The sequence below is a fragment of the Coffea arabica genome, chromosome 2c, assembly GCF_036785885.1.
Source record: "Coffea arabica cultivar ET-39 chromosome 2c, Coffea Arabica ET-39 HiFi, whole genome shotgun sequence".
Classification (NCBI taxonomy): domain Eukaryota; kingdom Viridiplantae; phylum Streptophyta; class Magnoliopsida; order Gentianales; family Rubiaceae; genus Coffea; species Coffea arabica.
The window spans coordinates 17,894,097-18,007,313 of NC_092312.1; the positions used below are offsets into that span (position 1 = coordinate 17,894,097).

Below are 113,217 nucleotides of genomic sequence, written 5' to 3' on the forward strand. Positions count from 1 at the left end.
TTTGTCTTTTTCGATTGTAGTTTTTTTTTTCTGATGATTGGTTTATTCAAGAATTCCATATAGTTTGTTTTTTGATACTTCTAATTCCAAAAATTGGCTAATTGTATTATTTTTCTTAGTAAATTTCAGAGATTCTATTTCTGGTCAAAGTACAATTTGAGATAATTTTGTCACTTTCTAAAATAATCAGAAAAGTAATTTTATCATTTTCTCCTCCTCAGTCAAGATATTATATGTTTATTTAAGTCAAATAACCTTATTTCTCATGAACTTTCCCCTATTATTCTTGACTCTAGAGATCTGTTGGCTACATTCCAGCAATTATGGTTCAAATAGTTATTTTTTCATGTAATATGATTTGAAATTCACCTTGTGTTTATTTTAATTGAAAATTTTTTTATTATAAAATTTATTAATTTAGAATTTTGTACTTCATTGAAACTAAAAAATAAAATTAATCGTGCTACATAGTACTAAAATGTCATTTGCACTCTATTTGCTTTCCATGCTATGATCTTGTTCTTGTATTATACTGTTTATATAATTTCAAATACAAAAAATTTATTTTTTTATGCTATGTAAAAAAGTTTGTAGTGAAACTTGATGAGTTTAAATGCTTTACCTACAACACTATTTTGATTGCATTGTATTAATTCATTTACTCATAATTGTATGTTATACAATGATAAATAATGTTTCTTGATTTGATTGAAGCAACTATTATCCATAGCTCAAACGAGTCAATTAAGTAGAGATGTTATATTGGGTACTTATACAAGTAAACATTGGAAAATATTATTAAGCAGTTTCTACCTATAGTTTGTAATTCGAATTCATATGAGGAATTTCTTCTGATTTTACTTACCATTTTCTACAATTTCAAATTTAGAAAATATTATTTTCACCAATTTTTTATAATCAAGATATGTTCAATTTAGATCTTTAACAATTACGCAGATTTGAACTTATTTATAAGATTATAAAGAAATGCTCCTAGCAAAAAACACCAAATTTGAATAATTTTTACAAAACTTTGAAAAAAACCACTTAAGTTTCTTATCTATCTATCATTTTTAAGCATTATTATCTCTGTAAGAAACATGTGATTAAGTCGTATTATACCCACCAAATTATATAAATAGTTAGTAAAAAGTAAAATTATTTTAAATTAGATTGGATGCAAAGTGATTGATAGATAAACTTGACTTGATAATTCAGATTGAACTTAAGTCGAGGGAGAAATCAGAAGCATTGCTTGAGAGATATTTCACGAACATATATAGATTCGAGAGATGAAGGGTCCAATTGATATTTTAAAATGTTTTATCATCTTGGATAAGTATTAGAAAAGACCTTTGAATACTTTTCAATTGCACTTCAAACATTTTTACATTTTCAAACTACTCTTATCTTTGCAGTTGAAATTCAAACATAACTTTTGATCACAACGGATTCTTATATAGTATAACGATAAGGATGTCTTATTGCACATTATTTTTATTGACTCACTATGTAACTTATAATTTTTCTATTAAAATCACATGACAAAATCATCATACTTCAGTTCCTATACTACAAAATATTAAACAATAATTATTAATCATCTTGAATCACAAGCACCAAATTCCCGAGCGTCGCACGGGCTGTCCCTCCTTAGTTAATATATGAAAAGCCAGTTTTGTTATTCTTTCAAGCTAAAATGTGAAATAATGTAAAATGAGAATTGATTCTTTCTTGATCATCAATTCAAGTTTAATAATTAATATAAAATTATACTCTATTCAATGTAAGGGTATTTTAGAAAAATACCAATCTAAATTTATTATTCCAATAAAATTAACTACTTTTTCTTAAACTATGTGAAAAAAAACTAAAACTATCAAAATGGGACAGATGAATTACTTACTACTCACTTCGTTCTCCATCTCACTCTAATAGTTTTAGTTTTTTTTTTACACAGTTTTTAAATTAATTAATTTTATTAAAAAAGTAAATCTAATCTATTACTTTCTTAAAATGCTCTTTACAGTAATATTAAGAGTTTCACTAATCACTACTATACCTTCACATTAACTATAACAACAATAACGATGGTACATTACACCGTTCAAAATATGCATCAAAATAATTATAGGTCAAAAAGTTGACTGTATTAAATAAGGTAAGCTATATTTATGAATAATGAAGTATATTAAATAATGATATTTTAGAAAAATAAAAAATTAAATATATTCTTTATTTGGAATGTGGATTATAATATGAAGGAGATGAAGAATGAAAATAAAACTATCAAAGTGAGACGGAGAGAGTAGTATACACAAACAATGCCACACTTGAAAAAGTAAATATAAGCCAATAGTCCAAGAGACTGTTGGTCACCAAGACATTTTTTAGTTTTGATAGAGGTGGGAGATTAAGAGTTCAAATAGTGTGTCTCCTACCAGCTACTATTTGTGACTTTCCATTCTTTCTTCGCTTAGATTAGAATAGAATAGGTTATAGAAATAGTTATCGTTGCCAAAAAAAAAAGGTAAATCTAACCGAAAGGCAATGTTTTCAAACCCGGACCGTCAATCGAACCGGTGAAGTGAAAGGGTCGAGGTTCAACCGGTCGGACCGGTTCAACCGGGGTTTAATAAATAAATAAATATATATATATACACACACACACCTATGCACAGAATAAGATATAAATGCTGAACCACAATAAATATAAGAGCAATATTAAACAATTAACACACACACAATTAACATAGTTATCAAACTTACATGTCCAATTGTCTAAATATTAGAATTAACAAAAAACAATACTTTTAAATAATTGGGAACTGAAACTGTCACCAAAAGAGATTTAAAGACATCAAATATACTTTTAAATAATTGTGGGAACTGAAACTGTCACCAAAAGCTTCTTGAGGGTGTTAAGTATTTTCATGATAACTGGGTTTTGCACAGAGATTCAAAGACATCAAATATACTTTTAAATAATTATGGTGAGTTGAAGATCTGTGACTTTGGATTAGCACGTCAATATGAAAGCCCTTTGAAACCATATACTCACTTGGTGGTTACTTTGTGCTACAGGTTACTTATGATTCACTCGTGGCCAACCCACCAAGTAGTTGGTTCATAGGACCATCTATTTAGGAAATGAAATTCCGCCATATCCCTTTTAATGTTGAAAGCCAAAATCCACAAAAGAACAAGAAAATGCTCTCAGATTGTTACAATTGCCTCAAAGAATACTAAACCTCGTTCTATGTTTAGTGCCATTAAATAAAGGAAAGCTAGTTACAATAACTTAGCGCTTGATCTGATTAAGCATATATGAAAGTAGCTATAAGCTTATAACCAAGAAGACAATACAAAATTGGCCAGTGGCCTTCCCCATGACTGCCTGCCTTAGACAAATTTCAGAACAAATACACCAGGCAGAAATGGTCTTGACCACCCAGCATCCGGAATTACAAAATGATTGCTTGAATTAAATGATTAAAGCTTCCACTTGCAAGAACGATTGTTTTCAATCCCTCTTTATTCGTGTTTACTTTGAATTTATCAAGAATACATCCAATTCACAGTTTTTTCAATACTGTAAGGACCCGTAAGGACCCGTAAGCGAAATGTAAAAGTCTCTAAATGACCATTCCCAAAGTCAAACTCAGACTAATTCTAAGCCTTGAAAGTCAAAGGACCTTTGTGAAAGGCGAAGCACAGGAACCAGTTTTGCCTAGGGAAGAATCTTGAGACCTGAAATAAACTGTTCAGAGTCTTATACTTTCTTAGGTATTGAATCATTACTCAAGGGGTTAGAGTCCCAAACTCAGGAAAAAGAGCACCGTCATGTTCAAATTAAGTATACCATTCTCCTAGGATCCACAGCTCTAGACATCTTGATCTGGGTAGATGTATCTATTACCAAGGAAACATGCATGTACAGGTATGGGAAAGACAGAGCTGGGTAAATTCGTGGGTCTTCTTACAATAATGAAGCAAAAAATATTTAAGTGTACTACATGGAATCTTTGACAATCGAGGCAGGGTACCCTAAGCCCAGATGAGAACGAAAACTGGAACTGTGACTCCAACTATCACAAGTACCTTGTTGCTTTTCTTCTTCTTGCCACCCCCGGAAGACCTAGCTGCCGGACTGGTATCGCCCAAATTCCTGGAGGAAGAAATTGGGTATTGATCGATGAGCAAGTGTGGAAATAGCACTGGATCAAGATTGGAGTTTGGAGAAGGGAATAGGGACGGCAGGCAATTTTGGCAATTGCAGGGGAAGTGGGAAGAGTCGGAAGACCGAAGCGGCGCAGCGAAGAGGAAGAGTGGAAGACTGATTCATGAAGATTGAAGAATGAAGGGTGAACCGGAGATTAGGTTTAGATAATTTCGGTCAAAATTCAGTCAAATTTGCCAAAAATTAAAAAATCGCGGTTCACGGTTCGTTCCGGTTTTAAACGGGTTGTACGGTTTTTACGGATTTGACCGGTTTTTGGACCAAGTCAACACAGGCTATGAACCGGACCGGATATAAGGCCGGATCGCGGTCGAACCGGCCGGTCCGGTCCGGGTTTGAAAACATTGCCGAAAGGTTAGCATTTATACCTAGCTGGCTAAGAAGTGAGAAATTGATTTGTGGATCCACTTCCGATCCGTTTTATTTGGGGTGTCATGCATTTGTCCTTAATGGCTATGTATCCAATATAATTTTTTTTTTTTTTGTCATCATAGTGGGTATCTGGACCCGTGGATTGGTTATCATACTACCCAACTAGTCCTCACTGTGAGCTGGGAGAGGCTCGTCCTAGCGTCACCAGCCATGTTAACACCGGGAGTCGAAACCGTGACGATGGTACTCATCCAACTAGACTACTACCACCAACTCCAACCCCAGAGGGCTATGTATCCAATATAATAGCTTGTCAAGTTCTTCAACATTCCAAGTTGTACGTAGGTGGTACAACTTGACAATAGATTTGACAAGCAGTTAAAAGGTTCTTCGACTGCTTGGTACAGCGTTGTTGTTCAAGTTTCCGGATATCAAATACTACTAATTGTAATTCTTTAAATTTCCCAACTTTAACTGGTGTTATTGAATGTTTTGGATTGGTAGCAATTATTACTTGAGTTGTCACCACTGATATGGCACAATTTGAGCCATCGTGTCTATCAAAATTCGGATTCACATAAATGTGAGCCTTTTCCTTTTATTTGCATGATGTCCTTCACTCTATTCACGGGAACTGGTTTTGTATTTAGTATTTACTTGAATGGTAAATTAACTCAAATGGACAAAACAAAAAAAAAAAAATCCGGCGGACCAAATAGCGCTGACCTAAAACTATTGAGGGCAAAATAAAATTTGTGAAAATATTAATGCTCTTCTTAATAAGAATAAAAACATGGAGTTTGAGAGGCACTAACTACTAAATGTCATTATCCCAGGCTCAGAGGCCCAAAACAGAATCTCACCCATTTTTTAATCATATCCAAAGTGTTACAGCAAAAACTGAATAACCCATCATTTATCTTAAAAAAAAAAAATTTTACGCCATCAGTTTGAGAAAAACATCTCTTTTAACAACATATAATCATGCTGCGAGGGTATAACTGGGGTGACAAAGGGGCAAGGTCGCATAAGAGTAATGTCGAGGCCGACCTGTGGCCTTTAATCAGTCGAAACTCTGATGCACAATATAAAAGGTTCAGCCCATACCAAATTATTGTCGGCGACCTTGATATCTCAGATTCGGCCTGGACCTGAAAATGAATTTTGGGTCCTGGACCGTAAGGGAAACTTACAGAACCAGCCAATGCATACTCACGAATGACGCTTCGATTAGGCAGCAATTTAATTGTGTCCGCTTCAGATGACATGATTCAATCTTAGACCCAGCCCAAAATAAAATGTTTAATTCAATAAGAAAGTTCTAAAGTTATAAACGAATCAAATTAAATCGAATTTTTCAACTGTCAGGCTCGATTTGCATTTTTTAAGCTCAAGTTCGATTCAATTTAACATTCAATAGATTCGAGTTTGATTCAATAGTTGAAAATTTTATTCATTTTTTTAAATTCTAATACCAAATTATCACTAATACATATATTATATTTACATAAGAAACTGATAACTGCATAAATATACATAAAATATTAATAAACATTTCAAATAAAAATATTAAAAATTACTCGAGTCTTATCAAGTCGTAACAAGCCAAATATGTACAAGTTTGAACTCGAGTCGATACTTTGATCGAATCATAATTCCTGTTAGAATTCAAGTTATAACTCATTGAAAATCGAAATCAAATCGAATCCTTACCAGATCGAGCAACAACTATTCTTTAAGGGTTTTGTTTGTTTGCATCCCTAATTTCGACTGAACGCCTTATTTTATTTTTTTTAATACTCCCACATCTGAAGAAAAAAAATAGTGGATAGAACAATTAATATATTTCTACCGGAATGATCATATGTAATGTAATTGCCAATATTCATCGACTGTTAGTATGGTGATCATATTACATTGGCGTACGTCAAATAGGTTCAAAAAAACCACCTTAGAGCGTTTTAAATGGAAATTTAAAACCTTAAACCAACTGGGGCTATATCTTCCTTAACCTTGCTTAGTTTGTTTCCCTAATGTTTTGCATCTTACTCGTCTCTCCCTGTCTATTTTTCCGGTACGGGGTGACCTGAAGGCAGAACTCAGAATGTCGTTAATGTGTAAACACACTATGGCCACCACAATACGTAATAGACCTGCTTTAATCTGGTAAGGGCGTGTGAAATTCATTCACCACTCACTACTCTCCAATTATCGTTGTGCCGTACCAAAATCAAAACGTGTTTCTATTTTGCACTGCAGGCAATTTTAGCCCAAAATCTTCTCGGCAAGTCAGGGAATTTTTTTTTTTTTTTTTACCGACACAGGGATGTTCGGATCAATTTCGACAAGTCGGGAATTGAGCACCCCATAATCCTTTCTGGCGTAAGTAACGGCCCACAATTCCACAATACGTTTTAAAGCTCGGACCGGGCTGATTGGTTCGATTAATTGAACCGAAAACTGAATAGGTGTCCGGTCTGAATGGAAGTAAAAAATTGGGTGGCAGAGACCCGGTCAAGAGCCGGGTCCAATCGGGGGTTAAACTGAAAAACCAAATGTGCCAAAAAGTTCGGTTCGATTTTCCCAAATTTCTAAATTTTTTCCAGGCCAACAAAAAAAAAATAAAAAAAAAAATAAAAATTCAGCCTCTCTCTCCCCCAGTCTTCAAATGAATCTACGATGGCGGAACAAATCTGCAATGGAAAAGTTGCTGCATCCACACCCCTTAAAGAAAACTAAGGGAAAGAAGAAACAGATCTAAAAGCCTAAAACCAAATCAAGGGGAGAAAGCTGAAAATAAAAAGAACGAAGAGATAGAAGGGGAAGTAAAAGAACAAGAACTTTTCAGGTTTTTGTTTGATCACATAAAGACAAGAAAGTCAACCACGAAACTAGATAGGGAGAAATTTTTGACACAAAAAGAAACGAAGGAAAAGACGAAAGTTGAAATTGGAAGATGAAACTCATGAAACAGAGTCCGACGGCTGAGAAATAAAGGCCATTAGAGAATGAATTAGAGTTAGACCTCCTAAGGTTTTCAGTATTTTATTTTTCTCTCTAAATATTTTGGATAACTATACAAGTTCCCAAGATATTTCTTGATTTTCATTTGCAACATTAATCGTAAATGCACTCTCAAAAGATGCTTTTCAACTTTTTAAATATTTGATTTTAACCCCTTGATGTTTTAAATAATCGTAAATACACTCTCAAACTTCTATGTTATATTTTTACAAATGAGTCTCAATTTATTCAGCCTCTTGGAAAAAAAAAATACAATATGCATTGGAATCTTAAAAACATTAACCAACAAATTAAAAATTTTGACTTTATGTTTTATTTGAAATTCTTATTAACTAGTTGATATTAATTATCATTTCTTGAGTTTACAATTAAGTTATCTTTTTATGAACTTGATGGGCAAGGAATATGATCGTGAAAATGAATTATTACTACATTTATAGTCAATTTTCTATTGTTATTTACTTAAATAAAAAAAATATATATATATCATAATGGCATCATTAGATTTTTATAACGATTCGATCTCGATCGAATCCATTGATCCTGATCCTGAGAGCGTGTACGAGTCACTGTTCGTGTTTGGTCCGAGTTTCAAAACATAGCAATTCCTTGCTCCTGCATGAGGATATCCTTTTGCCTAGTTTTTGCAAAGTAGAACGATTACACGTACTGACTTGCATCTCGATACATGTCATCTTAATTATTAACACACACACACACGCGGAGAATGGTAAGACCATATCATCGCCTCCAAATGAGTTGAATATCGTAAAGTAGAGAATGAGATTGGCAGATCGTCGGCACTCGTAGTGAGTTGCATTTCCTTTTATTATTTTGTTATGCGATTTGACAAATTGAAAAAGAAAATAAAGGAAAGGTCTACCTAAAAAGCACAAGAGTCCAAGACTAAAAAACAACTCGGGAATAATGTGGGCCAAAAAAATAAAATAAAATAAAATCAACCCCTCAATTCATACACAAAAAAGCTCCATATAAGCCTCTCAAAGAATTGAAGTGAATGCGTAAATCGAGTACAACAGGTAAAAAGTCCATCCAATTAGCTAATCAAAATGATGGCAAGCAATATAAGCAGTAATACTTCGTAAGAAATGTAGATGACAAAGACAAGATTTGATCTAAATTAGGAAATATAGGACAGCCCATCCAAAGGCCAAGCTCGATATAATCTTGGCCGACGACTGTGTGCTCTCTGCTCCACTCTGCATTCAGCAAGCAAAAACCAACACCCAATTAGATATTTTTAACACTAGTGGGAATCCACAATGATTATGATTATGCTGCACAGCTCAAAACTGCTACTAGTAATATCTAATAACCAAGAAAACCACCATAACATCTGTTTCGAGCTCCTCCTCGACAACACTTTAATTGAGCTGTATGGATGAACCAACACATTAGTGTGCCTTATGCCTCCGTCTCTGTCCTGCCTTAACTTGCATTTTGTGACTAGATTCTTCTCTGTTTTTTTTTTCCTTTTCTTTAAAAAAAAAATTAATGTTTGCTTATCCATCGATCTCTTAGTATTAGAAACGGTCTTGACAAGGAACGGTCCTTAAGAGAATCAGAACAGCGTAACGGGAACCAAGGGGCCACTCGAGGCACCATGAATTATCCATTTCTGAAATAGATCTGCTACCTTTCCTCCCTCACCAATAATGTTACTCCCAAAAAGACTAAAAACCGATTGAAAGAAAAATTTTTGAACAACTTTTAATACAAAAAAAAATTCACTCCTAAGATCTACAGTTCCCACGCGACACATTAAATTCAATCACGCTTATAAAATTTTTTTTTTTTCACTGCATCGAGGTGGAAAAAAAAAGTGTTAAAAGTGATCAAATCTAACATATTACTACTATTTGTCTTGGAGAATGAACTACTTAAACGGCTCCGAAGTGATCAAATTCAGGGAGGGGCAGTGCAAATGAGTATTATAGCCGTATATAGTTTCGGTTACTTGTACAAAGGCTTCGCTGCATGGCAGTGTGTAGATATATATAGCCGTGGAATGAGTAAATGAACTAAGTACGGGGCGGATCAAAAGTGCATTTTTCCCACATATAATATAATAATAGTCGATTGTTAAATTAAACTACAGAAAACACAGTGACGCAATCAGTGTTGTAGCTGGAATACCTGATCAGTGGCTGATGGAGCAGGGGCGGTAGTGCCCAGGCTGGGAGCAGGAGCTGGAGCTGCGGTCGGAGGAGACGGAGGACTCCGCAACAAAGGCGACGGCGCTGGGGATGTCGGCGTAGCGGGAGCTGGTGAGGGAACAGAAGCTGGCGGGGCAGCCAGTGGTGCGGGTGTAGATGCCGGTGGCGGGGGAGTGGCTGGCGGAGGTGGTGGTTGAGATGGAGGAGGGGAGGCCGGAGCTGGAGGAGGAGGGGTAACCGGGGGAGGAGAGCTGACTTGAGGAGGAGGTGAAGCCGGTGGTGGGGAGCTCACCGGAGGAGGGGAGGAAGCAGGCGGCGGTGAAGCCTGGACCGGGGGTGGAGAAGTGACAACTGGCGGAGGCGACGACACTACGGGAGGAGGAGATGAAGGTACAGGGGGCGGGGATGATGTTGGAGTTGGAGGTGGATTGGTGGTAGGGGGAGGTGAAGCTGTGGGAGTAGGAGGAGCAGGGGGAGCTGTGGTGGGTGCGTTGGGAGTAGGAGGAGAGGGAGTAGTGGTGGGTGGGCTAGGCGGAGCTTGGCCACCGACGCCGGCGACGATAACGCAGATGAAACCTAAGAGGAGAACACCTCGTGGCTCCATGAAAACACGATGAGGGAACGGCAGAATGGGAAATAAATTGTAGTGATGTTATCTTGCGCACTTATGTTCTCAACAGAAGACCACCGCACTCCAACTGTGTGAGTATGTGAGATGGAGGGACAGTGATGCGAAGACAGGGGAAAGCCAAAGGCCAGGGACTGCTTTATATAGGCGGGTTTCGTTTTACTTACATCACCATGCCCAGGTATTTTTTTTTTGGTTGCAATGGCGGTACATGGAGGCATGGCATATATAGCAGGTAATCTGAAGAAAGTTGGCAGGTCTGTATCGTCTCTTAAACCTTGCAAGTATTTGGCAGTTGTGTACTGGTTGTTTGATGGTGATGGACTAATAGTATAGTATTGTGTGATTTTGTTTATGTGAGTACCAAACTGACGTTAGATCTCCGGTGACTGTGTGTCTAGCGTCTGATTACGGAATGCCAGATAGGTTGCATGTACATGTAGGATCCCACGGGATCCCTGTGTCTATAGTTAATGAAAAGATTAGTTGTTTCTTAAAACTTACCCATGCATTATAACTCTCTTAATTTTTAAATTGTATTGCTCGAGATTTTTTCTCATCTCAAATTTAATGTAAGGGAGGGTTTCAACCCCTAATCTACAATTAAGATTATAACTTATGCGCCTATAACGATCAAGTTACGTAAAGCAAGTCAGCTGAATTTGTTTTACTCTCAAGGATCTCCAAGTTCTACAACTCCCAGTTTGGTACACAAGAATGGTTTGGGAAGGAAAGACCTTTCCAAACTGCCCATTCCATTCCGAGTTTGATTTAGATCACTTAGGTGCTATTTGGTAAAAGGGAACCGGAATCAAGAATTGAAATAATTCTAATTCTTGTTGTTTGGGTTACATGTATTAGATTCATAATTTTGGAGTGAATCATTAAAATTTGAAAATTCTCAATTCCCAACAAATTTTTTGGGTTGGGAGGGGGGAGGGTGGGGTTGGTGGATTCTCAAATTTGACTCCAAAACTTCAAAAAAGAAAAGAAAACATATAGTTTTCACACTCTTTCTCTTTCCTCCAATACTCTATGGTGGCCACTTCTCTCCATCTAGTTCTCTCTTCTCTCTTTTTTTTTTTTTTTCTTTTTATGTAATCCTTTCTCTCATCTCTTGTTAGTCGCTCTCCCATGTTCCATTGATTGCAAGGTTGATTGGTGAAGCATGAATACTTAAGAGCTGGGAAAAAGGAAGTAAGAGAAGGGAAAGAAGAAAAAAATAAAGATAAGAAAATGAAAAATAAGTTGATTTCAAAACCTTTTAAATATATACCAAACACTAATCGTTGTAATGATACTTTTGATCAAACCTCTTACTAAATTTTTGGACGTGATTCCAGTTACAATTATGATTCCTAGGTTTGAACCAAGCTTCCCCTTAATGAAAATTTTTTTTCCCTTGAAATGCTAATTCTAACCTTTTTTTTGGAAGTATATTCCTCTTTCCAAATTTATCCTATAATGTCCAAAATAATAGGACGGTAATTTTACCCTTATAAATTTTTTACTGCATCACCATATTTTAGGATATTTGTGAGCTCAATTAATAATTGAATGTAATTTTTTCTTAATAAATAGTTTTTCTTGTTTTTAGAATATGTTTTCTTTTTTAACTAGCAAACAAATATTTTAAGATAATTTATTCTCTGACTTCAAACAATTGAGCAAAAATTTTTTGAATGTCATATCAAAAAATGAAAAATAAAATTTAATTTTAAAATATATATTTTTAGCTTTATGCAATTTATATTTTATATTTCCAATGGATGCAAAATTTTAACTTAAAAGTCTATATGCTAGAATGAATCAAGTAGTACAATTGAAAATTTTAAATATCAACCATTGGTTATTTTGAAAACAAAAGATGTCCACGTAAATAAACAAATACTACAAAGTAGAACAGATAAAACATATTGTGTCCTATTAACTATTTCAGAGCAATTAGGGCAAGTTTATATTAATTGTATTTCATACTGACATCTAAATATTGATTATATCAAATATTAAAAAAATTAATGAATATTCCATTCTAACTTGAATACCAGATACTAGAATGATAAATTTTTTCCTACCATTTTAGATTAAAAAAAAAAGTATTTTGAGTGGAAAGACTTTCTCATTCTAAACATTTATGCATACGTTCTTAAAATTTAAACACATAAACCGTTAAGTTGCCCTATGACTAACAAAAAAAAAAAATGTAGTACTGTCTTGCTCAGTTAACAATCTCTGCCACTGGCTTTTTGGGTTAAATTGACAATAGGGGGTTATGTGGTAAAATATCAAATTATATAGGGATAAAAGGTAATTTATCCTTAATTAAACTTGGATAATAGGATCTGGTTTTGTTTTGAGAGAGGATTCACAAGTGCCATTGGCCTTTTTAGCACTAAATTCTGAATGATAATTGAGAAAACTTTATGCCCGGCTTGTGACACCGAGTATTGAGAGTGTAATGCACGTCTAGCGATTATGGAAAAACACATGGATTAAAGAATGAAGAAAAGAGCTCCCCTAATCCCCATCAGTGACGGAGCCAGGATTTTTTCCTTGGGGGGGCCGAAATTTTTTCGGACAAAATTACCTTAATATGTTATGTTCAAAATAATTTTTATTTATTTAAATATATGACATCTTAAAATATCAAATATTAATTTTAATTATAAAGGTATGTCTATTTCATAAATATGCAGCATAGTCACAACAAAAATTAGGATAAGAAATAACCTTTGATTAAATATCTTATAAAATCACAAACCTTCCAAATTATACATTATGAGAAAATGCTCCAATATGTCACTTGTGCAAAAACAAAAATATAACTATTTCAATTAATAAAAGATAAAAGTTATGTTAGCATACCTTGAATTTCAACCTCTTTTTTAAAAATAAACTGAGTTTTACGTTCTTTCATAGAACTAAATTCATCTATAATTGAATCAGTACTAAATTTTTGAACAGCCTCATTTTTTTATGTACATTGTTAGATAATCATTCAAAAAATTATCTTTTATCTTGTTTTGGATCTTTGTTTTGATTATATTCATAATTGAAAATATCTGTTCTATAGTTGCAGTTGACATAAGAAGAGTGAGAACAAATATAATCAATCTGTTGACAACATGATAGATCACTCAATTTCCTGTCTTTACAAAGCCTTCAAGTAATTATTTGTACATTTGTATATGAGTCAACAAGAGTATAGATCACTAATTTTAAATTTTTTTCAATTAGGCTAAGTTGTATATTTGTATATGGACCAATAAAGTAATTATTTTTGTTTTAGCTCATTGATAATTATGAATTGAGTCTTTTATTATAATATATCAAATTGGATCAATTTACCATGGATTATCAAATTATATGTTTAATTTTTTGAATGTTAAATAATTAGCACAATAAAAAAATAAATAACTTTTTTTGAAGAAAAAATTAAATCAAAGTTGGCTAATTCATATACACATACAAATATATATATATATAAACTAAAATTGTAAAAAATTAGAAAGACCAACTTTGTCTTATATATATATTTACATATTATAAATTAAAATTTTCAAAACTTAGGGGCCATGCCCCTTGGCTCCATCATTGATCCCCATTCCCCCGCCAGCCAGCCACCACATCAAAAGCACAAGGAAATGTCCCCGTTCCTAAGAGTGGCCAAAAAGACAGTTTGTTCGTACTATATTTCGTTAAGGCGAAGGAAGGACAGAAAAATGGGAAATTGCAAGAAGGAATTTTCAGTAATGAGTTGTGACATAATTGCTGTGCAGCAGCAGCACAGCACACTCAGTTGGTGGGATTCATCATATATGTGAAAAAAAGGTCATCTAACAGACTCGGAATCACTTTCCAATCTCTGCATACGCGTCAAGGTTGTGTTGGGTTGGGTTTGGTGTTGATTTGGATGGAAGGAAAGGCTGTGCCTCCAGGGACAGCTTGGAAATCTGTTCACTCCACCTTCTTCAACTGCCGCCCGCCATAACCATTGCCCCCACCTTTCCAGCCTACGCAACAATTCATTTGGTCTACATTTATTCTTTAGTCTTGACATCCTCAAAAACATCCGCATTGATATCTCTCTCAGTTTTCAGAATACTCCCTCCGTCCCGTTTTATTAGTCTTGATTTTTTTTTCACACAGATTAAAAAAGTGTAATTAATTTGGTTGGAAACATAAATTTAGATTAATAATTTTCTAAAATACCCTTATGCTAATCACGAAGAGTGCCAATTAATATCAGTAACTAATGTGTTAGTATTGGAAAAGCTCAATGTATTCAATGTAATGGGTTAGTATTTAATAACAATGTATTAATAACAAGATATTTAATAAGGGTATTTTAGATAATTTGAAAGATTACTACATTTCTTAACGGGAAAGTGAACTACAATTTGGGACAGACGAAAAAAGAAAATAAGACTATCAAAGTGGGACGGAGAGAGTATATATAGAACGAATTCTGGGACAAATCAATCAACTCGGGATGTGCATGTCTTATTTTTCAAAGGCATCCATTTCTTTTGAAAGCAAAAAAAAAAAGGAATATGCATTACTCGTGAATAATAATAATGACACAGTTGCCGTGAAGGAGATAATTAATTAACTGGTGACATCATTCATGCATGAGACATTTTCAAAAGTGCTAATCATGTCGCATGATTCCATAGATGGGTCCTTAATATCATTTCATATTAGTACAATGATTATATATATATATACCCGTTTAACCACAGGGAATAATGAATATCACTTGACTTTCTTTCATGGAGGGATTTCATTATAATCATCCTCCCGTTTGCATGTTGTAGTAGTCATGTAAATGAAAATTACCCGATAAACTTGAACAAAGTTTCTTCAAACTGAAGACAAAGTAAGTGTACCCGACCATTTACTGTATATTGTACTTTTCCGCCTGGATTAGGGTTCAAGCCAAAAGCACTTAATTTAGCTGTTTTACAATAACATCATGTAGCTCTGACGTGCCTACTAACCCATGCAAATAAAATTTAGATGGGCATTTTGTGCCAGTAGACCCTCCCTGTGTATTTAGCAGCAGACGTAATTTCAGTTTAGACTCCTCAACCACGGTGAACCGATCGAGTAATTAGTCCCTAGGACAGAAAAAAAAAAAAAAAGGGCAATGAATCACGTACCGGCGAAATAAAACAAAGGTTGCGTCGACATATGGCAGTAGCAAGTCATTTTCCAGCTTGATGATTGGCAATTAATGGAGATTGGTGCTAACCATAAAGGAGAAAATAGCACGATGAATGGAACGGGGCAACTGACTGAATCGGTATGGGTCCGGAAAGAGATCAAAGGGAAACAAACAACCATAAAGTCTCTTTCTCCCCAAAATCTCAAACAGCGTAGAGTGCAAGATACTATTGGGAATTTGGGATGGATACTTCTCGTTTTAAGGATCATTTTTTGTGGGATTAATCTGCTAATCTCAATGATGACGTTACGTGCCATCCTGGACTTGTTGTAACATTCCTTTCTCCTGCTGTCTTCTGCCCGTTTTCCGTCCTCATTTTCTGATGAGGTGACTTCCTTCTTCTTTTTTTTTTTTTTTATATATATTTTGGAATTGTTGGAATCAATATATAGCAACAGGTATGCCCGTTTCATTTTTTTAAAGAGAAAATTCCAATCCTTACAACTGAAAGGGAGAAAGAAAAGAGCTTAAGAATAGAATCAGATAAATGTCCCTATCAGATGGATATGCTTTTCAACATGTACATCGACATATATAATATGTGGCTAGAATTTTCACCATGTAGCTAATTAAGTTTGCCTTGGTTTAGTAGGTAAGATCGAGGCTCTAAGAATTTACAAGTTTGGCATTCAAATTCCTCATTCCCCCTCTCCATTTCTTATATCACACCCTTTCGCTGCTAAAACAAATTTCCTCCCTTTAATTCTTTTGCTCTTATGTAACATTGTCAACGCAAAGTGGGTTTTTATCGTTAATTAAATGACAGGAATTATACTTGGATCCTGTGAAAGTATGAGCAATTTACACCTCCCATGTTAATCCTCAGATGTGTTTGAACATTAAATAATCCTTAGTAAGATTGTTTTGATAATGGCAGATGTGTATTAGCTTTTGCATTCACACAAATTAGAGGTCATGAATTTATTCACGCAAAATCATGATTGAACCATTTGAACTGCATTTTTTGTTTATTATGAAACAAGTAACATGTGAAATGATAATACATAATCGGCACAATATTACACCCTAAGAGAAATGCAAAATTGCACAATTAAATTTTCAAGGAGGGAACATTGGCAATCTATTCGTTTCACCTTCACTTGGAAGAATTACAACGAATATAATGTCATGGATAAAACTTTTATGAACTGATATTGCATACACTAGCAATTTTAGATGCATGCTACATATGCAGAGTTTGGTGTGCAATTATGATCTGTCATTGTATACACTGACAGTACCGGAAAGATTACTTCTAAAGTTATGATAACAAAAAACTAGCAAATTAGAGATAAAAAATCTATATGAATAAGTATTCAATAACTCGTATTTCTTCCTAGACAACCCTGAGGAGGAGGAATGCCAATGAGTCGAGTTTAATCGAATAACTCACAACTTTGTTCGGTCAAAAATCAAGGTCGAATTTGTATTGATCGAGTTTGAGCAGCTCGAGTTGCTCGATGACTTCAAAAGCGAGTCTAATATGTGAAACTCAAAAACTCGTCGAGTTCAATCAAGTTTCACATATATATTCATGTTTTTTATAATTTTTTATTTATTAATATAAAATGTCTATTTTATCCCTTATTTAAATATATACATAATATAAATTTATGTTTCTTAAACTCAATTTGATTCAATTAAACTAGAATCAAGCTTAATTGGACTCGATTTGCACATGTTTGAACTTGAGTAGGGAAAAACAAAATCGAACTCAAGCTATCTTAATTGATCTTGAGTTTGATCTTAAGATGAGTTCGACTCGAACAAAATTGGGCCCGTAAGGAGTGCTCTTTAATGAAAGAAAACCAGAATCGTGGGCTCTGTCGTACCAGTCCAACCCATTCCCCGCGAACAATGAGATGGTTTTGCATGTTGTGCTCCAAAAGTTGGTTACATGTACGAGGATTGGACTCTTCTGACCACAGAGCCTAGACCATTGTCGGCAAAAGTAAGGATGACAAAGAAATCCATTGGTAGAGAAGTTTTTGCTAGAAGCCCAATTACTGTTTGCTTGAAGCCTTGACTTTTGCGCTTGAACATGGTCTGCTCGGAGTTAAACTGGGGAGGGAAGCCATTACCCGGGGGACGACAGATAAAGGGTAGTTTCGTAAATATTCAGGGACAGTAACCTCCAGTCCCCCATACACGGGTCGAATCCTAAAGGCGGGCTCAGTAGTCAGTACCTGTTCACGCGCACAAAGAGCCCTTGGGTTTCCCTCCCACTCTTATCTTCTCCTTGTCTTCCCCCACTCACTCTACCTCACTCTCTGCAATTTCTATTCAAAAGAGAGGGGCCAAAAAAAAAAAGGGAAAATATTCGCTAGAGAAAATAGTAGTACTACCAGTATCCTTTTATCAATAAACCAATAATTTGTATACATCAGCAGCTAAGAATGGCAACAATCTCTTTGGGGATTTCGGCGAGCTTTCTGACTAAAGAAACGCCGTCGTCGTTTTCAGTCAGTCTTGCCCCTCCCGTCGCTGTGCGTGCTAACCTGCGCCCTTTGCGTACTGTGACTCTCGCTACCGTCTCCAAACCGGCTGCCGAGACCAAGAAGCGCGAGCCCAGAGGCATTATGAAGCCGCGCCGTGTCTCCCCCGAAATGCAGGCCTTCCTCGGAGGGGTTTCTGAGATCCCTCGTACTCAAGCCCTCAAGGAGATTTGGGCTTACATCAAACGCCACAATCTTCAGGTATCCCCATTTTTCTTTGAACCCTTCTCTGCTTCTACACTTTTTCCTTGGTATTTGTAAGCGAAGCTCATATTGTTATGTTATGCCCCCATAATCAGATATTTTTTAATTTCTGGCTCTTGGGTTTGCTTACCTGTTGAATGGTGTCTGATCTTCTTTGGGTTTCCCCTACTTTTTGGATATTTGGATATTTGTTCACTTTGGCAAGGTAAAAGCTGTTAATCCTCTTGTGATGTGAATGTCGGCTCTTTTCAGATGTTTGATACCTTGCATCTTTGAAGTAGTTATATTTGCTGCTTTGTAATGCGGGAACTGCTTAACTTAATAGTTACTAATGTACGAAAAATGCTATAGGATTAGGATGTTTGTTAACTATGCATTTTTTGACTGTGGCCCGTTCCCTGGGAAGCCAATTCTTGCGGTGTATGGGCGTTTATCTGTTCGAGTATTACATATGGCTGGTACTGGAGATGTACTGCGATGCCCTTCTGCTTTATGCGTCGTGTATGCTTGTTTTTGTCCTTTGGATAGTTAATAGTGTTGGGAGCAACTAACATATTTGGAGGCCACAAAAGGGGTTATTTTTTTTTGTTTTGTTTTGTGATTATTTGTTTTTATTGCAAATTTGCAGATGACATTGGTTTCACTCAATGAACTGCAAAGAAGTTCTTGAATTGAAACTACTTGTCTATATGATTGGATTGCATGTTCTTAAATGAGACATGAATTTAAGTAATTTAGAGTCTTTTTGATCTCTGCAATTGCCAAAATGTTGCAGACTCTGTTTTCATTGACTTTTAAATTGACTGAATTAAGTGATTAACATGGAACCTGTGATTTACCAATTTACCAAGGCACTGAGCTCTGAAGCCTGATTTGCACATAAACATACTTCAACATGTTGCGAACTATATTGCTGATGAGTCCAGATTTATCTTGTTCAATGTGAAGCTAGTCCTTGAGCTTGGTTTATTCTGTCTGGCTGGTTGTACACATGCTAAATTGCTGTTAATAATGTTGAAAATGTTTTTATTTATGGACATGCCTGTGTTGTCTGCTTTATGAACTTTTTTCTAAGTTTTCCTTGGATTGTGGTGGTTTTATTTAATTGGCTTTGTTCTTGAATGCAGTTCATCAAAGGTGCAGTAAATAAAGATATTGAATATGTGTGTAATGACTTCCAGATACATGCTGTGTTTACTGGTTGACAGCCTTTTTTTTTCTTTTTGTTGGGGGGTGGGGATGAGAGGGGGGGGGTAAGTTATAGGGTTTATGTCTTGTTGAACCCTGATATACAAAGTAGAATTTTGTTCTTATAGTTGGTTTTAAGGGCCCATCATTGTTGTGTTTATACATTGATTGGCTTGTTGTGCCTCTGAAGCGCAGCTTTTGTGCTGATGAATTGGTATGTCCATTTTAAAACAAAACAGGATCCGGAGAACAAGAAGGTGATTATTTGTGATGAGCAGCTGAAGAAGATTTTTGGAGGAAAAGATCGTGTTGGGTTTCTTGAGATTGCAGGGTTGATTAGTCCTCACTTTTTAAAGTGAAATTGTCACCTTCAAATTACTCCAACCACATTTTGCAAGGAAAGCACAGCTTTGTAAATGGAAATTTTGGGACTTGGTTGATGGAATTACTTCTAGGAGATGTTAGTAGTGATATTTCTCTTCTAGTTCTAGCTAGTATTTCCTTCCAGATATTTCAGTACTGCCCCCCATGTAACCAGGATGGATATCCTCCTAGTTTGGATGGATAATTTTGTTTTTGTTTTTGGTTGGGGCAGTCAGAATTTGCATGTGGGCTTACAACTGCCAAATCTGGAATATCAAGTATGTATATGTTACCCCGTATTTAGGCTCAACAGCTCGCCAAATTACCATATGGCTTCGTTTGGATTAGCTTTTTTTTTTGGGATATTTTTGAAAAATTTTACTGTAGCAGAATTTTTAGAGTATATTTTGAAATATTTTTAGAATATATTTTAAAATATTTAAGAATAGTAGAGTTTTTAGAATATATTTTAAGATATTTTTTAAACATTAAAAAACTCAATGATCCAAAAATACGGGTTGGTGTGTAGCTATATGGCGCCGCTAAGGCAACTTCATTTCTCTTCTGCTTTTACGCCCGCTCCTGTTTCATCTCTCCGTGTCCCTGAATTTTCTTACTGGTAGCTTCATTTGATGAGGCTATTATTATTTGGGTTAGGCCTAGTTTATGTTGAGTTTAACCTGGACCAAACCCAATCCCAATTGATTTTTAATTATTCTATTCTAACTTCAATATTATTATTATTGTGTTAATTTTAAGTGTCATTAATTATTTTTCCTCACTCACACACTAATAATAATAATAATAATAATATGGTAATGTCCAACCAAAAAAATGCCCCTGCGCGTGTCGCTATATATATATATATATATATATATATGTTTTTAAATCCATAATCAAATAATACTTTTTTTTCTTTTTAAAATAAAACAAGCGCTGCGCATCATTCATATTTCATGGTAAAGAAAATGAAAGTGGAAAACCACAAACGTCACCAAATTTGGCCCAGCGGATGGAGATATTTTCATCTGTTGGAATCGAAATGAACGAACATCAATCAGGGCATGGGTCTAATGTCTCAAAGACGCATTAAAGCTTCTTGTTAAAGCTCATTCTTCTTATTACAGTCGTTGGCACTGGGACAGGTGATGCCGCCGGCTGGGTCGAACATTTTTTACCCGCTGGTCTCTGCTCCCTCTTGCTCGAGTTCCTTCCCTGAGTTGGATTGGAGCAGAAATTGTGTCAATGGCAGAGAAGCTAGCACTTCCCCTCCTACTTCCAAATCCGCCACCCCCAAAGCCTTTCTTTCAAGAACCCCAGCCTCAGCCCACCCCTCTTCCCCACCCCAATACTAGCTCCTTGAACCCTCTCCTCCAAAGCCTCCTCATTTCAGAAACCCACCGAAACCCCACCACTTCTTCCAATCCCAGCCAAACTCATGAAAACCACCCCCAGTCCCCATCCTCCTCCTTTATCCCCCGAACCCGACGGCGTCTTGGCAAGCACCGTGACCTTAATAGAGGGAAGCCCTGGTCTCACCACCGCCTCTCCTGTCAAGGTGAGCGGACTCTCCAGACCCTTCTTGATCCAGAATTCCATGTCGAAAATATTAGCCAAGTGTTGCTCAACTTATTTAATTCTCACGATTTTGGTAAGAACCAACAAGGTCCTCAATTCTGCACTGAAACTTTGAGCTTAGACATCTTGGGTTTAGTCAAGGGCTTAGGGTATTATAAGAAATGTGACTTGGCAATGCATGTCTTTGAATGGGTTGTGAATCGTAGCGATTCACATCTTCTGTTGAGTAATTCTGTTGTAGCTGTGATTATCAGTATGCTTGGGAAAGAGGGCAGGGTTTCGGCTGCAGCTTCTTTGCTTCATAATTTGCATAGAGATGGTTTCCTCATTGATGTCTATGCATATACTTCTTTGATTTCGGCATTTGCTAATAGTGGGAGGTATAGGGAGGCTGTGATGGTGTTCAAGAAAATGGAGGATGAGGGTTGCAGGCCTACTTTGATCACTTACAACGTGATCTTGAAAGTTTATGGAAAAATGGGCATGCCTTGGCATAAGATCATGGAGGTGTTTGAGGGTATGAAGGTTTCTGCGGTTGCCCCAGATTCTTATACGTATAATACCCTTATAGCTTGTTGTAGAAGGGGGTCTTTGTATGAGGAGGCTAAAGAGATTTTTGAGGAGATGAAATTGGTTGGCTGTGTGCCGGATAAAGTCACCTATAATGCATTACTGGACGTCTATGGCAAGTCGAGGAGGCCTCATGAAGCTTTGGAGGTTTTGGCAGAGATGGAGGTCAATGGCTTCTCTCCCTGTACTGTGACATATAACTCTTTAATATCTGCTTATTCTAGGGATGGATTGTTGGAAGAAGCAACGGAGCTAAAATCGCAAATGATGGAAAAAGGGATCAAGCCTGATGTGTTTACTTATACCACTCTATTATCAGGATTTGAGAAGGCTGGTAAGGATGAGTCTGCCATGAAGGTCTTTGATGAGATGAGAGCTGCAGGTTGTAATCCAAATATCTGTACGTTTAATGCCCTTATTAAAATGTATGGCAACCGCGGAAAATTTACAGAAATGATGAAGATTTTTGATGATATCAAGACGTGCAAATGTAGTCCCGATATCGTTACATGGAATACACTTCTTGCAGTGTTTGGACAGAACGGCATGGACTCTGAGGTATCCGGGGTTTTCAAGGAAATGAAAAGAGCAGGCTTTTTAGCTGAGAGAGATACTTTTAACACTCTAATCAGTGCTTACAGCCGCTGTGGGTCTTTTGACCAGGCCATGACTGTCTACAAGAGAATGCTGACAGCAGGGGTGACCCCTGACCTCTCTACCTACAATGCTGTTTTAGCAGCTCTGGCTCGGGGAGGGCTCTGGGAACAGTCTAACAAAGTGTTTGATGAAATGAAGGATTGTCGATGTAAGCCCAATGAACAGACCTATAGTTCCTTGCTTCATGCCTATGCTAATGGCAAGGAGATTGACAAGATGCATGCTCTTGCAGAGGACATCTACTCTGGTGTTATTGAACCTCATGCTGTGCTTTACAAGACGCTCGTTCTGGTTTATAGCAAAAGTGACCTACTTGCAGAAACAGAACGGGCCTTCCAGGAGTTGAGAAGAAAAGGTTGCTCTGTCGACATAACGACTCTGAATGCCATGGTTTCCATATATGGGCGGCGTCAAATGATCAGAGAGGCAAATGAAATTATTAATTTCATGAGGGAAAGTGGTTTTACACCTACCTTGACAACTTATAATAGTTTGATGAATATGTATAGCCGGTCAGCAGATTATGAGAAATCTGAAGAAATGCTGAGGGAGCTTTTAGCTAAAGGAGTTAAGCCTGATTTGATCTCATACAACACAGTGATAAATGCATATTGCAGAAATGGTCGAATGAGGGATGCATCTCGGGTCTTCGCAGAAATGAGGGAATCTGGGCTTGTTCCGGATGTTGTCACATATAATACATTCATAGCTAATTATGCAGCTGTCTCGATGTTTGTTGAGGCAATTGATGTGGTTCACTACATGATCAAGCACGGTTGCAAACCAAATGAGAGCACATATAATTCAATTGTAGATTCGTACTGTAAGCTTGGCCGGAGGGATGAGGCAGTGGTGTTTGTTGGTAACCTTCGCGAGCTTAATCCCCATATTTCTAGGGAGGAAGAATGTAGATTGCTGGAAAGATTGAAGAGGTGATTATGGAGCATCTCCTGCTGCTTGTGGAATCGCCTTGCACACGTTCCTTCTCGTCTTGCTGTTTGGCTGTTTATAGCCTGCTCCAATGGAATAATGAGCGGGATGGCATGTTTATGTATAGAATCTTACCCGATCAAGTCATGTTGGACTAATACTTGAGCTTCAGTGCTCATTAGGATGTATAGCTGGCATTAATTAAGCCTTTGTAAACCCATAGGAGATAGAATACTCCGATGCAGGGTATGTACAATTTCGTTTCAGTAATCAAAGAGGAGATTTGTGAATCAATCCAAGACTTTTGTCATTTTTCTGCAATATTTCCTGGGGATACCATACGTCGAACACTTGAATTCTCTGGGAGAACATGGTCTCAGAAGAAGTGGGACACCAAATAGTAAATCAAGATTAGGTACAGCAAAACTACCGAAATCTGGACTTGGAACATGCCGTTAATGATTGACCGAGTGAACGTTAAAAAACCTAATGATGAACTCTATTCAGAATAAAAAAGGTCTAATTCCTACCCTCCATTCCTTCCTTCCATCGCCTTTACAGACTCTATACATACATAAATACTTCTTCTTCTTCTTCTTCTTTAAAAAAAAAAAAAAAAAAAAAATCAGATCACAGGTCCAACTTTGGACTTTTCTTTCTTTCATTTTCTTTCTTTATTCTTCATTGAGGGAGCCCGTTAGACATTTTGTTACTTGTAAAGCAGTCTAATCTAGACTTTTTGTTGTTATTGTTGTTTTAATTAAATAAAATAATATTAGCTCGTAGCCTTTGTTAAATTCAATTGTTGGCGTTGGCAAAGCAAAAGTTAATAGCAGCACCTAACTATCTCTATCATTATCTCGGGAAGCCGGCAGCCATGTAAGTGGATGCATTATCTTATTAAACCATACAACAATGCAAAACAAATTTGTACCCCCCGCCCCCGTAAAAAAAAGATGAAGAAAAGAATAAGGGATAATATTAGAAACCTCCCTGAGATTATTCTCCTAAAGTTTTAAAAATATCACTTATCTCCCTTACTTTTGTTATTTGTGTAACAAAGTTTTTAAAAACTCTAAACTACCGTTTCACTTACTAAATAAAAACATTCGTAATCCACTTTGTTCACTTTCAAAAAACCATCACCTCAAAAACAATTTCTTATAGTATTAATAATTACCATATCATAATGCTATAACCCATAAAAATATAAATTTGAAAAAAAAATACACTTGTATCAATTTAACTTTATATACTCAAAATCGATTTCTTATGAATTTATATATATTTTTAACAGCTTCTCAACTCTTACTCAAATCATTAAACTGTACCAACTATTATAAAAATCAACTTAAAATAAGCAAATAAATTAGACCCCACTTTATAACAATCACAAAAAATAAAAGATAAATAAAATTCAATTTATTATAATTTACAAATAAAATATTGCATAGTCATCCAAAAATGCGTAAGAGAGAATGAGAAAGAAAAGGAAAAATAAGAAAGTGACTTTTGTTTCTTTTTTTTTTTATTTTTGAGCTCCATTTATTTAATATGTTGTGAATTATGTGTCAAGTAAGGATTAATATAGTCTCTTTACAATAATTAGGGATGATAAGTGATATTTTTACAATTTCATGAGTGTCAAGTAATATTAAAAGAAACCTCGAGAGGTTTCTGATACTAAGATTAAGGGTTAATTACATTTACCTCCCTTGAGGTTTGATCATATTATCAATCAATCCCTATAATTTATCCAAATAACGGTTTCACCCTTTGAATGATCAAACATTTAACAAAAACCCCCTTAATGCCGAAAATGCCCTTTTTGAGGCCATATTGCATTAAAAAAAGAACATATTTTTATTTATTAACTTTCAAGTAATCCAAAAAAATCATCAAAAAGTTTTTGCTTATTATTTTATAAAAATCATATCTTTGCTTCCATAAATAGTTTTGAATCAATAATTATTTTAAATCTTAAAAATGAATATTAAAAATTAGATAAATTGAAAGAAAAATAAAAAAGAAGCAATTATTTTAAATCCTCAAGTATGGTTCGAATTTGTGGTTCAAGGCATGTTGCAGAGAGCACAAGGCATGTTTTCCTCAATTTGAACCATACTTCAGCAATTAAAATAATTTCTTCTTTTTTTATTTTTCTTTCAATTTATCTAATTTTTAATATTCATTTTTAAGATTTAAAATAATTATTGATTCAAAACTATTTATGGAAGCAAATATATGGTTTTTATAAAATAATAAGCAAAAACTTTTTTCTATTTTTTTTGGATTGCTTCACGGTTAATAAAATAAAAATATGTTCTTTTTTTAATGTAACATGGCCTCAATAAGGGCATTTTCGGCATTAAGGGGGTTTTTGTTAAATATTGGATCATTCAAAGAGTGAGACCGTTATTTGGACAAATTATAGGAATTGATTGGTAATATGGTCAAACTTCAAGGGAGGTAAATGTAATTAACCCTAAGATTAACAACATTCATTCCAGCCCACAAAACAAAACAAAACAAAAGACTACAATCGTCATCATCATTCATTACACATTTACGCCTAAAGAAATGGGGCATTCGATTGATTTATCAGCGCCTGACTCCTGACTTCACCGCTTTTGTCACTCAGCAGTCAGCATCGTCCGCTTCTACACGTCTTCGCCCTTGCCACCAGAAACAAAAGACTTCCTTCCATCGCCTATACAGACTCTATACAGACATAAATACTCCCCACACAACAAAACTCCATTTCATTTCATTTGCATTTCGCCAATCCAAAAATGAGCTGGTGGTGGGCTGGAGCTATTGGCGCTGCTAAGGCAACTTCCTTCTTCATTTCTCCTTCTAATTAGTCTCTGTCTCCGCATTTTCCTATTGCTACCTCCATCCATTAGATAAGGCTAATTAATATCCCCCCGCGATCTTTATTCTTTGTTCTTTATTTTTTGTAATTCGGTTATTGATTGATGTATCTTTTCCAAATTCGAACAGAAAAAATTCGAGGAAGATGATGCACCGCCCCAGTATCAGAGCGTGGCCCTAATAGTTGGGGTCACCGGCATCGTGGGCAATAGCCTCGCCGAGATCCTCCCCCTCGCCGACACCCCTGGAGGCCCCTGGAAGGTCTACGGCTTGGCTCGCCGCCCCAGACCCTCCTGGAACGCTGATCATCCCATTCACTACATCCAATGCGACATCTCTGACCCCCAGGACACCCAATCCAAGCTCTCCCACCTCGACGATATCACTCACCTCTTCTACGTCACCTGGGCCAACCGATCCACCGAACTCGACAACTGCCAGGTCAATGGCAACATGTTCAGGAATTTACTCAGCGCTGTTATCCCCAGTTCCCCAAATTTGCGGCATATTTGCTTGCAGACTGGGAGGAAACATTATCTTGGTCCGTTTGAGTTGTTTGGAAAAGTAGGCCATGATCCTCCTTTCCACGAGGACTTGCCCCGCCTCGACGTCCAGAATTTTTACTACACTCTCGAGGATATATTGTTTGAGGAGGTGCAGAAGAAGGAGGGATTAACATGGTCCGTTCACCGACCTGGAAATATTTTCGGATTCTCACCTTATAGTTTGATGAACATTGTTGGAACCCTTTGTGTTTATGCAGCTATATGCAAGCACGAAGGCGCGCCGCTCAAGTTCCCAGGGTGCAGAGAAGCCTGGGACGGGTACTCTGATTGCTCGGATGCAGATTTGATTGCTGAGCATCATATATGGGCTGCGGTTGATCCCTACGCAAAGAATGAGGCGTTTAACGTGAGCAATGGGGATGTGTTTAAGTGGAAGCACTTCTGGAAGGTGTTGGCTGAGCAGTTTGGAGCGGAATGTGGGGAATATGAGGGGGGACCGTTGAGCTTGAAGGAGATGATGAAGGATAAAGGACCTGTCTGGGACGAGATTGTTAGGGAAAAAGGGTTGGTGCCCACTAAATTGGAGGAGGTTGGGGTTTGGTGGTTTGCCGATGTTGTTCTGCAATATCCATGTTTGTTGGATACCATGAACAAGAGCAAGGAGCATGGGTTTTTGGGATTCAGGAACTCCAAAAATGCCTTCATTTCATGGATTGACAAGGTGAAGGCTTACAAGATCGTTCCATAGTTTGGACTTTTGTTTTTGAGTTTTGTGATGTTTGATGTGTTCTTAGATATGTTTCTTCTCCAGTAGCTTGCTGTTTAGGAAGGTGAATAATGATGAAAGATTTTATATCTGGCCACGAGGTTTTAGTTTGCAATGTGATCAGTTTCCGCAATTCGTATCTTCTTTCTTTGTTATCCTGCTTTTACTCTAATTGCATGCCCTGATGAATCTGCTCCCACAATATGGCCTTGACTTTTTGAGACAATTATAGAGAGACATATCAATATGCTAGAAGCAGAACAGAGGCTAAAATATCTCTGTCTGGTATAAAGTTAAACAAAGAGTAGGAGAAGACAGCAGAACTAGAATGGCACTTTAAACCCCCAAATCTTAAACTGATGATGATATGCAATGTACGAAGGGACAGAAGGCCATGGATGTAACTTTCACTCCCATTACCCTGTGTGTTCTCAAGCAGGGTAACATCCTGAACGAATGATCCTAAAGGCAGAAGATTCCTCTTGCACTGAAGGGTAACACCCCATATCTACGCAAATGCCATACTCTGCAGTGCAGTGACAATCAATTTGATCGTCTCTTGCAACGGCCAAATATTCTAGAGTGCATCAACAGCAATGGTAGAGGTTGATAATTTGGAAAGCCACCATCACTATTGACCCAACCCAGGAATTAGCTTTGTTAAGCGTGTGGACAAACACTTGTACATATATACAACAAAGCACAGATGGAAAGGGAGAATTTCTGAAACAAGATCACCGCATGCTAAAGATTAAAATTTGATTCAATCTCTTCCTTCCGGGGTTGAAATCACAAAAGGTTGTGCTTCAAAAGAGAGGTTCAGAGTTTAGAGAGGAGTAGAGCCAGCTCCTCATCGGGAATTTTAACGTCAATGCATGCTCCGAGTGAAGCAGCTAGTCTTGCAGCTAACTGATGCTTGCACTGAGAAACAGCAAAAAAGGGACAGACCTGATGCTCTTTTAACTTGTAGTATCAAATTAAGCATAAATATTTATTAACGAATGAATACTAGTAAACTTGTGTAGTCAATAAATAGAAGAAAAAAAAAGGGGACCAAAATGGTTCATATTCTAGTAGTAGAAAAGAAACAGAAACTCACACAAAGCTGTTCTCCCCTGTTAACAACGTCATAGAAGAACGAATAACAAGCACAATAGTGTTCCGGGAAGCACAAGTATTCTTCTTTCCTCCGCGATTCTCCCAGAACCTGATCAAGAAACGAAATTAAGGGTCATGAAAAATGAAAAAAAAAAGGTACATTTATTCTTTTGATTAAATGAATAAACACCTGAAAAATAGAGCGGCCGCTGGGTTCACCAGAGATTCTCTTGACTCCTCTCTGATCGACTATCCTCGTCGCTTTCTCCAGATTCTTGCCGAACAAAAAATGCAGTCTACAGACAGAAAGACTCACATCCATCAACCAATATTAACAGACAAATTTGAGAAAAAGAAACACTCGTTGACTCACTCACGTTGAGAGCTGGTCATCCGTGACTGCCCAGATTCACAATCACATGCATAAACATCTATTGTTAAGCAATATGCAGTCCAGAAATCAATTTATAAAAGAAAAAAAGATGAAGGAGCATTAGAAGACACAAATGAAGAATTGGAATGAGAAGGAAGCAGTGAACCTGAACCCCTGGACTCAATTTCCTTCCACGCTGCTTCTGCAACCAAACTGCTTGTGTTCATTCTCGGAACCAAAACCCTCCCCACTATCTCTATCTCAGACAAACGTCCCGCCAAGGGCCAGAACGCAATGTCAGTCTAGTCCTCCTATAGTTAGGGCGCAGTGGCCCAGCACTCCATTTCTCTTTCTTTTTCCATTTTCTATTCTTCCCTCTCTCTCTCTCTCTCCCTATAAACTTCTTTCTTTATTTGGGTTAATTTTCATTTTTTTTTTTTTTAAAAAAAACATATCTTCCCCCTTTTGAGTGGTGGTGCTACTGCTACTAGCTCTAGTGGCAAAATGATTTCGGAATTAAAGTACTCCCAACTTCTTACTTTAGATTCTCCCAACTTCTTGTGGCAAAGAGATTATTCTATTGGTTTCGCAAGAAAGATTTCTTAAACATGATTCGTTCGCACGTTCTGCATCTCCGGTGCTCACCATCGTTTTGTAATACAATTTTTTTTGTTGGTTACGATGCCATCATTGCGACAGGGTAGATCTTGTTCAATTAATATTTTAACAACAAAAAAGGTTAGTATTATGTATGTACCAAGAACCCCCAAACAAGAAAACAATCGACGTAGTAACATATAATTATTTTCTGTAATGCAATCCATTATTTGTGTCCAAAACCAACTCACGGCACGGAAGAAAGAACAAAAAAATGATTGTATCCAATCCGGATCTGAAGTTAAGAAAATGCTAAGCCGCTACACCACCCTTCAGTCTCATATCTACAACGGCGAACTGCGTCTTCCTGTATACATACAAATTACATTTTTTCAGTTCAGACTTCAGATGTAGCAGTCTCTCATAATTAGTATACCGCCCTTATCTGATTGTCCTTGCTCAAGAAACTCCTGCCGTATGCGTCATCCATTTCTTCATCCGAGTTAGAGGAGAAGATGTCCACCGGAGCGCTTATGCAGCCAACAGTGCCTTGCCTTTTAGTAGGAGACAATTTGCTTTTCTGGTGATCAAGATAAATTACGACCACCGTGATATCATCATGGAAATGCCGCCGAATTCCCTTTTCTATCTGTGCCATGTCCTTGTACCTCATCTCTCTCTTCTTTGCAGCCTCCCGCAGGGCAGCTCCAACTAACCTTTTAGCTATTCCCTGCAAGTATTTCACCAATACAAGGAAACAAAACTCAGTTTTACCTACACCAAAAAAAAACATTCCGAAACATATCAATGTTCCATCCAAACTACTCCATTTATCTGTCCTGAAATTATTCTAGATCATGCAATCAAATCATCGATATATCTCGGTGATCTAAGCGTAGCGGGAAGGAAAGACAAACTAAAGCTAGAATGGATTAGTCATGTACTGAAATAACCTCACAAACAATCAGTGCATCAACACTACAGACAAATTAACTTACTGCTCTTGGATTCTTGAATACAATCTCCACAGCAGCCTCATCAGTTAGGTGCTCCCAAAGGCCATCAGAGGCAAATATCAAGAACAGATCTTGCGGCTGGATCTTTTTACAGATTATTGAAGGTTCTGCTGTTAATACCGGTCTCCTTAGCGGAACAGGATTTCCAAATTGCTGGAAAATTGGATCTCTGTTGAACTCAGGTTTCTTCAGATAGATGTCACCAATAGATCTTGACACCTGAGATGCACAGAGGACATGTGTTTTTGTATCAGCAATTACATTCAAGTAAATGAAAATTTGAAACAAGAACAAAATGACTTTAAAAAAAAAAAAAAGCAGACATTGACCCCAGTCATTGGCATTGGATCTAGCATACCTCTTCTATGCTACATCAAGAAAAATAAAATATATCTTACTAGCTTCATGAACATCATGGGAATTTATGGCCCTCATCTTCTGATATGGCCAAGATATAAAGGAAGACCACTATATATTCACTGGAATCACAACCCTTGTGATACTTCATGGAACATCTCATGCGTGGAAGACATGCATGCTTCAGCTGCATGAGACGGTGGCAAGGGGCAGAGCATGTGATTCCTGGAAGAATGGGGAAGACAATGACCCTTAGAACAGGCTAGACCATGGTTTCTGATGCTTTCCTTTTTACAGGCAAAAGGCAAGAGGAAAAGATAAGAAATACCATAAAAATTATAACGAGACTTTTACTGCTTCCCTGATCCCTAATGTAGGCAAGAGACGCCCTTTTCTCCCAAGAAAGAATATGAAGAGGAATGTGGTAGATAAACAACCAAGATGAATAATATACGATAACTCAAATGATATCAAGATCCACCAAGCAACGATGTGTGTGTGTGTGTGTGTCTATAGATAGGCACTATTTCCAGCTTCAATGCTTTTGGAAGGAAGCTTTATCCCTTTGGAGATTATTCTGCATCAGCAATCCAAATATCAAAGACTGAATAAAGCTCTATTCCAAGAAAGCAGAATCATTTGCCACATTTCACCATTTTTTGACAAGACCGTAAACAATTACGCTTAGAAAAAAGAAATTAGACACTAAAACACCAAAAGTAGTAGATCGTAGAGAAGAAAGCCATTGCCATCCTGTCCATAACAAAATTTCTTTCATCGCACATTCTATAAAATTTAAAAGAGATGGTTTGGTACAGAACAGAAACCAATTTCAAAGTTTCGAGGTCAAAGATAAATCATTTCTCTTATAAGACATGAAAAGGACTAAGCTAATTTCCCTTATTGGCCACAAAAAAGCCCCTAGGACACATAAAAATAACCTCTCAAATCTAATAAAACTTCCCACCTAATTACGAAAGTTTGATAAGATAAAGTATACAAAAGCAGGAAGAACGAGAAGCAAAGTTGAATTCACTTATTAAGCAAGTCAAAGGAATGCAATTTACCTGAATTATGCCCTTAATTCTCCAGACTCCACGACAATAGATCACTATGGGAGAATCACCAGGATGTTGTGCTTCAACCTCCCTCCTCACCTTCTCGCACGAAACATTATGATCTGTTGTTAACCGCTCAGCTACCACTGAACCACTTTCACCATCAGAACCTCTTCGGCCCAAAACAGCTCTGGAGTCCCCTAAATTTGCTACATACAGCTGGTCATTAGAAATAGCGCCAACAAGACAGCATGAGCCAACCGAAGCAATCTGTGGCGTAACCGCCAAGGATCGCTTCACTAATTGGGTAAAATCCTCTTCTGTAGCACTAAATGCCTTCTTTATCACATCCGCTGATAAACCCCCTTGCTCACCGGCAAATTCTACAAAAAGAGTTTCCCACAAATCACGTAATTGAATAATATAACACTGCGGGAGGGAGCGAGTCTACAAGGAACATATTCCACAAACCATCAAAAGATTATTTTAATTTCAAGGCAAGCCGCCACCATCAATCAGGGTTCATTCACAGAATTTGACAAGGTCGCTTGTTCCTCGGTATTCGAATGATCGATAGACTCTCCCCGTCACCATTCACGCCACCCTTCCAGCTTCTTCCTTGCCAGTTCCCACCCCACCCCACCCCTTCTAAAATTCTATTTTCGCTTTTATGCTTTGGCAGGGAGAAAAAAAAACCCAATAATGAAAAATCTTACAAAGTTACCAAACAGACACAGACATAGACACGGAGAAAGCATGCATTAGCAACTCCAAAAAAGAAAGGGGAAAGAAGATGAAGAAATGAAAAAAAATTGAGAAGAACAAAATGCAACATACTGTGTAAATAAGGGAAGAGGTGGCGGTTAACGAAGCGAGAAGCTTCAGGGCCACCGTGACCGTCGTAGACGCCGACGTAAGTGGCGGAGGGGGAAGTGTAAACTTGACTCTGGTCCTCGAGACTAGAATTAGCCTGGACAACGGCGATGGAGAAGTCACCGGAGGCGTGGGGCTTTAAGTCCATGTGCCACAGCAGCCCATCTCCTCCTCCGCCGCCGCCACTCATCCTCCCTAAACACCTCTCCAACGGCCTATAGCACGATCGCAACATCATCTATCAAATTCTAGTCCTTACGTTTGAGGTGGGGTTTTTGGCAAGAAAGATGAATACTAGTACTAGTCGTCCTCCTATCCCATATCAGGAGGAGGAGGAAGTGAACAAAACCGGGAGCAGACCGCGTAGGAAAGGAAGAATAGTGAAAGACACGCTGAAGCGGACGCGTTTTTCTACTTTATTGCCGATACGAATGCCTTTTTCTCCACTCCACACTTCATTCAAACTATAGTCCATTCCATTCTTTGATTTCGGTCTTCTTTGGGCTTTTCCAAGTTCCTTAATAAAGACTACAACTGGCCCGGCTCTCAACCATCTTAAAGGTGCTTTAGAATTTTCAATTCCGTTGACTACGATACCCTTTTATTGGTCCAGACCTGAAATTCTGTTTTTTTTTTTTGTTTTTGGCACCCAGACCTAAAATTCAGTATGCGCTATTAAAGAAAAATTTTTTTAAAAAATAATTAGAAAAACTCTGAGTGCTTGGAGTTGTTGGAGACTTTGGGTACATATATGATGCAAGCAAAATATACTACTATTATTTGATAAAATTGAATTATCCAAACACACCCATTTATTGCGACCAAATTAAAACAAATCCAAATTAAAAAAAAAAACCTAAAATCTATCTTATTTCTTTAAATAAAACTATAAATTAAAGGAAAACAAATGACCCGGGAGTTTGGAATTTTGGATATCTTCGCAGAGAAGTTAGATGGGAGGCAAAAAAGTACAAAGAAGCGGGGAGAAGCAGAAAGAGACTAATTTGTCTAAATATTATAACTCTTCAATATAGACGGGGTCAATTGGGGTTTACTCAGTGTCGTCTTCGGGAGGATCCATAGACCCATAGATCGAAGCTACACAAGTTTTCACCCATCATCATTAAGCATAATGTATTTATTCATTAGTATTTACTATTAACCCTCCAACCTGTGAGAAAAAAAAAAAAAAAAAGAATTACTACTAACTCTCCAATTGTATTCGGTAGCACGGCATTACTCTATTACCAGCGTTCTTCGCCTTTGTCTAACCGTCAAGCATACCAGATAGAACTTAGAAGCAATGCCACCACGGTGGTTTTTTTTTTTTTTTGTCGACACAGGGGTGTCCGGGTCAATCCTTACGGGGTCCAACTAATTTCCTGCGGTCCGGATCCGACGCTTCAACCCGACCCGAACACGTTAAGTGTACGGAGTAATTCAGCGGAGCGGAGACTCGAACTTGTGACCTCAAAAATTCACTGGTGAAAGGCGCTACCGCTGGATCATTCATGCGGGACCACTAAGGTGATTCTTAGACATGATTGATTTTAAGCAATTAGTTACTGGAAATTGCATAGATTTTAGAATTGGGCTCCAACTTCCAACCAACCAAAAGTTCGCTGCTGGGGTCACAACAACCCAAAAAGTCAATTCAAATTTTCCACGTCCGCTGATTTTGCTCAGTCATGGTAGTAGTATTTCAAAACAGCGCCCATTACCGAGAGTGATTACTACACTCTTTCCTTTTTATTTTTTAAAAAAATTTTTTTTTTGGTCACGAGTCCTTAATAGGGCTGCAAACGAATCGAGCCGCTCGCGAGCCGCTGGAGTCAAGCTCGAGTCCAGCTCGATATTAATCGAGCTCGAGTCGAGCTCGAGACAGCTCGAGTCAAACTCGAGCTCGAACTCGAGCTCAGAATATTAAGCTCGTTAGCTCGCGAGCCGGCTCGCGAGCTTGAGTATATATATATATATTTTTTTTTTTATTTTTATTTAATAATAAAATTACGTATATTATATATATATTTTTTTTTTATTTTTTATTTTCATAGTGAAATTACGTATATATCCTTAATATTTTATTATTTCTTCAGAAAAAAATATTATTTTATTTATTTTTTAAAAAAATAAAATATTTTTTTTTATTTTTTTCGAGCTCGGCTCGACTTGATTCGAGTCGAGCTCGAGCTTGGTAAAATTTAGTCGAGACTCGGTTCGATTAGCTCAAAGCTCGACTCGACTCGACTCGTTTGCAGCCTAGTCCTTAAGGAAGGAAAGCAAATTTCTATTTCTAAAATAAATAAATTATAGTGGTGAGTGGTGACAGATTGAGATTATGCTGCCAAAGCAGTCGCCCAGCGCATTGTACTTTTGACAATGGGTACTCCGTGCCGTGTCATTTATGCTTCAACATTAACCAAGACATAGACGGTATGTCACTTCATGGAGGTTGACTGTACTCCAACTCCCAACAAAATATAGGAATTTAGGAAGGAAAAAAAAAGTTGATTCCCTTTCCTGATGTCTAATTAATAAATTGTCTGAATAGAACCTTGATTGCAGGGCAGTGCCTGAGCTGTTTTGCTTGGTAATATTTCGATTGGACCAGCTTTGATTGAAAGTTTAATGGTAGTAGTAGTTAGGTGAGCGGGCGGTTGAGAAATAGCTGAGTCTTTTCTCGGATGCCTCGACTTGCGTGATCTGTGCTCTAACTTTTCATATCTGGACAATTTGCAATCGCCAGTTCATCCGTCCTGTTCTTGGCCAGTCGCAGTCGGTTGGCCTGCGTCTGATTATGAGCAGAAGCCGCAAGAATTCTGAAAATATAGCATATGATCACCGGCACCGCCCGCTGAAACGAATTTCAACATTTTTGGTGCAAGGAGGTCCGTATCATCAACCTAACAATCATGATGAGTCAACGAAATCGCAGATAAAAATTTTTATAAGTGCATCGAACCCCGCAAAGCCATTTTCCATATCAACAAAACGTGCTTAAACAAATGCAAAACGCCTAATTACCCTTTATTCCAACCGATAGAATCATACGAGTGTGACCATCCCACAATTCCATCAAGGAAAATTAGAACTTGACATGCGCTGCCACCTTTAATCACTTGTTTTTCTATAAATGGTTCCTCGCTTATATATCACCGTCAGAAATTGTTTACCAGCATCTGTCCAAAAGAGTTGAGACCTCAACTATTGAGGAGGATCATACCCCGTGGCCGACAGGTTATGCAACACTGTACTTGGTGTTGGTGTAACAAAAATCAGCACGAACACTTGGCATTGAAGACAATATCTTGTCGGGGCGCTAGCAACATTGCGTTACAGTGAGTGGGATTGCTACAAAACTTGATTAGATTTTGGTTACATACATAGCACTTTATGCAGAAGTAGGGTAGGGAAAGTCATCAAATCAAATCACTGCATGTTAACGGTCGACCTTGTTTTAGTGTCAGCTAACAACCGTTTGTGCCCCAATCTTTTTTCTGCATACACAACCGGTGGCCTGGTTTTAGTGTCAGCTTTACCAATCTTAAAAACGCCACCAATGCAATGGCTCTTATTGTTTGGTCGATCAATGGGTGGATGTGACTCATTTGTCTGTGTTAGTAGCCTGCATTACATTAGCGTTGTACCTGTGCGGATTGCTGCATCAAACAACTTTAGTCTTCCCAAGTAAACTGTCAACTTCTGTGTCTTGTAAATGTACCAAGGAGAATACTCGCTTAAATTCATCACTTGACCGTCAATCAAGGAAGTTTTCTTCTCTGAAGCTCTCGATCTGAAGTTGCTTTTGCATAGTTCTTTCTTTATGTGTCACATTATCAGAAAGACAGGATAAGAATGTTCTTGATTAATCGCGAATTAGACTCTTTGATCCAAGTGTAGACCATGCTCAATTGTGGTTCGTCAATTTCACGATGTCCCATTAGTGACTTTTAACATGTGATTTTAGAAGTGTTTTGCTTTGGATCTTGTGATCTTTTTCCGGAGTTATAATCTCACACTTTCCTCATTTTTCATACATAAGACAAAAGTTTGATTTAGGTCAGTCATCATGTGGTTCTGCCACTCAACCTGACCAGCTATGCCAGAGGCCATCCTGACTCTGACTGCCCCAATTGCAACTTCAGGAGATCAACGGAATGGTCCTCATACCACACGCCAACCTCTTTAATTTGATTCCACATTTTATTTGCTATATAGAAGGTCAATTTGATGACAAGAAGGAAGAAACATGTAAAGTAAAAATTTGTAATCTTCAGGTATTATTTCAGTATTTCAGATAGACTTCATAAACATTTTCAAACCATTAGAGATGATCTAAGTAGCCCAAAGCGAAATGCCAAAAATAAAAGCCAATAAGTCAATCGAACACAATCAAATTTTGGAGTTCTTTTCTGCGAAGCGCGGATCTCATCAGTTCCTCTGGTGTTGGAACCATCTTCAACATCTCCTCCGGCGTTGCGAACTCACCTTTTCTCAGCCATGCATTTGCCCAACTATCAGAAAATCCCTTAACAATAACCAAACCATCAAACTTCTTTACCTGTGGGACACTAACGCATTCTTTAACATCCCAAAACACAATCTCCGGCAATTTCTCATACCCTCGACTCTGATACTTACGTACGCTTGCCCACGTTGCCCAAAAATTATTTGCAGCCTTCTCAAAGTCCACATCAGTGAAAACACATATCTTCTTCACCATCCTATCCAAACTCATATTTCCAGCAACTGCAGCTTCTAGAACTTGATCGAAAACCTTGGAAAACCTTATATTTTCACATTGCCTCAATTTTCTCATGAACTCAATCTTTGATCTCAGATCACTTCCTTCAATCCTGCAAAATATGGGGTCAGTGCCGAATGTGAGCACTTTTCCCTTCCAAGGCTCGTCACTGATTTCTGAGATCAGCAACCCTATACCGAGAGCAAAATCCATTGCTGCATTTCTAGTGCCTCCTGACACATTGTAAATGGCCAAACAGTTTCTCCATTCTTGTTTCTTGGCACAAGCTTCCACTATATTGCGCCATCGAATCTCTACGGCGTCATATTGAACACTTTCATCATTCAAGCAAGCGACAATATGATGAGGGCCAACCTTGCTTCTACCCTTAGTGTATATATCCAGCAAAATTGTTAATCTTTCTTCACTGTCTCCAGTCAAAAGCCTTTTGTCCTTTTGATAGAGCATGAACAACTTTTTACCTAAATCTTTCTTTGTTGTTGGCATTGTTACTCGGTCTGCTCCAGCTTCGAGGGCTTTGCGGAGAGGAACAAGGACTTGTTTACGTAAACGATTTCGGACTCTATAAGCATAGTGGGTTTCGTCAATCTCCTTATACTCCTCATCAGATTCAGGCGGAAATAGCTTTCTTGCAATTCCCTCGCATATCAGGGTCGATTTATCACAAACAGAATCAAGAGAGGGACATAATTTGGAAGCCATGCTAAGCTCGTCAATTCTTCCCGAGGCCAAAAACTGTAGATCATCCCTAAGAAGATCAGCGAACAAATTTGAAATTTGATTGTGCAAGAAACGATATTGCGCATCATGTACGTACTTCTCTAGTGCTGATCGAGCCCTGCTGATATCTCTTTGTTTCTTCAGTATTGTGCATGGAATCTTGTCTGAATTCTTGATATCTGCCATTGTTCCCGAACCCTTAGAGGGGTCCAGAATTCTGCATAAGATCTCAAGCGTATAGTCTAAAAGCTCTAAACTCGAAAATATGCTAATATTGCATGCAAGAGTTAGGTGATGATGCTGGTGAAGCCACAAAATTGCAGGCAAAAAAGCTAGTTTGTTAGAGTTTCCGCCGAAGTTGAATATGATTTTAAGGGTCGTCAGGGGGTTGTGCCTCCAAGCACTCTCTAGTAGAATGGGGAGGTTTTGGAGCGAGAGGTCACAGAAAAACAAGTCCATGCAAGGGCTTCTTGGGGATGTTGGCTCTTGATCAATTGGGGAAAGGGGGCTTTCATCTTGAACACACAGGTTATGAATAAATGGTGGGCCAAGAAGAATGGTTGGAGGAGCCATACTGGCTTCACAACTCGAGCAGGAGCAATGGAATCTATTTATAGGGGGAGGATTTCTTGGGCAGCAAGCTGCAAAGTCCAGGGAATAATATGGAGTAAGGCGGTGATCACACTGCGTTAGCTTACTTGTCTTTTGGGCTACGGCTTGCTGTACAATTTTGTCCCAGCACTTTATTTGCCTAATTTTTCTCATTTCCTTCCCACCTTTTCTGGGTGAGCTTACCGGCAGTTAAGACGAGTTCCTCAATTCGTCAAGTCATCCTTTACCCGCTCCTGTTGAGTTGCCTCATTTCAAACACACCCTGAAGGGCCTAAACAAAACGAAAACGAAAACGAAAACAAAAGCAGAAGTCAGATAACCCAAAAGATTGAACAGGACTTGAACCAACTTTTCCTTCTTTTTTGTCTGCTAATACGGAGATGGCTGATGTACGAGGGGATTTCGTTTGGATTTTGGACATCGATGGGCGCTTTTTGAGTGGTAATGTAGAGTGTGTTTGAATTGTAAGTTATTTGTTCAAATATATTTGCTTACATCATCATTATAATTTTCAATACACCTTTTTATCTTCCCAATTATCTTTTTATCTCACATACATCACATCACAAAAAGTGTTACAGTAAAAATATCTCAAATAACTTACAATCCAAACACACTCGTAGTTGTGACCTAAATATGGACTTTATATGTTAATCATGTAACATTTAATCGGCCCCCTACATGCAAATTGTTACCGGCTAGCATGTCGTTATACTAGAATTCATGCATCCTTCCGACGGCTTTGCAATCTTTTTTCCAGGGAAGAGCCTGACGTGCATCATATTTTAACGGTGTTTACATAACAGCGACCTAGGAGAAAACTGCAGCAAGCCAGATAAGTGCTTCATTCTTATAATTGCAAAAAGATAAATTTCAACGTGGATATTACAAGTAATTAAGATTCGCATATAATACGCTCCCAGTTTTAATTCTTTCGATATATTTGGACAATTGAAACCAGGTTTACTCACCGAGTAATGGCATAGAAACATGGAAGACGAAAGACTTGGTGAAAGGAAGGGAGACTTGATACACAGGAGGCATAATGGCAGCTCACAGGCACAAACAAAAATCTCCAGCTGACATTACTGGCAAATGGGAAGATGGTAAGGACTGACTAGTTAGCTTCCTGGAACACCGGGATTCCATTTAGTCACTTCCAAGATGAAGCAACGGCTCTGACCTATCCCGTCATCCAAAACTTAACCATGGTATGAGATCAAGTTAATAGGCAACAGATTACACTCTTTCTTTGGCTCTACGACCAGTAATTACAACAGCTTTTCGACAATTAGGGCAGTCCCCACAGATCCGCACCCAGGGATCCAAGCAGCAGAAGTGGAACCTATGCCCACAAGTTAAAAATATCAGCTTATCTCCCTCCAGGAAGCTCTCAAGACATATGCTACAATCCTCTAATCGCCTTGCCGTTACCTCTCCATCACTGTTATCAGATTTACTGAATATCTCAACTTTCAAACTGTCTAGAGCCTCTTGAGTGAGTCCTGGAGGTCTCTCGGACTTTTCTGTGGGAAGGATGTCAGTGAAGGAAACTGATTCAGCTAGCCACTCTCTGGAAATTCCATTATCCCAGTCCCCAACATCAGCAAGCCTAAAATCATCCTCGACAGCAAAGTCATTGTGATGAATGCTTGATGAAGGCCGGTGCCTTTGCCTACAGGTAAGACAGCAAAAGTCCAAGTAATCTGAATGTCAGAATATCTTTCACTACATGCAAAAAGAAACATATAAAACAGTGTCTACAAAACAAATTTTTTCTTTCCACACGTTTCGCTGTTAAAGCATATGAGACAGCACAAAAGGCACTTGATCTGCAAAATAAGTTCACAGAAACAAATAGGCAGATTCTGTCATTCTACCAAATCTGCCTCTTCCCTTTACACAGCACAGCTGTAAGATTTGCAACTAAACTACTACATGATTTGTCAGTGGACATTAAAGCAACGGGAAATAAAGTAAAAAGTTCAAACAATAAAAAACAAAAGCAGATTGCTTAGGAACAATACGGCCAAAGTTCTTTAAAAGTTTTACAGTAAGATACTTAATCTGGAGACTAGAAAAGGCCAAAAGGAAGGTCTTCTTCATACAGAAAATTCCAGAAGAGGCCAAACAAAATGGGAAGTAGCCTATCCTGATGAAGCAAATGCTTGAGGTGTGCTAAATTGCTCCCCAAAACCATACCATAGACCAATGTCGTCAAGATCTTTTAAGTGAACTTTCTGCATGAAAACATTCTACTCTGAATGCTTTAAATTTGCATCTGTTCCAAAACAGTGTTGTCACCCTGACAGTTTCATGTAATCCTCTAGCATCCACGAGAATTCAGATAGGGTGGAATTGCATTTATTGCCAATCTACTGTTATCCTTTCCAACTAGACATCATATAAAAGAAACTAGGAATCCCCAAGCAAACAGAATCACATGAACAAAATGGGACTTAAGAAGGAGGATGAGGATTAAGAAGATGGAAACTGAAGCACCCATTAAGTTAGTCTATACACACAAATGATAAATTCTACTACTGCATATCAAAATATATTGTCTATTCTTGTCTAATTGCCGGTTTATTAATTGAAATCCAAGGAAAAATTTTCACAAGTCAAAAGAAATATTGGAATGCATAGGCCCTAGGTGCATATATCAAAACTGAGAACCTGTGACCATTTTTTCATAAAGGCCCTGTATAAACTCATAAATGAAATTACCACCACAACAAGAAAAAGCTCCTAGAAAAACAAAAGTTGCAAACTCAAAAAGCTTTGCGGATCAAAAGTGGGAGAAATAACCTATTTGCAGATAAAGAGACTCCTCTCAGCCTCTGCAGAAGCCTCTCTCTTGCAAGAAGCACAGTTCCTGGAAGCCTATCATTACCAGAAGACCTCAGCCCACCCCTTAAGGCGTCCACAGATTCAGAATTGTTAACCTCTCCCAAGGCAGAAGGACTGCTACCTTGGTCCAGCCAACCTGATTCATGGTCCTATGCACAGAAAGAACTTAAGCATAAAACTTTCCAGCCAGCAAAAAGATTTTATTGGTGTTGGGGAATGGGATGTAAAAGACTGGCAATGCCCTTAAACAAGAGAATACAGGGTCACCCTCCTCTTAATAAGATGGAAGTCAAGGGAAAAAAGCACACAAACCACCTGAATAATGCAATTTCGTGTCTACAGATTACACACAGTTACAGCTGCCTCATTCATTTGTACCTCATATTTTTCGGCAGATTAATTAAGTGCAGAGTAAGTACACAGGCAAGCAAAATCCCCATTAGACAGAAACTTCAGATTGAAACCTGCCAAAATAATAAAGAAAGTGGTGTTTCATAAAGTTGTGCATTCAAACTCTGAGGATAATCACACTCCTATTGCCAGGTGCTATCAAATCCAGATTGAAAGGTTTCATCAACTGGTAGAGAATGACCGCTGCTCAAACAGCATACTTAAGTTGAGCAAGTTGGAATCAAGTAGCCAGCAAATTTATTGTGTTCAATTGCGGTCCCACAGTGTAGAAGGTTATATTAGAACTGCTTCGATGTGGAATTCAAATTTGTAGGTGCTTTGAATGTCAATATCGAACAACAAAGAGGAGGATTCCTCACATTAGTTGAGGTAATGGGTCAAGCTTGCCCCCACCACAAGGCACAGAGACCTCTCATGGTGTGCCACTAAACTGAGACCATTATATATTACAAGTTACAGCAGACATCAAGTAAGTATGATTACACCGGCCAAAAGCAAGTGGACCACCATACCACTTGCTCATGCTAAAATCAAACAAATTTCTCCCTCGATAAATTAGTAGTCTACCTAATTAACTAAAAGCAAAAGTAAAAATTTTTAACTCGGAAGAAAAAAAAAAAAAAGAAAGTTACATAAAAACACGTCCTTGATACAAAAGGATATCCACCAGTTTGTTCGACATTTATCCAGTTTTTTAGCATCAATTCGATCAATTATAAACATAAACTACACCACACAGACACATCATGTATAATTTATAAGAAATAATAAAGTAAAAGTTAAGGTATCTCATACAGGAAGAAGGTGGCGATGAGGTAGGTGATGCCTAGGGTGAGGAGGGCGCCGAGGGAGAGGATCACATCCTTCAATATCGAGGCGATTATGATGATGACGTCGTGAATTAAGACTAGTAGTAGGAGTGGTACCGTGATGGTGAGTGACGTGATAGCGGTGGCGACGACTATTAGGGTGAGGAATTCGGTGAAGATGGGAGGAGGAATCAAGCGGCGGCTCCTCTCCTCCTCCGTCTCCAAGGTCGAGGAGGCTGCTGCTGCTTCGACCAAAGCGAGACCTCCTGGCGTGAAACAGCTCCGACGCGCTCGTCATGCAAATGCAATTCAATCAATTTCCACCAGCCGGAGCAATAATTAAACCGAAACCTAGAAACAAAATTTTTTTAAAAAAATTTTGCGTTACTCCAATTAGCTTTAGTACAATTCAAGCTGAGATGCGGATAAAGAAAAGTGATTTTTCAGATGAGGAAGCGATGAAAGAAGTTTGAATCTGATTGGGGGAAATTTTGGGAGGAGTGGTGAAGCGAGATGATTGGTACAGTACTTAATAACTAAGGGACCAACTACCAACAACTAAAATTCTGGATTCTAGTCCTCCTAATTCCTCCGCGTTTTTTAAATCCCAACCTCTTCTGGATACAACAAGCAATTGGATCTGTTTAATGCTAGTTTGGTCTCAAGAGAAATCACTGTGGATTTCAATCTAACAGTCCAGAGGAAAACTTTTGTTAAACAACAAGTCCGTTAACTGAAACAATGTCATTTATCCTATTCCTAGCTTGGGCTTGCGACAAATCATGATGGGCCTCTGTGCAAATATATCAATAATAGCCTTTGTCCAATAGGCGGTCCGTTTAGAAGATTCACTACTCAACAAATACCGAGAATCCTAAGTGAAAATGTTATGAGATCCACTAGATAATCTTCCTTGCGTTGGCTACCTTGATAATTCCATAATGGCTAGTTTGGGGGTTAAGGATAGAAAAGAAAATAAGAGAAATCTCAAGTCATGAGAGAAAAGAAAGGGTTAAAAAAGAAGATGAGATATTTTAACATTATTTGAGAGTTATAAAAAGAATGAGATGATTTGGATACGAATATAATTAAAATTTTGGATTAATCTTTTATATGCTAATAATGTATATATTTTCATCATTAAATGCATGACATGGAATCCGAATTTGAATTTAAAATTCAAATTTTACATATATGTCGTATGTCCAACCATATTAATATATACACCGTCAGTGTATATAAAATTCACTTTAAAATTTTAGTTTAGAAGTTAGTACAAAGTTTTCTCCAGCTTTCCATCCAAATCAGGTCGTACGTTGGGGAGGAGGGGGAAGAGACTTTTGAATCTATAGTTGTAAATCTGTCCTATTCCAGGCCTTTCCACTCTTTTTCCATCCTGAAGAAACTCGCAAGCAAAGGAAAAGTTCAGATATCTCTCCCTTTTTCTTCTTTTTCATATCATATCCAAGCTCCCAAACAAACAGTGAGACCTCATAGCCTTGGAGACAACTCTAGGATCACGTGGTACCCTTTTCTTTCTAGGATCACTTGATACTGGTGTTTCCATGCCACGTTGTTTGCATCCGCTGATGGAGTCGATACAATTGTCTCCAATCATCATATCGATTGTATGTAACATTAGAACTAGGAGGAATAACCGCGGCGTTGCGCGGTGGAATAACCAGCATGCATGCCCATTTAGACGGGTTTAAGAAGGGTTTATATAGATGGTGATGGTCTGGTTGGATTAAATATTAAGAGTACAAGACATTCTAAAATCGATCACTGCAAGTAAGTATGAAGGAAAAAATGAAATTTGATATGATGCAGAAGGGAAAAGATATATGGTAAAATAAATAGGTAAAATAATGTTAAGAAGGTCTATTGAAGATTGAGGCAGCTTTAAGAAAGCACTACATTGATAGTTATAATGTCATATAATTAAATATCTAGAGGTTTCTATACATATGATTAAATTTTTTTTTTAGATTTATATACTCATCGATGGTAGAATGAAGAAGGAAGAAAAAAAAGTGGAGCTCAATAGAAAGATAAACCAAGGGAAACAATTTAGAAATATGAAAACCAGCCAGCGGCACATTATATCTGGCAAGAACAATTGCATGAATAATTCGGACCCTAGTAACATAATAGATGAATTCTGAATTTATAGGACTATTGAGTTCCATAAGTTCGACTAATATGGCACCAAATGGTGCATAAGTGCTTATCATTGTTCACAAGTCAATTGGGCACACACGGAGGATCATGGAAATGAATCCACACGAATTGGCAAGTAAGCAGTAAAGTGCCACTCAAATCTGTAAGGCAGGTGGGGTGCTAGGAAGAATGGAGCGTAGTTCAGTAGGTGATTTGGCAAACTACTTGGAAAAAGTAATAAGGAAGTATAAGAAATGGTAAGAAATATGGAGAGGGCGCAAGGCACAAAAGACATTGGCGGTGCCAATGGAAAATATGTCCACTGTGATAACAGAAGCAAGCGTTGGGAGCAAAAAAACGTCAAATGAATTCCAGGCATACGCACAAGCATCTGAATACATAAGGTTAACATCTGGCCAAACCTCTCTAAGGTCCACACATATATATACGTCTGTTGCAGCTAAAAAATACCGTGAATAATAAAATTCATGGAAGCTATTGGATTCCGCAGAAGAGCCAGAGAAGCTTGACATACATATAACAACACCAGAAAACACAACCAAAGAAAACCACTATAAATACCAGTCATAAACATCCATTAAAATAAAATTCATTTATTACAAACCATAAAATTAGCAGGCAAGAAGTACCCAGCAAGACAGGGTATTCTCATTACACGGTGACATACAGTAAATTCAACAACCAAAAGAAGAAAAACCCAACCATGAGATACAAACACAAAGCTTAGTAATGCAAGGACCTACACGGGTGCCAATTTAGGCAACAACCTAAACACTGTCCCCAAAAGGCATCTGCTGAGAAGAGGCACCCCCGGAAACAGGATAACAAGTAACAATGGTGTAGTCAGTAACCGTTGCTGTCCTGATTATCTTGGACGAATGTTTAAGGTAACACAACAGCTCCTTTCCGTCAATCCGACGAGACACACGCTTGGAGATTTCAAAAGTCTGTACAAAAAATTATACGTCGTAAATTTGAGCAAACAAATGAATCGGAGAATAAAAGCAAAATCTTGAACAACTGAAATATCAGAGCAACTCCAATAAGCCAAAACAAACATCACCTACTGATCAAAGACACGATACATATCAGCAGCTCTTAGGCCAATAAGGTTCTCAGCTTCTGGACCCAAGGCAATAACATTCACGTAACCAGAACTGTCAAACACCGTAAGACGAACCCATGCCCTATTAGACAATACATGACATGCAACAAGGCTAAAACATAAATACAAGCAACTGCCTATTAATAGCACAGAAATATACACAAAGGCAATAGACAAAGAGATCACCTAGGGAACTCATGCATTCCCTGACCACAACTTAAGCATATGATCCCCAAAGTTGATGGAAATTCATAGAGCTCGTAAGAATGGGGGCAGGCTATATGCCAAAACCGAGCCGAAGGCCATGCAATTTCAACGCAACCCTTAATCTAAAAAGTCCTCTGGTCCTAGAAGTAACAAAAGAGTAGCTGAGCAGGGGCCAAAACAAAATGTAAACAAAGCCATAACCAAAATAAGTATACTAAAAGGAGTACAAAATTACAGTACCCTGTCACTAACAGATTTAGACTGAGATATAACATTATAGATTGGTGTGAGGGTTGCGTCACGAACAGGGGGCAACAAAATGCATGGATCAAGGTAGGCCATATCATCAAAAACCATACGAACCAGCTCTGATATGTTAGCATTAGACCTACACGAACAAAGTAGCTCTGTGCATAAAAAAAAGCGTCAAAAAAATATAGAAACATAAAATAAATAAATAGACAATGGCTACCAATCATCAAGGCATCTTGCTTCTAGAACATCAGGAGCAACAATGACAACAGATGATGGCTGAGTTGACAGAGATAGGTCTGGAAAAATAAAGCAGAAAAAAACACGCATAAGCAGAGAAACCACACAAGGGGGAAAAAGCAGAACTGACAAAGAACCATACAATTCTGTGTGGTAACCCTGAGTCTCATAGCAATAATAATCGGCATGGATGCCATTGATTCATCAATAACACGGCCCTTAATAGCCTCATAATCATCCCACAAAGTTAAGACCACTGGACGTTAACTGCATACACCAAACACAGAAGCAGAACAACCTTAAAATAAGCAAAAAGGAACTATCCTATGGAAAGAGTTTGTTTGAGAGGGGAATAAGCTTAGAACAAACAAAAGGTCCTGTTTCTAAGAGGAAAAGATCAACCATTGGTCCACTATAATATGATCTCTTCCATATCGCCTACTCCCTTCAAAATACACATCTCGCGGAGGCAATGCATGGATAACAACTCCCATTACATCTGGGTTAAAAGCATATATGCAAACAATTAGGAACAATCAAACAGCAAGAAATGGAAAAAAAAGGGAAAAATGCCAGTAAAGAGACTAACTTATAAAAATATTTGTGTCAGCCACAAAATGAAAGTATTGAAAAGAGTGCAACTCAAAATAGAAAGGAAGGGCCAACTCCCCTGAGCCAGCAGCTTCTTCGATAACAGTCCCCTCATTGATAACCCAGTAGAATGAATACATGCCAGTCCCCACAAGTTCAGGAATTTCACGGAGCTCTGCATTTGATACGTAATACTTCCAAAATGGCAAAAGACGGCCATCAACAATAGCAACGTTATCATCAAAGACAACTACAGAGACCTTGATACCCTATCCACAGGGGGGGAAAACTCAATACATTAAATTAGTGAGACAAAAGGATAACCAGTACAATAGGAGGTAGGGAAAAAAAGGATCAATTTGGGTGGTACAAACCTGAAAGTCGCCAAACTCAAACCGACGGAAAGACCTGGATAAATCCCTATCCCGACCAATCTTTACACGATTAGCTTCGATAACTTGAACCAGCACAGTCCAACCAAAGGAAGACGTATCAACTCGCGATATGCGAACAGTCCCAGTGGCCATTTCTTAGAGGGCATGGGAAAAAGTAACAACAAAACATTAGGCAAGGAAATCTTTTGTAAGCAGCAAGGCCAATAGAAATGTAAGAACAAAAAACAGATGCACAACACAGCATGGCTAAGAAAAAGTGGAGGGAAACAACGAGGAAATGCACCAAGAAAGTAAATAGCAGTCAAGGCAGAAAACATCAACCCATTCATAAAAAAAGCATCGTGGGCAAATACACATATCAGCCCATCTCCACCAGGCAAGAAATTTATTACTAACTAATAGCGGCAATAAAAGGGGGGAAAATGTAAGAACCAAAAAACATGCATATAACGAAAAGGAGCGCACAGGGAAAAAAGGGCAAACGAGAATAACAAAATAAATCAAACGGAAACCACTTGCACGTTTAAAATTTCTGAATAGCAACATTACTTCAAAAGAACACATGCATATTACGTAAAGGAGTGAACAGAACAAAAAGGCTAATGGGAAAATGAAAAAAAAACCCATGGTAAACAGCACCGAAAGCCACAGGGGAGAAAGATATCAAGGGGAAATAAGCTCAGAGGCACAACATTCAGGGAGAAAAAATTTTCCTGACATATATAAGCAAAGAACAATGAGCAATAAGAATAAGAGTGAGATATAACAGTGAAATAGCAGCAAAAGCAGGACAAGGATTAAAACAAACACCATGGCCAACAACAAATTGCAGCGAAAAAAGATGGGAAAAAAACCGCACGGGGTAAAAACGAAGAGGAACCACAATTACAATTCAGACGAACCAGTAAGAGAAGCTCCGCGAGGCCGAGATTAAAACAAACAAAAAAGATGTAACCAAGCTCAAACTGGCCAGAGAAGTCAGCGAGGGGAACGGGCTGAAGAGCACAACAAATCTGCGTAAATGGAAATGAGAAATCAGATGAGAAAACCTTAGGACAAAGAGGCCACAACCAGACCGCGTTGGAATTCGGACAACATCGGAAGACACAGGCATGATAAAGCACGCCAATTGCCATTCTTGAGCAAGGTCGCCTGTCAGCTCCTTCCAATGCAGCTGTGAGAGCCGGAAATGGAAAGGAGCTGGTACGGCAATTAATTCCAAAGCATAAAATCCATGGGCGACCCAATTACCCGATCCATTCGAACGGAGCACCCGGAGTAGCAGAACATTACACAGCTCACGCGAGCGGCACATGACGACGACGAAACTCTTTGGCACGTTGTATGTTATGTTGATAAGACGGTGACAGAAAAAAAAAGGTTAAATAAGGCTTAATCTAACAAATATAATAACCCCTGTACTTGTACCTTCTTTCACTTTACTCTTGCAACTCCATTTATCATCGCCTTCTTTTATACCTTTTTATATAGAGGTGTTAAGCACAATCTAATTATGTTAATCACAATTTATGTTAATCAAATGTGCTCATTAATAAGTGGAACTAAGTATGCAATAGATTTTTAATGAATCTAAATGAATATCTAATTAAACCCATTTAATGAACGAGTAATGGGTGGGTTGATTCTGTTTATCCATTTGTACTCATTTTAAAATAAGTATATATTTAAACTCAAATTTTAGTAGGTTTAAAAATAAGTATATATTTAAACTCAAATTTTAGTAAGCGTTAAGCAAACAAGTTTGAATTTCTTACCAATCTAATGACAATAAAATGTAATTATTTCTTGTAAAACAACATGCAAGAAATTTTTTAAAAAAAGAGTAGAATTTCAAGTGAATTATAAGTGGATAATTGGGTATACTCATACCCATTTATTAAATAAATATAAATGGGTTGACTCATTTTGACATATTTATTAAATGAGTATAAATGGTTTGATCCAATTATACTCATTGCTCAATTATGACCCATTCAAATCTGTTATATTGCTCAATTATGGGCCATTCAAATCTGTTATAATCACTCATTTTGACACATCTACTTTTATATCTTGAGGTCAAAAGCGCCATTTAATCTCTTTCTTTTCGTTTTCTCTTATCGGCTCCTTTTTTTTTGGGTTTTCTCTTTCCTTTCCATTCCTTTCTTTTAGAATAACTGATGGTGAGATTTTTTGTCCCAAAAATACTAAAATATTCAGCGAAGTCCTCTTTAATACTCAGTGTTAGTACAACATTTTACCATTTTGCTTCACTTACCAAGTTGCAGAGGCCTCGTCTTGGGTCTGGACACGTGGTAGCCCAGTCTGGCCGCACCCCGGCCGTGGGCCCCTGGGACTGCTCTGGGCCGCCCAGCCCCTAGGGCTCCAGAGGGACCCGGGAGCCGTCCCGAAGAGGTCGGAGAGAATCCCCCTGAGTGCGGGATAGGGGCTATTCCGGGCAAGTCCCGCACCGTGCGGAGGTCGGACTTTCTCGCAGGTATAAATGACGGTGCACGTCAACGGTACAAGGTACGCAGACTATTGGCAATTTACCTCCGACTGCTTTACTTCCCGTGAACCCTACTCACCGGGTAGCTAACTTGACCGTCGGAGTGCCCCCGGGGACCACCTCAGGGCCCCCTAGTAGGTTCACTTCTCTCTGTTTTGCAGGCTTGGGACGAGCTCTTCCATCAGCACACCGGGCTCATCAGGTCAGCTTTATCAGGGGAAGTTCCGTGCTTCTTCAAGTGGTACCAGGACTTCAACCCCAAGACCCTTATACACAAGGACCAGGGTTCGAATCCTGGGGAGGCCCTCCTCCACGCACCTGATGCTGGGGTGGACAAAACACACAATTGACCTCCACGGGAGAAGCTCCGCGCTTCTTCACAAGTGAAAATCAAATGTACAGCAAAAGAAAACAAAAATCGACCATTCAATATTCATTCGTGCCACGCTCCATAGCTGCCAGGTATAGTTCAAGAAACAAATTTCTTAAAACAAAGTACATCTTGCCTTGGCCATGATCATGACCTCTCGCTCCTGCAGTATATCGGGCCTTATTATGGAAAAATTAATCCACATACATATTCTTTTTTTTTTTGTCGAAACGATAGGATTTCTATAACCTAAAACTAACCTATTCTAGGGGGAGGGGAGAGGGGACTCGATATGAGTAGAAACTCCATGGAAGAAGACCAAAGAAAACCGTCACATATTGTGACAAATTTTTTGGGGAGGCAGGGTTCGAACCCATAACCTCTTTGCATCACCAAACCTTAGAAAGTTTGGGATGACCACTGGACCAAAGGCCCAATGGCAATCCGCATACATATTCACGTGGTTCAATTCACATTGCCTAAATTTTGATGAAGTTTAGTAGGAATTTCACATTCACATTCACATTATAAACGACGTCAACCATTTATAGTGATTACCCGTGTTGATGCTCTCACTCCTCTTCCAACTTCCAAGCGTGATTAAATAAAGTTCACCATATAGTACTATGATCGAAGCCTCTTCAAAATGGTATTCTGCCTCACATCAAGTCAATAGGAGCCAAAGGACAACTGACAATGCTGACTTCACCTTGAAAATGAAGCACAAAATAAGAAAGTAGTAAAAGATCGCCGGTAAGCTGATAAAGAGGTGTGCTGAGAATTGCATCACATGATAGGCAGGTTACGAATGCGAGTGTTTAGTTATATATTAAAATGATAATATTTCAATAAAAAAAATCTGGTCTCCAAAATTTATAATTTTAAGCACATTTAGAACAATTGATGGAACTTAACATTGACTAACAGTCAAAATCGTTTTAGCAATAAAATCCTATTTCAATTTTTCCTATACTACAACCTCTGAATTTTTGTTATGTATATCAAATATGTATTATTGTCTAATTTAAATTTGTTTAACGAAGATATATTTTTTAGGTTAAATAATAATGTTGTGCCTGTATTATTCTATATAGAGTACATAGTGGTTAATGACACTATGTTATCTAATTCGAATTATTTATCTACATAACCAAAAAAAGTAAAACAATCAACATATATTTCATTAAAAAAAAAACTAAAGTAGGTCAACTACATATAACCAAGAGACATTTCAAATATTTTGAACTCGTGCTAAATTGCTCCCGTAGTGGGGGCACAATTTATTTACTTTTCTGTCTATTAAACCCAAAGTTTCAATGGAAAGTTTTAAAATAGTTACTTTCATATTTGTTTACCTTAATATTTTACCACACACCCCCCGGTTACCTTAAGAATTTTATTGAATGATTCAAACAATTATACAAAATATTAATTTCATCTTAAATTCAACTGATAATCTATTAAAATTGAAAAAAGAAAACAAATCTTATTTACTTATAGTTCATATTCTTTATAGTTTGAATGGATATCTAACTGAGTGTTTAAATATCAATACAAGTAACCAAAAAAAAAAAGAATTCATTATCAATTAATTCTCCATAATGCAAAACCATACATGCATGCATATATAATGCTACATTTGGGACCAGTTATGCAAGAGTAAAAGCCTATGAGAAACAAGTGGGAAGAATATACAAAATAAAAAGAATAAAAGAAAGAAGTTTCCTGAACTTTTGCACATTTTCAACCTAATTTGCATTTCCTTTCCTTTGAAACCGTTAATATCACTATTTAAAATCTAAGATACCATAATGATCCAAATTCAAAACATTGCTATAAAAAATGCAAAGTCAAAACTATTCAGTTGTGGCAACTTGACTTTGATCTTTAATCATCTTTTTTTCGCCAATTTACTAAATATGCTTAAGATTTGAAACACTGGGGACCAAATTTGTTTTGATCCAAGCATTAATGGTCAGTCCTACACACATGCAGAGTATTATAAACAGGAATTGCATCTCTTCCAAATTTTGGATATATGCTATGTATTGATTTAAATTACAACTTTTAAACTTATTTTCTTCATAATAGTTGGTTAGTGATGATTTAGTTTTAATATTATTGTGATATCATTTTCTAATAAAGTGGAGGTGATTTGTCACTTAATCATAAATTTTTATCTCTTGTTGCCTAAAAATATGTTCAAGTTCAGGAGTACCAACTGTAAAAGTTTTTATGTTATTTGAAAGAAAATTATTCATTCATTAGTAAATTTGGGCATGTCATCTTGTATTGTATTATCCATGAAAATATATAGAACACTTTTAATGTGAAGATTAATGTGAAGATTATTTGTTATCCTACTTTTAGAATAGACAATGAGCAGTTATATTTTTTTATTTACACCTATTAAAAATATTTCTTAACTGTATCACTACATAGTTTAATCAATACGAATATTTGATTTCAAGCATGTATACATTAATACAAATACCATTAGTATTACTAGCGATAAAGGGCGCACTTAATTTATGTACAATTTAAACAATTACTTTTTATATGGAAGAAATTGGTATAAAATTTTAATAAACAAAAACTTTGATTTTTTAAAAGTTTTTTTAATATTATTCTAAATAAATTGGTAATTATAATGTTTGTGTTATTGGTGAAAGTTAGTTGTGGTATTGGTTGACAATACATAGGCAACATGTTAATCAGATGATAAAAGTATAATTAAGTGATGGATTAATCTTTTCTACACTGACAGTGAATACATAATCAGTATTGGATGAATTACAAATATACAAAATTTGAATTTAAAATTAAACTTTTGTATATATGTCATAAATTCAATGGTGATAGTGTATACACTGTCAGTGTATATAAGATTTACTCGCAAGTGATTGCGATAATAATGCTGAAAATTTAAAAGTGACAAATATGATCTAATTAAATTTCACCTGTACTTACTGCGATTATTATGTCATCAATTCATTCTCATTAATTTGGTCTAATACCATTACAAATGCATTTTTAAAACATTTCTTTATGTTCTACCCGCAAATATAAAAAACAATCATGCAACAACATATTATTTCTGCTACAAATATTCCATCTCAACTAATTAATTAACCATTCGTTTACTCCTTTACAGTTATTAATTCCTATGATTGGTTTAATTAATTGTACATATTAATTTAGGAACATTTTCCTCCTACCCATGATTGGTTTAATTCTGCTCGTTAATTGCTTCAACCACTGACAGGTCGCTTTTGAACTTCCCCAACTCTGCCCACCACAACAAAAGCTCTGCACTTTCAGTTCTCTCAATCATCTTGATGTCCATTCAATCTGGGTCCCATAACCCCATCCATCACAACAGCACCTCCTTCCTCTCAATCTGTATTAAGCCTTATGTCTTCCGGTAAAATTTACCACTCATGTGCCTGATCTAAACCGTTTGACGTCAGTAATTGTAGAATTTTCGGTATATATATATATATATATATATATATATATAGATATACTTCTCTCTGCATTTACCGAAGTGTAGAAAAAAGGCTGGCACAGTAGCAGGTTTTGTGTCTGTCATTTGTAAGCCGTACGGGTTTCTATTCTCCGTACCACTCACATATAGCACGGCATGTGTCTGGTAAATGATGCCATTCCATAAACAGATGTCACATCCAAGAATTTGCAATAAGCATGACGTACGGAGAATTTTTGTAAAAAAAATATATATATATATATTATAATGATTTGATAAAAAAATAATTAAAAAATATGTTCATTTAAAATATAAAATATTTTTTTAAAAAAAATGCAATCCAAACAGAGCCAATTTACAAACGCTCGGAGGTGCAATATTAGCCTAGACTTACAAGATATTTGTTTATAGATTTCAGGAATAACAAAATATTTATTGCAGTAAACATGCAACTAAAGATTCATTTTTTCAACTCATCCAATGGTATAAAATTATGCATAAGAGTACAATATTTATATTTTAGTTAACATATACAATTGGCAAATAATCTGTACACAATCAAACTGTCAAATGAATATTTTGTGGACTTGTAATTCACATAAAATGGACATGTAAAAAAAAGTTAAATATTAATAAATATCATTTTCTTACCCAAAAAAAAAAGCAAATTACATTTAGTATAAAAAAGGGAAAAAATAACATCATGTAATATATTTTAGTTTAAAGTTCATCATTGTGGAAATAGAAAGGACAACTGTAAAAATTTCAACAATTCTGATGGACAATTGCGAGGCTAGAAGATAGAGTACCAAAATTCAGTGGAGGCTATATTAGCACGCTTATTCTTTTTTTTTCCGGAACGGAATAAACCCACGCACACCCAAACAATGAGTGACGCCCAGCAATCTAAGCCAGCTTATTCGATCATGCACTTGAAGGTTACAACTGAAGAGTTCCAGGTCTACTACATACTAGTACCAAGCTACATCAGTCGTCATACATACATGCATGCATATACACATACATATATGTATGTATGTATGTATGTATATTAGCACGAGGACGATGATGATGGTGAATTGACGATGATTACATAGTTATATACGTACTAGTTAACAGAACATGTCGTATTCTGGTTTGTCAACTCCATCTACGCTCCTCAGCCAATAAGTAGCGTCACCAAAAGAAGCTGCGCCGTTTGGAACGTCCTCCATTACCCTTTCGTGGCCTTGAGGATAGTATATCCCGCTACGAGGATGCGGCACCCACCAAGACGGCTTCTCCGGCTTCTTCATCATCTCTCTAGCTCCAAGTCCAACACATTCTCTGTGTTTGTTGCTTCGTCGGTTCTGCCATTCTGGCTGTCTCTCGTACGTTGCCCAGCTGCTGGTCGCCGACCCTGCTGCTTGCTGCATGTAACTGAGATAATATGCCAGGAAGCATGTGAAAATCAAAATCAACGCACACTAGCAACTACTGATATAAATGGGAGGAAACCAATTTTTTTCTTCTCTTTTAGAGAAAGAAAAGAACATTGGAGAGCTGTATATAGGTTTCTTTCGAGTCGTTTCTAGTTTGTAACGAGTTAAACGAGTTAAATACATACATATATATATATTTATTTATGGATATGAAGTATTATTCAGATTCTGGGGAAAACATAGAGAGCCCAAATAACCAAGAACAAAAATCGTAACAGTAGGAGAATTTTCAGTACTATGATTTTCCGACTGCTTCAAAGACATATCCTACTACTGTATATAAGCTCTGACCTAAGTTGTAATTTCTTGTTCATCCCAACCACTCTAGCCATGGCTCTTTAGATAAATATATAGATAGCTGATGACTGACACGGGAAGAGAGTGAGTGATCGATCAACAATAATAATGCAGCACCTGACTTTTGACGATGAATGCCTGGTTAATTCACAAGAACACCATATATACCCAACCAACCCAAGTGGAGGCTAGCGAATAAACAAGCCATTTTCTCAGTGCTATGATCGAAGTGGAATCAATTCCCTAGAAAGTAGTAACTTACCTCTGGTGAAGGTTTAGGAAACTCTCACATCAATAAAGCAAAAGTAACAAAAACTCAGACAATATCATTATTCTTACAATCTGGCCTGACCAATCTGTGGTTCTTAACGTCCGCTAAGTTAAAGTAGAAATCATACGTACAAAATATTGTAAAATTTTCTGTTATGGGATACCGGCCAAAAATACAAAAATTTTGGATGTGGTGCCGACTCGGGGATAAAAATGCTCCAAGTATCTACACCAGCACTACTTGGTAGGCACAAATTAATCTCATCCGAAAATGAATGCGTCAAGAATAATAATGGGTCTCTTCTAAGTAGTGCTTTTTACGTGTTTGTATAAAATTTTATTATAAACTATTGTAGAATCAGAAAAAATTTTTTTGTATATTTGAGAGTTGAGAAAAGCAATTTTTTCTTTTTTCTTTCTTCTTCCTCCATCCCTCTAAATTATTGTAGAGGGAAGAGAGAGGGAAGAAAGTAAGAAAGGAAAAATAAAAAATCGCTAGCGTTGGTGTCGACGCCCGTGGAGGTAGCAACTTAGAGCAGCAGATGGTGGAAATGGTGGTAGACGGAGGTGTGGAGAGGAAGCAAAGGAAATAAAGGAAACTTATTTTTTTGTATGTTTTTGAGTATTTGATATGTATATTTAAAAAATTTTGACGAGTTTTTTAAAGTTAGTATAGTTAAAATTATTAAAAAAAAAGTGTAAAAAGAAAACTCAAATAAAAAACCTCCACCTTCCAAACAGATGCTATGCATCAGATATCAGATCTGACTAGAACTCACGCGGCTACGACAAGTCCTCTTTATTCGCTGCAATTTATTGTCAGTCATAAGAGAAGTTCTTCAGGGTAGATTTTGTCTGGTGATTGACCAGCAACAATTTGGTTGGTAAATTGTACATCGATCTAACTTATTGCAGTACTACATATTTAGTCCTAATTAAGGATGACAACGGAGTAGGGTTAGTCCTAATTAAGGATGGCAGCGGGTTCCCCCACCGCGTCCTGCTTCCCCTGCGAGACCAGTAAAAATTTGTTATATAATTTTATTATAGTTAAATTTTAGTAAATAATTAAATACTGAAATATTAACACATCATCAAATTATTATTTATTGTAATTTTACAATTGAATTTTATAAAAACAATCAAACAAAAGTTATTTGAATACAATCCAACATGATGAAATAAATACAACTAAATTAGTCAAGTTTTCACTTTTGATACAAATACAATCACTAATTCATTATTGTGCTTGTGTTTTTTTTTTTAGAAAAAAATGTTATTGTATTAAGTATAATTAGGGGTTTAGTATAAATGTATTAATAAATTTAGTATAACTAATTAATAATTTGTATTAGTACACATATATAATTATTAGTATAAATGATAATATCAATTATATTACATATATTAATATATGAGTGTGTTTGGATTATAAATTATGTGAGATAATTTTGTGAAAAAATACTGTAACATTTTTTTGATATGATATATGTGAGATAAAAAGATAATTGAAAAATGTGTTGATGATACAAGCAAATCAATGTGTGTAAATAAGGTGTAAATAAAATGAAATAATGAACAATCCAAACACTGACATAAATTTGTAACTAATTAAATTATATATTATATATATAATTATATACATATATATTTTTTATATATTTATTTTTCTTTTAAACAGGTGGCCCACTACCCCGCCCCGTATATAAGCGGGGGGGGGGGGGGGTGGGGGAAATCCTCCCGGCCCGTCCCATTAGCCCCCCGCCATCCTCAGTCCTACTGGTAATATGGGATGGTAAGCTCTTCACCGGGCTAAATATTGTGGACAATCGATTATTATGCCCATTGATTACACAAGTAGGTGGCGGCAGTATGTTGTGTGGCGCGCGCCTATAGGTTCGCACAGCATAAGTGATGACTGATTGGCCACAAGCACATTGACGCAACCGAGTGAACGATTGCGGTTCGACTTACATGTTATTTTCCCGTTCAAATTTTTATTTTTTACTCTAGACCTTTAGACGATGCTATGTTTGGAACCTCAGTTTTTTTACAAATTTTTATGATACTAGTTTTTTAACAATATAAATCTATTCTTAGGTCTTTGAATTTTATTTTTAGAAACTTTTAATCTAAAGTATAAAAATCATCTATTTTTGTCTTTAAATTTTAGATACTTTAGACATTAAAATATGAAATCTACCTCGTGGAACTTGTCAACACTAATGCAATAGTCGGCAAGCGATGTTCGAAATTTAAGAAGGAAAAAATGATCCTTTTAAAAATTTTAAATTATTTCAATTAATTTAATTTAATTCTCCTCCATTTCTGTTCACTTTTGGGTAAAAAGCATGATTCAACGAAACAACCATACTCTTTCCCTCCCTTTCCCTTCCTATCCTTTTCTACCCTTCCTCAAAAATCAATTTAATCAACAAAAATGAAATCATTCCAATTCCCTCTCAGTTTCCTTTTCCTCCCATTTTCTCTATCCAAACGGTGCCTTAATAATAGATTTACTTGCACCTTGGTCTTTAAACTTTATTTTTTTAGATAATTTACCCTCTAAAGTATGAACTTCGTCTTACTTTGGTTCTTAAACTCCACTTTTGGATACTTTTAGTCTTACGCACTGTTTGGTTTGAAGGAAATGAAGGGAAAGGAAAGGAAAGAAAGAAATATCAATGGAAAATAAAAGGAAAGAAGAACAGGGTTAAAACATATCTTTTGAATTAAAATTTAACATATCTTTTTGTCATAAAACTAGGGTTAAAACACACTAAAACAAAAGAAATCTTATTCTAAGCTATATATTATATGAGAGACACAAATTAAATGTTGATCTAAATCATTAATTTAGGAGTTCCCATGCTTGCATCTATTGTTCATATTTTGAGTCGATTTTTTCGTAGATGAAGTTAAAAAAAAAAAGAGCCTGCATAGTATTTTTCTGGTTTTCAAAACTAGAAATGCTTGCATAGTATTTTTTTGGTAAATAATAGGCATAAAAGGCTATGGGTTACAAGCCCACGAACAAAATCCAACCCAAATCTACCTTTCCAATATGGACTTGTGTACTAGTCAGGGTACATTGCACAGTCCAATTACTCTTTACTTTCTTAGCAGTTGGAACCGTGCTGTTCGAAATGCGTGTCGTATTTGCAAGCACCGTCCCGTATATTGTTGAAAGTAGGACGGTAATCAAATTCAACTACTCACGAATAATTTGATTAAAAACATGATTCGAACTCGAACTCGAATTGATCAGATTCGAATCGAGTTCAAGTAGTTCGATAAGGCTAATAAGTCGAGTTCGAGTATCCAGAAGTAATACTCAAAGGCTAATAGAGTTTTATTGAGTTTTTTAATTTTAATTATTTAATATATTATTATTATAAAACTATCTCATGTCCAAAAGAGTGATTGAATTTTAAAAATTATTAAAAAAATAAAATTTTCTGACTCGAACTTAATAAGATTCACGTTGACTCAAACTCACGAGAGTCGAATTCGAATTCTGTAAATAATGCATTGAGCTCAAACTCGAGTTTCAATAACACTACTCACTCGAATTCGAGCACCCAATCTACATGTTGAATCCAACTCGAACACGGCGAAACTCAAACTCGACTCGAATTGATTACATATCCAGTTAAAAGGGAATTTTCTCTGCTTTTGTCCAGACATTTCAACATCAAAAGAGAAGGAAAAACTCCCGCCATTACCGCATTCTGTCATTGCCTACCCCGGCAATCCCAAGTTCTAAGATTTCGCCAGACAAAAAGAAAGAGATTTCGGAGTTGAATTAATTGGATCCTTCCAAACCAAGAGTCTTCGTTTCCCGTCTCTCACTTCACTCACTCCCAATACGCGAACATAGTCTGTGTGTGTGAGCAAAAAGACTCTCGTCAAGAGTCAATTCCTCTCAAGAGTCAATATTGAGGCCGAGGATAAATTTTAGCATGTGAACCATCATGAGTTCCAAAGGAAAAAGATTTCCGCGGTTCAAGGTTGCTTTGGCTTTCCCGGCTGTCGTTTTCTTATGCTTGTTTTTCTTCCTAGCTGGCCTGTTTGGATCCATTATCATTTCTCAGGTTTTTCTCTACATACTATTTGAATCGGTGCATATAAATTGAATATACTGGTTATGGGTTTTTTTTAACAAGATACGATTTTGCAGGATTTGACGAGAATTGGATCCAGGCACACGTCTTTGAAATCACTTGAGGAGGAAAAGGATGGTGGTGCAATGTCACACGGCGAAACTGGAGAATCTTGGGTTCGCTCGGTCCCATTCCAGGTAACTGATTCAATTTTTTTCTCTTTATCCGGCTTTTAGCTGCGTGTATATAGTTGGATTTCCAAGTCAGAAAAAACGTTTACGTTATTAGAGTTGTAATAAGCTCCTACATACATGGTCTGGTAGATGTAATATTTGGAAATTCTAGTGTCAATACTGGGGTAATTTGGTCTGAACTCATGCTTGTAGTGACTAGAGCAACTACTATGATGCAATATAGGGGAAAGATTAAACACTTGCATCATCTTAAAGAAAAATACTGCACGCCTTATGATTATGAGGAAGGATTGGGGAAAGATTAAACATATATGTCACCTTTAAGCTAAATACTGCACTGCCTGCAATGGCACTTTAAATTCACTAGCAAGGTCCCGCCCCATCAATCTTCTTGAATCCGAAAGCTTATCCTGTATGTGACAACAAGATTTTTTTAGCTTATTCCTTTTAATCTAAGGGAAATGGATTCTCTCCGATGACAATCTTTAAATCGACGGAAAAGTGCGCTACTGAATGATCTAGAGTGATCCTCTAATGAGAAGAGCACTGATAGTTGATTTTAGTAGCATTTTCAGATTCAGTCAAGATTGCCCATTTTAAAGTGGGGTAACTGTTGCGGTTCAGTCTGATCTGGGGTGAATGCCTAATTGGAGAGCGTTGAGAATACTTAGGTAATAGTTTGAGATTAGGCCAAGGTTGCCCTCTGAGCTGGGTAATTGTTGTGGTGCAAGCATGAACTGACAATCAGAGGTGACTTGACCAGGATAGAGGTCCAGTTGGCATACTCTGTATTTTCTGATTCTTTGGTCTGGTTCAGAACATAACTGGAATTATTAATTAGGCACATTAGGTCCGTGATGGGATCTTGCTGAGAATTATAATATCTCGGTTGATTCTGATACCACGAATGTCTTCGGGAATATGTCATGGTTTTACCAAGTGCTCCATTAAACGAGCTTTTGTTGTTAGCATTCACCAATGCATCAACAATTTAGTTCTATTCTGACTTCTAAATTGAAAAGCATACTATTAATGATGTGTTGTAAACTAAAATTTCAGACCAACACCTTAACAGCCAAATGGAATCCCCAAACTTGGAAATTCATCAACTTCTAGTCAGGTCAACTTTGTGTTGAACTTGGTTCATCGGATTTGTTCCGAAACTAATTGAATTGATCATACTCCAGAATTCATCTCAACCTTTGAGTGCAGATCTTGAGCTGGAGGCCAAGAACTTTTTATTTTCCTGGTTTTGCAACCTCCGCGCAATGCCAAAGCATAATTGAGATGGCCAGGTCAAGTATGAAACCATCCACTCTTGCTTTGCGAAAGGGGGAAACTGCTGAGAGCACCAAGGGAATCAGAACCAGGTCCTTGTACAAATATGTGACTGTTTATCTTTTATACGGTTATAGGATAATCTTTCCGTGATATGATGCTTTTATGTGGTTTCTTTTAGGTTTCCTCGAAGAGGAATTTAGATGCATTCTGTAACATTTCAGACCATTAGAACTGCTTTGAATTTGGAATTGCTTCTCCTTACCTGTCATCTTTTCACCATTCCATATGCTGGTAAAGAAATTAAATTCTTTTTTGCGTAATTTACTTTAAACAAATTGTCATCTGCTCTATAATGTTTTGTGCTCTTCAGAACTGATGCTGAGAGCATAGTAATAGGCTTTATTCCTTCTCCATATTGCTATTTTTACAGTATTCCTGTTACTAAGTGTAGTTGCTAAACTATTCCATATTACAGAATCGATACTTCTGCCTTCTGGTTACCAAGGCTATAACTAGTTTGGTTTTTTTTTTTTTTTTTTAATTTACAAAATGTATTATAATTTAATCCATAACAATTTTCACATTGAACCCACAAATGCCTATATTTTTGAGTTATATCGAGGTCATTAGAACTCTCTATTATATTGAATTGCTCATCTTCACGTGGGTTTGTATATCTGAAACCTCTCATTCACTATCATTTCTACTTTCACTACAAATGGAACTCTAGATGTAACAATCCCTGTAATTATCACCTCCACTTACGATGGAAGTCTCGATCCAGATTTGAGACCGAAGATAACTGTCAATGCAACTATTAATATGATTATTCCAACTATATTGAGTATCATACATTTAATGAGCGGAGTCATAGTAGATATCTTCACTGGTAGGTCCATTATTCAAATTATCATAATCATTTCAATATTAGCCCCTTCTTTTCTTAATGAGCGGAGTCAATGACGCAAGTTTTCAATCTTCTCTATATTCATGCTTGGACTATCGCATTTCTTGTTAGTTCCTGAGTTCCCTTATTTTGTTGAAAGGAGCAAAAATTATTTTGCAGAACCAATGTTACACGTGCTTGCAGACTGAAAAGCATAGAAGCAGAATAAAATAACACTTATGGTCTGGTGTTAGCAAATCATTGATAATTGAGATGACAATAGCAATAATCATGATAATTTGTGTCAAGTATTTTGGCTGCTAGAAAAAAAAAGTTTAAAAATGGTAGTTTGGGTGCTTCTTACTACTTACCAACAGTGTTTATTTGCTCTTCTAACAGTTCAGGCACATTTATCAGTGCAGCAGATGACAGAACAGGAACCCTGGATTACATTGAGAGGAAAATTGCCAAGGCTACAAGGATTCCTAAAAGCCATGGAGAGGTAATTGTTTGCAAAATTTTTTTCAATATCAAGTGCAATTTTCTTTTTCAAGCAAGCTTACCCAAAAAATGCAAGAGTTTGTCATGCAATTGGTGTCTGTAAATGCAACTTGAGTATTCTTTTGATGTATAATGGAGGTCAGGCAGAGCAAGACAATATCCATTCTGAAGAACATGTTTTAAAGAAATAAATGTGATCCGCAATAAAGAATCAAAAGCATGCCTCTGAGATATCTTGAATAATGCAGCATATAACCATATTGCAGGCATTTAATATTTTGCGCTATGAGGTTGGGCAAAGATACGTTTCTCACTATGATGCATTCAACCCAGCTGAATACGGCCCACAAAAAAGCCAAAGGGTATTTCCCATCTACATGAACTGGTTATCTTGCAATTATCTGACAGTGGTATGAAGTTATTTCATTTTATCATAAAAAGACTTAGCAGCACTGGAGGGACCTAGGATTCGGGATCATTTTCTTTTGAGAGACATGCTATAGTCTGCTGTATTATATCATCATTAAGAAAAGCTTACCGGTCGATAAATCTAGCGGTATAGTGGCCATATTCACTCCAATTGAACGGTTTAAGTGCAGGTGGCCTCATTCTTGTTGTACTTATCAGACGTTGAGGAGGGTGGAGAAACCATGTTTCCCTATGAGGTAAAGTCGTGAGATCCACCTTTCATCCTAATGCTGTCATAAACCAGAGGCTCTTTGAATAGCGTGGCGGATTGTTATCTGTTTATCAATATTTGATGCATATGGATTGCCACCGAATGTTTTATGTGCAGAATGGCTTAAACACGAGGATGGCTTATGACTACAAAAGCTGCATGGGGTTGAAAATTAAGCCACGTCAAGGAGATGGGCTACTGTTTTATTCACTGTTTCCAAATGGAACTATTGACAAGGTAGAGTTTCATCTTTCCTTAAAAACCTTCTTTTGTGCCAGGATTTGGTCCAGTGATACCATTGAACTTCTTTTTCTGGGGCACATAGAGATTGAAAATATAAAAAGCATGTACATTAGATAAAGATTGAATGCTGTGGTTTGATTTTCATCTCCAGCATTTCTTCAAATTCACCTGCACTAAATAAGACACTGCCATTTTTAAGCCTTGATTCCAGTACCTTAATTCATAGATTGCCTGTATGACGGATAGAAACTTAAACCTAAATCTATGATACCAAGAAGAACTTGAATCCTTCACCATAGTCCATAGATCCATCCATTTGGTTGTCATACTACTGTAGACTTCAGTCTTTCGACTGATCATTTAAATAATAATAATAATAATAATAGGTCTTAGCACTCCCCGTTCTGAACTTTTGTTGTGCTATCTTGCAGACATCTCTCCATGGAAGCTGCCCTGTGATCAAAGGGGGAAAATGGGTGGCTACAAAATGGATCAGGGATCAAGTACTTGACGACTGATTCATGCAATTCACAAAAGGACACCGTGATTAACTTCTGTTCCCATAATTCCCCAGAAATTTTAGGAAACGTCTTTTAGAGACCACCCCTTTCGCTTTTTTTTTTTTTTTTTTTTTTTTGGGGTGGGAAAAACAGGTCATTGAACTTGGATGAGGATACCATATTTGCTTTGTGAAAAGCTCTAAAAATTATTATTGTTTTTGTCCATCTAACCTTCTTAAACCCCCCCAAAAACGAATCTGGTTTAACGCTGGCCAACAAAAATTAATGTATTTTAACCAAAAGTAAATAGATTTTTCTTTTTCAGATAAGTGGAGTTGAAGCCAAATTACACTGCTACTAGTTGGGTTAGGTATCTACTATTACATGTTCTACCATTGTACCCGAAAGGTTTTCACGAAAAGCTGCCTTTATCAAGTCTGAAGGATCATGGAAGAAGGTCATTCATGAGTGTACAGTTAGATTAAATTTTTGCCCCAACATTCTCTTATTTTATTTATTTATTTTTGGAAAGAAAAAGAATGTTATCATTTCTCTTGAACCAAAAACAGAAGGACGCTCTTGGGATTTCACACACTCGGGCTTGCCGGGTGAACGAACGTCAATCTATGGGTGACGGATCTGCCGTCCCATTTAGGTGCGACTCTGGGCCTGTTTTGGTTTAATTGGATTGACCAGCCTGCTCGCAATGTGCTTCGCTGACCGAGAAGACCCAGCCCATTCGGGGCTAAATTTACTTCATCCAAATTCAAAAGTAGATTTTGCTTATTCATTTAGTGTATTTTTTTCATCATAAGACTACATATGATCCCACAATTTTAGACTATAGAGCTAATACAAGAAATTATAACTAATTTATATTAACTAACGCCCACACTTCATAGGACTCAATCTGGCATAAAGTAGATTTGTATATTTGATGAGATTTATATTTAATAAGACTTGAATCCGAAACTATACCTCAATTTCCTCCGCGAGTAGATCAAGACTTTATCAGCCCAAAAGTAGATTTTTTTTTGGGGGGTGAAAATTAGATTTTACGATTAACCCAGATTGGCAATCTTTTTGAGTAGTAATCATAAGCAAAACAAGCTGATCCTTCCATCATATTGGAGAACTTGAATGTATCCCATTATAAAAGCCCATGAAGTTAAAAAAAAATAAAATAATTTTGGGAAGGTTTGATTGTAGAATACATTTAACTGTTGGGGTGGATTCAATTTTAAATTGGATAAATGAAATTGATTTGAGGACACAATTTTGTCAAATTTTGTTACTATATTTTTTGCATGTGATTGTCCTAATGTTTATATTTAGCATGTACATCTATTGTTGTTCTCTATACTTGCATACCATATAATTGAGACTGATGATTAAAGAAGCCCCTTAATTTGTAATACCGCTAAATTAACGAGCGTGTTTGGACAGGAGATTATTTGAAATATTATTTAAAATTATTACTGTAGTACTTTTTATGATTTGATGTAATAAGATAACAAGATAATTGAAAAGATAAAAAAATATATTAAAAACTATATTTGTAACGCAAATAAATACTTTAGAACCAAATAATGGATTTAGTACCAGCGGTCCTCAGCCCCAGCGAAAATTCAGACTCAGTCATCATAAGAGCGGAACTCATGGGTCAAGACCGTAACGCGACTTCCCCTGTTTTCCTTTTCAGTGGAGTTGTTGTTTGTTCCTTGCTTTCTACCACCTCAGCTGGGTTGTCCTTTTCTGTCCTCCATAACAGTTACCATAATGTTTGAACTTTGAATCTGTATCTAAAGTGCTTTAGTGTTAGTCTTAGAGCTTGTGCTTCCAAAGTTGACTTGACCCAACCACTTGTTCCCCGGCAAGGCAAGGTGGGGCCCAACCCATCAGCTGACTGACTGACTTTCTCCAAGTCCCCCCCCCCCTCACCTCCCCCGGCGGACCCCTTCCCCAAAATCCCCACTTATTTCTTTCTTTGTACAACATTTTCTCTTTGTATTTTCACCTTTTCTGCTTCTGCTCCACCATCTATCTCCCTCTCTCTTCAATGGCTTTTCCTTCTGCCCTTTTCATCTTTGTCCTTCCCCTTTTCCTCGTCATCTCTCCCACCCTCTCAACCAACTCTGAAGGTGCAAAACTGCCTATCCAAAGCTGGCCCTCGTTATGGGCTTTATTTTTCTCGAATTATTTGATTTTCATTATGTTCTAAATCTTTCTTTTCAGGGTTTTGGTTCTTAGTTTAGATTGTTATCAATAATTCATATGCTACATAAATTTCCTGAACTCTTGATGGATGTGTTTTAAATTTCAGGAAATGCTTTGCATGCTCTGAGAAGCAGACTTTTTGACCCCAAAAATGTTCTGCAGAGCTGGGACCCTACTCTGGTTAATCCTTGTACTTGGTTTCATGTCACATGTGACTCCAACAACCATGTTGTTCGTTTGTAAGAGATCTTTAATTCCCTGATTAATTTTCTGCAACATCACATCGCTGATCGTGTTCTGCACGTTTCTGATTTGTTTAAGCTACTTCCACAGTTTTATTACTCTGGTTGATTAGTGGTGTGGGTTCTTTGTCTTGGTTTTATTGCAGGGATTTGGGTAATTCTAACATCTCTGGAAGCTTGGGACGGGAGCTTGGTGAACTCAAGCACCTGCAGTACTTGTATGCTCTTTATTAACTTAAGCTCTAAAATTCCTAGTTAATAAGCTATATGGGACTTATGAGTACCTGTCATTTGCATGTGGTATAAAGTGGCTTTCTGTTTTGCATGGTGAATGAAGTTAAAACGGACCTTTCTGTATCACATTTCTTATGTTGTTCACAATAGCAGCTTAATTTGTTTCTTTTGGACACATTTAAATCATTCGTAACAGCATGAGATTGGGAGGAAAGGGAGGCAAGAAGAAGGGGAAGTTCTCAACTTTATTGTATGAGAAAATCTTGATTGCTGCTGGCAAAGCCAAATATTGGTTGCGCATTCTTTAACGTTCTACTTTATGCTCTCGTGTGACGTGGTGTAAATTTGTGTGTGAATTGCAGGGAATTATATAGGAACAATATAATTGGGAAGATCCCAAAGGAGTTAGGTAATTTGGAAAGCCTTGTAAGCATGGATCTCTATGGCAACAAGTTTGAGGGAAAAATCCCCAAGTCCTTTGCGAAGTTGAAGTCTTTAAGATTTTTGTAAGTATCAATTTCACTAAATAGAGATAAATTTAAAATTCTCAATATTTCTTAGTTATAGGTACATTGTTGATTGAAACATCATATTTCATGTTACAGACGACTAAATGACAACAAGCTGACAGGATCAATTCCCAGGGAGCTCACAAAACTATCCAATCTTAAAGTTTTGTAAGTAGTAGACACTAGAGAGTGCTTTCATTTTACTTGAATCAAGAAAAAGATTCCTTCCGTTCTCCATTCCTGTACGAGTCATGCTATGAACTTTGAATCTGCAGTGATGTTTCTAACAACGATCTTTGTGGAACAATTCCGGTTGATGGCCCATTTGGCAGTTTTCCCATGGAAAGGTATTTGTTTCTATTACCACTTCGCTTCTTTCCAAGACACCAGCCACAGCAATCTTCTAGCTCTAGTCAAGTTTTTTGTCTTTCCAAGTGTTGCCTAATCTAGTATCTGATACCGTGGCTGTCCACTGTTTGGATGGACATATTTTTGGTAAGGAAATTAGATAGGCACGCAATATGAGTCTTTAATCGGTCAAAAACCGTCTCAATGAGTTTTTAGAGGAGTTGGCTACTATATTAATTGTGAGGTGGGAGGTCAAGGGTTAAAACTTTGCCTCCCATCAATGTGTCTCAATATGAGGTTTGTTCTAAATCCATACGGGTGTGTGGTGCATTCGTCTGGTCTGATGGTGGTTTAGTTCCCGTCAGATTCCTCCAACTCAGTTGGGCCTTCTCATAGAGTAGATTCCTCCCCCTCCCCCCCACCCCGCTAGGAGTAGGAGTAGGCTAAACATGTGTCGTTACGAAAAAAAAAAATCGGTCAAAAACCATTCATTTCTTTTTCCTTCCATTGAACCCAAGCTATGTAGAGTCGGGACCAAATTCAAGTTCAGTGTTTGAAATCATTCTCAGTGCTGTGTGCAATAATAAACGATCCACCTCCTTGTGGTGGGCTGATAATTTTCTTTAAATATCCTTGAAGATTTTGAAGAAACTCAAGCTAGTTATCTTGATTTAGATTACCCATCACCTTGAGATGTTATAGAAGATTCAGTTGGAAAGAAAACCTTTAAATCCTTCTCTTGCCCCTTAACTGTTCATAGAACTTCCTATACCAGTACAGATTTATTTCCTTCGTCTTGGAAAGTGTGGACAAACTTACTTTTGTTAATCATCTTTTACCTCACATGCATACATCAAATCGCTACAGTGCATTTTTTTATAAAAATTTCAAAAAATAGCAATCCAAACAAATGTTAATTGGGATTTTATCTAAAAATAGCAATACATAATGTTCACTAGCTTATTCCTGGATTATGCATAGAAGCATGATATGCAAGGTTGTCATCCTGATGCTTTCGATTTTCAGTTATGCAAACAACAAGCTGAAAGGACCTGAGCTGAAAGGATTGGTGCCGTATGACTTTGGATGCTGAAAAAAGACTTATGCTTGATTAGCTTCAAATGCTGAAGATCAACAAATTACAGGAACCCCTTAAAACGTATCTTTGGATTGTGTACTGTAGCAGTGAAAAAAGTAAGTATTGTAGAACAGCGCAAGTTTCAAGAGGTATTAACAGGTTTAATAAAGCTAGAAGTGAAACAAGAAGTTGTAATCTCACCTGGCAGATCCTGCTGATCTGAAGATGGAATAGAGGTTGCTTTCAGTGTATTGGTATTTGGCATGCCTTGTGTGATAATAAAATTGTGGTATACATGCCTTTACATCCTTATATTGCCTGTCTGGGCTTGAGAATGGAGTTAGTAAAGACTAGATTTGTTGTTTATTCCTTATCTAGACAGCTGCATATTGCTAATCAAGCCATTAAAGGAGTTAATTAACAAGACGTGTTAATGAGCTCTACTTTTGGATTTGCAAGCATAGTTGTTTGAATTGCAAATTTTTGGAGTTCTATTTATTATAGCAATGTGATTTATGTAAGATTAAAAAAAAATAGAGAAATGTATAAGAGAATATTTCAAACATTTTTTTTTTTGCTAAAAATGGCAATCTAAACCGTCTTTGTGAATCATCTTGTGCTACTTGAATTTAATTGGCAATTTTATTGATATCATAGATATTAAATTCGGCTTGAAATTCGATCCAGTGAGGCGATCGATTCATCGGATCATTGGTTTAATTGCAATTTGGACGGTTCAACAGCGTGTTGTACAATAGTTATATTATATAACATAATAATATATATTTAAATTATAAAAATAATAAAATTTTTACGTTGACAATCAGCCAACAATTCAATCCGAAGGCCTTTATTCAATTACCAGTTGAACTCTCAAGACATTAATTGCTTAACCGATTTAATTAACGATCCAATTCAATCTGGTTCATCGAATCGGTCAGTTCAACCGTCAGACTGGACCGACTTTCTAAAGCTATGATTGTTATTGTAACCGAAACTTCTTTTAGCGCATTTTGCTGCATCTTTCATTGGTTTTATCTTCTTCATTCTGCTGCTTTTTCTTCCCTGGTTTAACTTGGCGCTCATAAGATTTTGATGATTATTCATGCCAATGAAATTGCCAGTAAACCACTGGTTATATGGGAGAAGCGAACGTGGAAATTTTGAAAACTTAAAAAAAATAGTTAACAATTGATAAACCAACGGAATTAATGGATAATCAGCGGATATGCTGTCGGCTGTTGGTCAAACTTCAGATTTGGTATAAGCAAAAGCGTTAACAGAAAATGACCAAAAGTTTTGAGCAAGCAACGGGGGAGACGTGTTAGTCGAGGGATGGTAGAGGCGTAGTCGTGTCGAAGCTCAAAAACGCTGACTCACCGGTGGAGTGCACCCACAATGGTTCTCTTGTCCTGGACGCCAGTGTACTTTTATTAGTAGTAAATAGTAGTGTAATACGGGGCCGCACAAAACTAAAAGATTCGAAATTGATTTTGTGTTCAACTCCAATGCACTCGCCGCATTATAGTGAACGCGTACTCGCTGCTTCCGCCGGTTGAATGAAAGCAGCTTGTTCTTTTGTACCTTTTCTTTTTGGGTACTTTTTCATCTCTATTTCTAGACTTGCAAATACCAAATCATGAAAAAGAACAAGCCATGTCGTAACAAATGAACATAGATTAACTTGAGTTTGTGGAACAAGCTCCTCCAAATCAAAGTTACATAAACATTACTTCTTTATTTATAAATGGTTGTAATTTTAGTTGTTTGGCAGTGACTAAATTTATTTTGAGACTATTCACATTTATATAAATTTATAAATTTATTACATGCCTTGTAGTTGTAAACGTGCTTTTATGCAAAATAACGAGCATGTGCGGTAGACAAAGTGCATATTAGTGGTGAGCAAGAAAATAAAAAAGAATATTCGTAGTCCAATCATAATCAATCAATTATATTCGTTGGTTGAACAATAATATTTATAGTTGAATATTTTTCTGATTTTGCACTATTTTATTGAAATTTTAATTAGTGTACCATTTAACGCATTTTTTTCCCAAAAATACATGTACTTTTCTGTGGTTAACCTTTCGTGCAGTATTATTATTTTTTCATAAAATTACACGCTTTTTCACTTTACATCTCTTAAAGAACAAACATCTAATTTCTAATTTTTTAGTTAAAACAAGCCTTTATCTTATTAATATACTTTAGTTAGTATTGTTGGAAATTTTCAACATGATTTTTCATTGCATTTTTTCTTGTGAAATCGAATGGTTCTTAGCATCCTGAAGCACAAGAGAAGTTCTATCATGTGACCTTTGAAAAAAAAAAAAAAACACTTGCAAAGTAACAAATTCACCGGTGAGCGTAGATTTTGAATTACTTTTCTAGATTCTGAAGAAACAAAAAGGCGAGTGTAATCAACATATATGCTCGAGAGTAAACTCGTCAAAACTCCAAAGAACCAACCACATCATTAAAAAGTCACCAAATTCACATCAAACTTCCTATGAACTCCCCTCTCGCTCGTACGTACGAAACCTCCTTAAAGTAGGCTCTAGTCGTCTTCTTCCACACTCAAAACCCCAAACACAATCGAGGTTTAGGTTTTTATGCGTTTGACAACAAGATGAGAGCAGACTTCATTAGACATGGGTTCAAGTCCCACACTGCAAAATCAGTGTGCAACATATGGAGGACGAAGTACTACTCTGTCTCGCACTCCGCCACCAAACCATCAGAGCACTACCATCAAATTCAACACTCTAAACCTTATTCCCGTTTCAGCCATAAGGCCAAAGAACTCGGGCTCCCAGCTCCAGCCATAGTTTCTTCGGCGTTGTCCACCTCTACGACGTCGTCTAAATTCGGGCTTGTGAGTTGGTACTTGGGCATGGTCAAGTCTCGACCTATTATTACCAAGAGCATTACCTGTGCATTTATTTATACTGCTGCTGATTTATCGTCTCAGGTAATTTTAGATTCACACCCGGAAAAATGTCAAGCTCGTTTATTTCTTGAAAAAGTTGATTTCTTGATCATTATTTTTGGGATAGCAACCTTTTTTTTTCCCCTGAGCGGTTGCATGGTTGCCGAAGGTTGCTATGCTCTCTCGCTCACTTTTTCTTTGTTTTGTTGGTTGTGACATTAATGGCTGATTTAGTAGTGGGGTCTTTTTCCTTTTTGCTGTTATTGGGTTGTTTAATTGTCTCGTAAGCTAGTCTGATGCTTGTTGAATTATGAACTTGTGCATGGTTTACTTAGTAGTAAATAAAACTGTTTTTCCTTGTGAAGTAAGTAGCTTGATGTCGGGTGTGTTGCCGGGCATTTCATTGAATGCCCATCACCTGTCGATCTGGAAGCTTTGTTCCGTGATCACAGTTATAAGTGTTAACTAATTGGAGGTTCTTTGATGTTTCTACTTTGTTTACCCAAAATTGTCAGAGTTGATGGCTATGAAAGTTCGGTTAATTTGTAAAATTGTGTTCCAAGATTGCAACTTTTGAGTTCTCTGTATCTACTGCTTTTGTAGTTATTTTTGCTCAACATTGCTTCTGTTCATTTATTCTGCTTCAGTTGGTCTAAGTAGGCACGACCCAAAGTACGTGTTTTCTGTAATTTATAAGCTTCATAGCCATCAACTCTGAACTTGTCATGTCATTGGCTAAGTTTTACACGATTATTCTTGGAATCTCTTTGTTTGTTCTTCTTCTTATTGTCATAGACATTTTTTGCCAGACAATTGTACGGCAATCGTCAGAGCCATATGATTTGGTAAGGACATTGCGAATGGCTGGATATGGGATGATAATTTTAGGTCCTTCATTACATTTCTGGTTCAACTTTGTCTCAAGGGTCCTCCCAAAGCGTGATCTCATCACAACACTGCAAAAGATTATTTTGGGACAGGCTGTCTTTGGACCTACCATGACGGTTATTTTCTTCTCTGTAAATGCTGCATTACAAGGTCCCATATGTTTCTAGTTCTATATCTATTTTTCTTTTCATTTTGTTTTCCCTATATGATAATGTACCCTTAGTTTTGAAGTGTGATCATAACAGTATTGTTTCTTGCCCTCTGCATTGTCATGTACATTCAATGCGTTCATGTGTCAATTACAAAGTGCAACCTATTAGGAGTGGTCTTTGGTAGGAAGTGCTACTTTATAGATGCGAGTCCAAATACTCATATATAATTTGGATAATCACTTTAGATAACTTATAGGCCAATTTGTACACGAGAGTAAGCATATTCTGAGACTTTGTATGCTTTTTTATATTTTCTGATTAGTTCTTATGATGAAATTGATTTACAGCTAAGAGAAACTACTTAGACTTCTAAGTAAGGTTTGCCCCAAAATTTTGATCATCCTCTGTTTCATGTTATCACACAATTATATGTTCTTGTAAAAGAAAATAATATTCAGGAAGGGCCTACTGTTTATACTTGATAATCACCTAATAGATATAAACCATGCTTATTTTGAAAAACTGTCAACTCAGTTGACAGAGTGGATACGTATGACAGAGTAGGCTGCACTATTTTCCTCTCCTTTATGCTCTGGAGCTGCATATTCTTCAGCTATTAGGTTGATGTAAAAACTTTTAGGCTCATGCATGTTCTATAGGTTTAGTAAATGATATAATTGAGCAGAAGAGTTGAAAGTGGATGTTCCATACTTGTTAATTTGTTGAATTGCTTGTTCTTCTAAAGTTCAAGCTGCTTGAGAAAGAGTAATACCCCAACATTTCTTACACCTTAAGATGTGGTGATAATAGTTGAATTTCAGATCCTGGAATGCTTTGAAATCATGTCAAAAATTTTGAAGAATGTTGACCATCCAAAAGTTGGTGATCGGTGTAGCAGTTGTGAAAGCACATGCAACTATCTTCTTAACACCTGCATGCATTTGATGTTATACGTGTATCTAATCCATGATGTCAATGTGGTATTTGATTATTGAAGGCACTCTTAATGCTTATTACAGTTTCTGAGCAAGCTGGTATCTTTTGCAATCGCATCACAAGTCATTAGAGCTGACTTCTCTTGTGGTTGCTTTATAGGTGAAAGTGGTCCAGAGATTGTTGCTCGATTGAAGCGTGACTTGGTCCCTACCATGATCAGTGGTGTTATGTATTGGCCTGTTTGTGATTTTGTGACATTCAAGTTCATTCCTGTTCATTTACAGGTCAGCATCCTGTGTATATTTATGAGATTTATGTCTGAATGTATTATTGTTTTATTATCTACTAGGGTTTGTGCTTCTGATCAAGTGTTCTGTTGTCTTTTGGACAGACATTAGTGCGTTGATTAGGATTGATATTTGATGTTGAAACACCTTTTCCCTTTTCTCCTTTTTCTTTTCCACTCCAGCTTTGCTCCTTTTCTTTTACTTCAGGTGCTTGAAGAAATCCAAACTGTTGTGGCATTTATCTTTTACTTGCAAGCTACTAACAGATATTATCTTGTGTGTTTTCCATGATGACAGCCACTGGTAAGCAATGGTTTTTCATTCTTGTGGAATATTTACTTGACATACATGGCTAGTCAAGAAAAAGTAGGCACAGCTTGATTGCAACTTTTCTGCTGGCCGAGACCCCCATGATACTTATTTTGGGCTGGCGAATCTTTGGTTGATACTGGCAGTCGAGGTGAGATTATTCAAGGAGAATGACAATCAAGTGCGACTTCAAATGGTTTCTTGATGTCCAGAAAACTTTAACCAGGAGGATTATGTAGGATAATTTTTTTTTCAAATGAGCAACAACCATTTTTTATTGATGATTTGACAAAGTTGGGATGCTTAGGTTTTGTGTCATCATATAGGCACCAATTTTTGTGCCCCTGTAGCCAGAAATTTCTCTTGCTTCTATTGTGCACTTGTAGACGCTCATAGTAGCGAAAGTTTTTGTCACAGTCGTGGCTTGGATACTTGTAGACGGATGTAATTCAGCACAAAATACTCTATTCCTAATTTGATCCTTCAGTCCCACAAGTTGATTCTACGAGGATACTAACATTCATCCCAGCCGGAAGGATATCTGCAACACATAACTTGTAGTAAATGGTGAACGTGTGTGTCCTTGTTGTGACAGAAACAATACCCACAAGATACGTCCTGTTCTTAGACTAGTACAGCTCTCTCCCTCTCATAGTGAATGTCATCTTAGCATGGACCCGAAAACCAATTTCTTAGTGCTGATTCCATGTAATGTTTCCATGGAAGCTGTGATTCACTTGACACCAAGACTGTTCCTGAACATTCCTGCATTTCCAGCCAGCCAAATGGGATACTCTGGTTTATTTTGAGTAGTTTCCACCCAAAAGTGCTGACGACAGTCTTCATGCAATTGCTGTTTGCTTTATTGCTAGAACGAAGCGCTATTCCACTCCTGAAACTTCAGAACTATTATGGGCCTGTTTGGAAGCTTGGTTTTTTACCAAGTTTGTATAAAACTAGTTTTTTAACAACTTTTGCTACAGGAACCCCAAAAAACTTATCAAAGTTTTTAACCTACACACTTAAAATATCCAAAATACAACAAAAAAAAATTCCCTTCCCCTTTTCTTCTTCTTCCTCCCTCACTACCACCTCCATTGCCGGCTCCGTCACCAATTTCCGGTGCCGGTGCCGGTCTTTTTTTTTTCCCCATTTTTTTCCCTCTCCCCCTCTTCCTCCCCTGTCATCATCCTCCCTTGTCTTTTTTTTTTTCTCTCTTACGTCTGGTGCAGAGGGGGGTGGCACAGAGAGGGGCGGCCAAGGGGGCAGAGGGGGAAGGGGGAAGGGGCAGAAGGGGGCGGCGGGGGAGAGAGGGAAGGCGGGGGGAGGGAGAAGGGGCAGAGGGGGGCTGCGGGGGGGGAAGATGGGGGAGAGAGAGGCGGCGGGGGGAGGGGCAGAGGGAGGCTGCAGGGGGGAAGGCGGGGGAGAGAGAGGCTGCGGGGGGAGGGGCAGAGGGGGGCTGCGGGGTTGGAAGATGGGGGAGAGAGAGGCGGCGGGGGGAGGGGGAAGGCGGCAGGGAGGGGGACGGCAGGGGAGAGAGGAAAGGCGGGGGGAGGGGCAGAGGGGGGCTGCGGGGGGGAAGGCGGGGGAGAGAGAGGCTGCGGGGGGAGGGGGACGGCGGGGGGAGGGGGAAGGAGCAGAGGGGGGCGGCGGGGGAGAGAGGGAAGGCGGGGGGAGGGAGAAGGGGCAGAGGGGGGCTGCGGGGGGGGGAAGATGGGGGAGAGAGAGGCGGCGGGGGGAGGGGCAGAGGGAGGCTGCGGGGGGGAAGGCGGGGGAGAGAGAGGCTGCGGGGGGAGGGGCAGAGGGGGGCTGCGGGGTTGGAAGATGGGGGAGAGAGAGGCGGCGGGGGGAGGGGGAAGGCGGCAGGGAGGGGGACGGCAGGGGAGAGAGGAAAGGCGGGGGGAGGGGGACGGCGGGGGAGAGAGGGAAGGCGGGGGGAGGGGGAAGGGGCAGAGGGGGACGGCGGGAGGTGGAGTTGCAGTTGGGGGTGGTGGAGGTAACGGGGAAGAAGAAGAAGAAGAAGAAAAAGAGAGGAAAGAAAAGAAAAAGGAAAGAAAGAAAAAAAAGAAAAGGAAAAAAAAAAGAAAAAAAAAAGTTTTTCACCTTACAAAAAATTTTTACAAAATTTTTCACCTAACAAAAACTTCTACAAAATTTTTTCAAAAACTTCTACAGTGCACTACAGTAAAGTTTTAGACAAACTCCAAAAAAACTCAGGTTCCAAGAAAACCTGCACTGGCACAGCCGCAACTTTCCCTTAGTCGAAAATCTGTCTGGACATATCAAGAAATAACAGCAACAAGAAGGGGAAAGTCTACCAAAGGGAGACATGGTTAAGCTTATTCAACGGACCACTGTAAGTTGGGAGAACCAGCATATTAGAAGGTCTATAAAGAGGCAGTATTTACAGATCTGCATTACAACCTGATATCTCCACAATGATGAGCAATTTGTTGTTTTCTGCTCTTCAAAGATCAAGAGAAAGAGTGATTTGAAGATCAGGCCTCCCAGTAACGCGTTTGAGCAATTACCTTCTTTCCATGAGAGACACCTTCCATGCTGCAGATGCAGCCATGTCATTGACAGCTGGCAAGTGTTTCTAACTGAAGGGAAAAGTAGATATGCGACAATCTATAAGTTTCATATAAAATTCATATTTGCTATTGTCAGAAAAGACACTTCATCATTCGTCACCCGATGTATTAGCAGTATAACTGATAGTTTCTACAGTTGCTTAAATTCGAGAACAAATGCAACATAGCACTGATACTTTTGCAACTGATAGTCTAGCGTGCTTTAGCTGCTCAAGAATGTAGACCAAAGTAGAGAGAAATCAGTTAAGTCACATTGCCCCATGTACATTTTTGTTGACATTTAACATTCTAGACCAGATCATCTGATATACTTAGATGAGAAACCTCACGAGGAAACTGCTGCAAATTTGTTCTTCACAGATTCCAAACAATAATTTGCAGGCACATGACGACTACATTATCTCCCAAGAGACAAAAAGAAGAGAGAATATGTTACCAATTTAAAATACAGAAGATGGAACAACCAAGACACTAAATTGAAAGAAAAATGCCACTGACCTTTGCACATGCCCCCAAAGCAAGGGAATAAATTGCATGTAAAGGAGTACATGAAACGGATCAAGCAATTGAATAAAAATGCTACTGACCTTCGCACCTTAAACTGATGGCAGCTCCTTCTTGCCTGTTCCATTCACAGAAGAAAGAAAAAACAAGCAAGAACTAAAAGAAAAACCTTACATTTGAAACATAATTGAAAGGCAGAAGTCCAGAAGAAATAACTACTAATATTGTCAATGAAATTATAGTGTATTAGGTTACAACTACAGCTAGTTGGAAACAGATGATCATTTTGTTCCTACTGAATCGGATACAAAAATTATGCAGCTTGAAATATGGCATCTGAGCTCAAAAAAGAAGAAATATGGCATCTGAACTATTGAAACGTATCAAATTCAAAACTAATTTGTACACACACACTCCCTTCCTAATGGCTAACAATGCTGACATCTACCAGCAGCCAGATCTGATAATTCAAAACTTCCTACGTTATTCACAGCTTATTTCCATGGTAACTCTTGAGGACACAACATTAAAGCAGAGGTCAATCTACATACAACAAAAAATATTCGATAAATCAAGTCTCGTAGGATGTCCCTCCGTCCTCCCAAGGATCAATTACTAACTAGAAATCCGTTCAACTCTCGAATGCACAACTGGCAATCTTTTCCAGTTGTAAAGGCCAATCTTCACCGAGCATACGAGGATCTGACTCCATTGCCACCCGAAAATCCAAGATACTGGCACAAATTGCTCTGGATGGTCTTTCTGAAAACACTGCAGGTAATATTCCATTTGATCCAGGCAAGCGATGGTTGCTTGAATGTCTAACATGCTCTTTTGGGCAATGTGTTCTAGCAATTAGCATACAAGGTTCAATTAACCTCTTTAAGAACACATCCAGTCCATTATTTAACAGGTTAGCACAGTCCAACGAGATTCCAACTCCCTCCACCTCCAATCTTTTCTTCAAAATAGTCCTTAAAGATTCTGTATCAGGTAATCCACCAGTGCTTTGGAAACTTCTTGCACAAATATAGTCAGCAGATGCACCTCCTACATAAGGACCTTTTCGAGCACCACCAAGATTCATGGAAATACCAAATGGAGCTGTAACAGGGCTTCTACTTTGTATGCTTGGGCTTCCAGCAATCTGCTCAACTTCTTCTCCCTCTTCAACAGATGCAACTTCAACTGGAGGTCTGCTACCAAGCGAGATCAATTCCGTGGCACTTTGTTGCTCCTGTACTCTCAGAGCCCCTTCTTCGCAATTAGGGCTCTTTCCAAGTGGTCCAAGAGGACTTGGATGGTCCCGAAATTTGCGATCTCTGTGAACTGGAGATCTACTCTTGCGAGGAGATTGAGCAAATGCTTCGCCATAGAGAGACTGTAGACAACTTCTCTGATAACCATTTGCCACTTTAATGCCGAGGGAACCATTAATTTTTTTAGCTTTTGGAGGAGGAACTTTGCCAATAGAGGCATTCATGATAATGGATCGAATGAGGCGATTGTGAAGAGAGATATTCTCTCTCCCAATTATTCGTATACAAACATTATCAAACTCAATCTTGCTAAGCTGTAGACTGAACAACCTTCTGAGCTGATTAAAATACTTTTCAGCTCTTTGGTGCCCAATCTTTCGATAAATGAGATCTTTCAGCTCTAATGTATCCATTCGCGTAAAATGCTGATTGGCCACCATTTTAGTGCGAACTACCTAAACATTCATGAGATCGAAAATGTCACAAGTAGTATAGCAATCATCATCCAAAATAACATTACATTCTTTTCCATTCATGCATAGTTACATAAAGATCCAATAAGAAACCTCAAACAATCCATCGATTCAGTTGATTTCTAAAAGCTAAAGCACAGAACTAGTGAAGAGAGAGAAAGAGAGAGAGAATGAGTTCTTCGCACGAAAAAGAGGGAGAAAAAACAGAAAAGAAAAGAAAAAAGAGCTCAAACACAATTACTCAGTCACTCGCTCATGTTTCCTATTGATCAACCGCACACCCAGTTCACAAATTATGCATACCGACCGCACCCCAAGAAAATAACAACTTTTCGTTATCTGCAATCCGAAGTCAACACAAAAAGCCAGGGAAGCTCCAAAACTAAGCAGCAATTCCTAAAAACAGTTCGGCCAAGATCTTTTTAATCTATGAAATTCGCAAAATCTCAATCGGGCAATCCAAAAATACAAACTTCAGTAACTATAAAGTTTAAACTTTGATGCAAGTTTAGCATTTAATTTCAAGAATTAAATGGAAACCCTTTTAAGCTTGAATGAAGAAAAATCAAAAGAAATAACCCAAAATTACGAATCATGAAAATAGCAAAATTAATTAGGAATGAAGAAAGATAAACTCATAAAGAAGCAAAAATTAACCCGCTGGGAGAAGATGCCGAGAATCCCCAAAAGGCCTAATGGATCGATGTGTTGCCTGTGTTCTTCTTCTTCTTTGCTATCAAGCGTCGAAGCAGGAGTCACCAAACACGAACTAAGTTGCCGTGGTGTAATTGTCAATACACACGTGCGATTTTTCTGCCCAATGTATGCGTGAATAGGAAACTGTGCTAAGGCCGTGTTTGCCTCGTTTCTTATTAACGGCTTCTTCAGCTAATTTTTGTGCATTTGTGATTATATTTTCGGAAAATTCTACGGTCCGACTTTTATCTCTTATTAAAGACAATAATAATAGTTTAAATTTTTTAAATGCTTGAACAATGTTTAATACAATGATTAACAACACTTCTTTCAGCATCCACAACCGTGACATCCCGTATTTGAGCAACTCCAAGGATGTGAATGAAGAAAGTGTATTGATTAACAATGACAAAAGGGAGCATTCTTTTTCTTCTACACTGAGTATTATGTCTACTGATATGGTATTGGGAAGATGGCTACTTCTCTATTTTCTCCGGCCACCAATGAACAATTAATTGTCTTCCATAAACAGACGTAATCACGCGGATTTCATCAATGCTGCTGTAATGACGCTTCGTGCCTTCTTCTTTTTTTCACTAAATGAGTGAGTGTACAATTGTGCATTATTTGGACATGAAAATATAAACAAGTGAATTTCATCGAATTTGGAACATGATGATGCTCCTAGTTTCTTGGGCGGATAAGAGTTTCTGTGGGAGCAGAGAACATATGGCAAGATGAAAATTGTAAGGAATAGGAAATACGCGCTAGAGCGCTGATTAGAATCTTAAAGCTTTTTCAGTTTTTTTTTTTCCTGTTCATTTTTGTGAAGGATTTGCTGCTTATGAGTATTCTTCTGTTCGAGTTTTAAGCCACTGCATTTTGAAAGCAGTTGAAACAGTCAAACTATATTTCATCAAGAAAGCATAGCATTGCAACGCTCTACTAGCTGAAACAGCCAAATAATGAGCTCTAGCAACTACAGATCTACCAACTTTTAACTATGCAGGTTTCGTTACAAACAAATTATCAATCAGGATAGACGGCAACTGTCGCGGGTGCAGAAGATATGTTATTCAGATATTGCAAGAGCGAGCATGAGGCAGTCTATAGCAAGGGTGATGACTGAAGAAGCAAACCGTCGCAAGCATCCACTGATTGAGTCCAGACATGCTTGAGCTACCACCTGCAAAGCAGATATTGAATTTCTGGGAATGGGAGTGTAAGAAGGCAAATATTGAATCACACAGTATGTCCGTCAACAATCATGGGACAGAAGTCTGGAGTTCATTTAAGTACTCAACAGATTCAAGATCTTTCTTTGAGAGGTGTAAACCCTATACTGATTAACAAGTAAAAATAGACAGATCAGCAGTCATTTATCAACTACCATTCGAAGCTCACAACTGAACGTGCTTAACCAAATAATCTGGAACCTATTCAATTCCTTAGGCAAGCGTGATTATTGCACCTAAAGTAAATCTTATAAATGTTTACATGCTCTTGAAAGACCTCAGTATCCATAGAGATGTGACAGCATATTGCAACCACAAGAGTGTGATACGTACTGTCCAAAACTATCATACGAGTCTAACGTAGGAGTGCCTCTCTGTAGTTACAGCTGGAAGGTGCGTCCGGGGACTTCTAAACCAATTTTGAAACTTCTTCCGATGACATCTGAGGTGCTTGTTCTACCTTGGAAGATTGCAGGTGCGATAGAAGCCCGACAGATGCTTCGTCAGCAATTTCCTGTGGGTGCTGTGATTCAATTGGTTGTTCTTCAGGATCATTATCAGAAAGTACCACAGGTTCTTTTGCTTTGAACCTAGCCCAATTTTGATATTTTATAAAAAGTAAAGCAGGATACAACAAAAAACCGAAAATAATAACTCCACCGCTGACTAAGTATGTCTTCAAAGAGGCAAGACACATAACAAGAGCAAGCAACAATGCAGGAGGCAGGCAAAGCATAGTTGCACCAAAAGTTTGCAGGGGAACTTTGTACGGTCTGTGAAGGTCTGGTTTCTTTATTCTCAACCTTATGTACGCTGCAAACTCAAGTAGCATTCCCACAGAGTACAGAAAATTAAGGAACTCCAAGATTTCTTGGAAACTCATCCATGACAAGAAGATCACTCCCGTTGCTGAACACAAGATGCTAATTGTAGGTGTCCCGTATTTGGATCTACAAAGTTCAAGAATATGTCATTCTACAGGCTTTGAAAAGGAAGCCGTTACATGCCCACCTACCATAATATAGTAAAACAGCAGTTAAATGCAAATAGAATCTCCATGGCGCTGATAAGTTCATCACTGTTCATAGTTGTTGAGTGATTTTGCTGAAAGAGCATCTAACTTGACCAATAACAAGTTCTGATCCTACTATTATATTTCTAACTGAGTAATTTGGAAAATAGAATTAATTGGATTTTCAAAAGCACAGAATTGTTACCGGATGAATCCACCGAAATTCTTAACCAGACACATAAACAAGAGTCAAAGGTTTTTGTTGTGTAATTTTCTATGCAGAATTCACACGAGTAGGAATCAGTCACTCAGAGAGAAATTAGTAAATACGGAAACTGAAAGATAAAAAACTTCATTTACACGAGGAATATGTATTAGTTCTCATGATTATTCAGGACACTGAATTTCGTGATTGCTACCATAAGCACTACATTTCATAAGCTTTATGTACTCAAATATGTCAACCATGCATCTCATGGTCGTTACCTAGGATAACAGCATTTTATTCTTGTAAACATGAGAGAAAGCAAAAGAAACTGAAAGAATCAACAACTGGCTGCGACAGGAAGTGACTGACTAACCTGGACGCAAATATAGATGGTAGCAATCCCATCTCGCTCATGCCTAGAAGTTGGAAGGCATCGGCGCTCATCTCAGCTTCAAACAAACCCAAGTTGGACATAGCAGCAGCAGCTTGAATCCACCACCTAAGCCAAGAGCCACCGATTAGCATTCCAACTTCTGCAAAATATCCATCGGTCCACTCACTTGGATCAGATTTTAGAGCTCCAGTACCAGCAAGAAGTGGAATGAGATATGAACACACAACCAAGACTACAGCCCCAGAGAGTGCTTTTGGGAAAGTTCTACTGGGCTTCTGGATCTCCCCTGCTAGTGTGCTAGCCTTGTCCCAATAATTTAGGTTCCAAAACATACTATTGAAGTATCCTCTCCAGTCTACTTTCTTAAAATCCACAACCACCCATCTTTGAGGCCTAATTCGAGGTATTGAAAGAATGCCCATCACTACATATGGGAAAAGCGAGAAAAATGCTAACAAAACAGCTGAAAAACCAACAATATGCAGACCTCTATAGTTCAGGTATGTCAAAGAAACTGTAATACCTAAAAGAGCTGGAATTCGAGCAATCAACTGGTTAAAGATAGGAAGCGAATGCTTCAAGTAGTCCAGGAATAAAACAGGATACAGAGCATTATCCATAACCCCGCTAAACCATTTCCAGAAACCTTCTTGGAATCCCCAAAAAGGGCCAAAAGCTGATGATATCCAGATGACATAGCCGCCATTTTCTGGGAAGCTTGTGGCAAGCTCAGCTGTGATTAGAGCTTCAGGGACGCTCCAAAGTAAAGGGAATACCAAGAAACCAAGCAAGGATAGAAGAGGACCACCTCCTGCCCTGACTGAATCTTCTATACCAAAGGGGCCACCAGAAACTTCATAGAAGATCAGAGCAATTAGAGGCAATAGAGTTAGTTTTGGACTGGCGTTCGCAGTTGCTGAATTGTTTGCGTCACTTACCACGCCCTCCTTGCCCATTCACGAAGGAGGGTGCGGGAAGAAGGAGGAAGGGAAAAATAATTTCACCTCCAAGAAGGGAATCCGGTGGGTTGAATCTTGACCAGATGTGGAATCTGTATCAGTGATCTCTGGTGGCTATTTTAAAGAATATTGACGCTTAATTGCCTACACTGAAAAGATCTGAGATTCCACGATACAAAATTAACCAAAAACCAAAGTAAATTCTGCACTGAATTTCCTTGCTTGTCTTTAGTCTAACAAAACAAAATATCTTGATCACAAGAGCTCCAGCCAACTCAATGGAGTGTTGGTTATTCCACTGGAATTCAGCTAAAACCCAAAAAGGGATGCAACAAATAAAATGGAAAGGAAGAAATGATAAGAAATGAAGGAAGAGGTTGAGAGAAACTTGCAGAGTGAAGAATTAATCCATTTCACTCGCAAGGAATTTGTTCAAATCAATAATCAACAACCAATAGAATGCAGAGGCAGTCCCTACCAATTAACTAGTGTCCAAAGATACTGGTATCTAACCGCCGACATGACGTGGACCAAATTTGTAATTGATTCTGTTTACTGAGTAAAACGGCACAGTTTACATTAATAACTCAACAATTTAACTACTAATCCAACTAGTCCTGTGACAGGTGGTCACCACCAAGCTTTGGTAGGGTGGGATTTTAACGGTTTAAATCTTACTTTTTATTAATTATCATAATATGTGATTTTCAAAAAAATTTATATAGATGCATAATGCATCTATCTAATACAGTGACGATTTTGTCCGAGCTGCAGTGATGATTTTGTCCTCATCAGCTCGCTCCTGTAGATTCAATTCAACCTCTCTCTTAGATAGATTATAATAGAGTAAAATATAAATAAAAAGTGATAATTGATAAAAAAAAAAAAAAAAAAAAAACTAGTCCTGTGACGTATCTTTGTGGCAAGTCTTTTGACGGAGTCTTCTTCCATAGTTGTACGCAGGAATCTACGGTGAAGTTGACTTTTGGCGGGAATGTTCCGTTTCGAAGCCACCCTTCCAAGAAAGAGAGAGGCGAGGAGAGGGTGGTTGTCAAGATCATCTCTACATACGTACCTATTTTTGCGTACATCTGGCTTGACTGGATGTGGAGCTTTTGGCGTGTAGTCGCAGTTGCTTCTCTCGTCCTTCCAATCCGGAGACAGGGGCAGCCCACTACAGTTTTCCAATTTTCATCGGTCAACGTCACCTCTTTTCTACCCTTTCACTTTCTCCACTTATTTAAAAGACTTTCGGAAAATAGAAAATTGAACAATTCTATCGAATCTTTCGTCTTGGTACAACTGTACAAGCCCCACACGGAGTTTTGAAACTTCGCTCTTTACTCTTTTTCTTTTTAAAAAAAAAAAATTTTGAAACTTTGTCTTTTTTAGAGAATTACAATTTTGTCCCCAAATTTTAGAATATTAGCATTTTTAATCCCTAAAGTTTGCATGAAGGTAAATATAGTCTCAAATATTTCACTTTCTATGTATATTTAATCCTAATGATCGATTTTTATCAATTATTACTAGAATTAGATCATGTATCAACTACTAATTATTTAAAAACTAAAAATTAATAAAATATTGCTAATCATGAACTATAACAAAAGATGACTAATTAGTCATCTGGTCACATGAGTAATTAGTTTTTACCTTTTTTTTGTCAACCAAATATTTGCATTTCTGGATTAAATACTAATTACTCATGTAATCGTCATGCAAGTAACTAGTCCTCTTTTACTACAAATTATGGCCATAATAATTTTTTCAAAATTTTAAATTCTTTTTTAAAAAATTTAACTCATGTAACCATCATATATTGTTAAAGGAAAAATTAGACCAATCATTTCTCATGTATTGTATATGGTAAATCTTAATCTTTCAAAATTAAAATGGTCAATTTTAGTCCCTGATGTTGGATTTGGATTTTATCCTACTAACCGTTTATTGAATAAAACCCAAGCCCAACACCTGACATCTAGAAAATGCTCATTTCTGGTCATTAGAATAGGTCATGTACCTATTACGTGATCAATTAAGGACAAATTTAGCAATTCACTTATTACTTCTCACCAAATGTTATCGTTTTGACCAAAAAAAATGAAAAAATCGTCCAAAACGTCCCTCACATTTTGTAAAATGACTTTTTTCGTCCCTCACTTTTAAAAGTGTAATTTTATGTCCCTTACATATTCATATCGGTTAAATTTAGTCCCTAATTAGGTTTCCGATCATTTTTTGACCGGAATCCATCATGTGCAAGGCACGTGATCATTTTTTAAGGGTAAATTTGTCAAATTATATTTTACATAATCTGATTTATAGTCCTCCACATTTTATAAAATAAATTTTTTTGTCCTTCACATTTTATAAAATGATTTTTTTCATTCCTCACATTTCACAAATTGAATTTCTCCATCTCTCACATTTTAAAAAATGAATTTTGTGAGAGATGGAAATATTCATTTCTTGAAATGTGAGGGATGGAGAAATTCATTTTGTGAAATGTGAGGGATGAAAAAATTATTTTATAAAATGTGAGGGACGAAAAAATTTATTTTATAAAATGTGGAGGACTATAAATCAGATTATGTAAAATATAATTTGACAAATTTACCCTTAAAAATGATCACGTGCCTTGCACGTGATGGATTCCGGCCAAAAAATGATCGGAAACCTAATTAGGGACTAAATTTAACCGATATGAATATGTAAGGGACATAAAATTACACTTTTAAAAGTGAGGGACGAAAAAAGTCATTTTACAAAATGTGAGGGACGTTTTGGACGATTTTCCCAAAAAAATTTTATTACTTTTCACCAAATGTAAAATGACTAACAATTAACTCCTCCCTCATTTTTTACACATTTACTATCTTGTCTCTCTTATTCTTTCTCCGTCTTTTTTTTTTACCTCCACCACCTTCTATGTTTTCTACTTCCCTTCTCTTTCCTTTCCATGTTTTTCCCAACACTCTTTTCCTTTGTAGCATTGTTGCTATTACTCATTTTCTACCATTATCTCTTCCTTATTCCTCTTTTTTTTTTCTCTCGCTCTCTCCCTCCCCTACCTTTTTCTTTTTTCCATATTTTCTCCCATCTCATTTGCCCTTCCACCCGATCTCCTAGAGACTACAAGGAGAAAGGGTGAAGAGACGAGTGGGATGAAAGAGAAGGAGAGTGAGGGAAAGAAAGAAAAGAAAGGAGGAGGGGGATGGTGGTAGTGGCGAGAAGACGAGGGATAAAGGAAGAAAATAAAGGTGGTGGAATAAGATTTGAGTTTAATTAAATTTGTGTAGAAAACAAGTGGGAAAAATCGTGGATTAAGTGAGAAATAGGGTCAATATTATGTGAGTTGTTAAAATTGCCATAAAAAAATGACCACATGATGGATTTATGACCTCTCTAGCTAAAATTTGACCAAAGAGGTAATGAGGGACAAAAAATGAGCATTTTCTAGATGTTATGGATTAAAATCGATCATTTTGATTTTGAGGGATTAAATTAGAGAGGATTGATGTGGCTTTCTCATTATTAAAGTGTGGAGTGAACAGACAAAACTTCAAAAAAAAAAGACAAAATTTGATCACAAGCAGGAATGGCAAAGCCTTCCTTAATATATTCTCAATAGAATTTAACTAATGAATAATTTAACTAAGGAACAAGTAAAACACATGGGATCGGTTACTGTGAAAGTGTGGACTCGACAAAATTGCACTAAACAAGGCTTTAAAATGCCTTTTTTTTTTGTGAAGTTGTTGAAGTTTTTGCTGCAATTAAACCATGTCAAATGCCATTTCATTTGTGTCAAAATTAAGGAAGAAGGTTCTACAATGAAATGCACTACTCTTCCTTATTTTTCACATCACAGTTATACGGTTAGACCTAATGATTGAACCGATAACAACCTTAATCCGGTCATTTATTCCGGTCTATGAACGGTCTGGATTCCTAAAACTCATCATGATGGTTTATGATAGTTTTCTCGCGGCATTCATTTGTCCAACCCCGGAGTACACAATGTCCCAAAACCCGTTCCAATCTCTCTTCGGGGCGCTCTTAAACGTCTCCAACTGCATTCAAACTCATCTCTCCCAATTCATAAGCTTCCCCCATAACAACAACCCAACCACCAGGACAAACCACTATTCCTTCCCATTATTTTCTTTATCTTCATCTTTGCCTGGAATTTCAGAACCAAAGCAATCATACCTCAATCCTGCCAACACTCTTTTACTCCGGCCGGCTGGACAGCCACCCGAAAAGGTCCTCCATTTACAGCTGTTTATCCGCAGTAACATTTATCTGGACTGAATTTCTCTGGGATATCTCGACTTGTCATGACAGATATAACGGTGAAGCGGATGCTTTATAAACGTTTGTTAAAAGTCCTGAACCAGTCTTTTTATGGATGATCATCATTTTTTCTTTTACACTGTTTGTTTCCACTGGTATTTTGTACCTTTATCGTTGCTAATACCTAGTATTAGTGGATATTCTCAACTATGCGTGCAAAAGATGGAAAAACTTAACCAGCGTCAGCAAATTGAATAACACTGGTTCCTACTTGCTATAAAGTTCCAATCTATGCATACATGCCCTTGTGGCTATTTACTTTTGATCTGGCCCCGAATTTGCATTTCCCGTCATGTCAAGTTTGTTGTTTGACGTAGTTTGTCTTTCTCAGGATAAAGCAGCTGGTCCTGTGACTAAAGAAGAGCTTGGGAGGGCCACTTGGACTCTTCTTCACACTCTTGCTGCTCAGGTCCTTCATAATCTTAGTTCGTGTGTCCCTATTCTTGTTCCCATTTTCGGAGTTGTGTTTAGCACCATCTCTCGTGTATGATTCTTCCAGTGCTTGGTCTTTATTGCTGCTATGTATTTTCCCTCTTTGAATTGTGTTTTGTTATTATGTAATTTGCTGGGTGGATAATACTTTTTGCTTGATTTTGAATGTGTTTTGCAGGCGTCCACAATTCAGTTGTTATTCCATGAACTTTATTTACACTGTCTTTATATTCCTGTTCTTGTTATCGTTGTTGATTTATGTGTAGGATGGTTTTCAGTGTTCACCTAGTTGTTTTCCTAATGAGACTTCTGCATTTTTCAGTATCCAGAAAAGCCAACTAGGCAACAAAAGAAGGATGTAAAAGAACTGGTATGACACTCTTTGACCTTGTATGACTTCTTGTTCATCACATTGGAGTTCTCGCTTCATTCACCAATTGCAAAAGTTTGTTAGTCCTTGAACATGAGAATGAAAATCTAGCTATTAAAAGGGCTTTGTAATGAATTTTGGGGACAGCTTTCTTCTTTTAAATCACTGACTTGTTAGACATTGGCTTCTGATGGCATTGGATTAGATTCTTATGTAAATCTCATTTGGGAAATACTGAATGATCTTTTAATGACATTTTTTCAAGATATTAACGAGTAACGTACTGATTTTAGTTCCCTGAAGACCAAAATGGTTGGTGCTCTTGTAAGAAGGGGGGCATCCTTCTGGTTTTGCTGTTAGTGTCCTTGTTAAACTGAGTTGTGCATTGGAAGCTTAACAGTGAACTTGCTTTCGTCCCCCCTGTCAATTTGAGATTTCCAGGGCCTAATGGTTTTATTTATCTGCATCAAAGCCTAAAAAATGTTTCACCATCTTATTTGCTCAAGCACTTGATTTGTGTCTTTGCTCTTGAATTAGTGGTTGTAAATCTGAGTTTCCTGTGATTGCACCTTATGCAACATTTAGAGAATGATTGTGTGATAGTTCATTAACACTTCATACATAATTGGTTTGCTTATAGCATCTGATGGATATGCACATGCAATGCAGATGGCAATATTGTCCCGTATGTACCCTTGTAAGGAATGTGCGGATCACTTCAAAGAAGTTTTGAGGTGGAGTGCTTCTTTCCCCCTTATTATTGGGTCCTTTTCTTTCTTACGCTGGAATAGATTGGCCATTTTTTTTAATCATCTTTCCGACGTGGACATCGAGGAATCTCTTCTATAGCTGAATGCATAGAGGGATAAAGGGTCCTCTTATTGGTGACTGCGTGCTATTCCTATCGAGCTAGTGGATTAACATCCCTGGCTAATTTTCCAATTCTGAATACCAAAAGGCGTGCTTCGAACTACGGGTCATTCACTTTTTTGTTTATTTACCCATCAAATGACCCGTATGACAATTAGGCTTAGTTCTCATGTTAAGTTCATAAGAGAGATATGGAGCAACTTCATGTGTGGGTTTTAGGATTTCGGTTTTTCAGCTTATATAAGTTACGGGGGATTCATTCTGGTAATTACCCCTCAACAAGGTTTCCTATATTTATCATTGCCCAACTCGTAGAATCTACAAGCTTTCTTTCACTGATACCATCTGAAAGTACTTGACCTTTTCTCCTCTTGGATTTTGGCAGAGTAAATCCTGTACAGGCTGGAAACCAGCACGAGTTCTCCCAATGGTTATGTCATGTACACAACGTTGTGAACAGAAGGTACTTGTTAGTTTACAGTTTAGGCGCTCCTGAGTTTTATCCCTAAGGTTGTCAGGGGCTCGTTTGTTAGATGCTAAATGTTTCTTTGCTTGCGTGAAGAAGGTTGGTTGGAAACTTCCCCAAATTAGATCACCTCATTTACCCAGTCTTTTCAAAAATTAACACGGTCATTTTTCTGATAAGTAAATTTTATATACGAGACCAGTATATACATACACTTCAAATTCAAAATTTACACATGTGATATGTATCTAATGATGATAGTATATACACTAGCAGTGTATATAAGATTAATTCTTTTTGTGATTATGCTTTGGATTACCTCATTTACATGTTATGCATCAGTGGAACTAGGATTGTTGTTACTCGAAATTTCAGATGGCCTGAAATTGTAACCTTGTAGTTAAGAGTTGATTTGTGCTTTTCTGCTTTCAACAGCCTGGGTAAGCTGGTATTTCCCTGTGAACGAGTAGATGCGCGGTGGGGTAAGCTTGACTGTGAGCAGCGAGCCTGCGATCTGCAAGGGGACGAGAATCCTTGGGAATGAATCATCTTCTTGAAGTGATGATACCAATCTCTTATCCGATGAAGACATCAATCAACCGGGAAATCTCGCCAGTGTTATACTTGACTTCGATATTAAACTGTATCAAATTATCATATAGAGGAGAATCGAGAGCGGAGAAGCCGCTCCCATTTCATATAAATGCATTTAACCAGGGAATTATACAATTCTTTGAAACGGAACAGATGTAGAACCGACAAGCTTTCAGTAAAATCTACCCCAAACAAAAAAAAAAAGGTCTGCAACTTGAACTGCAATGGTTAAGACTGCCCCCCAGAAGACGAACCCTCTGCCTTGTGGTCAGCTAGGTGCAAATCCACGAGCGCCCGGAAGGGCGGAGCTTCACCAAATTTGAGAATGTATGCAGTTTCATAAACTGGTCGCAGCGGCAAGATTACTTGAGCATCCAAATATGCGTCGCAGGAGAAACACCAGACTGATAGATCGCTGTACGAATTCCCAAATTTTTTTTTTTTTGGTTTACCCCCAAAAAAAAGAAAAATTTTCTGGTCATCCATCCAATTTATACGACAGCCGTTTGAAATTTCATTTTATCCAATAAGAGGTAGTAAATTATACCTGTAGCTAAGTGCCAAACAATGATTATTTTGTTGACGATAATGCTCAAGCATGTGTTTATTAACAAAACGGCTACAGAGCACATCTTCGCAGCTTAAGCAGAGCCAGTTCTCTTGAGGGTGTTCGCACCTTCATAATTGATATAACACCAGATTTTTAGCATTGTTAAATAAATTTTATAAATTATGTATTTACAAAATTAATCAAAAACAAACGAAAAAACAAATGGTGGTGGTTGTTTCGGTGAAAACGCACCTGTAGCAAGGAGTATCTGGGGGTGGAATATGTGTGAGGTCGGAGGATAAGGTATCAAGGTGATCGCAGTGGGTCAGGGCCTCCACCCAACCGGATCCGGACCCGTATAGGAGAAGTTCGTCATCGTCTTCTTCTACGATGTGAGAAGACGATGCAGCCTCCTTGCTGCTGCTCATTGATGATTGTTTGTTCTACGAAATTGACGGTCAGATTGCTGCTTGCTGCTGGAGAATCTGGCTTGGGAGTTCTGTAATCGGGTTTGGGCTTGGGCTTGTATTAGCGTTCTTCGTTGTCTACTTCGCCTGGCAGCGTTGCCAAAGTGAGCAAACACCGCTGTTAGGGACTGCAACACCAATTGGCTCTATATGAAATTGTACTTTATGAATTATTTTTAAAAACAAAAAAGTCTAAAAATTTTGCTGACCCAATTTGCTTTTTTTTTTTTTTTTTTTTTTCAAAAGAATTTCTCCATAAAACCTTTCCAACATGTGAAATGAGAAGAAGACAATTGGCTCTATAAAAGCTTGGGAGATTCTATCATACTCTTTAAGTTTAATTTGTCACTAAATGATGCAATAATTTTAAATTTAAATCACTAACAAGTAATTTGGGAGCGCAGGATGAAAAAAAGAAGAGAATGAGATATCTCAACAGCTAGTTTGGGACTAGATGATGGAAAAGAAAAATAGAGAAATCTTATCTTAAGTTATGAAATTTTTTTTTTTAAAAGAAAGAGAGTATATTTTAATGTTGTTTGGGAGTTTAGAAAAGAAATAAAAGAATTTTGGATATGTATATCAATAAAACTATGTTCAAATAACAATTAAACAAGTGACATTTTGAAATTGTGGTTCTTAAAAAAAAAAAATTCCAAACGGGTGCGTGGTGCATCGATCTGATCCGGTGGTGGTTCTGTCTCCATCGATCCCCATAGGCCCAGTTGGGTGTCTTCCATAGTTAGATTAGAATAGAGTAGGAGTAGAAGTAGGGTTGACGATTGACAAAAAAAAAAAACAAGTGACATTTTGAAAATTTTTACAAAGCCTTCTTCGGGACTTGTTTGGAATATTTTTTTTTGTTTTCATGAATATTCTCTCTACATCTTTTTTAATTATTTTTTTTCCTTCACATACATTATATCCTTAAAAAGTGCTCAAGTAATTTTTCTCCAAAAACTCTCCAAAAAATGCAATCCAAACATACTGCTGCCTATGTTTGGGGCGGAATTTTTTTTTCCCAATGTAGTTGGGAAATAGATTTCTAACCCCAAAACTCCCGCACACACAAACAGGTACTTTCCGTCACTTTTTTTGTTTTCTCACCAAATATCAGCTACCAAGTGCACAGTAAGAAATTAAGGTAGTACTGTAGTTTCCCAGTGCAATCATAATTTTTTTTTTAAATTAAGGGTGATTTCGATAAAACTGAATTTTGAAAACTTAAATTTAAAATTTAAAGTCTAAATTTATTAAATTATTAAATTATTAAGTACTAAATTTGACACATTTGAATGTGTATCATATTAAACGATAAATTATTTACTTATCACTTAATTTTGATAACAAATTTTGTTTAATAAATACAATGTTACTTAATTAATTCAGATACTTATACTATGTTTGGATTGCTTGTTTCCATCGGAAAATATTGTCATTTTTCGTGATTACATTTCCCTATCACCTTTTTTCCTTACATATATCAAATCGCTACAGTAATTTTTACATGAAAAATGATAGAAAATGCAATTCAAACACAACCTTATATTTTTTTATTATCAGCCTTTGAACGTATTATGATTTAAATATATTAAATTTAAATATTAAATTATATTATCGGATGTATGCTCGTAAAAGCAACTGAGAAAAGATAACAAAAAAGAAAAGTGAAACTAAATCGACGGGGCAAAATAGTCAAATGACTTAAGTATGTTCCCCACCGTGCCCCTTGCCTGTCACTGACCGAACTAGGGTTTTGGGCCATCCATTCCACACTATAAATACTCTCTTACAACCCTGTTAAACCTCCTCCGCCTTCAGTAATTAGGGTTGGCCTTCGCAGAAATTAGCAGCCGCTCAAAGCTTGACAGAGAGGAAGACGATATCGAGATGGGACACTCCAACATCTGGAATTCTCACCCTAAGAACTACGGCCCTGGCTCTCGCGCCTGGTAACTACTACGATATCTCTATCACTCCATTTCATTTTTTTTTTCAAACCAAGATAATTATTTATGTTTAGGATCTGCTACGTGCCCTGCTTCTTAGCTTTCATGTCTGGTTCAGTTTGGTGCTAAATATAGTGGGAATTACTGGAGATGGAGAACTTTTATTGCTTTTTGAAAGTATTTGGTTGTTGTTTTTCCGTGATTTGTTTCTAGCTGATATTAGGGAGCGAAAGAACTATTAGTATGCTTTTGTATGCTACGAGTTAATCTTGATATAAAGTTGGGGAATTAGGAATTTAGGATATGCTCGAAACGATAATAATTTATGCATTTGGGTTGACTTGGATTTCAAATCCACAGTACAAACCATCCTGTATCGTTTGGACAGCGCATTTCCAATTCACTCATTTAGTACGATATTTCAGATCCCTCTGTTCTTTCCCGTTTCCCTCCTTCCAATTTCACCCCCAAGTTTGTATTACACCAAAAATATCTCGAAATTTGTAGCTTAGAACGACAGCATGATTGTTTATGAACACCAGTTTGAGCTTCAAGATTTGGCAACTAATAGAATTTGTACCATTTTTGTAGCAACCATTTGTTTGTCTCTCCTCTTAAAGACTAGGTTGAAGTCAGCACTATTGCTCTGATTTGGAACTGGTCTTGTGATCCGAGTCCTGTAACTCGTGTTCTTCGTAATATGCCTATGAAGTGTTTATTTATTTGTGTGAGCAACTAGTTATTTTGTATTTCAAGTCCTTCTCTACAATAAAATTTTTTACCAAACAATTTGTTTGGATTAACCTGGATTTCAAATACTCAAAATCCTGCATGAAATCTAATTCCATGAAACTAGACTGATTTTTGTGGGAGTTTTTGTACATTTGATCGTTTTTAGTCCCATATATTGTGGTTTGTCAACCAGTATAATCTGATGTTTGTATCAGTGATGTTGGAGTCCTTGATTGGATTTCAAGAAATTGTAGGTTTATGGTGTACTGCCTTTTATACTGGATCATATGGTATATAATCCTGTTTTCAAGTCAGATTGGTCCTTATGATGGGTCAATGTGATTTTCGTGCTAAACAAGTCTTTTGTCGTTGATGGCTCAAGTGAAATTTGGGAGTTTAGTAAGCTGTTGTAAGCAGTATTTTGTAGTGATAATGGTATTATTCGCTATGGCGTTTTAAGAATTGTACCTGACCACATGGATATTTTCTCCTCCTGGTTGTTTTGACAGCCGTGTGTGTGGAAACTCCCATGGTATTATCAGAAAGTATGGCCTGATGTGCTGCAGACAATGCTTCCGCAGCAATGCTAAGGAGATTGGATTCATTAAGGTAATGGATTTGAAGTTTTAAGAAAGGAATGATCATACTGTTACCTTTTTTTTTTTAAAACTAATAGAGCTACTATGATGTGGTGGTGGTTTTTTCTCTGTCATGTCAATATTCATATTCATGTTAGGACCTGATTTTGTATTTAAATTTTCTTGTGCCTGTTGTTCTAGATAGAGTATATGCCAGTTTAAGAATTTTGTTAGTTGGTTGTTGGCACTCTATGATACTGAGTTATAGGTCTTGTTTTACCATTTTTGTGTTTCTTGAATAAATTACTAAATCATTCTGAATTTTCTTGCATTTGTCCTTGCAGTATCGTTGAAGGAAAAGGTCGTTGCCTCCTTGCCAGTGGATTTTGTTAAGCAAGCTGCCATTAGAGATAAATGGATCCCAAGTTGTTATTTGCTTTGTATTTTGAACAATTTTGGCTGTTCTAATTTGTCATTGAACTTGAATTGGTATGTGAATCAGCAAATTCTACTATATGCTGTTGTTTAATATACGGTATCGCATAAGAAATTGATGAATTGCGGGCAATGTTATTAATTAATTGGTTAATTCTCTTGAACTAAATATTCTGGATCGTATATGTTTTATGTCAATGGCATGATAAATTGGTTAAATTGGTTGTCGTTCACTGTGAGCAAATATAGATTTGTATTGGAACGGATTGCCTTACCCATTAGCCTAGAAGGAAATTTGCGTGGATGTCTGGAAAATCTGCACCGTTCAGGCGGATGGGGGGACGTCAGATGAAAGGATGAGACGTATATGAGAAGCTCTGGAGACTGGTACTAAAATACGAGCAGGCCTAGCTTAGTAGGTAAAGGATTGAGGAGTTCAAATGTACGATCAGGCCCAGCTTCGTAGATAAAGGATTGAGGAGTCCAAATTTGTCAGAAGCTTGCTGTCGTTGGGTCTTAAAACCAAGGAAATTGGAGAGGAGGCCAGTTTCCAAATTTATTGGGCTTCCGTGGCAACAGACGTCTGATTTAGACTACAGACCAAGAATTTGCACCGGACCAACAACAAACCCCAACCCCCCATCCCCCTCCAATCCCACCCTTATTATAAAAGGGCTCTCCCAAAGCCAATAAATGAAGGAGAGAAAAGCAAGCAAGCAAGTAGATGCAACGCGTTAGTGTTTGGTTGAAAATGCATATGATGAAATCAATAGACACGAGAAGGAGAATCCTAAATCTGTACTCAGCGGAATTTGAAATATTTTCTTAATACTTTGTTAGGGGTACTAAGTGATAGTATTAAGAAAAGAATAACCTCCACGGAAAGTTGTAGTAATAGATGCAATTGCATGGGGCATACAGTAAGCGCGTAATGGTAATGCCCCGTTCAAAGGCATCATATGATGTGAATGCTCAGATACTTAAATTGTGAATATCATTTAGTCAAAAGCTTGTTGTATACTATCATTTAGTTAAAAGAATGACGTAAACTTTAGAACAAGAAAAAGCAGTACTGGCTTTTATCATCCTTAAATCAAACGAATAAGAAATACATTGGGAAAGGAAAGTTATGGGCCGGCGGTCTCGATTATTTTTATTTCCTGAACTGATCACTTAACGAGTGGGCTAACTAATATATGTTTTCCACAGAAAGTATGCTGAGTGGTTGGGGTTTCGCCTACACTAATTGTAACATTTGATTCTACCTTAAGTATCACATGGCTTTACTTCATATGATTCGACCGACTTTAAAATGAAACTCCGGCACAGGGGGGGCCGGCGCCTTTTATTTTAAGCTATAGTTAGTTAGGACTTAGGGCTCAAGATTTCGGCTTTTAAATGTGACTAATGAAAATTTTGTCTATTGCGCAAGTCAGCTTCTTCTTCTTCCTTTTTTTTCAAAATTTTTCATTTACATTATATCTTCTTGCATACCATCCACTCATCCTTCTATTATTGATTAGTAATTAATTTGTGGTTTATCAATCGTTTTCTGAATCACCGGTAATCAGTTTGTCACCGTTGACGTTCGCCAGGGGGGGTCCCCAGTGAAACACCAACCCCGCCCCGGCCCCCCACCCCAAAACCAAAAGGGGCCAAAACGACCACGCCAACCAAAGTCTTGTAGTCCTTTTATCCGCAATTGCACGGTACTTCTAAGCACCACCACTTCCCTTCAATAGTTTATTAAGCTCAGACACACGGAATCCCAAGTTTGTGAAAAACATATGTACTTTTGCTGATTTGTTTTGTCCAAGCAAAATGACAAAATCTCTCTCTCAAGAACTTTGATGTTAGAGCTGTAAGTAAATTGAAGACGTGAATATCCATCCAGTTAACTAATCTATGAAATCAACATTCACCTAGATAGCCAAAACATCACCCAAAACAAAAAAAAAAAAAAAAATCATCTTAAACGTAAGTTAATTTCGTCGTTGGTTATTCGAAAATTTCATTTCACGCAGGTAATTTACTGAAGTACATCGTGATTAACAGATGGAAGAGTGGAATGATATGGCGCTTTGTCAAACATGATGGATGGAAATCACCAAACCATATATGACACACGGAAACGAATAATGGTCATTATTGAAATAGGCTTCGGCTGCCGAGGCTTATTCTGTAATGGACATTTTTACAGCACCAAGAAGAAGAGAATAATTCATATACGATGAAGAAGCGGAAGGAAGGAAACAACAGTAGTGTCAATAATGCAGTAACTGCACACGTGCACTGCCATGTCTAAAACTGGACTACTGATGCAGACGCAGTGTTAGATTGGATGTGTTTTGGGTTCATGCTTCCAAGCGTATGCATCTGCCCCCTCACTGTCACAGGACGGGACGAAACGAAACGAAACGAAACTGAGAGAGCAGAGTGGGTGCAGACATATTATGCATTCTTCTGCTGTCTACCATCCACACAAAAATCTTGGTAACTGACTTTTTTACTACTACAAATTACACCCCTCTTATGGATCATTTAGGAGCACATTTTGTGGGATTCTAGCAACAATAATTTGTTTGGATTGGCTATTATTTGCGGGATTTTAGTAATTATTCCAAATAATATTTCGCTTGCATCACATAAACACATTTCTCAACTCACCTTTAAATCTCACATACATCACATCATAAAAAGTACTACAGTAATTATTCCAAATAATACCCTATCCAAACAATTCGGACGGGCTGAGAGATGGGAATTAAGAAGAGGGGAGAGTAACGAGGGATTTGAATTCACAGGCTCTAATTCCTAAGGAATCAACCTTAATTATTAGATCAAAACTTCGTCCGCTTATCATAACCATCATTTAAATAATACTTAATCCAAACACGCTTTTTGAACAAAACTTTTTCAAATTATCTCATATCCAAACAAATTCGTTTAACCTAGCTGGAAAAGGGAAAAACAAAACCCAAAAAACAAAAAAGAAAATAAAAAGGTTCGTTTGTTTGTTTGGTTTGCTAGATAATCGAATTCTTTTTCTTGGTTTTCTTTCTTAATAGGAACTGCGTTGAATTTCAAACTCGGAGCGCTTGTTAAATACTTCCACCCAAAAAAAAAAACTGCTACTAGTTGAGTTGATCTAGAACAAATAATGCACCGCATATAACTTAAAAGATACTACGTGCAACTATGAAAATACGACCATATCTGTCTAAAATTTTGTGAATAACTACGACTGTAGATGCGCAAGTTGTTGCAACTTCCTCTGGTTTTTGGTCGTCTTCCTTCTCTGCATTGAATAACATTACAAAGGGAAGGTCACGGGTCACCATAACTGGTAACGCCCCCCGTTCGGGAAATTAATACCAAGAAGGAAGAACATGGCCATTTGAGCACACTGCTCTGACAGGGATACATCTGTTTACGACCGGCTACATGCTACTGTCTGCATTGTCCACGTACAATTGGTCGCCTGCTGCTAATAATAGTTCGATCAATTCCATCGTTGAGCTTAACATTTATGGAATGGGAAATTATTTACTGGTGCTTACAAGAAATGAAGAAAGCCGGTACTGATATCATCAGCTGGGCTCTGGCTAAGTTGCTGAATTGACCTTTAATTTCCTCGGAATATCACCTACAACTAAGAATTGGAGTGCTAGGAGGAAGGCGGATGACACAAAACGAAGGTAACAAAAGATGCCGAAGAAGAGGAGCAAGGAAAGGATAAACATGCGTCAAAAGCAAGGGAAACGAAGCTCAGATCATGGACGGAGAAAGATACATTGAATGAGACGGTGCATCCTATACACGAAAGCAGCCGAAAATAAGCAACAATGCAAATTGCTTATATCATAGCTTTGCGTTTTTTCTTTTTTGGGATAGATTAGATGGCTAGGCAATCTCGTGCAAAATCTTGCAAATTTTACGGGAACAATTGCAGAAACCTCTCCTAGGGTTTTTAACAATCTCACACGGCCCTCAAATTTTGAAAAATTTCATTTGACTCCTCTACTTTAAACTGTTTATAACTTTTAAAGTATAATGTTAAAAAACTCATTTTGGGAAAGAGAATATAATTGCATTCCAAATATGCTCTTCTCTTGTCATTTCTTAATTATCACAATACACTAAATTTATCTCTTAGTTTTTAGTAATTGATTGATATAGTTCTTTAATGAAAATCTAAAAGTTGATAATAAGATTGAAAAAATTTTCAGTAGTTTTGTGCCATTGGTTTCAACAAGAAATGCTAAATTACTTAAACTTAAGAATTATTTACAATGCTTTTCAAAAATAACTTGCAATGATTCATAATCATGTGAATTTTCGATTATCGCACCATTTTAAAAACAATACAAACAAGTGTATATACAGTTTTTAACACGTTGTATCTTTTTTACTTTTCAAACCATCGATTCAAAAAAAAATTCAAAAATATGTAAAAAGATTTATAAAACTTATTAAATTAACTCAAAACACTTTACAGTAAAAGAAGATATTATCCTTGTAACTTGCAAAGATTTTAAATAAACCTTCAAATATTAACTTTTGATATTTAAAAAACATTCTATATTTGGTTCAGTTAGCTAGAATAAACCTTCACATGTTTTTGATAAAAAACATTCACTCTCCCAAAATAAATTTTTTAATGATATATTTTAAAATGGGTTGTAAAATGATGCAAAACACCTAAAGTAAGCAAGGGAGGCAAGTGAGATTTTCTAAATAAAATTGAGAGTGCCAAGTGAAACTGTCAGGTACTTTGGGGGAGGTCTCTGAAATTATCCCAAATTTACGAGGCAAGGCTTGTCCTTGATAGCTCAACTCAATAAATGCTGCTCGTTCACAACTCGGCTGTACAAAGTAGTACTGCTAGTAACTGTTCGCGTCTTTTGTGCAAGTATTTCCTGAGAGACGGTGGCGGACGAGCAAGCATCTACCTTTTCATTTTAGCAGAAGGTATACGCTGAATCTACTTTTCTTCATCAGTGTGCCACTGAAGAAGTAAAAGGGAATTCTGACAACGACATCCGAGCCTCAAATATAGGCCCCTTGAACGTAAAGATTTTGACACTGAACTCCAAGGTTTTGCCAGGTTCGTACACTTCGACTATAAAGATTTGGTTAATCATCAAATTAATTACCATTGCGAAGCTTTGTAATTCTAAGGCATTTTATGAAGACCGCATGCGTGATGTGATTAATTTCTAAAACTCGGTGATCCTGGAACTTCTTGTGGTCGGTCACTAATCTAATCTTTGGGATTGAAGGAGCTGTAAAAGTAAGTCAAGTCGCTGAAGCTAAGATTCTTTCCTCTTATCATACTTTCCAATTGATCATTTTCTTCCGTGTTTAGCAGATCAAGATTCCACTTTTTGTTAAACTAACACAGGAAATTAGGCTGTCCTTGCTAGAAGTTCGAGGTTGCCCCACCCTTTCTTTGTAGCTACTAGCTATAGATGATGAGGAGGAGGAAGAAATGGCCCTAACTAGCAGTAGAAGATTCTTCAAGGCCTGCACCTGCAGGCCCCTTTAGACCCCTAAAGAAATTCACAATGCTGAATTTTGTACTCACAGTACTAAAAACTACTACTATCCTAGTACTAATCAACACTTCTTGAGCCTCCCCTACCCTACTGTTTCTCACCAATGCATGGCTCGTCTCAAGCCAACTATCTATGCGGTCAAGTAACAGTTGGTCATATTAAACCATTGCATAATAGAGCTCTTTTCAATAGTAGTCTCTGGTTCAGAAAGTGGATTTATTGCAGTGAACCCTGTTTTTTTTAAAAAAAAAAAAAAGAAAGAAAATAAAAAAGGATAGCAACACAGATGAGATGAGAACTTGATTGGCATTTTCTATATATCAACAAAGAAGGGTTGGCAAAGTTTGCTCTTCTTCCCTTGCACAAAACCAATTTCTAGGTATTCTTTGCATCAAATCCTAGAGGGTGCTATGGTCATTCCATATTGTCATTTTTTTTAAAAAAAAATTTAAAACAACAATTCTTCTTTCTTTTTCAATTTCACGAACCAAGAAAAATGTTGCAAAATAGAATGTGCTTCGATGTCAACTTCCCTTCATTTGACGCGTAAGGATTTGGCTTGTATTTAGTTGAGTATTCCCTATCTGCACCTACAAAAGCACACACCCCAAAAATTTATATATATATATATAATAAAAAAAAAAAAGAAGCAGTCATGCGTACCCTATCTTAGACAATAAAATAGAAATTCATTCGTCATTAGAAAAATCCACTGTTGAAGAATAAGCATAATTTGCCTTGGGTTAGCGTAACGTCTCTCCAAAGGCTCACAAAACCCAAAACCGCCACGAAATAGCCCACCCCACCCACAACCCAGCCCTCCTCACTCCTCCTTACCATTGTAGTACCAAGTTTCCATGCCCCCAAATCTCACCTTTCACCAACTCTCCTTCTACCCCTCTCTCTCTCTCTCTTCTCCGAGAAACGTCACTGTGTTTGCTGGAAAAATTACCTCTTTTTTTTCATTTTCCATAGCTTTCTTGGTCTAGATTAGCAAAAGAACCTGCATTGTATCAGCTCATCTCTGCAGAAATCTTGAGAAAATGTGGAATCTTGCAAAAACCCATTGCGGGATTTTGAGTTATGCTGGGATTTCGTGATCTTCTTACAGGGTTTTTGTGCTATGGAGAAGCAAAATAGGCTTGTCGATAAGTCACATTTTGGTGTGAAAAGACAATGTGAAGGGTGAAAGTTTGAGTATCTGGTGTCTGAACTGTGTGTATATGTTTGTGTGTGATGATGGTGGCTGCTGTTTCTGGTGGAGGAGGAGCAGCTTCAACAACTGGCCCACAAAACCCCAAAACAATTTCTCGAGATGAGACTCAAACTCACCAAAGAAGACCTCCACTGCTGCCTTCTGAGAAGGATAATAATGGTATTGACAACCCAAAAAGGCCTAAATCAAGAGTTGTTTCTTCAAGGTACATGTCCTCTTCTCCTTCCACTTCTACTTCCAATTCTTCCTCTGCATCTTCGTCATCAGTTTCCTCTAGAAGATTCCCATCCCCTTTAGTTTCAAGGAATTCGACTGCCGCGTGGAATTCTCCTGCTTTGGTGCCAAAAAGGTCAGTTTCTGTCGACCGGAGGCGGCCGGTGACAGCAGCTAGGCCTTTAACACCCGATCTTGATGCCAAACAAGGCAATGCAGGTGCTGGTGAACCTTCAGCTGCTACAAAGCTGCTGGTCACTGCTACTAGGAGTTTATCAGTTTCTTTTCAGGGGGAAGCCTTTTCGCTTCCAATTAGTAAGACTAAAGCTGCCCCGCCTTCACCTAATTTGAGTAGTGTGAGGAAGAATACACCAGAAAGGAGGAGAAGTAGTACTCCTTCAAGGGTGAAGGGTGATGGGGGTGGAGATCAAGTTGAAAATTCCAGGCCCATTGATCAGCATCGGTGGCCGGCTAGGACAAGACAGGCAAATCCCTTATCTAGAAGCTTAGATTGTAGTGGTGGGGAGCGGAGTAAGCTCATTGGATCTGGGAATGTTATTAGAGCATTGCAGCAGTCCATGATTGATGAGAGAAGGGCTTCATTTGATGGAAGGCTGAGTATTGATTTGGGCAATGCTGAGCTTTTGAAGGCAGTTCAGGATGCCCCAGATGGAAATTCAGTCAATAATGAGTCGTCTGTGCAGTCTGATCTTACTGCATCTGATACAGATAGTGTTTCTTCCGGTAGTACTTCTGGAGTGCAAGAATGTACTGGGGTTTCCCATGCTAAAGGTGTACCTCGTGGAATTGTTGTTTCAGCTCGCTTCTGGCAAGAAACTAATAGTCGGTTGAGGAGGTTGCAGGACCCTGGGTCACCTTTGGCAACTAGTCCTGGTTCAAAATTGATTGTGCCGCCAAAGTTGAAGAAGTTCCCTAGTGATGGTCCCTTATCATCACCACGAACAATGTCATCACCTATTCGGGGGCCTATAAGAGCTTCATCTCCCAGTAAGCTTATGACCTCAGTTGGATCATCTCCTTCACGAGGAATGCCTAGTCCATCTCGGGTCAGAAATGCTGTTAGTACTATTAATAGTAGTTTTATTGAGACACCTTCAGTTCTCAGTTTTGCTGTTGATGTTCGGAGGGGGAAAGTTGGGGAGAACAGAATTGTGGATGCTCACTTGTTGAGACTTCTATATAATCGACATTTGCAGTGGCGTTTTGGAAATGCTAGGACTGAAGCAACCTTGCTGGCGCAGAAACATAGTGCAGAGGTTAGTTATTCTGTTCTTTTTGGACAGTAGTTATCGTTATAGTACTAAATTTGAGTATTTCTAGATTTACTCTGCAGTTAGTGTTTGAGCTTTTAGTTGACTGTTTCAAATATTTTGACCAAGTTTGCTTTTGCCCTGGATACAATGCCCTATAAGAATGCAACAATTATGTCAATAGATTAGGTGCCGTGAAACTGTGTTTTTGGACATCCAAGTTTCAGTGGATTTAGAATAGCTTTCTAAATTTGATATCTTTTAACAATTATAGTTGCTTTTTCTAGCACTTCCTCTAGCTTTCCAATTTTATTGTCTTCTTTGGGATAGTTTTTTTTCCTTTTTTCTTTTTGGGGCTTAGTTTTTTTTTTTTTGGGTTGGAGGGGGGGAGGGGACCTTATCAGTGGTCTTTCCTAATTGTTCCTCCTCTGTTTTAGTGTCTGATTTTCATTTCATACAGATTTGAGCGTCAAGTGGCTATTCAATGACTGATGGCATAAATGCTTTACTTGTTTGTGCTCTATAGCATAGCTTAGTATTCATGTAGGTGTATGATCTTTATAATCCAAGTAACTATTTAATGACTTCATGTATGGCTTAGTATTCAAGTAACTATTGGATGATTGATGGCATAAATGCTTAACCTGTTTGTGGTGTATAGCATAGCTTAGTATTTATATAGGAGTGTGATCTTTATAATCCACTGATGGGTGGGTTTACTTTGCCTCTGTTTGGATGATTACCAATTTAGCTAAGCGGTTACATTACTTTACTGCTTTCATGCTCCAAGAGTCGTTTGTTTAGGAAACAGTTCAATACCCTCTAGAGATTCTCATATGAACGTGATGGTATGGATTGACATAACTGTGAGAATTTAAGTCAAGTTTTGCAAGTTTTAGAAAGTGAAGAACTCCTGCAAGTTTTACAATTACTTGCACCTTCCAAATATCACTTTTGGCTCCGTGCTGCTCATGGCAGTCTAGTGTTGCAAGCTCATTCTATTTTATCATCTCTTTAACTTGTTTTTGTCCTCATGGTGGGTGATCTTGTCTTACTTAATACTGCTCCCCAGTGACTTCTTTCATAACTTCATGGTTTATATGTTGCTTTTTTGTAGTGCCTGTGTTGCTCAACTAGTACAAAGAGACAAAATTCTAATATTTTTAGCTATGCTTTTGTCCTTTTTCCAGAAGAGTCTGTGGAATGCTTGGATAACAATCTCAGATCTACGTGATACAGTCACAAAGAAAAGACACAGGTTACAGTTGCTGAGGCAAAAATTGAAGTTAGCCTCCATTCTCAAGGGACAAGTAAGCTTCATTCTTTTCATCAGTTTTTGGATGAATACCCTGTTTAAATGATGGTCTGAAAATCGTTCATTTACCGTGGTAAGTGTTAGGCCTTCTTTAGACACATAAAACATTTTGTGGTTGTCCAAGAGCAATAAAAATAAAATTTCTCATATTCATCAATGCTGGAGAGGTCTGAAATATATCAATTGAAACTTTTATAGATGTTAGTTAGGTTACATACTTAACCAAATCACACCTCAGAGAGAGAGAGAGAGAGAGAGAGAGAGAGAGAGAGAGAGAGAGAGAGTCCATGACACAATTTATAACTTCATTTATAAAACTGTCATGATCACATACTACCTTTCTGGTTATTTTGTAGTTCATGGAGCTAGTTATGATTTGGTAAATAAGTAATCGGATTCTCAATTAGTAAGATAGATATGAACATGGGATTGGGGATTGTGCAAATGTTAGCATTTTTCCAAAAATATAAGTCTCTGGGATTTCCCATCCCTCTCTTTAATGTCATTTTATTTGAAGAAGGTCTATATGGTTGATATTCCTTATCTATACGTCTTCTTGTCAATTATCACTCAACACTTTATGAATGGAAAAAAAAACTTAGTCTGGGTAAGTCTAATCTCTTGAGTTATTTTAAGTGAGATTCACAGTGACATACTCCAACTTGAATGTGTTTGTGAAAAAGCTCCCTTTTGTTTGATTTGGTTATTTTCTTTAAGCTTGAATACCCAAGATTTTGTTTATGGGGTCGCAAAATTTTATCCCCTGTGAACCGTTTAATTACTCTTAGGAATTGCAAAAGTTTCAGAAGTCTTTTTCCTATCTGTATGATGCCCTGTTTACTTCCAAGCTGAGTTTTCACATATGAAAAGGGATCTGAAAGCTGATCCTTTCTATTATTATTTTTTTTTTCTGCTGAAAATCTTTAATCAGGATATCTTATATGATTGCATTTTGTATGGTTTTTATATGCTTTTGTCATGTGAACTCTAGCAATACAATATCACTGTCTGTGGTATGGGAACATGCAATCAGAGTGCAAAGCCAATATTGATGCAAGCAATATGTTATTCAATTTACTTGCTAGTTTTTAGCAAAATTTCCAAGGAAATTGAATTTGTAACTGGAAATTATTGAACCAATCAGTAAATTATTATTTGCCTTTTCAATCGAATATATTCTGAAACCACTTTTCCTCATCTTCTGTAGATAACTTGTTTAGAAGATTGGGCTTCTTTGGATAAAGATCACTCTATCTCTCTGCTAGGAGCAATTGAAGCGTTGAAGGCTAGCACTCTTCGCCTCCCTGTTGGTGGAGGGGCTATTGTATGTGCCCTGATTTACTTTATTGCTTTCAAAGTTCTGAAAATTATCAACACACCAAGAAAAAAAATGGGAAAAAATGGGCTGTCATAATTTTCATTGACTGTATAAAGCTTTAATCATAACAGGCTGATATTCAAAGCTTGAAGGAGGCAGTTGGTTCTGCAGTGGACATGATGCAGGGAATGGCATCTTCAATATGTTCTCTTCTGCCAAAGGTAATTTATCTGTCTTTTTTGGGTAAAAATTCTCAAACCTTTCGAATTGCTCTAGTTTTGTTTCTGAAATGCAGTTCGGTTGGAAAATGGTAGCTGAATTTTCTCCATCAAGGCCTCTTCTTGATCTAATATTTAGGTGATAAACTAGTGCAGCTGATCCTAAGCTTATGAGCGTCATTACTCATGTTTCAGTTTATTAAGATATTCATCTCTTTACAGTTTGCAATATAAGTTGTTCCCAGTTAAACCAGCAAACATACTTTTTATTTGTTTCTGTGTTGTACCACATGGAACATTCATTTACAGATTGATGTGGTCTTGAAAGGACAAATTAATTTCTTTATGTGGATGATACATGGCTGTAAGAAAAGTACGGAAACAGTAGTAGTTCATGGATAATTATTCTCAATCTTCACTTCCAATATCCTTCTACTTCTCTTCACCTCCCATCCTTGTGGCTGATAATGAGATAACAAATTAGTCCTTATGTTGAAGAGAAGAGGAACATGCATGTCCTAGTGATGTAAATTGAAATTTGAAGCTATCTAATTGCAGCCAGTGACTTCTCAAAAACCACGAGTCTTGCAGATTTGATTCCAAGGATATTCTGTTAACCAAAGAAAGAAAGCGTTCTTACAAGCTTTGTCACAAGGTTTAACATATTTGGTATCAGCCTTTGCAGATTCTAGATATCATTTTAACTGTAACAGATCCCGGCAATAATTCATTATTCATCATTGAGATATAAAATACAATAATGGCAGTACAGTTGTGATGAGCAGAACAAACATACACCAGGAAGCAGTCATGTGTCAAACTTTTGGTATATCTGGCATATCAAGGTTAGCCTGAAGAAAGGAGTAAACCTGCATCTACATATACAATGCTTCTCGGTTCTGTTGTTCTTTTATTTTTTAATTAATGTACGGATGGTTGTTTGAGTTTCAAAATCCTGGTTATGTTGAGAAAAATCAGCATGGAGATTATGTACTTGGAACATGCGGCTGAAAGATGATATAATACATGTAAAAACATGTCTAACCAAGTTGATCCTTTTTTTCAGGTAGATGAAGTGAATTCTCTAGTGATTGAACTTGCAAAAGTGACTGCAAAAGAGCGAGCTTTACTCGAACAATGCAAAGATTTCTTGGCTGTGCTAGCAGCCATGCAGGTAAATACCAGCCATCTCTTTTTATTTTCCATTCAGGCAATTTATCTGATTCATCCGCTGATTGTACTTGTTCAAACATATTTGACAGGTGAAAGATTGTAGTTTGAGAACACACATCTTACAACATAACCGTGTATGAACAGCTTGACATGACATTGTACAACTGATCCTTGTGACTACCGACTCTAATGCTAACATAGAAGAACTAAAACCATTCGGTCCAAAGGCGGAGATGGCTTTGGCGGCAATAGTGATGCGACAACAACTGATTAGTTTCGCTTCTCAACCGACATTTTTTGGGGAATAATTGAGGTCAATGTTCTGCAGTATTGTGCCTTAGCATCCATCCAGAGTTAGAGGAAATGTCTTAATCAGTAGTAATTAGTTGTGTACACATTTCTTTTTCTGTTTCCCCTTTCTTGAGGGGAAGAGAAAACTTTTGTGTATATATATCCATCATATTATATATTTCCTAATGAAATTCTTGTTCACCAGTGGTATCTGGCAGAGTTGTTATCACTTGTCATTTGACTCTCTGCACTTCTTGATTTTGTGGCTACGAGTTTGATGTATAATTAATTGGCAGAAAATCTGGTCGCTGTGGAAGCCATTTGTGTTGTAAAACCTGAAAACTATGAAGACTTGGGTTCCCTTCATAGTTTTCGGACTAAATCCAAGTAAATAGAAGCATAAATTTGGCAAGCAAATATACTCCCTCCGTCCCACTTTGATAGTCCCGTTTTTCTTTTTCGTCTGTCCCAAATTATAGTCCACTTTCCAATTGAAGAATGTAGTTGTATTTTAATTTTTCTAAAATACCCTTATTCAATGTAAGTTGTTGTTACTATAAATCTATCCCATTTAATGAGAATTGATTCTTTTTTTACCATAAACCTACTCCATTCAAGTTTCCATAAAGTTGTACCATATTTAATGTGAGGGTATTTTAGGAAAATAGCAATCTAAATTTACTTTTTCAATAAAGTTAACTACTTTTTCTTAAACTGTGTGAAAAAAGAAACAGGACTATGAAAGTGGGACGAAGGGAGTAATATTTTATTTGGTTAGAAGGTCGAACTTATGGGGAATGTAAAAGTTTGACGACGAGGGTAGATTCGTCCCAGCAACCCAATCCAAGGCTGCGTGGGGCACATAAACATTCCCCCGACCAACAAACTAAGCCACTGACAATGCATTTCCATTATTATGAAATGGCCTTTCTCTCCCTCGACTGAGAAAAATCCTTACCCTCGACTTAATGAATTGTACTTCCGGTTGAATAGCCAACCAAAATGGATCTTGAAGACCGTTTTTGGACCGTGACCCAAACAACCACCGCTAGTGCTAAACCGGAGGGGGAATTTTAGACCGCAACACCCAAAAGAAAGAGAATAAAAGAGGGGAATTTTGGACAGCAGTCAACTTTACTTGTTCAACGCTAAAATTCAACCGGTGTTTCTGGAAGAGCAAATTAGGCCCGTTTCAACCCCAGAAACGGAAGCCGAACATACGAAAATGGGTTTCGAACGATTTTGCTACCCCAACTCCGGGCGGAGCTGGCGTCCAAGTCATTCGGAGGGTTTTTTTGTTTAGCTTTAACCCACTAAGATATCTGCCAGATAGTCTACCGTATTTCCATCCATCTTCATTCCTCCTTTGCGTGTGGAAGTTGAACCAACCAAAAAACACAAGTTTTGGACCACTCACATTAATTAACTCAACTCCAAGATTAAACTCGGTTGCCATGGTACTTGTCTTTTATTATGTACGATCACGATGCATTTAAAGTCCTTCGCCCCGGCGTCAAGTCTGCTCGCAACGGTCAAAACTTGATTCGAGTTCGAGTTGACTTTACGATGTAATCATCAAATTAAGTACGCGAATACTAACTCGTTAACACGTCGAGCCAATTCGAATTTATATATTTTAAACAGTTTATGTCCTCTGTATTTTTATTATTTTATTAGAGTGAAATGTCAATTTTTAAAAATGTTAAAACTATTTTTTTTTAATTTTATTTAAGCTCGAGTTCGAGCTATAAAATAAGAGCTTGTCGAACTCGAACTCAAGCTTAATAAAAATTGAGTCGAACTCGACTAGTTTATCGCAAAGCTTGAGTCGTTGGAAGCCCTACTTGTTCCCACCATAGAAGCATACAAGGCAAAGTCCAAAATGAAATGACAAAATAGAGGGGCACAAGGGACAGCTTAAATTTGACCTCCACAGCATGCGGAAAACAGAAAACAAAAAACACACTCGGACACTGTGCTCCACTCCTTTTCATTGGCTTTCTTAAGACCCACATCCACCACATCCCCCCCCCCCCCCCCCCCCCAAAAAAAAAAAAAAAAAAAAAAGGGAAAAAAGTTTGCACACTCTCCAACCAAGTGCCGGAGCTTGTCCTCCACTTTGTGATGTCCAAGGAAGAAAAAGGACAAAAATTTTTTTGTAAACATGATGAAACAACGAGTATTGGTGGACGGACGTTACAAGAAATGAAAGTCAACAATCAAATGCCACCTTTGCAGTCTTCTGTTTGTCTCGATCTCTCAGGTAGCCGCAATTCAGATCCCTGCTCCTTAATAAATTGCACTTCTTAATTGTCTCTGTTTTCGGGGATTGCCTTTCACAGTTCATCTGGATGCGTCCTCTTACTCGCAATTCAAGAAGGGGTATTTGCGTAAACTGCGTCCCAGCTTTGGTCGATCGCAATTCAGATGTCTCCTTTGCAGATAGTCCCCCATAACATAAACAAGGGGCTGGACACTCTAGTCCGCAGTTCTTCGGCTTCTTTTGAATCGATAGAATTCATGAAATATTTGAAATAACCCTCAAAATTTTTCTCAGTTTGATGCTCTACTTCAAAATTTGCATCTTATCTTTTAAAGTAGTAAAACATCTCAATTTGGTCTCTCAAATTAAGAAAGTTTACTCTAAAAAAGTTTGTTTGTTGGTACTCCTTAATTGATAAAGTAATGTTAAAAATACAAATAAAAATTTCACGGTTCTGAATCTAGATAGAGCCTATTGAATAAAGGATAAATTCAAGGTTGAACTCAAATTTTAAGTTGGTGCAGAATTCGAGTGGGGAAAAATATTCCATTCATCCAATCATGCGCAAGTTGATTGCCAGAGGCATCAAATTCGTCTCGGCCTCCTGAGTGTCTCCAGCCTTCCTAGTTCTATCAGACACAAGAGCCCTTTTCGTTTCCCTTTTGTTGGTTCATGGTTTTCAAGATTAACCCGTCATTAAGAAAAGTTAGAAGGGAATGCGAATAAACCGACCCGCGTGATGGACAGCAAGTGCATTTGGATAGGAAATCATTTCAAATAGTTATTGTATGTATCACTTTTGGAATGTAATATATGTAAGATAAAAAGTTGATTAAAATGAAAAAAAAAAAGATTGATTAAAAACTAAATATGTTCGTAATGCAAGTAATTGTAATAGAAAAAAAAAAAAGGCTATTCAAACAGATTGGACCTTGTTTGATAATTCAATTAAATACTTAAATTTAATGGATTCAATATTAACATATTCAGACGTGTTTGATAATTAAAACTAGAACATTTGAATTCATTAAGTTGCTCTGAATTTTGTAGGTAAAATTTGCTCCAAAAAATGAGTAATTAGCTATTCACTTATCATTTAATGTGATATATAATCAAATGTATCAAATTTAGTACTTAACAATTCACTAATTGAATGAATTCAATTTCCATATTTCAATTTTATCAAACGTCGTACCCTTACTGTTGCTCATTTTTTCTTTTTGTATGTGCTTTAGGAACGAATTGTGAAAAGAGAACCTGTTATTCGAAATTATCTATCTCCACTAATCAATTGCTAAGCAGGAAGCGAGGCAAGATTAAAAAAAAAAAAAAAGGGGGGGGGGGGGGCAGGAATAGAATAGAGCAACGAGGCGTAGGCTGTGAAAATAGACAACGACAAATGGGGTCCATGAGGCACCCCAAAAAGCATATGCAGCGACGCACAGCAGCTGGGTTGGACTGCATCAGTGTGTGTGGACTGTGGAATCCACACCCACACACTCCCCTCTCCTCTTCAGGCCCCACTGCCCCCCAATTTAACTGGAAAGACAAGAATGAATGGATGGATGGTCGCATCCCCTCTATTGGCTTGGCTATATCCCCACTTTGAAAGCCAGAAGATAACTTGATTGAACAGGGCCCCATTTTGTTTCCCATTGCTGATCTAAGCCACCAGCAAAGCTAGCTGTCCCTCGCCACCCTTCCACCGCTAATTCACACTCAAGCTGATAAATGCAATTTGCACATCCCTGACCGGCCTCCCCTGAACCCTCTAATTAGACGGCTTACCTGCCTCTGTAAAGAACCATTCCTGGAATTTATGCTGTCTAAGCTTTGTTCAGTTAGCCAAAATCCTCCGGAAGAGGGCCATGTGCCTGCACGCACAAGCCTATGAACCAGATAAATGATGCCCCATGTCCGATCAAACCACTCTTTTGACCGGGCAACCAATCTTTTGTGTCTGATTATGGATGGATCGGGGACACGATTTAATAAGCCATCCA

At 37.4% G+C, this 113,217-nt stretch overlaps 18 protein-coding genes and 1 long non-coding RNA gene across 36 annotated transcripts; 9 read left to right on the forward strand and 10 right to left on the reverse strand.

Annotated features, from left to right (window-relative positions):
- Positions 1 to 8,561: 8,561 nt before the first annotated feature.
- On the reverse strand, positions 8,562 to 10,649 carry LOC113726503 (uncharacterized). The gene is made up of 2 exons (XM_027250252.2): positions 9,794 to 10,649; positions 8,562 to 8,856 (listed from the first exon to the last, which is right to left on the reverse strand). The coding sequence occupies exons 1-2, from the start codon at positions 10,415 to 10,417 to the stop codon at positions 8,773 to 8,775; spliced, it is 708 nt and encodes a 235-aa protein (XP_027106053.1). The 5' UTR covers positions 10,418 to 10,649; the 3' UTR covers positions 8,562 to 8,772.
- A 7,162-nt stretch (positions 10,650 to 17,811) lies between these two features.
- Positions 17,812 to 20,228, forward strand: LOC113726507 (uncharacterized). The gene is made up of 2 exons (XM_027250257.2): positions 17,812 to 18,364; positions 19,795 to 20,228. Exons 1-2 carry the CDS (start codon positions 18,065 to 18,067, stop codon positions 19,912 to 19,914), a joined length of 420 nt encoding a protein of 139 aa, XP_027106058.1. The 5' UTR covers positions 17,812 to 18,064; the 3' UTR covers positions 19,915 to 20,228.
- A 644-nt stretch (positions 20,229 to 20,872) lies between these two features.
- On the forward strand, positions 20,873 to 23,947 carry LOC113726504 (uncharacterized). The gene has a single exon (XM_027250253.2). It carries the CDS (start codon positions 21,164 to 21,166, stop codon positions 23,657 to 23,659), a length of 2,496 nt encoding a protein of 831 aa, XP_027106054.1. The 5' UTR covers positions 20,873 to 21,163; the 3' UTR covers positions 23,660 to 23,947.
- A 2,378-nt stretch (positions 23,948 to 26,325) lies between these two features.
- Positions 26,326 to 27,932, forward strand: LOC113726505 (3-oxo-Delta(4,5)-steroid 5-beta-reductase-like). Its single transcript, XM_027250254.2, has 2 exons — positions 26,326 to 26,484; positions 26,657 to 27,932. The coding sequence occupies exons 1-2, from the start codon at positions 26,446 to 26,448 to the stop codon at positions 27,779 to 27,781; spliced, it is 1,164 nt and encodes a 387-aa protein (XP_027106055.1). The 5' UTR covers positions 26,326 to 26,445; the 3' UTR covers positions 27,782 to 27,932.
- A 480-nt stretch (positions 27,933 to 28,412) lies between these two features.
- LOC113726508 (uncharacterized) lies at positions 28,413 to 29,895 on the reverse strand. 3 transcript variants are annotated; one of them, XM_027250258.2, is made up of 5 exons: positions 29,437 to 29,895; positions 29,275 to 29,296; positions 29,088 to 29,193; positions 28,899 to 29,006; positions 28,413 to 28,720 (listed from the first exon to the last, which is right to left on the reverse strand). In XM_027250258.2, exons 1-5 carry the CDS (start codon positions 29,495 to 29,497, stop codon positions 28,619 to 28,621), a joined length of 399 nt encoding a protein of 132 aa, XP_027106059.1. In that variant the 5' UTR covers positions 29,498 to 29,895; the 3' UTR covers positions 28,413 to 28,618. The 3 variants fall into 3 exon arrangements, with proteins under 3 accessions (XP_027106059.1, XP_071930936.1, XP_071930935.1); XM_072074835.1 differs by having other exon boundaries at positions 29,271 to 29,296; XM_072074834.1 differs by having other exon boundaries at positions 29,271 to 29,328.
- Positions 29,896 to 30,043: 148 nt separating this feature from the next.
- Positions 30,044 to 33,663, reverse strand: LOC113726506 (probable protein phosphatase 2C 63). The gene is made up of 4 exons (XM_027250256.2): positions 33,136 to 33,663; positions 32,308 to 32,681; positions 30,866 to 31,102; positions 30,044 to 30,597 (listed from the first exon to the last, which is right to left on the reverse strand). Exons 1-4 carry the CDS (start codon positions 33,407 to 33,409, stop codon positions 30,295 to 30,297), a joined length of 1,188 nt encoding a protein of 395 aa, XP_027106057.1. The 5' UTR covers positions 33,410 to 33,663; the 3' UTR covers positions 30,044 to 30,294.
- A 3,760-nt stretch (positions 33,664 to 37,423) lies between these two features.
- Positions 37,424 to 40,378, reverse strand: LOC113726510 (uncharacterized). 6 transcript variants are annotated; one of them, XM_072074841.1, is made up of 4 exons: positions 40,240 to 40,378; positions 39,452 to 39,539; positions 38,754 to 38,835; positions 37,424 to 38,671 (listed from the first exon to the last, which is right to left on the reverse strand). In XM_072074841.1, the coding sequence occupies exons 3-4, from the start codon at positions 38,808 to 38,810 to the stop codon at positions 37,550 to 37,552; spliced, it is 1,179 nt and encodes a 392-aa protein (XP_071930942.1). In that variant the 5' UTR covers positions 38,811 to 38,835; positions 39,452 to 39,539; positions 40,240 to 40,378; the 3' UTR covers positions 37,424 to 37,549. The 6 variants fall into 6 exon arrangements, with proteins under 6 accessions (XP_071930942.1, XP_071930941.1, XP_071930940.1 ...); XM_072074840.1 differs by having other exon boundaries at positions 38,754 to 38,854; XM_072074839.1 differs by having other exon boundaries at positions 38,754 to 38,854; positions 39,355 to 39,539.
- Positions 40,091 to 43,948, reverse strand: LOC113726511 (probable E3 ubiquitin-protein ligase RHY1A). Its single transcript, XM_027250267.2, has 3 exons — positions 43,325 to 43,948; positions 42,077 to 42,267; positions 40,091 to 40,943 (listed from the first exon to the last, which is right to left on the reverse strand). The coding sequence occupies exons 1-3, from the start codon at positions 43,634 to 43,636 to the stop codon at positions 40,508 to 40,510; spliced, it is 939 nt and encodes a 312-aa protein (XP_027106068.1). The 5' UTR covers positions 43,637 to 43,948; the 3' UTR covers positions 40,091 to 40,507.
- A 2,148-nt stretch (positions 43,949 to 46,096) lies between these two features.
- On the reverse strand, positions 46,097 to 49,632 carry LOC140035123 (uncharacterized). 5 transcript variants are annotated; one of them, XM_072074846.1, is made up of 10 exons: positions 49,359 to 49,632; positions 48,289 to 48,443; positions 47,913 to 48,183; positions 47,726 to 47,822; positions 47,466 to 47,590; positions 47,304 to 47,382; positions 47,138 to 47,219; positions 46,811 to 46,971; positions 46,583 to 46,706; positions 46,097 to 46,466 (listed from the first exon to the last, which is right to left on the reverse strand). In XM_072074846.1, exons 2-5 carry the CDS (start codon positions 48,439 to 48,441, stop codon positions 47,587 to 47,589), a joined length of 525 nt encoding a protein of 174 aa, XP_071930947.1. In that variant the 5' UTR covers positions 48,442 to 48,443; positions 49,359 to 49,632; the 3' UTR covers positions 46,097 to 46,466; positions 46,583 to 46,706; positions 46,811 to 46,971; positions 47,138 to 47,219; positions 47,304 to 47,382; positions 47,466 to 47,586. The 5 variants fall into 5 exon arrangements, with proteins under 5 accessions (XP_071930947.1, XP_071930946.1, XP_071930945.1 ...); XM_072074845.1 differs by having other exon boundaries at positions 46,587 to 46,676; positions 47,072 to 47,219; XM_072074844.1 differs by having other exon boundaries at positions 46,583 to 46,676; positions 47,072 to 47,219.
- Positions 49,633 to 55,476: 5,844 nt separating this feature from the next.
- Positions 55,477 to 56,576, reverse strand: LOC113723714 (uncharacterized). Its single transcript, XR_011839766.1, has 2 exons — positions 56,448 to 56,576; positions 55,477 to 56,094 (listed from the first exon to the last, which is right to left on the reverse strand). It is a non-coding gene; the product is annotated as an uncharacterized lncRNA (long non-coding RNA).
- A 3,797-nt stretch (positions 56,577 to 60,373) lies between these two features.
- LOC113726513 (probable prolyl 4-hydroxylase 9) lies at positions 60,374 to 65,335 on the forward strand. Of its 2 annotated transcripts, none has more exons than XM_072074847.1 (8): positions 60,374 to 60,817; positions 60,904 to 61,023; positions 62,233 to 62,390; positions 63,605 to 63,689; positions 63,955 to 64,050; positions 64,288 to 64,353; positions 64,485 to 64,604; positions 65,042 to 65,335. In XM_072074847.1, the coding sequence occupies exons 1-8, from the start codon at positions 60,698 to 60,700 to the stop codon at positions 65,126 to 65,128; spliced, it is 852 nt and encodes a 283-aa protein (XP_071930948.1). In that variant the 5' UTR covers positions 60,374 to 60,697; the 3' UTR covers positions 65,129 to 65,335. The 2 variants fall into 2 exon arrangements, with proteins under 2 accessions (XP_071930948.1, XP_027106069.1); XM_027250268.2 differs by having other exon boundaries at positions 60,382 to 60,817; positions 63,587 to 63,689.
- A 1,616-nt stretch (positions 65,336 to 66,951) lies between these two features.
- On the forward strand, positions 66,952 to 70,050 carry LOC113726514 (leucine-rich repeat protein 2). Its single transcript, XM_027250269.2, has 7 exons — positions 66,952 to 67,251; positions 67,434 to 67,566; positions 67,716 to 67,787; positions 68,166 to 68,309; positions 68,409 to 68,480; positions 68,588 to 68,659; positions 69,687 to 70,050. Exons 1-7 carry the CDS (start codon positions 67,170 to 67,172, stop codon positions 69,751 to 69,753), a joined length of 642 nt encoding a protein of 213 aa, XP_027106070.1. The 5' UTR covers positions 66,952 to 67,169; the 3' UTR covers positions 69,754 to 70,050.
- Positions 70,051 to 72,219: 2,169 nt separating this feature from the next.
- Positions 72,220 to 75,737, forward strand: LOC113726515 (protein SYM1). Its single transcript, XM_027250270.2, has 4 exons — positions 72,220 to 72,712; positions 73,480 to 73,708; positions 74,806 to 74,930; positions 75,231 to 75,737. Exons 1-4 carry the CDS (start codon positions 72,371 to 72,373, stop codon positions 75,312 to 75,314), a joined length of 780 nt encoding a protein of 259 aa, XP_027106071.1. The 5' UTR covers positions 72,220 to 72,370; the 3' UTR covers positions 75,315 to 75,737.
- A 2,804-nt stretch (positions 75,738 to 78,541) lies between these two features.
- Positions 78,542 to 81,003, reverse strand: LOC113726517 (uncharacterized). The gene is made up of 2 exons (XM_027250271.2): positions 80,730 to 81,003; positions 78,542 to 80,054 (listed from the first exon to the last, which is right to left on the reverse strand). Exon 2 carries the CDS (start codon positions 80,037 to 80,039, stop codon positions 78,972 to 78,974), a length of 1,068 nt encoding a protein of 355 aa, XP_027106072.1. The 5' UTR covers positions 80,040 to 80,054; positions 80,730 to 81,003; the 3' UTR covers positions 78,542 to 78,971.
- Positions 81,004 to 82,020: 1,017 nt separating this feature from the next.
- On the reverse strand, positions 82,021 to 85,035 carry LOC113726518 (probable polyamine transporter At3g19553). Of its 2 annotated transcripts, XM_027250273.2 has the most exons (3): positions 84,141 to 85,035; positions 83,597 to 84,041; positions 82,021 to 82,953 (listed from the first exon to the last, which is right to left on the reverse strand). In XM_027250273.2, exons 1-3 carry the CDS (start codon positions 84,571 to 84,573, stop codon positions 82,413 to 82,415), a joined length of 1,419 nt encoding a protein of 472 aa, XP_027106074.1. In that variant the 5' UTR covers positions 84,574 to 85,035; the 3' UTR covers positions 82,021 to 82,412. The 2 variants fall into 2 exon arrangements, with proteins under 2 accessions (XP_027106074.1, XP_027106073.2); XM_027250272.2 differs by having other exon boundaries at positions 83,597 to 85,034.
- Positions 85,036 to 88,394: 3,359 nt separating this feature from the next.
- Positions 88,395 to 91,802, forward strand: LOC113726519 (FAD-linked sulfhydryl oxidase ERV1). 3 transcript variants are annotated; one of them, XM_027250275.2, is made up of 6 exons: positions 88,395 to 88,845; positions 89,267 to 89,419; positions 89,690 to 89,737; positions 90,407 to 90,471; positions 90,993 to 91,070; positions 91,509 to 91,802. In XM_027250275.2, the coding sequence occupies exons 1-6, from the start codon at positions 88,468 to 88,470 to the stop codon at positions 91,615 to 91,617; spliced, it is 831 nt and encodes a 276-aa protein (XP_027106076.2). In that variant the 5' UTR covers positions 88,395 to 88,467; the 3' UTR covers positions 91,618 to 91,802. The 3 variants fall into 3 exon arrangements, with proteins under 3 accessions (XP_027106076.2, XP_027106077.2, XP_071930949.1); XM_027250276.2 differs by having other exon boundaries at positions 88,406 to 88,845; positions 89,267 to 89,344; XM_072074848.1 differs by lacking the exon at positions 88,395 to 88,845 and adding an exon at positions 88,861 to 88,934 and having other exon boundaries at positions 89,267 to 89,344.
- LOC113726520 (uncharacterized) lies at positions 91,733 to 92,831 on the reverse strand. Its single transcript, XM_027250277.2, has 3 exons — positions 92,470 to 92,831; positions 92,215 to 92,343; positions 91,733 to 92,082 (listed from the first exon to the last, which is right to left on the reverse strand). Exons 1-3 carry the CDS (start codon positions 92,643 to 92,645, stop codon positions 91,896 to 91,898), a joined length of 492 nt encoding a protein of 163 aa, XP_027106078.1. The 5' UTR covers positions 92,646 to 92,831; the 3' UTR covers positions 91,733 to 91,895.
- A 1,643-nt stretch (positions 92,832 to 94,474) lies between these two features.
- Positions 94,475 to 96,501, forward strand: LOC113726521 (small ribosomal subunit protein uS14z/uS14y/uS14x). The gene is made up of 3 exons (XM_027250278.2): positions 94,475 to 94,636; positions 95,875 to 95,974; positions 96,288 to 96,501. Exons 1-3 carry the CDS (start codon positions 94,575 to 94,577, stop codon positions 96,294 to 96,296), a joined length of 171 nt encoding a protein of 56 aa, XP_027106079.1. The 5' UTR covers positions 94,475 to 94,574; the 3' UTR covers positions 96,297 to 96,501.
- A 4,734-nt stretch (positions 96,502 to 101,235) lies between these two features.
- LOC113726522 (QWRF motif-containing protein 2) lies at positions 101,236 to 109,161 on the forward strand. 3 transcript variants are annotated; one of them, XR_011839075.1, is made up of 8 exons: positions 101,236 to 101,485; positions 103,048 to 104,642; positions 105,827 to 105,946; positions 107,159 to 107,275; positions 107,401 to 107,490; positions 107,565 to 107,626; positions 108,554 to 108,661; positions 108,750 to 109,161. XR_011839075.1 is itself a non-coding variant. In XM_027250280.2 (8 exons), exons 3-8 carry the CDS (start codon positions 103,173 to 103,175, stop codon positions 108,798 to 108,800), a joined length of 1,956 nt encoding a protein of 651 aa, XP_027106081.1. In that variant the 5' UTR covers positions 101,345 to 101,485; positions 101,573 to 101,671; positions 103,048 to 103,172; the 3' UTR covers positions 108,801 to 109,024. The 3 variants fall into 3 exon arrangements, 2 of the variants coding, with proteins under 2 accessions (XP_027106080.1, XP_027106081.1); XM_027250280.2 differs by lacking the exon at positions 107,565 to 107,626 and adding an exon at positions 101,573 to 101,671 and having other exon boundaries at positions 101,345 to 101,485; positions 108,750 to 109,024; XM_027250279.2 differs by lacking the exon at positions 107,565 to 107,626 and having other exon boundaries at positions 101,285 to 101,485.
- Positions 109,162 to 113,217: the final 4,056 nt, after the last annotated feature.

What these genes read in the sequence shown, in the direction of transcription:
- LOC113726503 (XM_027250252.2), bottom strand. Translation starts at nt 10,417, where the DNA reads ATGGAGCCACGAGGTGTTCTCCTCTTAGGTTTCATCTGCGTTATCGTC. An exon ending in CTCCATCAGCCACTGATCAG is followed by an intron (nt 8,857 to 9,793) that starts GTATTCCAGCTA and finishes TGCTGAATGCAG; the next exon opens with AGTGGAGCAGAGAGCACACA.
- LOC113726507 (XM_027250257.2), top strand. Translation starts at nt 18,065, where the DNA reads ATGGCAACAATCTCTTTGGGGATTTCGGCGAGCTTTCTGACTAAAGAA. An exon ending in TCAAACGCCACAATCTTCAG is followed by an intron (nt 18,365 to 19,794) that starts GTATCCCCATTT and finishes AAAACAAAACAG; the next exon opens with GATCCGGAGAACAAGAAGGT.
- LOC113726504 (XM_027250253.2), top strand. Translation starts at nt 21,164, where the DNA reads ATGGCAGAGAAGCTAGCACTTCCCCTCCTACTTCCAAATCCGCCACCC.
- LOC113726505 (XM_027250254.2), top strand. Translation starts at nt 26,446, where the DNA reads ATGAGCTGGTGGTGGGCTGGAGCTATTGGCGCTGCTAAG. An exon ending in GAGCTATTGGCGCTGCTAAG is followed by an intron (nt 26,485 to 26,656) that starts GCAACTTCCTTC and finishes AAATTCGAACAG; the next exon opens with AAAAAATTCGAGGAAGATGA.
- LOC113726508 (XM_072074834.1), bottom strand. Translation starts at nt 29,497, where the DNA reads ATGAACACAAGCAGTTTGGTTGCAGAAGCAGCGTGGAAGGAAATTGAG. An exon ending in ATGACCAGCTCTCAACGTGA is followed by an intron (nt 29,194 to 29,270) that starts GTGAGTCAACGA and finishes TTCTGTCTGTAG; the next exon opens with ACTGCATTTTTTGTTCGGCA. An exon ending in GCGGCCGCTCTATTTTTCAG is followed by an intron (nt 29,007 to 29,087) that starts GTGTTTATTCAT and finishes TTTCTTGATCAG; the next exon opens with GTTCTGGGAGAATCGCGGAG.
- LOC113726506 (XM_027250256.2), bottom strand. Translation starts at nt 33,409, where the DNA reads ATGATGTTGCGATCGTGCTATAGGCCGTTGGAGAGGTGTTTAGGGAGG. An exon ending in CCTCTTCCCTTATTTACACA is followed by an intron (nt 32,682 to 33,135) that starts GTATGTTGCATT and finishes CTCTTTTTGTAG; the next exon opens with AATTTGCCGGTGAGCAAGGG. An exon ending in TATTCAAGAATCCAAGAGCA is followed by an intron (nt 30,598 to 30,865) that starts GTAAGTTAATTT and finishes AAATACTTGCAG; the next exon opens with GGAATAGCTAAAAGGTTAGT.
- LOC113726510 (XM_027250260.2), bottom strand. Translation starts at nt 39,421, where the DNA reads ATGAGAAAAATTAGGCAAATAAAGTGCTGGGACAAAATTGTACAGCAA.
- LOC113726511 (XM_027250267.2), bottom strand. Translation starts at nt 43,636, where the DNA reads ATGACGAGCGCGTCGGAGCTGTTTCACGCCAGGAGGTCTCGCTTTGGT. An exon ending in CTCATCGCCACCTTCTTCCT is followed by an intron (nt 42,268 to 43,324) that starts GTATGAGATACC and finishes TTCTGTGCATAG; the next exon opens with GACCATGAATCAGGTTGGCT. An exon ending in GTCTCTTTATCTGCAAATAG is followed by an intron (nt 40,944 to 42,076) that starts GTTATTTCTCCC and finishes TCTTACCTGTAG; the next exon opens with GCAAAGGCACCGGCCTTCAT.
- LOC140035123 (XM_072074846.1), bottom strand. Translation starts at nt 48,441, where the DNA reads ATGGCCACTGGGACTGTTCGCATATCGCGAGTTGATACGTCTTCCTTT. An exon ending in TTGAGTTTGGCGACTTTCAG is followed by an intron (nt 48,184 to 48,288) that starts GTTTGTACCACC and finishes CCCTGTGGATAG; the next exon opens with GGTATCAAGGTCTCTGTAGT. An exon ending in TGACACAAATATTTTTATAA is followed by an intron (nt 47,823 to 47,912) that starts GTTAGTCTCTTT and finishes CTTTTAACCCAG; the next exon opens with ATGTAATGGGAGTTGTTATC.
- LOC113726513 (XM_027250268.2), top strand. Translation starts at nt 60,698, where the DNA reads ATGAGTTCCAAAGGAAAAAGATTTCCGCGGTTCAAGGTTGCTTTGGCT. An exon ending in GATCCATTATCATTTCTCAG is followed by an intron (nt 60,818 to 60,903) that starts GTTTTTCTCTAC and finishes ACGATTTTGCAG; the next exon opens with GATTTGACGAGAATTGGATC. An exon ending in GCCCACAAAAAAGCCAAAGG is followed by an intron (nt 64,051 to 64,287) that starts GTATTTCCCATC and finishes GTTTAAGTGCAG; the next exon opens with GTGGCCTCATTCTTGTTGTA.
- LOC113726514 (XM_027250269.2), top strand. Translation starts at nt 67,170, where the DNA reads ATGGCTTTTCCTTCTGCCCTTTTCATCTTTGTCCTTCCCCTTTTCCTC. An exon ending in TTGAAGTCTTTAAGATTTTT is followed by an intron (nt 68,310 to 68,408) that starts GTAAGTATCAAT and finishes TTCATGTTACAG; the next exon opens with ACGACTAAATGACAACAAGC. An exon ending in GGCAGTTTTCCCATGGAAAG is followed by an intron (nt 68,660 to 69,686) that starts GTATTTGTTTCT and finishes TTCGATTTTCAG; the next exon opens with TTATGCAAACAACAAGCTGA.
- LOC113726515 (XM_027250270.2), top strand. Translation starts at nt 72,371, where the DNA reads ATGAGAGCAGACTTCATTAGACATGGGTTCAAGTCCCACACTGCAAAA. An exon ending in TGTAAATGCTGCATTACAAG is followed by an intron (nt 73,709 to 74,805) that starts GTCCCATATGTT and finishes GTTGCTTTATAG; the next exon opens with GTGAAAGTGGTCCAGAGATT. An exon ending in TCATTCCTGTTCATTTACAG is followed by an intron (nt 74,931 to 75,230) that starts GTCAGCATCCTG and finishes CCATGATGACAG; the next exon opens with CCACTGGTAAGCAATGGTTT.
- LOC113726517 (XM_027250271.2), bottom strand. Translation starts at nt 80,039, where the DNA reads ATGGTGGCCAATCAGCATTTTACGCGAATGGATACATTAGAGCTGAAA.
- LOC113726518 (XM_027250272.2), bottom strand. Translation starts at nt 84,573, where the DNA reads ATGGGCAAGGAGGGCGTGGTAAGTGACGCAAACAATTCAGCAACTGCG. An exon ending in CCATCTATATTTGCGTCCAG is followed by an intron (nt 82,954 to 83,596) that starts GTTAGTCAGTCA and finishes TGAACTTTGTAG; the next exon opens with ATCCAAATACGGGACACCTA.
- LOC113726519 (XM_027250275.2), top strand. Translation starts at nt 88,468, where the DNA reads ATGATTGAACCGATAACAACCTTAATCCGGTCATTTATTCCGGTCTAT. An exon ending in CTGGACAGCCACCCGAAAAG is followed by an intron (nt 88,846 to 89,266) that starts GTCCTCCATTTA and finishes TGTCTTTCTCAG; the next exon opens with GATAAAGCAGCTGGTCCTGT. An exon ending in CACAACGTTGTGAACAGAAG is followed by an intron (nt 91,071 to 91,508) that starts GTACTTGTTAGT and finishes TGCTTTCAACAG; the next exon opens with CCTGGGTAAGCTGGTATTTC.
- LOC113726520 (XM_027250277.2), bottom strand. Translation starts at nt 92,645, where the DNA reads ATGAGCAGCAGCAAGGAGGCTGCATCGTCTTCTCACATCGTAGAAGAA. An exon ending in CCAGATACTCCTTGCTACAG is followed by an intron (nt 92,344 to 92,469) that starts GTGCGTTTTCAC and finishes TCAATTATGAAG; the next exon opens with GTGCGAACACCCTCAAGAGA. An exon ending in TGTTTGGCACTTAGCTACAG is followed by an intron (nt 92,083 to 92,214) that starts GTATAATTTACT and finishes GAATTCGTACAG; the next exon opens with CGATCTATCAGTCTGGTGTT.
- LOC113726521 (XM_027250278.2), top strand. Translation starts at nt 94,575, where the DNA reads ATGGGACACTCCAACATCTGGAATTCTCACCCTAAGAACTACGGCCCT. An exon ending in GGCCCTGGCTCTCGCGCCTG is followed by an intron (nt 94,637 to 95,874) that starts GTAACTACTACG and finishes TTGTTTTGACAG; the next exon opens with CCGTGTGTGTGGAAACTCCC.
- LOC113726522 (XM_027250279.2), top strand. Translation starts at nt 103,173, where the DNA reads ATGATGGTGGCTGCTGTTTCTGGTGGAGGAGGAGCAGCTTCAACAACT. An exon ending in CCTCCATTCTCAAGGGACAA is followed by an intron (nt 105,947 to 107,158) that starts GTAAGCTTCATT and finishes CATCTTCTGTAG; the next exon opens with ATAACTTGTTTAGAAGATTG. An exon ending in CTGTGCTAGCAGCCATGCAG is followed by an intron (nt 108,662 to 108,749) that starts GTAAATACCAGC and finishes CATATTTGACAG; the next exon opens with GTGAAAGATTGTAGTTTGAG.